Source organism: Microcaecilia unicolor, chromosome 5, assembly GCF_901765095.1.
Source record: "Microcaecilia unicolor chromosome 5, aMicUni1.1, whole genome shotgun sequence".
Classification (NCBI taxonomy): Eukaryota; Metazoa; Chordata; class Amphibia; order Gymnophiona; family Siphonopidae; genus Microcaecilia; species Microcaecilia unicolor.
Window position 1 is genome coordinate 327,319,799 of NC_044035.1, and position 103,097 is coordinate 327,422,895.

The 103,097-nt window shown below is 44.6% G+C and overlaps 1 protein-coding gene across 1 annotated transcript; it reads right to left on the minus strand.

The window, feature by feature from the left end:
- Positions 1–984: 984 nt before the first annotated feature.
- Positions 985–71,631, minus strand: LOC115469857 (protein BEAN1-like). Its single transcript, XM_030202580.1, has 6 exons — positions 71,143–71,631; positions 68,219–68,293; positions 54,244–54,378; positions 24,931–25,137; positions 22,714–22,855; positions 985–1,577 (listed from the first exon to the last, which is right to left on the minus strand). The coding sequence occupies exons 1-6, from the start codon at positions 71,180–71,182 to the stop codon at positions 1,232–1,234; spliced, it is 945 nt and encodes a 314-aa protein (XP_030058440.1). The 5' UTR covers positions 71,183–71,631; the 3' UTR covers positions 985–1,231.
- Between the last annotated feature and the right edge of the window lie 31,466 nt (positions 71,632–103,097).

Consider the following 103,097-nt stretch of genomic DNA (forward strand, 5'->3'; position numbering starts at 1 on the left):
AGAGGGGTTGTCAAACCAATCTCTGGTCAGGGGACATGCACCTTCATTCTTTCCCACCCCACCCTCTGCTTCTGTCCCCATCCTTACTGCCCCTACATCTCTCTGGGACTTGCCACAGTGATAATTGTAATAAAGCAGGAAAGAAGCTTTGTGCGGAGCCTTTGGATCTCTGGGTCCTGCGCTGTTGAAGTCCAGCCAGTCCCACTCCTACACAAACAGGAAGGGGCGGGACCAGGTAGTCTTTGAGAGCGTAGCACACAGGGGTTCATAGGTTTACTGCCCTGCTTATTTCCTGTCTTACTGCGAGTGCCACCACTGTCAGTCCCAGGGAGATGCGACAGTGGTGCAGCAGAGGTAATGGCAGGGATGGGAGACTGGAGGCTGTCACTGCAAGGGCTTTTTTGGGGCCATCATTTAAACTCTTTAGCTTTCAGGTAGTCTTCCCCAGCAGGTGTAGAAGATGTACTGTAGTATAAGATGATGAGATAGAAGTAGGCCAGGATAATCCTGAATTTAACTCCACTGCATCTATGGACCTCACGTTCCTTGAGAATCTTCAACACTGCAACAACTTAAAACCAGGACTGACCCAATCTCTCTGTTACAATATGCACATTCAGGACTGAGAGATGGATTGGGGGGTTGGGGACGATGACGACAATGTGTGGCTAGACTTTCTTGCCTCCATCCTCTGGCTTCGTGCCTTGGACATGAGAGTAGCTTATATACCCATATTGACAGCCCTACTGTGATAGCAATATATCTAGTCTAAGGTCAAGGATCTAAATTTCTCCAGCTCTCTTTGACCTTGAAATGTATAAAAGCCATCAGAAATGCTGGATGTGTTAATGTGCTTATTTCTGCCACACCACTGAGCAGCTTGGTGAAAGGTGAACCAAAACAAAATTTGTTGAGGAAATCCTTATCACTCCAACCGGCTCCTTTCATCGCTTCATCACAAAAAGCATATGAAACTTTCCCATATGTGAACATGAGAAACAGGAATCCACTTTTAATACCAGTGGTACTTAAGAGATGCACAACAGTTGCTACAGTTATTTAGTGCAGCTACAGGATAAATTTATCAAACTCAGATAAATGCTGAAGAAATAAAACAAAAATAATCCCTCACGTTTTCCTTTCAAAGACATCAATATTTCTTATGTCATTCAAAGTTTTTGGAAGAACACAGTTTCTTCTCAGATGATGCAGGCAAAAGGGTCTCATTCCTTTACATTATCCTGTTGGAAAATGCATGAGATTGAGGAGTTGAAGAGTTTTTGGGTGTATCCAGTGGAATAAGAGGAAAAGGTCTGCTCTGTCCAGAGGCAACATTCTTGTGGTGGGTTGCAGCACCAAATGTGACAGTTGAGAAGGAAATGGAAGAGAGAGGCAGCTGTCTCTCTTGCACTTGAACTGAATCATCCAAAGCACCTTCTGTCATCCCTGGAGTCATCTCTTCCAGGCTGATGCTCATGGATGACTCATTCCTATAAGGGTCGTCCATTGAATATGGCGGAGGGTCATCTGTAGGGATGTAAATTTGGGTTGCTCTGGGCCCAACGCATTCATCATAGCTGGAAAAAGACAAAACACACACTTTCACTTCTGCATACATGAATGTGAGACCTGATTATGTGTCTGTGCAAACTGTATAAAGAGAAAGGAAAAATATTTAATAATATAATCACCTGTACAATTTGTTTTCTCTAGATCTACTGAATGGTGCACACACAGTTTCAGAACGTTGAAGGACTGTGTTTGGTTCATTTACTATATCTGTACATAACTTTGATTTCCTATGTGTTTTTTTATTTGCTTGATGTCTGGATAATTGACCTTTCTGAATACTTTGATAAATAAATGCCATTGCTTGTTCAATATTCTTAGTGAATTGCTTTACTCAGTAACATGCAAATTATATATTTTTTATCCTAGCATGTGTAATTACTTGTTGCTTGTAATCACTTGGGAATCAAGCTAAATCCCATAATAGAGCAACCTGAAGGGAAGCTGAGGCCTGGGTTAGGAATTTATGGGCACTGTCTCATCCACTTATAGAAGAGAACCCCCCTTTTAACCATGGGCTAGTGAACCAGGGGACAAATGTGTTATTGTTTCCGCTAGTTACCTCCCTCCTTTGAGAGTGAATACTTTACCTGGAAAGGGGGCACTATATATTTGTTTAAAAAATTCTTAACTTGTTGAGGGTAGTGTATACTGCACGCACTCTACTACTACTACTTAACATTTCTAGAGCGCTACTAGGGTTACGCAGCGCTGTACAATTTAACAAAGAGAGACAGTCCCTGCTCAAAGAGCTTACAATCTAATAGACAAGTGAACGGTCGGTCCGATAGGGGCAGTCAAATTGGGGCAGTCTGGATTCACTGAACGGTAAGGGTTAGGTGCCGAACGCAGCATTGAAGAGGTGGGCTTTAAGCAAAGACTTGAAGACTCTGCTTTCTGGGGTTCAGGGTTGTATATTTCCCTGTTGGAAAGGGGTTCGGAAGTAAGTTTCTGGGGCTGTTTTTAACGCCCTTTCTCCAGTTAGCTTGATGTCTTTTTCTTTTAGCCAATTGGATAAGTGATCTAGTTAACTATCTTCCAGTCTTAACCTTGCCGCTAGAGGTTGTGGCAGCCATTTTGAATTTGATCCATGATAGGTAGGAGCAAGTGGGGATCATGCCTGCCCTTTGTACTCTAGATCACCAGCAATTGTAAATGTAGGCCCAGGCAGCATGCATGGGGGTAGGGGGTCCACATTGGACAGAACAATGCTCTTGGGGAGGGGGATAAGAATTGAGGATGGGGAGCCTGATCAGATACTCATGCAAATCCCGGGTAATATTCAGCTGTGATCTACATATGTGTCTTATGCAAGTGCCCTACAGTATTGGCCGGGACCCGCATAAGTACTGGTGGCCAGAAGAAGTCCATTCAGATCCAGATATTCAATGCCAGTGCCCACATACTGCCTGTTTAATACAGTCAGTGCATAATAAATACTGGCCTTCGCTGGCTGAATACTGACTGGCAGATTTATAGTTTCCTCTAAAGATTTCTAATGCTCCATAAACAACATAACTAGAAGTGCTATTGTCCACATTTGAGTAATACATTTTACAATCGTAACCTTCAAAAAAAGGCTGTTGCTTGCTATGTAGCAGCTCGTAATTAGGAAGAGTGATTGCTCAGATACAATGGAACATTAGTTATCCAAGGCACAAAAATAATCTCTTAATAGCAAGTACCAATAATCTCATCTAAAACTGATTATATCAATGCTATTATTAATATTAATTTACAATAAACCAACTGAAAGAGAAATGATTTAGAAAACCAGATGCTCATAGCTCTGGTGAAAGACCATCCACTGAATTTCCAATGTACAAAGTAAAAGGTTTTGAAGGCCCATTTTACAAAGAATGTAGAGATCAGAACTGAGACGTCCAGGTCAGGATGTGCTCAGTTCCAACATGCATTTGCTGGTACATACAGTGAGAGCAACCATTTTACCAATGTAAACCACCTGGATAAAACGAACGGCTTGGACGCAGCAGCTTCCATGTGGGAGTGCTGCCACTTCCATGCAGAAGTGGTGATATTGCAACTTCCACGTGTGGCTGTCACTAATCCATGTGCAGCTGCTCCATTTTACAAACTTGCTTGTATATTTATTTATGATTTATTCATGACATTGAGCTACTACTGAAAATCTAAATAAATTTATACCCCACATGAGCTCGAAATAGACTCAAGTTCAATGTGGCTTACAAACAATAAAATAAATAAAACATAATAATGTACAGAATATAACACAAATTACAATAACTTCAAGAAGCAAATTAATACACGTGCAGTAAGTAACCAGGGATTTAGACTATCTCAAGGACAAACAAATAATTATGGGTGGATAAGTGAAAGCATAATTAGGCAGGATTAGATGGGAAATGAGATTAAGAAAAAGGTGTGGGTAAAATTCAAATAGAGTTCTTTGCATTCACAAAGGCCAGACTGAAGAAAGTTAATATATATTGAGGGGCATAATTGAACAAAAATGTCTATCTCCATGGGCATTTATCTCCGAGAATGGGTCCGTGAAGGGGCGGACCGAACCGTATTTTCGAAAAAAATAGACGTCCATGTTTTATTCGACAATTTGTGAGCTGGGCGTTTTTGTTTTTCAGCGATAATGGAAAATGAAAGCGCCCAGCTCAAAAACGAATATATCCAAGGCATTTGTTCGTGGGAGGGGCCAGGATTCGTAGTGCACTGGTCCCCCTCACATGCCAGGGCACCAACGGGGCACCCTAGGGGGCACTTTTACAAAAACAAAAAAAAAGGTAAAAGAGCTCCCAGGTGCATAGCACCCTTCCCTTGTGTGTTGAGCCCCCCAAATCCCCCTCAAAACCCACTGCCCACAAGTCTACACCATTACTATAGCCCTAAGGGGTGAAGGGGGGCACCTACATGTGGGTACAGTGGGTTTGGGGGGGTTGGACGACTAAGCATTAAGCAGCACAATTGTAACAGGTAGGGGGGGAGGGTGGGCCTGGGTCCACCTGCCTGAAGTCCACTGCACCCCCTAACTGCTCCAGGGACCTGCATACTGCTGCCAGGGAGGTGGGTATGACATTTGAGGGTGAAAATAAAAAGTTGTGAAACATCATTTTTTGTGGTGGGAGGGGGTTAGTGACCACTGGGGGAGTCAGGGGAGGTCATCCCCGATTCCCTCTGGGGGTAATCTGGTCATTTAGGGCACTTTTTGGGGCCTTATTCGTGAAAAAACAGGGTCCAGGAAAAGTGCCCTAAATTCTAGCTACAAACGCATACTTTTTTTCCATTATCGGCGAAAGGCGCCCATCTCTCCTCGGCCGATAACCACGCCCCAGTTCCACCTTCGCCACGCCTCCGACACCCCCCCGTCAACTTTGTACGCTTCCGCAATGGAGTGCAGTTGAAAACGTCCAAAATCGGCTTTCCATTATACCGATTTATTCGTTTTTGTGAGATAAATGTCTATCTCCCGATTTGGGTCGAAATCTAGGCGTTTTTCTCTTTCAATTATAAGGTGGATAATATACTAGTAAAAGAGGCCCGTTTCAGAGCAAATGAAACGGGCGCTAGCAAGGTTTTCGTCGCCAACACCCCCCCTCCCTCCCTGGCCAACCCCTTCGTTATTCTTCCATTGCTCCGCCCGCCAACGTCATGACGTTTGACGCGAGGGTGGGGCCCGGAGCGATTTCCCACTCCCCCCCGCCTCCCTCCCTGCCAACCCCTTCGTTGTTCTGCCATTGCTCCGCCCTCGAGGGTGGGGCCTGGAGCGATTTCCTACCCCCCCCACGCCTCCCTGCCTCCCTCCCTGCCAACCCCTTCGTTGTTCTGCCATTGCTCCGCCCTCGAGGGCGGGGCCTGGAGCGATTTTGGTGGCTTCACCACCACGAACCTTCGAACCTTTTTGAAGGAAGTCAGGGCTTGGCTTCACTGACGTCAGTGTCCTCAGAACGTTGAGGGTGAGTTTTATTATAGTAGATGAGTTGCCAGTTAATTAATGAGGTCACAATTTTAACTTAGTTTCATTTTTGAGGCAGAAATAAACAACAAGGGTATTTCCTGATGTTTCCAAGTTAACAGAAAAACAACACCAGGAATTCTTGTCCTTATAGCCATGAGTCCAATCTTTGGATGCAAGCTTTATGTTAAGATTTCTTTCTATTTGTTGTATACATTTTGAGGGTAGAAGTTATTTGTTCTTTGATACCAAACAGCTTTAATTTATTTATGAAATTTTTATTCTGCATTAGGCCGAAATAGCTCAGGTTCAATATGGCTTACATAGACTTTGTGCTAAAAAAAGAGCTGAAGGTTAAAGTGTGATTCCCTGAAGTTTAATATAGTGGTATGGGTTGGCTTGGGTTGTCATAAGGCTTTGGTGCTTCTGTTTTTTTTTTTTCTTTCTGTAATTTTTCTTTATCTTGGCCCATGTTACCTTTATATTGTGGTCAAAAGCTTAGATAGTTTTTTCCTTGAATTTTTATGTTGTTTATTTGAAACTTAGTTGATTTTCCTTTATCACAGTATTATCTTTCTGTGATGTATTTAATGGAAATTAGAAAAACAAAATTAAAAAGAAATAAGCAACAGGGGATTAAGGAGAATGACTTATTTAGTTCCTCATGTAAGGCTCTGGCCAAAACAAGCACTTTTAAAAAATCTGTGCTCTGAGGTGATTTAAAAACTGATGGGGATATTTTTTCCATAGATATGAATTCCCTTTATGAAGTGTGGAATACAGGTGTAGATTTCTGCCCCATCTAAGCCCCACGCAAACGATGCCCCCCACCACCACTCCCAATTGAAATTTCTGCATGGTATGGTCTAGTGCAGGGGTAGGCAACTCCAGTCCTCGAGAGCCACAGGCAGGTCAGGTTTTCAGGATATCCACAATGAATATGCAGGAGATAGATTTGCAAGCACTGCCTCCATGGTATGCAAATCTATCTCCTGCATATTCATTGTGGATATCCTGAAAACCTGACCTGTCTGCGGCTCTCGAGGACCGGAGTTGCCTACCCCTGGTCTAGTGGCTTTCAAACATTGCTGTTTACTTGTGTATGTGATCTACATATGAAAATGCTGCTATTTGTACATGAAAACAGAGACCTTAGCCTTCTGCATGATACAAATACAGAGTTGGCCCAAGGGTTTGACACCCTAGGCAAACCTTCAGCCCACCCTGGGGCAGCTGAATGCCGTCCCTTTCCCATCTCCTCTGTCTAGCATCTCCCCTCACTTCCTTTCCATCCTCCTCCGTAGTCCAGCATCTACCCTATCTCCCCACCCCATGGTGTCTAGCACAGTGTTTTTCAACCGGTGTGCCATGGCTGCTCTCCAGATGTGCTGCAGGAGTTTGGGAGTCCCTGTGACACTGCCTGATTTTTTGTTTGTTTGTTTGCAACCGCATCTTTTTTCCCTCATGTTTTATTTCTTCCTCCCTCCTCCCCGGGCGCGAGTCAGCAGCTCTCCTGACACTCCCCCTCCGCCCATGGGTCCAAACACCTCTCTTTCTTCCTGCGATGCCCGCAGCGCTTCAAATGTTTCTCCAACAGCAATCAGCATGCGCTGTCTGCAGTGGGCACTGGAACCTTTCCTCTGTATGTCCTGTCTCCAGCTGATGCAATTTCCTGTTTACCCAGGAGCCGGGACATGCAGAGGAAAGATTCCAATGCGGCGGTAGTGGGTGGGGAGCGGCAGGGAAGCGAGGCAGCAGGGGGAGGGGGGCCTTGGCAGGGCAGGAGACCAAAATGTGCCCCCACCTCAGGCTCTGGCCCCCTCCCACTGCGAGGTCTGGCTATGCCCCTGCTGTATCCCTATTGCCCCCTTCCCGTGGTGTCCTATTCTGTAAATACCTGCATATGTTACGTGGAGGGGCATAATGGAACAGAAACGCCTATCTCCATGGGCGTTAATCTCCGAAAACGGGTCCGTGAAGGGGCGGACCGAACCGTATTATCGATAAAAAATAGACGCCCATGTGTTATTCGCCAATGTGTGAGCTGGGCGTTTTTGCTTTTCAGCGATAATGGAAAAGGAAAGTGCCCAGCTCAAAAACGAATAAATCCAAGGCATTTGTTCGTGGGAGGGGCCAGGATTTGTAGTGCACTGGTCCCCCTCACATGCCAGGACACCAACCGGGCACCCTAGGGGGCACTTTTACAAAAACAAAAAAACAGGTAAAAGAGCTCCCAGGTGCATAGCACCCTTCCATTGTGTGTTGAGCCCCCCAAATCCCCCTCAAAACCCACTGCCCACAAGTCTACACCATTACTATAGCCCTAAGGGGTGAAGGGGGGCACCTACATGTGGGTACAGTGGGTTTGGGGGGGTTGGACGACTAATAAGCATTAAGCAGCACAATTGTAACAGGTAGGGGGGATGGGCCTGGGTCCACCTGCCTGACGTCCACTGCACCCCCTAACAACTGCTCCAGGGACCTGCATACTGCTGCCTGGGAGGAGGGTATGACATTTGAGGGTGAAAATAAAAAGTTGTGAAACATCATTTTTTTGTGGTGGGAGGGGGTTAGTGACCACTGGGGGAGTCAGGGGAGGTCAACCCCGATTCCCTCTGGGGGTAATCTGGTCATTTAGGGCACTTTTTGGGGCCTTATTCGTGAAAAAACAGGGGCCAGGAAAAGTGCCCTAAATTCTAGCTACAAACGCATCCATTATCGGCGAAGGGCGCCCATCTCTGTTCGGGTGATAACCACGCCCCAGTTCCACCTTTGACACGCCTTCGACACGCCCCCGTCCACTTTGTCCGCATCCGCGACGGAGTGCAGTTGAAAGCGTCCCAAATTCGGCTTTTGATTATACCGCGTTATTCGTTTTTGTGAGATAAACGCCCATCTCCCGATTTAGGTCGGAACTTGGGCGTTTTTCTCGTTCGATTATAAGCTGGATAGCGTGTATTTTACAGGTAAGTGGGGCGGGACTCACCCTTATGCATGTAACTTATAGAATACTATCTCCACAATTGAGGCACACATACTTATGGCAGACATAAATGCTTGCACCTATATACTGGCACATATTTTTACTGTTATACTAGTATTCTATAAAAGAACCAGAGCGCTACTGAATAGCACATTTTACTATTTGGCCGAATACGAATAATGAAAAATATGATTCAGCCAAATATGAAAATGGAATATGAATAATGGGCATTGAGATTTAACATAACAAATAATAAAAGAAGCAACATGAAATCAGAGATCAAGTGTTTATGTTTCAATCATTTTTATTAAGTGCATATAATCAGCTATAACTTTTCACATTACATAAGCGAGCTCCCCAGCAGCAATTGGCATATCTTCCCCTTAGTTTAGGCCCTTTTGTTTTGCTGTGGAACTACGCATTAACATTAACATTATTAATAACCAGCCATATGTTGCACTTTAAACTTTGAACAAATATAACCATGCTAACATCATGTGACGAACAAGTTCTCAATTCCCTTTTTCTCCTCCCTTCCCCAGCCCCCCTATCCCTTCCCTGTAGATCCCCTTTTTCTTTTCTCCCCCCCCCATTTCCCCCCCCCCTTTTAGCTTTGTAATCCAACTTGTATCCGTCCAGTATGACTCAAACTTATTTATAGTTATCTGTTCAAAAGTCGGCTTCTCGCCGCCGGGGTGAGTGTATTCAGAAATAAACACCAACAGTGCTGCCAGTTCTTCCCATTCCTTGATGAAATATCCCTTACTGCCATCTTTTCCGTTCGCATCAGAGTCATCATGCATATTCTCCATTCCTGCAACGTTGGACATTTAGTTGTAATCCAGTTGGCCATTATGCATTGTTGTGCTATTATGACAGTTTTTCCTAGAAATACTTTCAACCCTTTCACTGAACGCCACGGCGCTCCGAAGTGGTTAAACAACAGTCTCGCATCTAACTGCCATTTCACTTTCCACAAATTGGAAACCTGGGATGTTATGACCTTCCAAAACTTTTGTATTCCTTTGCATGACCACAACATGTGTCCCAACGTCGCTCCTTCTATTCCACATTTTGGACATTCCCCCCACGGGGACATGCCCATATGAAACGCCCTTCTAGGCGCCACATACATCCGCATCGCAATTTTGTACTGGATCTCCCAATGTCCTGCATATTTTGAACGACTCTTAATTGACAGAATATAGTCTTTGAGCAGTTCTTCAGTGATGTCTGTGGATAAGTCTATTCCCCAGCTTTCTGCCAACCGTTTGTAATTCACCTCTGGAGTTATATCTCTTATGTGGCGATGATGGAATGCCAACGGTACTTTATCCTGTGCTCTTAAAGAATACGCTGAAGACAGCTCTTCTTGGACGTCTTCCGTCAAGTCTGTCCATGGCAGTGTCCTGATATAATGTTGCAACTGTACATAGTGAGAGATCAAGTGTTTATTTTGGTAGGATTTAGCACAGTAGAGTTCCGGATTATTTGTATTTGAATTTAAATCACTATTCAGTCAAATATTCGGGGCTGAATTGACTACGAATATGTGGTACAGCCTTAAAAGGAACACAGGCACTGTCATTCCTTTATAGACTCCAACCAGGCACCTGTTTATAGATTCCCGGTGGGTCCCGATCATGACATGCCACCACCATTTCTATTTGCTCTGTCATTTCAATCAACGTTGTACCCTGATATCGCAGTGTCCATTTTCCAACGATACTGCAGTGCCGTAGCGAGGGTGCCTGACACCCGGGGCGGGTCGCTGCTGCGCACCCCCTCCTGGTGCAGGGCTTGGCGCACCCCCCCTCCGGAGCGCACCCTCCCCCTCCCGAAACGCACCCTTACCTTGCTGCGGAGGGCAGGCGGGAGGGCCGATCCGTCACTGGGAGCTGCGTCGGCTCTGCTGCTTCCCTGCTTTCTCTGCCCTGGAACAGGAAGTAACCTGTTCCGGGGCAGAAAGAGCAGGGAACCAGCGAGCCGACACCCCCCCAGCGGCGTGCACCCGGGGCCGACCGCCCCCCCCCTTCCTACGCCACTGCGATACTGTGTTATTTATTTTTTTTAAAAACAGCTAAAATAATAATAATTGCAGTATGATTAAATCAGGCCATGAAGGACAGAGGAATATCAAACTATCTCTTCTTACTTCACACTTGTCAATTTTTTGGGACTTGCCACATCAAATCATTTTGACAGACAGCTCCACTGATGTCAGATTCATTAGGATGTTATTAATTCTCCTTGAGAGACTTTATGGATATAAACACCATTTACTGAAGGCTGTCAAATCCAGGTAAAATACTTCATCAGCCCATCCAAAGCAGGAATCAACCTTGTGACAAACCTGACCGCACGGTACTTCCTCCAAATCTATTCTAATATAAGAAATTAGACGGAAAAACAATCCCTGCAGAAAATCAAATTGTGGCCCAAATGAGATTTGTAGCTCTTATTTCAAAATAATTATATTAGTAACATCCAAGGTTCTCTCTTACAGATTCACTGCCAGATGACAGCCTTTGCAAATTGCATTTTGCCCAGGATGTTCTGCTGTTTGGGTCATCTGGACACGACACATTAATTGGGCATGGTCAGACAGAGGCTGGAGTTGTACTGGGCTAGTAAACAACTGCTCTACTAATGTCAATAGGTTGATCCTCAGCTGTCTCACAGAAAAATAATTTCAAGAGGCCTTGCTTATTCAGTGGAGGTACTTCCAAGTGGGTTTACAGGGTTCTGCTTTTAATAGGATTCGTTTCAATCTTTGTGAACTGCAGTGGTTCAAACCTGGAGGCACCCCAGCTAGTTATGTTTTCAGGATATCCACAATGAATATTCATGAGAGAGATTTGCATGCAGTGGAGGCAGTGCATGCAGATCTCGCTCATGAATATTTACTGTGGATATCATGAAAACCTGATTGGCTGGGGTGCCTCTAGGAGTAATGTCAGGAAGTATTTTTTCACATAAAGGGTGGTAGATATGTGGAATGCCATCCCGTGGGAGGTGGTGATGAAAACGGTAATGGAATTCAAACATGCATGGGGTAAACACAAAGGAATCCTGTTTAGAGGGAATTGATCTACGGAATCTTAGTGGAGATTGGGTGGCAACGCCGGTAATTGAGAAGCGAAACCAGTGTGGGCAGACTTCTATGGTCTACGCCCTGATCGTAACTGAATAGATATGGATGGGCTTGAGTGTAAATTTTAAGGGGTTTCAACACTAGCTTCAGTAGAGGAGTGTGGTAGCTGTGTTAGTCCACTCTTAAGGTTATTAATAGAAATGAAACAAAATAAAACATGGAAAAGAAAATAAGATGATACCTTTTTTATTGGACATAACTTAATACATTTCTTGATTAGCTTTCGAAGGTTGCCCTTCTTCGTCAGATCGGAAATAAGCAAATGTGCTAGCTGACAGTGTATATAAGTGAAAACATTCAAGCATTACTATGACAGGGTGGGAGGATGTCATAGTAATGCTTGAATGTTTTCACTTATATACACTGTCAGCTAGCACATTTGCTTATTTCCGATCTGACGAAGAAGGGCAACCTTTGAAAGCTAATCAAGAAATGTATTAAGTTACGTCCAATAAAAAAGGTATCATCTTATTTTCTTTTCCATGTTTTATTTTGTTTGATTTCTATTGATAACATTAGCTTCAGAACTTTTAGTACAAGAAGAGTGCTGGGCTGTGTCCTGAGACTGGCAAGGACAAATCAAACTCGGATATAAAGTATCAGATACTATGTAAAATGAGTTTATCTTGTTGGGCAGACTGGATGGACCGTTCAAGTCTTTATCTGTCGTCATTTACTATGTTACTATGTTTAAGTAAGCAGGGGTGGAAGGGGAGCGATATTGAAAAACTAACATAAGCAGTTTAAAATGGATTTGGGAGGAGATGGGCAGTCAGTGTTCGAGATGGAGGAGGGGAAGAAACACGATCAAAACAGTGTGCATGGTGAATAAGTAAGAGACTCCAAAAGTTTAATATTTAAATACATGAGGACCACTCATGTGTTTATATAGAATTGTTCTGAAAAGGGTAATTTAGCCATATAAGTTACTATATAGTCAAAGCCATCTGTTTAGAATTAGGGTGGGCATAAGAACATCCCAGGGAAGGGAGAGTAAAGTTATATGGAGCAAGACAAAATTGAACCACTCTCAATACAATGCATCAATCTGATTTAAATTAATTCAAGTATCCTTTTATTATGATGCATTAGGCGCTAACGCGCACCTAGCATGGCAAAAGTACAAAGTCTAATTCAAGAAGCACTGAAGCATGTGCATCCTGTATTGGCATGTGCGTGTGCTAAACGCACGTTAATTATATTTTGGTAATTTTTTTGAGGGGGTGTATCAGTTAGTGCATCTGGAGCCCTTACCTTTAGGTGGCAGTAAGTGCTCATGTAGTAATTTTTAAGAATGGCCGTGCGTTAACGGTTACAGCAACACATTGTCATAAACAAAATTAATGGAAAATAAGAGGTTTTTACGGCCATGTTAAAAATGGCCTTAGCACGCTAAAAAGAAACAAATATGGGCGTTCTAAGGCCAAAATGACCCCTTAATTTGATATGCCGTTTATACCACCAATCTGAACATTTTTCCTGTGCAGATCCCTAATGCCACTGCTGAATTCAAAGCTTTTCAATAAGCCCCTGGTTACCATAGGTAGCAGTTTAGAGTCCTGTCCCTGGTTATTACAGCCACAATCCCATATCCCACCATGAAAGCAACATCTCTTCAGCGTCCCCTGCTGCTGAATGGCTTGAATTCTATTTTATTATTATTACATTTGTATCCCGCGCTTTCCCACTCAAAGCAGGTTCAATGCGGCTTACATAGTAATAGGGAATACAGAATGTTGTTGGAGAAAGTAAAAGTTAAATATACCAGAATAACAGAAGAGATGAGTAGGTAGAGATAGGCAATGGAGAAGGGAGTAAGGTAGGAGATATAGTCTAGGTCAATGTCGTTGTCACATGGATATGTGTTAGGTAGATGGGTTCATAAGATTAGTCTGGGTCATTAGAATAGGCTTGCTTGAATAAATGGGTTTTTAGTGCTTTCCGGAAGGGTAAATAGTCACAAATTGATCGGATAGGTCTGGGGAGGGCATTCCAGAGTTGGCTGTCTAGGAAAGAGAAGTTGGGATCCATAATAGGTTTTGTACTTGAGTCCTTTGCAGTTGGGGTAATGCAGGTTGAGGTATTTTCGCGAAAGATTCAGACATGTTTCTGATTGGAAGGACAATCAGATTGAGCATATAGCCCGGAGATTCGCAATGTAAAATCTTGTGGATTAATGTGTGGACCTTGAAGTAGATTCGTTCTTTGATAGGGAGCCAGTGAAGTTTTGCATGAAGAGGAGTTGCGCACTCAAAACATGATTTGCCGAAAATGAGTCTCGCTGCTGTATTTTGGGCAGTCTGAATTTTTTTCAGGATATGAGCCTTGCAGCCTAAGAAGATACTATTACAGTAGTCGACATGGGTAAGTACCGTGGATTGCACTAAATTCCGGAAAGTTTTCTAGGGGAGATAGGGTTTTACGCGTTTCAGTAACCACATCACATTGAACATTTTCTTTGTAGTGGATTTAGCATGATTTTTCACTACAAAGAAAATGTTTGTAGTGGAATGTTTTGTAGTTTGTACTCTGCTTATTCAACAATGTAGAATAATTGTGTCTGAAAATAAGTGAAAGCCATTGCACAAAAATCTGATAAGTCATAAAAATCAAAAGTAAGTTTTTCTTGTGAAAGCCACAGGTTATATTACTGTTGATAACTTTGTTACGTGTCATCAAAGCAACGTCAGAATAACAAAAATAACGTGACGACTACCGTCTAGAGCTTCTTAACATATTTTTTGTCTAAATATTAATATCAGATTAATAATGCAATAGTTGTGCTAATAAAAGATTTAGTGTGTGCTCTAGAAATGATGTGTTGTTATATTATATTACATCACACTCTATAAAAATGTTAAAAATTTACCTCCTTTTTTACTATGCCATGCTAGTGGTTGCCACGCGGCAATGCCGATACAGCCCATTCAAAGTGAACGGACTGTGTCAGCATTAGCGCAAGGCAGCCGCTAGTGTGACTTAGTAAACAGGAGGGTTAATATCCATGTCATGTTTATTTCACATCACAAAAGTAGTACTTGATACACCTCATTTGTTAAGTCCACTCACCTTTAATAGCCAATGCAGCTACTTGTTTCATGGGCCCAAACACGTATTACTACGCAAAACTATCACTACAAATTTAAATTGACCTTCAAAATTAATTATAGCAGTAGTTGGACACAAAAATATTTTGCATGTGAAGTCATAGGGAGTAAAGCTTAGCATGCACTAATGGACTAATGCGTGCTCCTCGTGGTATTGAGAATTTGGCATGTGCCAAAAAAACTCGGTAGAAAATATTGTGTCAATCGAATTTGATTGACTTTTTTGACTAGGCGACCAGAGAATTGGATAAAGGATGTGCACTAGATGTACTCTACTTAGATTTCAGCCTTTGACACGGTTCCTCATAGGAGGCTCTTGAATAAACTTGACAGGCTGAAGTTAGGACCCAAAGTGGTGAATTGGATTAGAAACTGTTTGTCAGACAGACGCCAGAGGGTGGTGGTCAATGAAATTCACTTGGAGGTAGGAAAGTGAGTAGCAGAGTGCCTCAAGGATTGGTACTGGAGCCGATTCTGTTCGGATGCAAAACCCAAATACTGAAGAGACTCCAAACTGCCCAAAACACGGCTGCCAGACTTATTTTTGGCCAATCAAAATTCGAAAGTGCATCACTTCTTCGAGCAAAGCTTCACTGGCTCCCCATCAAAGAAAGAATAAATTTTAAGATCAACACAATGACCCACAAGATCATCCACGGCGAATCCCCTGGCTACATGAATGAATTGATCGACCTCCCTGCTAGAAACAGATCTATTTCTTCACAAACTTATCTTAACCTACACCTTCCCAATTGTAGAGAAATTAAATAAAAGACCTACTACATAAATAACATATAGTAACATAGTAGATGACGGCAGAAAAAGACCTGCACGGTCCATCCAGTCTGCCCAAGAAATGTGCCACTTTTTTGTGTATACCTTACCTTGATTTGTACTTGTCTTTTTCAGGGCACAGACCGTACAAGTCTGCCCAGCACTATCCCCGCCTCCCACCATTGGCTCTGGCACAGACCGTATAAGTCTGCCTGGCACTATCCCCACCTCCCAACCACCAGCTCCGCGGTTCTGTTATCCAATCTCGGCTAAGCTCCTGAGGATCCATTTCTTCTGAACAGGATTCCTTTATGTTCGAATTTTAATTTGCCAAAAATAAGTCTGGCAGCCGTGTTTTGGGCAGTTTGGAGTCTCTTCAGTATTTGGGTTTTGCATCCGAACAGAATCGGCTCCAGTACCAATCCTTGAGGCACTCTGCTACTCACTTTCCTACCTCCAAGTGAATTTCATTGACCACCACCCTCTGGCATCTGTCTGACAAACAGTTTCTAATCCAATTCAACACTTTGGGTCCTAACTTCAGCCTATCAAGTTTATTCAAGAGCCTCCTATGAGGAACCGTGTCAAAAGCTGAAATCTAAGTAGAGTACATCTAGTGCACATCCTTTATGTTCTCCTTTTTGGGCAGCCAGCTTTGGAACGCTATACCCAGACCAATCCGATTAATAAATGAATTCTTGCCCTTTAGAAAAATGCTGAAAGCTCATCTCTTTAAGCAAGCCTACCCAAATGCCCCAACCTAATCTCGTCAACTTCCACCCCCAATTCTGTTCTGACTTAAATACCAACCTTCCATCCTTCTCTTTCCATCTCTCCTTAATTTTATCCCTCCTTACCCTTTCTCCCAAATTACACTATCCTATCCTGTCTACCCTCTTTTATCCTAGTCATATATTATGTAGCTCAACTTATCATACACTACTAAGCCCAACTTTACATTGTTTTACTACTGTTTTATTTAAAATCTATTAACTTTGTATTTCAAATTACTATGTAAGCCGCATTGAGCCTGCATTATGTGGGAAAGCGCGGGGTACAAATGTAATAATAATAATATATTTGTGAGTAACATTGCTGAAGGGTTAAAAGGTAAGGTTTGCCTTTTTGCGGATGATACCAAGATTTTTAATAGAGTGGACACCCCGGAGGGAGACTAAAACATGAAAAAGGGTCTGCAAAAGTTAGAATGGTCCAATGTTTGGCAGTTAAAATTTCCTGGGCCTCTATGCTGTGAGTATTGTCGGCAATTTTAATGGACTGTGTAGCCATTTGGAGGGGCATAATGGAACAGAAACGCCTATCTCCATGGGCGTTAATCTCCGAGAACGGGTCCGTGAAGGGGCGGACCGAACCGTATTATCGATAAAAAATAGACGCCCATGTTTTATTCGCCAATGTGTGAGCTGGGCGTTTTTGCTTTTCAGCGATAATGGAAAAGGAAAGTGCCCATCTCAAAAACGAATAAATCCAAGGCATTTGTTCGTGGGAGGGGCCAGGATTCGTAGTGCACTGGTCCCCCTCACATGCCAGGACACCAACTGGGCACCCTAGGGGGCACTTTTACAAAAACAAAAAAACAGGTAAAAGAGCTCCCAGGTGCATAGCACCCTTCCATTGTGTGTTGAGCCCCCCAAATCCCCCTCAAAATCCACTGCCCACAAGTCTACACCATTACTATAGCCCTAAGGGGTGAAGAGGGGCACCTACATGTGGGTACAGTGGGTTTGGGGGGGTTGGACGACTAAGCATTAAGCAGCACAATTGTAACAGGTAGGGGGGGAGGGTGGGCCTGGGTCCACCTGCCTGAAGTCCACTGCACCCCCTAACTGCTCCAGGGACCTGCATACTGCTGCCAGGGAGGTGGGTATGACATTTGAGGGTGAAAATAAAAAGTTGTGAAACATCATTTTTTGTGGTGGGAGGGGGTTAGTGACCACTGGGGGAGTCAGGGGAGGTCATCCCTGATTCCCTCTGGGGGTAATCTGGTCATTTAGGGCACTTTTTGGGGCCTTATTCGTGAAAAAACAGGGTCCAGGAAAAGTGCCCTAAATTCTAGCTACAAACGCATCCATTATCGGCAAAGGGCGCCCATCTCTGTTCGGGTGATAACCACGCCCCAGTTCCGCCTTCGACACGCCTTCGACACGCCCCCGTCCACTTTGTCCGCATCCGCGACGGAGTGCAGTTGAAAGCGTCCCAAATTCGGCTTTTGATTATACCGCGTTATTCGTTTTTGTGAGATAAACGCCCATCTCCCGATTTAGGTCGGAACTTGGGCGTTTTTCTCGTTCGATTATAAGCTGGATAGTCTTTCAGTTCCTGTAATGTAGTATGTAAGTGTGATAACTTATCCTCCATCACCACATTAATACACTGGGTTAGATGTTTAGCCACCTCATCAGACATAATGAGCACAGGTTGATCAGGGTTGTCTGCCATCTTGGCTGAGTTCGGCTTGCCCCACTTGGATGTCAACCGCTTCAATTTTGTACTCGTCACCTGAAAGCTGGACCCAAACAACAGCACCCATCACTTATGGAGAGTCTTACACACTCAAAAATAATAATTGTTCGTGTCCCATCAAGGCTCTGCTGCTGAACCAAAAAAATCGAAGGGAAGGTGCCGAGCAACTGCCCTGAGGTGAGTCCGCCTGCTACTTGGTCTTCGTGTGACTCCCCCAGGGATCCTGAATTCTGTCACGTAAAGCTTATTCTATAAAGGAAAGTAAGCACCCTTATAGAATATTAGCATAGAAGTGCAAGTACACGCATATCCCCAGATTCTATATAAGGCGCTCAGATATGCACGCCCAATTTTAGCAAACTGCCGCGAGGTGCGAGCAAATTAATTGAATAACTAACTCAGACCCATCAATAATTGGATGCTAACAACAAATTAGTGACGTTAATTAGCACCCATCAGAATCTGCGTGCACATCTGGCTGTGCACTATTCTGTAAGGCAGTGTGCCTAACTCCCATAGAGCATATCACAAAAAGGGGTGTGGCCATGGGAGGGGCATGGGCATGTCAGGGGTATTCCAAAGAGTTGAGTGTGTAGTTACAGAATACTGGGTCAGCGCTCACATCTTATGCGCCAGCATTTTTAATAGGTTTCAGCAGGTGTAAGTCTGGCACTTAAGTTTGGGTGCAGGAATTGGGCGTCTGCTCTTTATAGAATCGCACTTACTATTACTACTACTACTACTTAACATTTCTAGAGCGCTACTAGGGTTATGCAGCGCTGTACAATTTAACAAAGAGAGACAGTCTCTGCTCAAAGAGCTTACAATCTAATAGACAAGTGAACGGTCGGTCCGATAGAGGCAGTCAAATTGGGGCAGTCTGGATTCACTGAACGGTAAGGGTTAGGTGCCGAACGCAGCATTGAAGAGGTGGGCTTTAAGCAAAGACTTGAAGATGGGCAGGGGGGGGGCTTGGCGTAAGGGCTCAGGAAGGTTGTTCCAAGCATAGGGTGAGGCGAGGCAGAATGAGCGGAGCCTGGAGTTGGCGGTGGTAGAGAAGGGTACTGAGAGAAGGGATTTATCCTGTGAACGGAGGTTACGGGCGGGAACGTAAGGGGAGATGAGGGTAGAAAGATAGTGAGGGGCAGCAGACTGAGTGCATTTGTAGGTAAGAAGGAGAAGCTTGAATTGAATGCGGTATCTGATCGGAAGCCAGTGAAGTGACCTGAGGAGAGGGGTGATATGAGTATATCGGTTCTGGCAGAATATGAGACGTGCAGCAGAGTTCTGAACAGATTGAAGGGGGGATAGATGGCTAAGTGGGAGGCCGGTGAGGAGTAAGTTGCAGTAGTCCAGGCGAGAGGTAATGAGAGTGTGGACGAGAGTTCGGATGGTGTGTTCAGAGAGGAAAGGGCGAATTTTGCTGATGTTAAAGAGGAAGAAGCGACAGGTCTTGGCTATCTGCTGGATATGCGCAGAGAAGGAGAGAGAGGAGTCAAAGATGACTCCGAGGTTGCGGGCAGATGAGACGGGGAGGATGAGGGTGTTATCAACTGAGATAGAAAGTGGAGGAAGAGGAGAAGTGGGTTTTGGTGGAAAGACGATAAGCTCGGTCTTGGACATGTTCAGTTTCAGGTGGCGGTTGGACATCCAGGCAGCAATGTCGGATAAGCAGGCCGATACCTTTGCCTGGGTCTCCGCGGTGATGTCTGGTGTGGAGAGATACAGTTGGGTGTCTCAGCATAGAGATGATACTGGAAACCATGAGATGAGGTCAGGGAGCCCAGGGAAGAGGTGTAGATTGAGAAGAGAAGGGGTCCAAGGACAGATCCCTGAGGAACACCAACAGATAAGGGGATGGGGGTGGAGGAAGATCCACTTAGCATTGATCTTTCCTGGGGCCCATTTCTGAGAGTGATTTATAGGATCTGGTCCATATACTTTAGGTGTGATGACTTATGCCAATCATAGAGCTGGTGTAAATGCTTACGCTTAGATGTATTTATTTGCTGCACTTGTATCCCACATTTTCCCACCTATTTGCAGGCTCAATGTGGCTCACAAAATGTTATAGCAACATGTACACATTATAGGATAAGAACTTCAAAATATAGATACAGATGGGTACATAGAATATCAAAGCAATCATATGAATGATAATATTCTATAATTTACGCATGTAACTTCTCCCACCCAAGCTCTGGCCAGACTCTACCCATGTGTATGTCCACCTTCAAACTAATCACTATTGCATTTAGGCATCATTTTAAATGTGTATACATGCATACATATGCACATATTTGCTAGAATTCTGCTTATTTATGCACATTCTTGGCCATAGCTGCCGAGAGGAGGGGGCAGGGGGGGGGGCCAAAATTCCCTGGGCCTGGGCCTCCAAGGGGGGCCCGGCGCCGCAGTACCACCTGCCCTCCGTCGTCGACCGTCTGCCCCCTGCATTGAAATCGCAGTCTCACCTCCGTGAAAGCAGCGCTGCAGACAGCAGAACGCCTCCCTTCAGCCCTCCTTCCCTTCCTGTGTCCCGCCCTCGTCTGACATAAGTTCCGCGAGGGCGGGACACAAGGAGGGAAGGAGGGCTGAAGGGAGGCGTTCTGCTGCCTGCAGTGCTGCTTTCACGGAGGTGAGACTGCGATTTCAATGTAGGGGGCCCGGCCCAGTGGCGGATGGAGGGGGGGAGCGGCGGCGGCGACCTTGGGGGGTGGGGGGGTGGAGGGGGGAGTTAGGTGGCAGCGGCGGGGCCCCAGGGGCGGCCTTGCCCCGGGCCTGGCCCAGTCTCTCGGCGGCCCTGTTCTTGGCAAATGATAAAGAGGATGGAACTCCTCTCTTACGAGGAAAGGCTAAAGAGGCTAGGGGAAACTGAAGGAAGTTACATGTTACTACTTTTAAAATGAAAAGGAGGAAATATTTTTTCACTCAAGGAATAATTAAGCTTTGAAACTCATGTGGTATCAGTGGTCAGTGGATGTGGGTTTAAAAAAGGTTTGGACAAGTTCCTGGAGGAAACATCTGTAGTCTGCTATTGAGACAGACATGGGAAAGCCACTGCTTGGCCCTGCGATCAGTAGCATGAATTATGCTACTATTTGGGATTCTGCCTTGTACTTGTGACCTGGATTGGCCACTGCTGGAAGTAGGATACTGGGCTAGATGGATCGTTGGTCTGACCCAGTATGGCTATTCTTATGTTCCTGTCTAAATTTTGGTCCCTTATTTACAGAAACACTCCTTAAAGTCTCCTCTTGAGAAAGCGTTAAGTGCGTCCAGGCTAAATTCACAAGGAACAGTGTACAGCACTCTAGCATACCTAGGGCAGGGAAGTGGGAGTGGTCGCCCCAGCTGCAAGGTGCGTGGAGCAGGCGTTGGCCGTCAGCTCTGCCAGTCCTGTCCCGGAACAGGAAGTTGACAGAGGGGATTGGCAGAGCCAACAGCCACGCACCTGCTCCACACACACCCATGCTTGGAGGGGGTGTGCTCCGCCCGGGAGGGGGTGTTCCACCTCAGGTGCCATATAAGGTAGGTATGCTGCTGGTACTGCATGTACTGTGCGCTAATTGCAATGTGAAATCCCACTCATTCTTTGCCCTGTAACATGATATGCAGTTAACGAGCAGTCAGCACATGCTATTTCGCACATTAACCACTTAATAGACTGTAGTAAAAGGTCCCCTCAATGCAAATTAATTTTATCCGCATGTTAGTCTGCAGACACTGCGCAGGACCTATACAGACAAAAGTGAGGGCACAGCACAATTCACTGTGATCCTTTTGTGTGCTTCAGTAGGAATTATATCTTTCCCAACAATTTACAGCTCTGATGTCCTTAGAAACTTGTCTGTGCTTCGCTCATTTAGGGACCCTTCTACTAAAATGAGTTAAGTTTTGGGCTTAATGTGCTATACCACATAATTTTAACGCCCTCAAACAAAAATAACGCTGTATCAAGAAAAAGTGTTAGTTGTGACTTAACATTCAGCTTCATGCGTGGGTACCTGCTCCAGATTAAAACAGCAGCACTTGGCACCTCCTATTTAAGAAGTGCTAAGTAGTCCCATGTTAACTCTGCGTTAACCAGTTACTGCACATTAAGTGTAACATGCTAGCTGGCTAATGCTTCCATGCCACACCTCCTGAGAGAAAAATTCTGAAATATTCAGCAACGTGCAGTTTAATTCGTGCAAACAAGAAAACTATGGAGTGGAGTAGAGGAGTGGCCTAGTGGTTACAGCACCAGTCTTGCAATTCAGAGGTGGCCGGTTCAAATCCCACTGCTGCTCCTTGTGATCTCAGGCAAGTCACTAAACCCTCCATTGCCTCAGGTACAAACTTAGATTGTGAACCCTCCTGGGACAGAGAAATATCCAGTGTACCTGAATGTAACTCACCTTGAGCTACTACTGAAAAAGGTGTGAGCAAAATCTCAAATAAATAAATATTGCAAAATCCCTCAACATAGTCACACATTTACCTGTTTCTGTGTGTTAAGCATTTATGAAGTGTTTAATGCTCTTTTGTAAAAGGGACCCTTAAGGAAAGTATGATATAATTTTAAAATACTTTTTTGATTGCTGGATTTGCATATTTGTGAACCAAATGGAAATTGTGTTCTGCTTGGTTATAGCTCAGATTTTACCCTGAAAATGACTTCACTATAATTTCTTGACGAGGCTGAAGCTCTTACCATGGAGGTGAATCTGGATACCCTATATTAACTTGTGACACTGTTTCCATATATGAACCAAGATCAAACACAGGCGAAAATTCCTCAATGCAGGCGGAGCGTAGCTCTCCATTTGAACCACCATACGAGGAACTGTCTGGGCCTATAAAACGCAGAAAGGTACATGATTAAATCAGTTTTCTGCTCATGGACTTTTACAGCAGTGAGTATGAAAAACACAACATTGAATGAACAGGGGTTATCATTAGCTGACACATCACTATGGAGCCTGTTTACCAAACTCTTGGTTTTGTGCAAAGCCCATTCTAATGCTTTCTTACCTTTGTAATAATTCACTAGCTGGATAAGAACATACCGTATTTTTCGGACTATAAGACGCACCGGACCATAAGACGCACCTAGGTTTTAGAGGAGGGAAATAGGAAAAAAAAATTTTTCCTTTTTCCCTCCTCTAAAACCTAGGTGCTCCGGTGCGTCTTGTCCGAGTTCGGGATCGCCCTCCCCTACTCACGTCAACGATGTTCCCTGGTGGTCTAGTGACGTCGGGGCAGGAAAGAGCCCCCTCTTTCTTGCCCAGCGCGCTGCTCTCTGTCCTCCTCCGTCCTCCTGTATGCTGCCTGGGGACGGAGGAGGACGGAGAGCAGCGCGCTGGGCAGGAAAGAGGGGGCTCTTTCCTGCCCCGACGTCACTAGACCACCAGGGAACATCGTTGATGTGAGTAGGGGAGGGCGATCCCGAACTCGGGGGGAGGGCGATCCGGAATCGCTACCTTTGGACTATAAGACGCACCCCCCATTTTCCTCCCAAATTTTGGGGGAAAAAAGTGCGTCTTATAGTCCGAAAAATACGGTAATATGTGCTATACTGGATCAGACGAAAGGTCCATCAACCCCAGTACCCTGTCTCAGACAATGGCCAATTCAGACGTCAGACTCACAGAAACAGAAGCCTGCGCAGCCTTCTACATGGAATGTTGCTAGTGGAATAGCAACATTCTATGTAGAATCTCCAATAGTAGCAACATTCCATGTAGAAGTCGGCCCTTGCAGATCACCAATGTGGCCGCGCAGGCTTCTGTTTCTGTGAGTCTGACGTCCTGCAGGTATGTAGAATTGGAAAAGGTGCAGTTGTTAAAAATGTACTGACTCCGACTCCAGCTTCAAAAATAAAAACTTGCAACATTATGAGCCCTGTTTTCTAAACAAGCGCTAAGGGCGCACTAGCTTTTTTAGCGTGTGCTAAACGCTAAAGTCGCCCATAGAAATAGATGGGCAACTCTAGCGTTTAGCGCAAGCTAATTTTAGCACACGCTAAAAACTCTAGAATACCTTAGTAAACAGGGCTCTATATATGGTGAGTTTATCACTATATATATATATATATTGGATCTAAAGTACTGGTAAACATGTTATCTTTATCAGTACTTTAGATCCAGAAAAAAAAATTTAAAGCCTAATATTAGTAGAAAAATAGAGGAGTCGGAGTTGGAGAAGAAGGTCTGGCATATCAAATCCACAGCCCTGTTCAGAATGGGTGTGGTCTAGTCAGGGCCAGATTAACATTATGGTCTAGATTTATTCAAATGTGCTGATGCCATTAACACGCATTATCAGTAACTAGGTTGTATTGCATAAAATGGGATATGTGATAAATGATGCATTTTAGTGTGCGCTAAAACGGTAGCACACTTTAGTAAATAGAGCCCAATATTGGGCCTAGGCAACTCATGCAATAATTGCGAAACCACATTGTGGTGATGCTGATGGACCAATGCAATGCTAAACTATGGGCATCACCAAAATGTGACATCATGAATTGTGCACAACTTGGTCTGCATGAGACGGGCAAGTTTGATTCTAGTACTGGGAGCACGAGAAACTAATGGCCACAACTGTCCTGCTCATTAGTTCCTGGGGAGTGGCTGAATCCCAGGCTGGGTGGTAGCATTTTTTGAGAAATAGCAGTAAAAGCAGAATCACATTCAGGTACAATGCACAGGACACCCTAAACATCTTGGACCCTGGGCATGTCCCTACTTTCTTTATGCCTTTGATCTGGCCCTGGATCGAGTCGAAGGATCCTGAATGAGTTCAAATCCGTTTCCATTCTAAAGCTAGCCAGGACTCTGGTTGGCTGAAATAAATAACATAACTTTAATTCTTTTTTTTTACCACTTTCACGTTAGCATTGCAACAAGAAGCCTGAACATTATCTTACCATAGCCAGCATCTGTTCTCAGGTGGGGCTGTCTTAATCGCCCATCTTTTCGCAGGCTGCCGACGATAATCGTCACACAAGACAGAAACAGCACAAGTCCAATCACGATTCCGGCTACGACTAAGGGTGACACCAAAAAACTGGTGTCGCTGTTGCTTTCACTGTAACTGGGGCACTCGATGGGGCTGCTTTGGTTTGAATGAATTTCTGCAAAACACAGGCAGAGAAAGCAAGAACGTCAGCGTGGCGACAAGGAAGACGTCTCCGGTGATGGCCAAAATTAGGGGTCCTTTTACTAATGTGCGCTGAAAAATGGCCTGCGGTAGTGAAGGCACGGGTTTTGGGCGCGCGCAGATCAATTTTTCAGCATACCTGTAAAAAATGCCTTTTTAAAAATTTTTGCCAAAAATGGACGTGCGGCAAACTGAAAACTGCCACGCGTCCATTTTGGGTCTGAGACCTTACCGCGGGAAAGTCTCAGGTGGGAACCGGGCGGTAATGACCTACATGCATCAAATGCCACTTGGCACGCGTCCAAAAATAAAAATTATTTGTTGGACGCGCATCTCGGACACGTGCCAAAAATGAAATTACCACAACAGCCACACGTTAGCTGGGTGGTAACTCCATTTGGTGCGCATTGGGCGCATCTAGACGCTTACGCGGCTTAGTAAAAGGGCCCCTTAGTGCACAGTGTTGCACCTACAGTGATGGTTCTTAACCCAGTCCTTCAGACACACCCTACTGATCTGGTTTTCAGGATATCCACAATGAATAAACCTTTATTGTGAGTATCCTGAAAACTGGATTGGTAGGGTGTCCCTGGAAGAATGGGTCAATAACCGCTATTCTGCCAATTGCATAATTTACAGATTCCCCCTAATTCTATACAGTTGCAAACACAATTTTACACTTAGGGGCCCTTTTACTAAGCCGCGTAAGTGTCTACGTGCGCCCAATGTGCGCCAAAATGGAGTTACCACCTGGCTACCGCATGGCTCTTGCGGTAATTTCATTTCAGGCACGCGTCCGATACACGCATCCGAAAAATAATTGTTATTTTCGGCCGCGCGTATCAGATGCGCACCAAGTGGCATTTGATGCGCGTAAGTCATTACCACCCCGTTACCACATGAGACTTTACCACTAGGTCAATGGCTGTTGGTAAGGTCTCAGACCTAAAATGGACGCGCGGCAATTTTCATTTTGCCGCACGTCCATTTTCGGCAAAAATTTAAAAAAGGCCTTTTTTAAAGGCACGCTGAAAAATGGATCAGCGCGCTCCAAACCCGCGCCTACACTACCGCAAGCCATTTTTTGGCACGCCTTTGTAAAAGGACCCCTTAGCATGCAAAATTGCACGCACAAGTTATTGAATAGTATCAGTTATGCGCATAACTTAATTTATTAATTAGATGCTAGTTGGAACTAACAAACAATTATTGGCTATATTTGATGTTACCTTTGTTGCATAGCCAGCCCTAGCTGGCATGGGAGCAGCAGCCTGACTTGGAGATTAAAGTCAGGTCAAATAGCAGTAGATGGCACTGCTGCTAAATCACGGGTATGGTCAAAATTTTTAAAATCTCACACACATTTACCCCCGTTTACTAAGCCACGCTAGGGGCTGCCGTGCGGCAATGCCGACACAGCCCATTCAACGTGAATGGGCTGTGTTGGAATTAGCGCACCAGCAGCCACTAGCGCAGCTTAGTAAACAAGTGGGGGGGAGGGGGTTTATTACACTGTTGTAAGATTATGCATCCGTGCACATTCCTGTTTTGTAAATGCATGCTTTGCTTTCATTCAAAGACTTATTCAAAGAAAATACCGTCCAAACTTGGAAATCTTGGAACTTTTTATACCCCACCTCCTTTCCTCCCCCAAACAGAAAACTTTAAAGAAAACAACATGGAACACAGCTAGGGAAAAAAATTTTAACAGTAAAATTATACACTTTAGGTCCATGAAATCAATAAAACACACAGTAGGTAACCATGAAATTATTTGATTTACAATCCTGCATAATGTGGGTTGTGTTGCCACATACAAATAAAATCAGGCCCACATTAGTAAAGAAAAGCAATGCACAGAATGAAACCCAATGCTCCCTGCCCCAGGGATCTTACCAGCCAGATACAATAAACAATTGCTGTACACTTTAAATACAGCCCTCTGCATGTTTCTCATTTTATACATTATAAGGATCATTTGAAAAAAATACCTGTATCAGAATTATATCAAATGCTTTCAGCATGCCTATAAACCTGAAAGCTCGGTGTCAGGAACACTGCATCTTATTCAAATCAGTCTTCTGTCTTATTCAAATCAATATGTTCATGTTTATCTGATTCCTTCAAAACAGATCTCTTCAGTGAGCTGGGAACCACTCTAAAGAAATCATTGCAACTGGATGTGCTTGAATAATACAATCAGGGGAAAAAGGGGGCAGGGCATCACATAGTAACATATATCATGGTAACATAGTAGGTGACAGCAGAAAAAGACCTGTACGGTCCATCCTGTCTGCCCAACAAGATAAACTCCTATATGCTACTTTATATGTATACCTGACCTTGATTTGTATCTGCCATTTTCAGGGCACAGACTGTAGAAGTCTGCCCAGCACTAGCCCCACCTCCCAACCACTAGACCCGCCTCCCACCACCGGTGCTGTCACCCAATCTCTGCTAAGCTTCTGAGGATCCATTTCTTCTGAACAGGATTCCTTTATGCTTATCCCATGCATTTTTGAATTCCGTTACCGTTTTCATCTCCACCACCTTCCTCGGGAGGGTATTCCAAGTATCCATCACTCTCTCCATGAAAAAATATTTCCTGACATTTTTCTTGAGTCTGCCTCCCTTCAAGAGAAGGGCTCACATTTACCACCACAAGTGTAACAGGTAGAGGGGGGGATGGGCCTGGGTCCACCTGCCTGAAGTGCACTGCACCCACTAAAACTGCTCCAGGGACCTGCATACTGCTGTCATGGAGCTGGGTATGATATTTGAGGCTGGCAAAAAATATTTTTAACACTCTTTTTTGAGGGTGGGAGGGGGTTAGTGACCACTGGGGGAGTAAGGGGAGGTCATCCCCGATTCCCTCTGGTGGTCATCTGGTCAGTTCGGGCACCTTTTTGTGGCTTGGTCAAAAGAAAAAAAGTACGAGGTAAAGTCATCCAAGTATTTGTCAGGGGACCCCTTTCTTTTTCCATTATGGGTCAAGGACCCATGTGTTAGGCACGCCCAAGTCCCGCCTTCGCTACGCCTCTGACACGCCCACGGGAACTTTGGTCGTCCCCGCGACAGAAAGCAGTTGAGGACGCCCAAAATCGGCTTTCCATTATACCGATTTGGGCGACCCTGTGAGGACACCCATCTTCCGATTTATGTCGAAAGATGGGCGTCCTTCTCTTTCAAAAATAAGCCTGAAAGTTAGGCACCAATAGTGTGTGCATGTTACAGGATACTAGAGCATTTATGAGCGTCATTCAGTAGCGTAGCTACGGGTGGGCACAGACCCAATCATTCTTGTCTCAGACCCACCCACTCTAGTGGCCCATGAGGCCTCCAATATACCTCAGTGGCGGCGTCTCACTCACCTGTGGGGCTAGTGCAGGTTGCCTATAGGAATCGCTGCCGGTGATGGCTCTGAGGTAGACAGGGGAGGAGGGGGTTCAAAGAGAGACTGCATGCAAGGGGAGGAGAAGATGCCAGTCCGGGGCAGAGGAGAGGGAGAAAAATGAAAATATGTGAGTGGGGGCAGAGGGGATAGAGGGGAAGAGAAAGGGAGAGATGGATGAAGGCAGAGGGGAAGGTTAAAAAAATTGTATGCATGTAGGGGGATGGGGGTGGGAAGGGCTCACTCAGGTTAATTCTGGGCTCACCCAAAATGGTGGGTCTGGCTACACCACTGTCATCATTGGCACCAATAATTGCAATTACAAGTATAAGTGCTAGGTACTATTCAATAACCAGTGCATGTAAGTCACTTAGCATCAACTGCAAGGGGACGTACGTGTGGGCGGAGCATGGGCATGTCACCAAGTGATGCGCACAACTTCTAGAACACTATCAGCTGTGCGCATCGCATGGCAGTCTTAAGCACACCAACTTACACCAGCCAGCCAGTGGCATGACAAGTGGGCATAACTGCTTAGGCATGTCCAGAAGCCATTATAGAATTGGCGCTATACGCTTCGTTGGGGCACCAATTAGAACTTTCCCTCTTCACATTCTGACATCCTTTTTATAAAACCACAACGAGTACAGAGGGGATTTCTGGCGGACTGCAGGATGCCAACAGCAGAAGAACTCTGACCACAGAAAGGCTGGGAAAATACATTGCACATACCATGGCTTTAGGGTGTTAGGTTGAAGTCACAGTGGGTCTGCATTGGGGCCATTGAAATTAGCAGGAGCAACACTTGGTTTAGGGTTAGGATAATTTGTATCAGCACAACAATAATTAATAATTATTTAGTTCTTATTTGTACTACTTTCTGCTCATACTTGATATTTGTTTAAACCTTGCCTGTTGTTTTATTTATTGTAAACCACATTGGACTTGAGTATGTTCGGGATAATGTGGGGAATAAATGCCAACTTAAATAAATAATGATCCTTTTTAGGTGGTTCTATCTTGGAGTAAACCATTTTGTGTAAAATCCCTTGGCTATTTTTGCAGTCGAATATCACCACTATACAGGCAGTAGCCAGAGGTCAATGGTGAACACATATATTCAATGTCACTAGGCTGGGTAGGGTGACTGAAAACAAGAACTTAAGTTGGCATGCTAACACTGCTGGAGGTAAGTGTCTGCTATGCCCATCAAATCCTGGTACCTCAGCCTGAACAGAAGGGAGAAAGCAAAATGAACGGGAAGGAAAGAAGGAATAGAATGGGGTGGGGTGAGGTGAGGCTAGGTAGAAAGGGGAAGAAATCCTCTGAATCATCTATGTGCACTCAGCTTAGACACCACCTCTGCACCACTGAATTTGAAAATTTCCTCAGACCAGACCCCTCCAGCTCCCCATACCACATCCCAGCTCTGCACCTGACTCCCCCCCACCCCATAGAAATAGAAGTATGTTTTTGACGGCAAGGGAAAACCATCAGAAAAGGAAGCAGCAGGTAAGAACTGCTGCTTGCCAACTCCTGTCGACTGGAGGACAACGCAAAGGGAGTGGGGAGTATAGACACATCTCTCCATGCTGTGGTGGTTCTGGTTCCCCTCTCCTCCAACGCCAGAGCTATTCTTCTTTCTGCTAGCAGTTGACTTAAACCAGACAAACCACTGAACTACATATCTAAGTCTCATTTCAACTGGAAACTCAACGTAAAATTCTTGGGGTTAGGTTTGATGAACATCTTACTTTCGAGTCACACATTAATGACAACGTTTTTTTAAATATATTCTGTGAAGGCTGAGAAGAGTTAGATCCTGTTTCAACCTCTCTGCTTTCAGATTGGTTGTTCAGTCTTTAGCTCCGTCCCACATTGACTACTGTAATATTATTTATGTTAGTTTGATAACGCTGCAAAATACAGCTGCGCACTTGATTTTTAGCTTATCTAGGTATGAATCAGCTACTCCACTCCTGATGAAACTTTATTGACTTCCAGTGAAGGCCTGAGTTATTTTTAAGTTGTGCACTTTGACTTTTCTCATCCTTTATGTTTTTTTTGCCATTATATCTGGCGCATCTAATTAATTTATCACTTTGAAACTCCGCCTTAAAAGATAGATTGCCATCGCTTTTAAAACCTCCAAATCCAAAGAAAGTAATTTATAAAACTATTTTCAATGGTATGTTTTCCTATCAGTCCCCTCGATGGTGTAATTTGCTTCCTTTAAAGATTTGCCAAATTCCTTATTATGTTTCTTTTAGAAATACACTTAAAACTCATCAATATGAATCGTTTTACAAGCTGTCGTAACATTTCAGAATTTTCCCTATTTTTTTGTACCTTTTATTCTGATCTTTAATTTTGTTTTTTTTTTCCCCCCGGGGCTTGCCTATCTTCTTGAGGTTTGCAAACTGCATGGAAGTCTGATGGGACCTCGCGGGGTAAAAGCATATTGTTATTATTATTATTAACATTTGGGCCCAAGCAACAGATTCCCACCTAGCTCAAAGGCCGTCCACTTGAACTCTGGAAGTTAACCAGGAAAAGTTGCTTTTTCAGCCCAGGTCTGTGGAGGAAGTCAATGGAGAAACTTGTGGCTCTATCCCAGTCGATCTTGGAGTATTGTTATCAGTTCTGGAGGCCGTATCTTGCTAAAGATGTAAAAAGACTGGAAGCGGTGCAAAGAAAAGCTACAAAAATGGTATGGGATTTGTGTTGCAAACCATACGAGGAGAGAATCGCCGACCTGAACATGTATACCTTGGAGGAAAGGAGAAGCAGAGGTGACATGATACAGACGTTCAAATATTTGAAAGGTATTAAACTGCAAACAAACCTTTTCTGGAGAAGGGACGGTGGTAGAACTAGAGGACATGAATTGAGGTTGAAGGGGGGCAGACTCAGGAGTAATGTCAGTAAGTATTTTTTCACGGAAAGGGTGGTAGATTCGCTGAATGCCATCCTGTAGGAGGTGGTGGAGATGAAAACGGTAATGGAATTCAAACATGCGTAGGATAAACAAAAAGGAATCCTGTTTAGAAGGAATGAAGCTATGGAATCTTAGCGGAGATTTGGTGGTGATGCCGGTAATTGGGAAGCAAAACCAGTGCTGGGCAGACTTCTACGGTCTACGCCCTGATCGTGACTGTATAGATATGGATGGGCTGGAGTGTAAATTTTAAGGGGCTTCGACATTAGCTTCAGAACTTTTAGTACAAGAAGAGTACTGGGCAGACTTCTACGGTCTGTGCCCTGAGAAAGGCAGGGACAAATCAAACTCGGGTATACATGTAAAGTATCACATACCATGTAAATGAGTTTATCTTGTTGGGCAGACTGGATGGACCGTTCAGGTTTTTTTATCTGCCATCATTTCATTTACTATGATCTTCTGGAGGGTGGTGGGGAGGGGGAGTGGTATGTTCCGGGACCCAGTGGCGTACCTAGGGTAGTTGACACCCGGGGCCGGTCATTTTTTAACACCCCTCCCCCCCCAAATCCAGTACTAGGCATGCCGAGAATACAAAACACTCAGGACCTATAGAGCAATTCTACCATACCATAAGCAGTCATTTCTACGAGTCACACAAGGAAAAGGAAAGCATCTTAAACACTACAGTGAGCACTAGAACATCAATTCACCTATTGTAAAACGAAACCAGACAGAATAGTACAGATCGTAGATCCTGCACAGTCAATGCCAACTGAAAGCCATGTCTTTTTCACAAACACAGATACACCCTAATCCACTATAGAATAAGTAATCATAAACTTTCTATTTAGACAAAAATTAAACTGAACCCCCAATGCCAGACTCTGCATACAATGCAACACCACAGAAACAGAAACTGTCCCCTAGTACTGTGCAAAATATAAAGACAGCAGATGTAAATTTGAAAAAAACTAACAAGTACCAATCACCACTTTACAAATTAACAAATAGAAATAAAACAAATATAGAAAGTAAAATAATACCATTTTATTGGACTAATACATTTAGCTTTCAGAGGCCAAAACCTCCGTCCTCGGGTCAGTACAGTATAGTGCTGTTACAGTATCCTATCCTGACCTGAGGAAGGGGGTTTTGTTCTCCGAAAGTTAGTCAAAATGTATTAAAATTAGTCCAATAAAAAGATTACCTTATTTACATGTTCTATTATAAACATTTAACACATCTACAATACTTTATCCTAAAGCAAAAAAAATAAAAAAATATATTTTATTTACAGTTTGTTGTCTCTGGTTTCTGCTTCCCTCATCTTCTTTCCATCCAGCATCTGTCTTCACTCTCTCTCCCTCTCTCTGCCATCCAGTGTCTGCCCTCTCTGCCGTCCCTTCCATCCACTGCCTGCCCTTTCTCTTTGCCCCTTCAATCCACCATTTGCCCTCCCTCTCCCATCCATCCAGGGTCTGCCCTCCCTCTCGCTCCCCCTTCCATCTAGGATCTGTCCCCTCTCTCTCTGCCCCTTTTTTCAGCCCCCAGTTCCAGCCCCCTTCTCCCCTCTGAACACCCCCACCCCAGTCCCCTTCTCCCCTCCCCTTCTCCTGTCTGAGACCCCCACCACAGTCCCCTTCTCCCCTCCCCTGTCTGAGACCCCCACCCCAGTCCCCTTCTCTCCTCTGAACACCTCCATCCCAGTCCCCTTCTCCCCTCCCCTTCTCCCCTCTGAGATCCCCACCCCAGTCCCCTTCTCCCCTCCCCTTTTCCCCTCTGAGACCCCCACCCCAGTCCCCTTCTCCCCTCTGAACACCCCCACCCCAGTCCCCTTCTCCCCTCCCCTTCCCTTCTCCCCTCTGAGACCCCCACCCCAGTCCCCTTCTCCCCTCTGAACACCCCCACCCGAGTCCCTTTCGCCCCTCTCCTTCCCCACCTCAGTCCCGTTAAAACCGGCGAAGCAGCGTCGCAGGCAGCGCCTCGTGCCCTGCTTGTAAAAAAAAATCAAATCTCCTTCCTTCTCCTTGTCTTGACGTCTTGACGTCGACTCGGGCCTTCCAATCAAATTGATTGGAAGGCCCGAGTCGACGTCAAGACGTCAAGACGAGGAGGAGGAGAAGGAGATTTGATTTTTTTTTTACAAGCAGGGCACGAGGCGCTGCCTACGACGCTGCTTCGCCGGGTTTTTAAATGTGCGGCGCTGCGGGAACGGCCACGGGAGGCGGCGGGAGCGGAGCACCCCCCACCCACTGGCACCCGGGGCGGACCGCCCCCCCGCCCCCCCCCTTTGGTACGCCACTGCCGGGACCTATATCTCCCCAACCTCTTGGAGTGATCAAAGGAACCAGAAATCTGTTTTGGGAAACACTGAATTACACATCTAAGAAGACCTCTCCTGAATATTTGGGCTAAGCCACAGATTCCTAGATCAGGGGGCATCAACTTGAGGACTTGGGGTTGTATCTCAATCCCAGTGGATCTTCTGGGAAGCAATGTGTTTCCCGGGACCTGTATCTACCTGACGTCTTGGTGTGATTAAAGGTAGGCAAAAGTTTGCTTTGTGAAACACTGAATTAAAAAAGAGGGAAGAAAGCTAGTGGCAGGATGGAGCAAAAAAAAAAAAAAAAAAAAGGAAAAGTAGTTAAAAATAGCACATTATAATGAACACTGAAGGCTGGACCCTGATGCAAATGTTACACTATCAGTGAAAAAAGAAGCTTACACCTGTGCTGTCCTTGACATTTTCACCACCTGCTTAGCAGTTCAATTAATTGATTTAATTTCAGAAGTGCCCTACTGATTACACAGAAAATATCTTTCCTTTCCAAGCAGCACCCAAAGGATGCAGCTGACATCTGGTGTCTGGACCCAGCCATGTTCAAAATGCCAAAGACACTTTCTTGACTGTTTTTTTGGAAATAAGAACTCCAGCTTCAGCACCTTTCATACCTTCACCCCAATGATCAGTAAAAAAAACAGACTTTAATTTTCCCAATTATCAGCTCTTATTGTGCCGAGTTCTGCTGATGTTCGCTTGCTAAAAACATTGCATTCTTACTCATTATTTCTCCGACCTGGTAGGGTTAAGCTGCAAGCAAACTAAGCATGTGCTAAGGGACTAAGGGCCATGTTTACTAAGCTGCATTATAGGCGCGTTAACATTTTTAATGTGCGTTAACCATATACGCGCGTTAACTGTGTACATGCCTATAAAATCCCTATAGGCGCCTACACGGTTAGCGCGCACGCTAATTGTAGGCACGTTAAAAACGCTAACGCACCTTAGTGAACAGGGCCCTAAATGTTTAGGGGGGGGTCCTTTTACTAAGGTGCGCTGAAAAATGGCCTGTGGTAGTGTAGGCGCGTGTTTTGGGTGCACGCAGATCCATTTTTCAACGCGCCTGCAAAAAAAAAATGCCCTTTTAAAAATTTTTGCCGAAAATGGACGTGCGGCAAAATCAAAATTGCCGCGTGTCCATTTTGGGTCTGAGACCTTACCGCCAGCCACTGACCTAGCAGTAAAGTCTCATGCGGTAACTGGGCGGTAATGACCTGCGCGTGACCGATATGTGCCAAAAATAAAATTACCGCAATAGCCACGCGGTAGTCGGCAGTAACTCCATTTTGGCGCACATTGGGCGTGCAAAGACGCTTATGCGGCTTAGCAAAAGGGACCCCAGGAGAGGCCTTCTCAGATGATCTTAACAAGGCAAAATACGTCAAAAAGGTGACAGCAAAAGCATGAAAGATGCTTGGGTGCATAGGGAAAGGAATGGCCAGCACGAAAAAGGAGGTGATAACGCCTCAGTGTAAGCCTATGGTGAGATGACATTTACAGTACTGCACGTTCAAAAAGATATAAACAGGACGGAGCCAGTCCAGAGGGTGGTTACTCAAATGGTCAATGGTATAGCAGTGAAATGAGATCTAGAAAACATTGTTTTGCTTTCCAATGAGTGACGAAGAAATACGGAATAAGTGAGTAATCTGAAATAATGACCACTTGAAGAAAATGTGCCAATAGCCAGTACATTGGTAAGTAATCAGTAGTACAGTGCGAGCTTTCTAATCTTTTGTAGAATTAATACTGACAGAAAGCAATGTTTAGTAACCTGGCATTTCCATGAGAAACACTGTTGTTTAAATATTTCCTTTTTTATACCGTGTAAATGGTTCTTAATCAAGTCTTCTCAAATGGCACTCTCTCAGTGAAGGTCTTTTGAGACTCGTATCAATGTATTTTTGTTCTATGTGACTGGATGTGTCATAGCTATATTCCAGGAAATGTGAAATTGAGGACCTATGATCTTTTATTTTTACAGTGGTAGCTTTACAGAAATGTAATTAACCTCAGTGAAGTGAAACTCCTAAGAAAAGTAAATAGCTTTAGAAATGGATCTGATTAAATTTTGACCTTCAATGAGAATTTACATTACCATTAAAAATATATTAGAGTCAAACACACAGGCCATATGATGGCAATGCACTGCCGTAAGGAGTGATTTGAGTTTGATTCTTTGATCAGGGCTTCTGCCCTCTAAGTTGGCTAGGGTAGACTTTGCTGCATACCAGTGTTTAGAGCAGTGGTTCTCAATCAGTGTGTCACAACACACTGGTGAGTCACCAAGAGCTGAGAGGTAGGTCACCAGAAATTTGACAGACAGCACCCTTGTGCTTTTCTCACTGATCTCATCTCATGGCTTCCAGTATCATCTTTACGCAGATGACACCCAGCTCTATCTCTCCACACCAGACATCACCGCAGAGACCCAGGCCAAGGTATCGGCCTGCCTATCCGACATTGCTGCCTGGATGTCCAACCGCCACCTGAAGCTGAACATGTCCAAGACCGAGCTCCTCGTCTTTCCACCTAAGCCCACTTCTCCTCTTCCCCCACTCTCTATCTCAGTTGATGGCACCCTCATCCTCCCCGTCTCATCTGCTCGCAACCTCGGGGTCATCTTCGACTCCTCCCTCTCCTTCTCTGCGCATATCCAGCAGACTGCCAAAACCTGTCGCTTCTTCCTTTTCAACATCAACAAAATTCGCCCTTTCCTCTCTGAGCACACCACCCAAACTCTCGTCCACGCTCTCATTACCTCTCGTCTCGACTACTGCAACTTGCTCCTCACTGGCCTCCCACTCAGCCATCTATCCCCCCTTCAATCCATTCAGAACTCTGTCGCACGTCTCACATTCCGCCAGAACCGATATACTCATATCACCCCTTCTCCTCAAGTCGCTTCACTGGCTTCCGATCAGATACCGCATCCAATTCAAGCTTCTCCTCCTTACTTACAAATGCACTCACTCTGCTGCTCCACCCTACCTCTCTACCCTCATCTCCCCCTACGTTCCTGCCCGTAACCTCCGCTCACATGACAAATCCCTCCTCTCAGTACCCTTCTCCACCATTGCCAACCCCAGGCTCCGCTCATTTTGCCTTGCCTCACCCTATACCTGGAACAGTCTTCCTGAATCCCTACGCCAAGCCCCCTCCCTACCCATCTTCAAATCCTTGCTTAAAGCTCACCTCTTCAATGCTGCGTTCGGAACCTAACCTTTCGAACATATAGGTTGCCCCAATCTGTCTGACCTATCTGATTAACTGTACATTGTCTTTTTAGATTGTAAGCTCTTCGAGCAGGGACTGTCCTTCCATGTTAAATTGTACAGCGCTGCGTAACCCTAGTAGCGCTTTAGAAATGTTAAGTAGTAGTAGTAGTAGTGTGGTGGGTTGAGGAGAGTTGAGAACCAGGAAGTCTAATACTTAATCTCCATAACTAGTCCCTGCTTCTGTCATCAGCCCCAACTGGAAAAGTTGCAGGCCTATGGCACATCCCTCCCTCCACCCCAGCAGTCACCACCATTGAATCTGGATTTCTCTTGCATCATTGTCTACAGCAGAGAAATGATATCTAGGCGTTTTTCTTTGTTCAGCTGTGAATTGAAGTGCTCAGTTTGTCATGCATGTGAACATTATCTGTTAGGTGTGTCACAACAGAAGAAAGGTTGAGAACAACTGGCTTAGAGCAGTTCAAGGGGAGGATATCATAGTCATTCCACAATGGTGACACCTAGTGGCCTGATTTAAGGTTCTGAATTACAGGGCCCATGAAGGAGCCCTGCTGCATAACCATGTTCCCCAGCTGAGGAACATCACTGCAATGAATGTACTAGAACAAGTTGGGAGGTAGGGAAGTGTATTGGTTAGTGCAATTTAGCCCCCCCTGTTTACTAAGCCACACGGCAATGCCAACAAAGCCCATTCAAAGTGAATGGGCTGTGTCTTACACGGCAGCTGCTAGCACGGCTTAGTAAACAGGGAGGTATGTTTGTTAAAGTGTCTCAACAAAGCCAAATGAACTGAACACGAAGTGAAAATTTCTGCCATGTGCACCTCCCTATTGGGTGGGGATATAAAAGAGGGAAAAAAAAGTTGCAAATAAAAGTTCCAAACCTGGGTTTCCAATTGAGCTGGAGGCCCGATGTACTTATTCCAAAAAAATATTTTATGTGTGTGTGTGTGTTTAAGAAATTATGGATTTTGGAGCTGAAGATGCATTGCAATAGGGTTGGCCTTCATGTTCCCAGCTTCCTCCTTCATCCACAACTTCAGTACAATCTTCTTAACCAAGATAACTGCCACCTTCATAAATATCCTCCTTGCTTCCAGAATTCCCACTTCCCTCATGGGTCCCTCTTCCACCAGCAGCAGCAACCTACAGGTCCACTCCACTTTCTCTAGCCAGCAGCCTCCTCTATGACTGTTACGCTCTCACTGTGGCTGTACTTTCATACACTCTAGAAAAGAATGCACAAAAGTTCCAGTGGATTTTCCGCATGCTTCCTTCATCCATAAATTTTGTATTTCCCTTCCTGTTCTGTAATATAAGCTCCATGGAATATTTTATATTAAGAACATAAGAATAGCCATACTGGGTCAGACCAATGGTCCATCTAGCCCATCTAACAGTGGCCAATCCAGGTCACAAGTACCTGGATGAAACTCAATTAGTAGCAACATTCCATGCTACCAATCCCGGGGCAAGCAGTGGTTTCCCCCATGCCCATCTAAATAAAAGACTATGGACTTTTCCTCCAGGAACTTGTCCAAATCTTTTTTAAACCCAGATATGCTAATCGCTGCTAACACATCCTCTGGCAGCGAGTTCCAGAGCTCGACTATTCATGGAATGAAAAAATATTTCCTCTTATTTGTTTTAAAAGTATTTCCATGCAGTTTCATCGAGTGTCCCTTGGTCTTTGTACTTTTTGAATGAGTGAAAAATAGATTCGCTTCTACCTGTTCTATACCACTCAGGATTTTATAGACTTCAATCATATTCTCCCTCAGCCATCTCTTTTCTAAGCTGAAGAGTCCTAACTTCTTTAGCCTTTCCATCCCCTTTAGCTCGACTGCCATACTGCAGTCAATGTATTTTTTTTAATTATAAAGAAGTATTTATTAAAAATACAGAGATAACAGAAAGACAGACATCCAAAGATACACAATAGCATGTTAATACATAACAAAAGAACATTAAAGATCTCAGATAAATATCCAAGTTCACCTTAAAAACAACTTCTAAATTTTTAATTTTGTGTTTATGAAAATAATCCCTAACCCATTCCCCCCCGACCAAAAAAAACCCCCCAAAACTCAAAACGAACAGTGAGTTATAAAAGGCACCCAAATATCCTCCCACTTTGTTAAAGTGTGATGTCTGATAGCCCACAACCTCTCCATTTCACAAACATACCACAACTTATTCAACCGTGAAATCAAGGATGGAACATGAGCAGACTTCCAATGGGCTGCAAGCGTAACCCTGGCAGCGGACATAGCATGATGAACCAAAACACCCTGGGATGTGGTTGGACCTGGAGGAGTACCTGGAAGTAAGAAAAATTCTGGGGACCACTTAATAGATGTTGAAAGCCATTTCTGGAGTCGATATTGAACCGCCTTCCAAAATGCTCGTACCTTAGTACAGGTCCACCAGACATGACCCATGGCACCCCTTTGACCACACCCCCTCCAGCATAAAGGCGAAACTGCCTTAAACATGTGATGCAAACGAACAGGAGTCAAGTACCACCTATATAAAACTTTTACCGCATTTTCTTTAAATGGAACCGAAACAGACGTCTTTAATAGCGCATGTTCCATACGAGCCCAAACATCAGCACCCAATGTCAAACCCAGCTCCTGATGCCAATGCATAGATCGCTATGGACTCCTTACAAACTAGTGAAAGTTAGTATACATGAATCTAACAGGTGCTGGACTTGTAAAAACGAAACAGGAACTCTAACTCACATGACCTTCTCTTGTGTCTATTTAAAATGTTACTGGAATAAAGTATGGAGTACTACATAAAGCTAAATTGCTTTGTATACTTATTTTCTTGCTATTAAAACATTTTACATTCTTGGAAAGATCTATCTAAAGTGGAATTCAATATGTGGTGGAATACCATTTGCTTGACTGTCAAATACGAAAGGGTTGCTGCTGAAAGAAATAAAACCATCTCTTTTCCCAAAACTTGGACACCTCGGCAGGACTACTGTAACTTAAATCCACAATATTTCTATTTATTTATTTATTGCATTTGTACCCCAAATTATCCCACCTTTTTGCAGGCTCTATACACTTTACTAAAACGCTACTTGTTATAATCACTCTGGGGTCCTTTTACTAAGCTGCGGGAAAGAGGGCCCTGCGGTAGAGGCGGGGGTCGTTTTTCCCACACTGCAGGGCCCTTTCTACTGCAGCGGGTAAAAAGCCCCTTAAAAAACGGCCATGCAGTAAGATTACTCTTACTGCGGGGCCATGCGGGGGGGGGGGGGGGGGGGGGGGGGGCACAACGCCACCCACTGAGGTGGCGGTAAGGTCTCCTGTGGTAAACAGGCGAATTTTGTTGATTTATTCATTAACAAATTCAGAATGCTTCATTTATTAAAATGGGTATATTTTACAGGAAAAACATAGAAAGAAACTTAAATATTCTGTTTTATTGAATTAGACCACATTAGGAGATGGGGATTAAGAATCAAAAACCAAAAGAAGATTCCAAGCATCCCCAGCTTTAATAGCACAGATTCGGAGTACTCTTCTGCACCCCAATTCTCTACAGTATTTCCCTTCTTGCTGCTCTTCTCAATTGGCTTCACAAATGCAGGTAGGTGCAGGACCATTTCCCTGTGTGCATTGCCTCTAGTTTTGCCGGTCTCACCCCCTATAATGTAACCTTCCTCCTGCATTACAGGCCGTGGGACCGGCAGATCTAGGAAGGACGCGCACAGGAAAACAGTCCCGCGCCTGCATCTTTATAGCTGTGTTTACCAGAAAAGGTTTGGGTTTCAAAGAGTCCAGATTCTTGGGTGGATGAGATTTCTCATTTTCGAAGGGTCTGGATTCCTGGCAGTCGGATTTTTGCACTTACTACTACTACTACTACTTAATATTTCTAAAGCACTACTAGGGTTACGCAGCGCTGCACAGTTTAACAAAGAAGGACAGTCCCTGCTCAAAGGAGCTTACAATCTAATGGACAACATGTGCGGACAGTCAAATTGGGGCAGTCTAGATTTCCTGGATAGAGGTGAAATGGTTAGGTGCCGAAGGTGACATTGAAGAGATGGGCTTTGAGCAAGGATTTAAAGATGGGCAGGGAGGGGGCTTGGCGTATGGGCTCAGGAAGTTTGTTCCAAGCATAGGGAGAGGCAAGGCAGAAAGGGCGGAGCCTGGAGTTGGCAATGGTGGAGAAGGGAACAGAGAGGAGGGATATGTCCTGTGAGCGGAGGTTTCGGGTAGGGGCGTAAGGGGAGATGAGTAGAGAGGTAATGGCTGCAAATTGAGTGCATTTGTAGGTTAGTAGGAGAAGCTTGAACTGTATGCGGTACCTGATCGGAAGCCAGTGAAGTGACTTGAGGAGAGGTGTGATATGAGCATATCGGTCTAGGCGGAAGATAAGACGTGCAGCAGAGTTCTGAATGGATTGAAGGGGGGATAGATGGCTAAGTGGGAGGCCAGTGAGGAGTAGGTTGCAATAGTCAAGGTGAGAGGTAATGAGAGAGTGGACGAGAGTTCGGATGGTGTGCTCAGAGAGGAAAGGGCGAATTTTGCTGATGTTACAGAGAAAGAAGCGACAGGTCTTGGCTATCTGCTGGATATGCGCGGAGAAGGAGAGGGAGGAGTCGAAGATGACTCCGAGGTTGCGGGCAGATGAGACGGGGAGGATGAGGGTGTCATCGACTGAGATAGAGAGTGGAGGGAGAAGAGAGGTGGGTTTGGGTGGAAAGACAATAAGCTCTGTCTTGGGCATGTTCAGTTTCAGGTGGCGGCTGGACATCCAGGCAGCAATGTCGGATAAGCAGGCCGATACTTTGGCCTGGGTTTCCGCAGTGATGTCTGGTGTGGAGAGATAAAGCTGGGTGTCGTTGGCATAGAGATGATATTGGAAACCATGAGATGAAATCAGCAAGCCCAGGGAAGAGGTGTAGACTTGTACTGTACTTTTATCAAGCAGGGCTCCCAGAACCAAATTTGCATGAAATACCATTTTCACACAATGAGATGCACCTCCTGCCAGAGAAAAGCGGGAAAAGGCTGGAGACTCATATGAAATCCTGTTGCACCCTTCATAGGGATGTATTAACTCTTTTTAAAGTGCTTGTAGACATTTGTCCTCTATATCTGTTAACTTGTGTGCGCAATTTTACGCTTAAGGCTGGATTCAGTAAATGGCGCTGAAGGAAGGCCCCTGGGATTGGTTGAAGCAGCCCAATCCAGTGGCGTAGCTACGTGTCGGCCTGGGTGAACACAGGCCCACCCATTCTTGGCGCAGGCCCACCCAGCAGCAGCACCCCACATCAACATCTCTCCTCCTCTGTGACATCCTGGTATCTGACCTCCCGCTGCTGAACCCCGTCTCTCCCTGCTGTACCTTACAGGTGTCCCCGGTGCCTGCACTGAATCAATTATTGCTGCCTGCACCGACTCCACAGGCTTCCATCGGCCGGGTCCCGCCCTCGGCCATTTTGAATCTCACCGAGACCGTCAGGCTGCATACAGGAAGATGGAGAGCAGCGCGCTGGGCAGGAAAGAGGGGGCTCTTTCCTCCCCCGACGTCACTAGACCACCAGGGAAGATCGCGTGACGTGAGTAGGGAGAAGTGGTGACAGGGCCAGGGGGAGGGCGATCCCGAACTCGGGGGGAGGGCGGGAGGGAGGAAAATCGCTACCTTCGGACTATAAGACGCACCCCCCATTTTCCTCCCAAATTTGGGGGGAAAAAAGTGCATCTTATAGTCCGAAAAATACGGTACTTTAACAACTGGCTCCCAAAATTCTTAAAAAACTAACAAATGGCTCTTGAGAGCAGGTGCAAGCCGGCTTCAGCACACCACTGCCTGTTAGTATGCATAGTTATGTCTGCAAGTTATAGAATAGTATCAGTTGCATGAGCAACTTAATGATTAGCTGCTAATTGGCATTAACTATCAATTACTGGCTATAATTGGGGTTAATTGGCACTAATTAGCAGTTATGTGCATAAATGCCAGTCATCAGTATTTTATACACTATGCGTGCAAAATCTATCGTGCACAACTGAAAGGTGGTGTGGACCTGGGAGGGGCATGGGCAGTTCATAGAAATGCCCAGCAGGAGCGCATGCAATTTATAGAATTCTAGCATTTATGCCCCAGCTGTCCGCAGTTAGGTGCAAGCAATTACATCAGCCTCTGAGCTAGCGTAAGAGCTCACACTTAAAGTAAGGCGTGCAATTGCACACTTATGCTAGCGTGTTTTATTCCAGCACCTAACTTTAGGCATCCTTTTGAGAATTACCCTCTTCTAGTGCAATGGTGATAAAGTATTCAAGTACAATTAGTTCCTTCTCTAAAGAGATTCTCAGTGGGTAGCTGAAATAGCAGGTAAAAAAAAACAAACTTGTCCAAGGTCCTAAGAACTGCTATCAAGAGAAGGATTTGTACCCTGGCTTTTAGTCCACTGCACAAACCACTAGGCCACTTCTCCCCCTCCACCTTACTGATGGTGTTGACAGAAGGATAAGTGGTTTGCTTTATGGGTTTTTTTTTTCTATCCATCTTCTAACTTCTGTTCTTTTATGTGTTAAGCATTTGGACAAGCAAAGCATCTGGCCAGAAAGATTTCTCTTTATTGATTCTGGCTGGGGGCCAATCTTGCATCCTTTATTGCTCTGACATCTGGTTTCTTCTGTAATTTTATCTTTGGACAATGTTTCCTTGTTCCTAAAATGTCTTTCATCACAGACTCAAAAACACCTTTCACGAGGACTTGGTGAAAACATTTGGAATCGAGTATCATCAGCCACCAGCACTCTGCTTTTCTTTCAGCGTGTGAATCTCTGTCATGATTTTAGTTGCTAAAAAGGTGGCAGGTATGACACTTCCCAATAATTATAAAAAAATAAATTGATAGCTTTAAACTAGGTTCCCTTGTTTTAGATTTGGTTCATGCATTTTCTGTAGTACTTCAAGACAAGTTACATTTAGAATTAGTAGCTATGTCCCTGTCCCCAGAGGGCTTACAAGCTTAGGGCTGGATTTACTAAAAAGTGTGCTGCCATATTAATAGTAAACTAGGAAAAAATGCCCGTTTCAGAACGTAATGAAACGGGCGCTAGCAAGGGGCCCCCTCCCTCCGTCCCTCCGAGGTACTTGCCTTGTTCGCCACAGTTTCCGTTTCGGCCCTTTCAGAACGCAATGAAACGGGCGCTAGCAAGGGGCCCCCTCCCTCTGTCCCTCCGAGGTACTTGCCTTGTTCGCCACAGTTTCTGTTTCGGCCCTCGAGTGTCATAGCTCCGCCCTCGAGGGCGGTGCAGACACTCCAGGGCACACCGGATATCTCGGGCGCCTCAACTTCCGTGGAGGCTTCAGAACGTTGGGGTTGCCTTTTATATAGAGAGATAGGTCCCAGTGCATAAAATGGGACCTGAAGTAAATAATACATAATGGCAGGGCTGTTCTCAGGGCTGCATGGGGTATGATTCAAGTCAGGAAGCTCCTGCATATTGGTCTCTTTTAGCAAATATAGCCCTACATAAAAATATAAGTGTTGCCATATTGGGACAGACTGAAGGTCTATCAAGCCCAGGATCCTGTTTCCAACAGTGGCCAATCCAGGTTACAAGTACCTGGCAATAATCCCCAAACAGTACAGCACCCCCCTATTCCCTTTACTGTGGCTGCCTGAGCCTTTGACGAAACAGGAAGTTACATCAGAGAGACGGCCGCAGTAAAGGGAAGAGGCGGGTGCCTGCGGCAGCGTAAGGGAATCGCTGCCACTGCCGGGTTTGGAACGTCACCGTGAGGTAAAATGCCGCGAAGGGGGAAGATGCAGTCCCTCCGAGGTGCCGCTCCTGATGAGTGCCACCTAAGGCCCCCGCTTCAGGTGGTCTAATGGTCGGGCCACCCCTGCCTCCCAGTCTCGTAAGGTCCTCTTGTAATTTTTAATAATCCTCTTGTGAAATGTGAATGGAGGGCGGTGACTTACCAAGGAGCATTAATAGGATTTGTACCCTGGATTTTCTGGTTCTCAGTTCCCTACTCTAACCACTAGGGGCTGGATTCAATAAATGGCACCCAAAGATAGGATCTGGGACGATCCACGCTAAGTTGGCATTCTGTAAAGGGCGCACTGTGTGGAACACCCTTTATAGAAAATTAGTTTAACGTGAATTTCACACCTAACTGGGCATGAGCACTTATGACTGCCAAAATTGGTGTCAATACCGGTACCTGACTGATGGCAGTTAAGCATGCGTACGTCTACAAGTGCTATAAAAATGATAAGTAGTAGTAGTAATTTCTGGGAACGCCCTGACCTGCCCATGCTCCTCCCATGGCCACACCCCCTTTGCAGTTACCTAAATTTCATAGCACACATGCATGTTATAGAATAAGGTAGCGGTTCCAAAACCTCATCCTGGAGGCACCCTGGCCAGTCAGGTTTTCAGGTTACCCACAATGAATATTCATGAGATAAATTTGCATGCAGTGGTGGCAGTGCATGCAAAGTTAGACATAGTTTATAGAATATGCTCACATGCCGTTCTTCTGACTAAAATTTAGGCGACCTATTTAGGCCACCTACAACCAGGCTTAAGATCAGGCATATTCCATAATAGTGCACATACTTTTTTGAAATGCCCACAAACCGCCCATTCCACTCCCCCTTTTCGACTGTGCACATTAGAATTTAAGCTCACAGCATTAAGTAGAGTACGCCTAGAAAGTTGTGCACGTACACTCTAATTAAAGCCAATTAGTGCTATTAATTGGTTAAGTACAAATTAGTGGCGCTGATTGGTTTGTTAATTAAGTTAAGGCGCCATATATAGAATTTGAGGGACTATCTCCAAAGTGGATAGTTTTCTGCATGTCATGACACTAATGAACCTCACTCCTACGTCAAGGAATATGGGGTATGCATTGTAGCGTCTATGTGACATCTATGCAAATTGAATCTTGTTTCAAGTTTATTAACAACTAGTAAAAAAGGCCCGTTTCTGAAACCAATGAAACGGGCGCTAGCAAGGTATTTGTTTTCTGCCATGAATGTGTTGTAGGTGATTTTTATTATAATTGTGTTGTGTTGGTAATGAATAATTGAAATTTTTGTTTTATGTTCAATTTTTTTTGTAGTGTTGTTTGTTTTGTTTTTGCTGTTTTTCTTTTGCTGACTTTTTGTATGATGTGAGTGGGTGGTGGTGGTAGGGGGTGTGGAGGTTATCAGAGTTTGTGTGTGTTGCTTGCGGGAAGGGGGGGTTGGGAGGAATTTATGTCTGTCTGTGTGTCTGAAACATGCTGTTTTTCCTTTGGAGAGTGTTTGTATGATGTGAGTGGGTGGTGGTGGTGGGGTGTGTGTGTGTGTGTGGAGGTTGACAGAGTTTGTGCTTGGGGGAAGGGGGGTGTTTGAAGGAATTTATGTCTGTGTGTGTGTAGCGGCATCTGTGTGGCAGAGTCTGGCCACTCACCTGGGTAAACTTTAATTCGTTTCTGTTGTCATCACCACACCGTTTGTTCCTCTCTGTTTTTAAAGGAATGGTTGAGTATTGGCTGTCAGTTTGTGAAATGACAGCTGGTGGTGTGCGTGAGTGGCGAGACACAGTGAGTGTAGTGGATGCGCACGGGCGTTTGCTGTGAGTGTGCGAGTTGTTTGGCGCTAGAGAGAGTGACAGCGGGAGGCAGGGTATTCGGTGCGCTGTTGCGTTTGGTTTGGGCACGCGAGTCTTTTTGCTGGAGAGATAGTATGATTGTTCATCAGGGTATGCACTGCGCAGGTGCGATTGGTTTGGGCACTCGAGTCTTTTTGCGGGGGAGACAGTGAGATCATTCGTCAGGGTATGCGCTGAGTGCTTGTTGTGGGCATGTGAGTGGAGTTTTTTTTTTTTTTGAAGGTGCGATTCTTTCATGGCGATTTTTCCGCCCTCGACGTCATTACGATTTGACGCGAGGGCGGAGCATAGTGAGATGGAGCCTGAGCTTCGGATGTTACAAACCCTTCAATGAAGCCACGGAGTCAGCTTCAGAACGTTGAGGGTGCTTTTTATTATATAGGATGTGATACACATCCTAAGAGGTTTACAATAAAATCAATTACAAAACAGAGAAACTAACAAGAGAAAGATACATACATACAGAAACAAGAACTCCATTATCAAGATAGGAAAGAAGAAGATAAAGCTTACAAGAGAGCATATAATGCTCAAAGAGAATGGATGTTCCAGCATCCAGTATACAGTGAGGAAGATAACTATTTGCATATTGCCTTTCACCCATTATGTTATTGATGTAAAAAATCTCATTTGTACATATTGACCCATTCTTTTGATTTATTCACAGTTTAATCAGATACCATGGTTTGCATATACCAGAGGTCACAATTTAGGAGAGATGTTATTGGTTAACAAACAGTTCACAGGGTTTAACCACAGGACATTTGGTCATTATAAGTGTGATAACTGTATTTACTGTCAATACGTTATAGAAACACAAACAATAACAATACCTAATACATCTGGAAAAACTTTCTTTTTGAGATTTGAAACAGATTGCAATTCTCAACAGGTTGTTTATGGTATCCAGTGTCCATGTGGTCTTTGGTATATTGGGCAAACCAAAAGGAACGTACAACAGTGGATAGCTCAACATTTGTGCAATTTAAGGGTAAAGCGGGGCCCCCCCTAGTACATTGGGGTACAGCACAGCATCAAATAGAAGATTAAAAAATGTGCTGTACTATTTCAAATGTATTATGGTTGGGGAGGTGATGTATCTGCATTATAAGGGCAATGCTTTATTTTTACTTGGAAAATAGTTTTTCCTAGGGGGTTAAATAAGGAGGTGGAATGGGGTATGATTTGAATGGAATGGCAATATTCAACCAATCAAAGCTGACAATACAGATGTCTTAACGCGCATGCGTCAGCGTCTTTTTCTCTTGACTCCGACACTACTTCTGCATGAGCACCAACCTTGGAATTCCTAGCTTACATAAGTATTGCCATACTGGGACAGACCAAAGGTCCATCAAGCCCAGCATCCTGTTTCCAACAGTGGCCACTCCAGGTCACAAATACCTGGCAAGATCCTCAAAAAGTACAAAACATTTTATATTGCTTATCCCAGAAATAGTGGATTTTCCCCAAGTCTATTTAATAATGGTCTATGGACTTTTCCTTTAGGAAGCTGTCCAAAACTTTTTAAAACTCCACTAAGCTAACCGCCCTTACCACATTCTCTGGCAATGAATTCCAGAGTTTAATTACACGTTGAGTGAAGAAACATTTTCTCCGATTAGTTTTAAATTGACTACATTGTAGCTTCATCGCATGCCCCCTAGTCCTAGTATTTTTGGAAAGCGTAAACAGACGCTTCACATCTACCCGTTCAATTCCACTCATTATTTTATAGACCTCTATCATATCTCCCCTCAGCTGCCTTTTCTCCAAGCTGAAGAGCCCTAGACGCTTTAACCTTTCCTCATAGGGAAGTCGTCCCATCTCCTTTATCATTTTCGTCGCCCTTCTCTGTACCTTTTCTAATTCCACTATATCTTTTTTGAGATGCGGCGACCAGAATTGAACACAGAAAATGAGCAACTGCTATGGGACACATGATTTAACATGATTCATGTCGGCAGCTGGTTACCTATTATTCAACTTTTTTGAAAGATATCACATAAAAATAAGTGTGATTTTTGGGAGTTAGAATAATGTTGTTGAAAGATGAATGAAATCATGAATAATTAGTGAGGACCAATGATGATTTTTGATGCAAGTTCATTGATAAGGATTATTTCAGTGAACCATTCATCTTCTGATGGTCCATCATACGTTGAAAGGGGCATCTTAAAAGATTGTGATAGCATTTGCACATATTCTCCTTACTTCCACTTTTCTGGAAAGAGACCACATCCACACTTCTCCAGTTCTCTGAGGCCACTCAGAGAATGGAGCTGCTAGAACTTCATTAAATTCCTCCAGTACCCTTGAATATATCCCATCCAGCCCCATCACTTTTTCTTCTTTTAATTTAGCTAGCTCCTCATGAACACAGCCTTCTTACATTTACATACCTAACCCTTATCTCTCTATATAAAACGCACCTCCAACGTTCGAATGAAGCCTCTGTTAGCCAAAAGTGAAGGGGGTGAGATCGCATTGTGTCTGCCCCGCCCACGCGTCAAACGTGATGACGTCGAGGGCGGAGCAATGACACTCATCCAATCGCAACGCTCTGCAGCGAAGCGTCAGGGAAGGAGGCGGCGCTCTCAACGTCTAGCCTTCCCTTCGCTGTGTTCCGCCTTCTTCTGACGTCAAGGATGACGTCAAAAGAAGGCGGAACACAGCGAAGGGAAACCTAGACGTCGGGAGCACCGCCTCCTTCCCTGACGCTTCGCTGCCGGAACCACGGAGGTACATTTAAAAACAAAAAAAATAAATAAAAACCATGTTGGGGGGAGCGAAGAGGGTGGCCACAAAAGAAAAACAATGGGAGCGGGAGGGCAGGGGAGAAACGACACCATGGATGCGAAGGGGGAGGGGGGGGAAGAAGAGGGCGGCCCAGGCTGGGACATGGGAGAGAGAGGAGCATGGATGCAAGGGGGGGGGGGTCATGGAAGGGAGACAGGGGACTTGCTGGAAAAGGATGAATGGAGGCGGCAGGGGACAGAGGAGCATGGATGGGCATGGATTGGGAGGGCAGGGCTCAGGGAGAGAGGGCAATTGCTGGAAAGGGATGAATGGAGGGGGCAGGGGACAGAGGAGCATGGATGGGCATGGATTGGGAGGGCAGGACTCAGGGAGAGAGGGAAATTGCTGGATAGGGATGAATAGAGGGGACAGATGGGCATGGATGGATATGGATTGCAGGACAGGCCTCAGGGAGACAGGGCAATTGCTGGATAGGGAAAAATGGAGGGGCCAGGTGACAGATGAGCATGGATGGCCATGGATTGGAAGGGCAGGACTCAGGGAGACGGGAATTGCTGAATAGGGATGAATGGAGGGGACAGATGGCCATGGATGGATATGGATTGCAGGGCAGGCCTCAGGCAGAGAGGGGAAATGCTGGATAGGGAAAAATGGAGGGGCCAGGTGACAGATGAGCATGGATGGGCATGGATTGGAAGGGCAGGACTCAGGGAGAGGGGAATTGCTGGATAGGGATGAATGGAGGGCACAGATGGGCATGGATGCATATGGATTGCAGGGCAGGCCTCAGGCAGAGAGGGGAATTGCTGGATAGGGATGAATGGAGGGGCCAGGTGAAAGAGGAGCATGGATTGGAAGGGCAGGACTCAGGGAGAGGGGAATTGCTGGATAGGGATGAATGGAGGGGACAGATGGCCATGGATGGATATGGATTGCAGGGCAGGCCTCAGGCAGAGAGGGGAAATGCTGGATAGGGAAAAATGGAGGGGCCAGGTGACAAAGGAGCATGGATGGGCATGGATTGGAAGGGCAGGACTCATGGAGAGGGGAATTGCTGGATAGGGATGAATGGAGGGGACAGATGTCCATGGATGCATATGGATTGCAGGGCAGGCCTCAGGGAGACAGCGGAATTGCTGGATAGGGATGAATGGAGGGGCCAGGTGACAGAGGAGCGTGGATTGGACTCACACTTTCACTCTGACTCTCAAACACTCACTCTCACATACACTCTCCCAAACACACACACTCCGAGGAAAACCTTGCTAGCGCCCATTTCATTTGTGTCAGAAACGGGCCTTTTTTACTAGTATACCATAAAGTTCAAGTCAGATTACAGATTAAGAACTAGAATAGCTATCTAGGAATTACAATTTATCCGAAAATGACAGTATTAATAACTAAAAGAGTAACAGGCTTATTTTCGAAAGAGAAGGACGCCCATCTTTCGACACAAATTGGAAGATGGGCGTCCTTCTCACAGGGTCGTCCAAATCGGCATAATCGAAAGCCGATTTTGGGCGTCCCCAACTGCTTTCCGTCACGGGGACAACCAAAGTTCACGGGGGCGTGCTGGAGGCGTAGCGAAGGTGGGACTTGGGCGTGCCTAACACATGGGCGTCCTTGACCCATAATGGAAAAAAAAGGGCGTCCCTGACGAGCACTTGGACGACTTTACCTGGTCCTGTTTTTCTTACGACCAAGGCACAAAAAGGTGCCCGAACTGACCAGATGACCACCGGAGAGAATCGGGGATCACCTCCCCTTACTCCCCCAGTAGTCACTAATCCCCTCCCACCCTCAAAAAAGCAACTTTAAAAATCTTTTGTGCCAGCCTCTATGCCAGCCTCAAATGTCATACTCAGCTCCATCACAGCAGTATGCAGGTCCCCTGCAGCAGTGTTAGTGGGTGCAGTGCACTTCAGGCAGGCGGACCCAGGCCCATCCCCCTCCTACCTGTCACACTTGTGGTGGTAAATGGGAGCCCTCCAAAACCCACCAGAAAAACCACTGTACCCACATCTAGGTGCCCCCCTTCACCCGTAAAGGCTATGGTAGTGGTGTACAGTGGTGGGTAGTGGGTTTTGGGGGGGTTTGGGGGGCTCAGCACACAAGATAAGGGAGCTATGCACCTGAGAGCAATTTCTGAAGTCCACTGCAGTGCCCCCTAGGGTGCCCGGCTGGTGTCCTGACATGTCAGGGGGGCCAGTGCACTACGAATTCTAGCTCCTCCCACGACCAAAGGGCTTGCATTTGGTCGTTTCTAAGATGGGCATCCTTAGTTTCCATTATCGCCGAAAATCAGAAACAACCAAGTCTAGAGACGACCATCTCTAAGGACAACCTAAATTTCAGGATTTGGGTGTCCTCAACTGTATTATTGAAACAAAAGACGGGCGTCCATCTTGTTTCGATAATTCGGGTTTCCCCGCCCCTCCATCTGGAAGTTTTGCGAGGACATCCTCAGCAAAACTTGGGTGTTCCCTTCGATTATGCTCCTCTAAATAACAAATTACAATTTCTGAGATAAAACATATTCACAGAACAAGGCAGTCTTTATAGCTTTCTGAAAAACATGATAGCTAGTCAAGTAAATTCCACGCCTTAGCCGCTAGAAAAAAGAATAGTAAGGAAAAACTTTTCACAGACGTGCTGCTTCTAGGATTGGGCAAGGCCAAACTGGTAAGGTTACACATTGAATATATTTTGTGGGAACATGATAGACAAATAAGTCTACATATATAGAGTGGCACTGTTCTCTGAACAATAAAGTTTAAACAAATTCTGGCTTTTTGACAGGAAGCCAATGCAACTTGAAAAATGGGATTATTCTATCGTATTCATGAAGGGCAAAAACCAAACGGATCACAACATTTCGTACTGTTTGTAATCTTTTCCATAGATATTTTGGGCATCCCAGATAAACAATGTTTCAATAGTCCAATTTAGACAATATTAAAGATTGAAAATCCTTTGAGGTCTACTTCATTTCCTTTCCTACATGTATTTATTTTCTGTGGTGCTACTCCTGGCCCTTCTGTGAATACAGAACAGAGATACTGTTAAGCAATTCCACTTTATTCTCATCACTACTACATATTTCTCCTGTCCACCCTTGATTCTGACAATGCCACAGATATTAAATTGTACTTCACAGGACAAGCACCAAAATCTACAGTAAATACCTTCTGCTTCACACTCTAGCTGTGCTCACATTCTTTGGCTTTTTATGCAGAAGAGAAACAAGGGATCAAGAGAATATCAACTTTTCAGCCCCACAAACAAAGCACTGAGGGGCCCTTTTACAAAAAGGCGCTAAGGGTAGTGCCGGCTTGGCACTTGGCGATTCGCCCTACCACCAGGCTCCCAGGGGAGCCCAATGGTAATTCTGACTACCGCCGTAAATTCCAGTGCTAGAAAATATTTTTTAATTTTCTAGCACCGGGGGCGTGCCCGGCGGTAATCAGGCAGAGTTACTGCTGGGCTACTGCCGGAACCCCTACCGCCTCCTAGATAGGAGGAGGTAAGGGCTCCCCCAGGAAATGGGCATGTGGCAAGCTTTTTTTTTTTTGAAAATATCTTTATTATGTCTTTGGTGCATAATAATGTCAAGATAAAGTACAAATGCATGTCCCTACAAGGGGACTTCCGCTGGTACAACAACAAACAAAGTGAAAGCCAATACACAAGTATATCACAAAATAGACTTCACGCCTATGGCTTATAGTTATGTAAAACACCTTTGACTTTTTGGTTATGGTTAAACTTCCCACCCCTCCCATCCCCCCACCCCCCCTGTTGTCCACTGCTAGTAACCAGGCAATTCTAGTCTCTCTGATTTCCTCTTGGAGATTCCTTTCACTCCCCTCTCCCGAGTAGTAGCTTAGCATCATTTATTCCTCAATTATTATCAGCCGAGGGATCCAGCAACAATGCTTCAGCCTCAGGAATTCTACCCCATAGCATTCGGTATTGCTTCAATCCTGGAGATGCATGAGGTTGTATTGTCTTCATTACCCAGCTAGCCATTTCTCTCATCAGGCCCATCCACACTTTGAGCTGGGGAGGGGCAGTATCTATCCATGACATCAGAATACACTTTTTGACTAGTATGGTGGCCACTATTATGAACTTACATTGGGCCTCACTCAGCCCTTGCTCTCTCAGATTCATCGAGCTACCCAAATATGTAACTGAGTAGGACCATTCAAATTCATCTTGCACCAAGCACTCTATATGTGTAAGGGCGCCCTGCCAAAGCTCACCCAGCTTAGGGCATTCCATAAAGGAGTGCAGTAATGTTCCCACATGCGCTCTACATTTCACACATTGATCATCAGGCCACAACCCCAGTGCTTTCCCTTTTGCCCTGGAGACGTGAACCCTGTGCAAAATGTGAAATTGTATCTCCTGTAAAGCAGTGTTTGGTGTAACCTTGCAAAGCTCTCCAAAGGCCTTCCCTAATTCTTCCTCAGTTACTGTGCCCCCAATGTGGCAAGCTTTTAACTTACTGCATGGCCATTTCCTTCCTTAAAAGAAAAAAAACTGCTTTTTACCAGCAGAAGTAAAAGGGGGCCTTGGTGCACGGCAAACTCACACGCCGATGCCACCACAGGGCAACTTTTACCGCCGTTTGGTAAAAGGGGCCCTGAATGATCTGAATTTTGAGACTCCCAGGGATCAGTTTGACAGGCTGTACACCACAATTAAAAAAGAGGCACGAGGAAGGAGGAGGAGGAGTGGAGAAGTGACTCACTTGAGCATGTTAGTTTGATGGCCATGTACTCTCTGCCGCAGTCCTTCTGGTAGTGACAGTGGAGCCAGTTCAGCAGGCAGGGCCCCTTCCCACACTCTAATGCTTCTTTTTTGCAGGGCAGGATACTCTGCTCAGCTAAGGGAAAGACAAAGAATTAAAGACCTTAGGTGTCATACTGATGGACTCATTGGGGCCAATATTCAGATCATGGGAGTTGGTTCTAGATCAGTTCCCACCTGGACAGTTCCCACCCACCAATTCCCATCTGGACAATTCCCACCTAACAGTTCCCACCCTCCAATTCCAGTCTGGACAATTCCCACCTAATAGTTCCCATCTGGACTATTCCCACCTAGGACAATTCCCACCCATAACCCAAAAAATACAAAACAAATTAGGACAAGTAATCTCCCTCCCTTTCCTCTTCCAGATCATTTTGGGGGGGCAGTACCCCCTTATAAACCCCCCCCCATCATTATCTTTTATATATACCTTTCCAGACATGCAGTTCACGTGTGTGTGTGTGTGGGGGGGGTATTTTTATTTTATTTGTTACATTTCTATCTCACATTTTCCCACCTATTTGCAGGCTCAATATGGCTTACGAGGACTTATGGGACCTGATACAAGAAAGAAGCTACAGTCGGTAAAAAAACAAGGCTAGGGAGGGTGAGAAATGACCGGGGGAGGGGTGGAAACGTCCTTGGTGGGAATTGTCCCCCTTAAGTGGGAATTGACCCGGTGGGAATTGTCCTAGGCGGGAATTGTCTTGGGAGAACTGGCAGGTGGGAACTGCCCGGGGGGGAACTCAGGCGCCTGATACCGCGAGAGTTAGACCAGCCAACTGCCACGGTCTGCGCTAAGCTCAGATAGTCAGTGCCGAGCCATTTCCGGTGACTGACATTGAATATCTGGTTTATTTTTGGCTGGTTTAAAGATAACTGGCTAAGCCGATATTCAGCGCTAGCAGGTTATCTTTAAAGCGGCCAAAGATATCCCACGTTTTCACGCAGCCAAATATGGCCACTAAAACGGCTTTAAAAAGCGGTGGACAGACGGTTCTATTGGGGGATATAACTGGCTATCTGCTAGTCGCTAACCGGCAATATTCAGTGACAGATAGCTGATTATCCCCTGCCGAATACTGCCAGATAGCTGGCTATGTACCATTTAACCGGTCAGATGCCGCTCCTAGTCGGTTAAATGGTTTTGAATATCGGGGAAATTATATTCACAACCCCTCCTGGGAGTTCAGCCTCTCTTTTTAGCTACTTTGGAACATTCATGAACTACAGAACATTTTTTTTTTAAACATAGAAACATAGAAAAAGAGGGCAGATAAAGATCACATGGCCTATCCAGGCTGCTCATCCATGCCGATTACTGAACTCTATTTTTTTTCTCTCTCATAGGAATTCTCTTTGCCTGTCCCATGCTTTCTTGATTTCAGATATAACCCTCATTCCCACCACTTCCACTAAGAGCCAGATGCACAAAACCTAACGAGCCCACAACTTGCATTTTAAAATGGTTCCAGGCAGTTTAAAACGCAAGTAATTTACCGGGGGCATGCACCAAGGGCATTTTTCCTGTCACGGTAGCAGGCAACGAAAACGGAATGCAAATTATCCAAAGGCTATTATAATGAGCTGCAGTACCGTTGTAGCTCATTATAATGAGATGCACTACCGTTTTTCCGATTCCCTTACCGTGGAAACCCTAACGTGAGGTCTGCACCTCTCGTTAGGGCTCCTGTGAGGGAATCGGAAAGGAAAAGGGCCCTAAAAAAAGGCAAAAAAGAAAAAAAAAAGCAGCAAGAACACGTGAGGGGTGTCCTTTATGGACGTACTCTGCCTGCGCTTGTGAGGGACGTATTTTCGCTGGTCTTTTTTTTTTTTTTTTTTTAGTTTTGTCTCCCCGGCGCTGCTCACCTTCTGTAGCAGCGAGGAGAAGGGAATTGGGGACCTGCGAGTCGATCCGGAGTTTGCTCCTCTTCCAGGTCTCTTCAGCCAATCAGAGTGCGTGTAGCTGACACCAGCAAGCTAGATGCGCTTTCATTGGCTGAAGAGACCCAAGAAGAGGAGCATAACCGAATGGGACGTCCCGATTCTCCGACTGGCTACCAAGGTAATGGTGAATGCAACGGAGCTACAACTAGCTCATTTGCATTCCCTTTCCTTAGTGAATTCCCGTTCCCTACCGATTCGCTATGGAATCGGTAGGGAACGGGAATTACCGACGACTTCAGTGCATCTTCCTCTATGAGGCTGTTCCAGGCATCCAACACCCTTCCTGTAAAAACTATTTCCCTATATAACTTCTGAGTTTATCCTCTTTTACTTTCATCTTACACCCCACCTGATCCATAGCTTCCTTTCAGCTGAAAGAGGCCTCTGAGGTATTTAAATATTTCTATCATGGTTAGTTTTTTAAGCCTCTCCTCGCATGCTTTAGGATGAAGCAAACTGACTATTTTGGGAGGGGGTGGTTTAGTCTTGTGGTCTGTGTAATAACTGAAGGAGCAGAGAGGAAAAACTGAGAATCCTAGCCGGGGAAGAAGTTTTTCTTACACACCCAAGCAGCTCATATCTGTGGAGGTAACGGCATAAACTCTGTATTATCATCACCCAGACTTCAGGCAGAAGAGTTACTGAGAGATAATCTGGTCTAGGTAAGGGTGTTACTTCCAGACATAGTGGAATCTTAGCGGAGACTGGTTGGGAAGCAAAACCGGTGCTGGGCAGATTTCTACGGTCTATCCCCTGATTGTGACTGAATAGATATGGATGGGCTTGAGTGTAAATTTTAAGGGGCTTCAACGTTAGCTTCAGAACGTTTAGTGCAAGAAGAGTACTGGGCAGACTTCTACGGTCTGTGCCCTGAGAATGGCAAGGACAAGTCAAACTCGGGTACACATATACATTTGGACTATTGTAACTCCATCTATGCTGGAGGTAAAGCCCAAATTATTAAGAAGCTCAAGACAGCCCAAAACACTGCAGCCAGACTCATATTTGGAAAAGCGAAATATGAAAGTGCCAAACCCCTTAGAGAAAAATTACACTGGCTCCCACTGAAAGATCGAATTACATTCAAAATCTGCACCCTGGTTCATAAAATCATTCATGGAGAGGCCCCGATATACATGTCAGACCTCATAGACCTACCAGCAAGAAATACAAAAAGTTCTTCACGCACTTTCTTAAACCTCCACTACCCCAACTGTATATGCATCCAGCTTCTCCTACATCTGCACGCAACTATGGAACGCACTACCGAATGCCTTAAAAACAACGCACGATTTGACAGCCTTCCGGAAGTCGCTGAAGACTAACTTGTTCAATGAGACTTATAAAAAGAATCCTTCATAAAAGACTTACCATCAATTCTGTACTAGAACTAGTCAACACTGAGCGCTTTAATTTGGTTACTTTAATCATAATGTTATTATTTAACGTTATACTTTATCCTAGGTATTACGTATCTGTTATGAATTATTTATTTCTTTACTTCTAATTTTCTTGATACCTTATGTACCTTAATTGTAATAATACTCTGTTCTTCTCAGTCCGTTAATGGCGATTGTCACTGCGGCATAATGTAAGCCACATTGAGCCTGCAAAGAGGTGGGAAAATGTGGGATACAAATGCAGCAAATAAATAAATAAATAAATATAAAGTATCACATACCATGTCAAATGAGTTTATCTTGTTGGGCAGACTGGATGGACCATTCAGGTCTTTATCTGCCGTCATTTACTATGTTATATATGTAAGTTCAGCTGGAACAGTAACTCAATCAGATGTTTCTCATGCTGCTGCTACTCAGTCATGCACTACTCTGGGATTCTCTGCTCCTGCTGAGTCCCTGTTATAAGTTCATTGAAATACACAGTATAGGATAAATATCTACCTTTCTCCCCCTCCAGCCCAGCTCCCACCCTGCCCCAGCCTCAAGAAGAGTACATGAGGTATTATGTAGCCTCATTAATGGCATGATGCGTTCAGCTGTAGTCTCTGAACATTCGTTTCAATTTAAAATATTCCTTCTGCAATTTCACCCTCTGAAAACTTATGACCTGAAGTCCCCAGGAGCTGTAATTAGTGTCAATTCATGAAACTTGCAGAGGTAAAAAAGGACACTGAAGTAGGTTGAGTTATAGTTGCACGACCTTCATTTGACCCAGTCACACATACCATAAGACAGTCACAGTTTCTGCATAACATTTACAGTATAATATTGAACTCTGACAGTACATAGGCACGGGAGCAGACACCCACTTTTCTGAAAGCTCTACATCATTCACCTACACATGCCCAGATGGAGGTGGAGTGGAGGAGTGGCCTAGTGGTTAGGGTGGTTAGGGTGGTGGACTTTGGTCCTGGGGAACTGAGGAACTGAGTTCAATTCCCACTTCAGGCACAGGCAGCTCCTTGTGACTCTGGGCAAGTCACTTAACCCTCCATTGTCCCATGTAAGCCACAATGAGCCTGCCATGAGTGGGAAAGCACAGGGTACAAATGTAACAAAAAAAAAAAAAACTATCATTGCTAATTAGAAATATTCCTTCATCTACTTAGTCCAGTGGTTCCCAAACTGTGCACCGCGGCACCCTGGTGCGCCAGAGCAAACTCTCAGGGATGCCGCGGCGCATCACTCCTTACTTTCTCCTCCCGCAGATCTGCTTCTTCCCCTGCCGCCGCTGCAGTGCTTGCAGCTTACATTTTCAGGCGTTCGCAATTCACACAGGCACTGCGGGGACTTCCCTCTGCCAAGTCCGGCCCTTGCAACAGGAAGTTGCATCAGAAAGGGCCGGACGCGACAGACTGGGAAAGCAACGGACTGCCTGTGCGAATTGTGGACGGCCAGAAAATGTAAGCTGCGAGCGCTGCAGCGGTGGCGGGGGAAGGAGAAGGAAGGTAGGAGCAATGCTGGATTTGGGGAAGGTGTGCTGGTGTGAGAGGAGGGGCTGCAGGGAAAGGGAAAAGGAGACCTACAGTGGGGGAAATAAGTATTTGATCCCTTGCTGATTTTGTAAGTTTGCCCACTGACAAAGACATGAGCAGCCCATAATTGAAGGGTAGGTTATTGGTAACAGTGAGAGATAGCACATCACAAATTAAATCCGGAAAATCACATTGTGGAAAGTATATGAATTTATTTGCATTCTGCAGAGGGAAATAAGTATTTAATCCCTCTGGCAAACAAGACCTAATACTTGGTGGCAAAACCCTTGTTGGCAAGCACAGTGGTCAGACGTCTTCTGTAGTTGATGATGAGGTTTGCACACATGTCAGGAGGAATTTTGGTCCACTCCTCTTTGCAGATCATCTCTAAATCATTAAGAGTTCTGGGCTGTCGCTTGGCAACTCGCAGCTTCAGCTCCTTCCATAAGTTTTCAATGGGATTAAGGTCTGGTGACTGGCTAGGCCACTCCATGACCCTAATGTGCTTCTTCCTGAGCCACTCCTTTGTTGCCTTGGCTGTATGTTTTGGGTCATTGTCGTGCTGGAAGACCCAGCCACGACCCATTTTTAAGGCCCTGGCGGAGGGAAGGAGGTTGTCACTCAGAATTGTACGGTACATGGCCCCATCCATTCTCCCATTGATGCGGTGAAGTAGTCCTGTGCCCTTAGCAGAGAAACACCCCCAAAACATAACATTTCCACCTCCATGCTTGACAGTGGGGACGGTGTTCTTTGGGTCATAGGCAGCATTTCTCTTCCTCCAAACACGGCGAGTTGAGTTCATGCCAAAGAGCTCAATTTTTGTCTCATCTGACCACAGCACCTTCTCCCAATCACTCTCGGCATCATCCAGGTGTTCACTGGCAAACTTCAGACGGGCCGTCACATGTGCCTTCCGGAGCAGGGGGACCTTGCGGGCACTGCAGGATTGCAATCCGTTATGTCGTAATGTGTTACCAATGGTTTTCGTGGTGACAGTGGTCCCAGCTGCCTTGAGATCATTGACAAGTTCCCCCCTTGTAGTTGTAGGCTGATTTCTAACCTTCCTCACGATCAAGGATACCCCACGAGGTGAGATTTTGCGTGGAGCCCCAGATCTTTGTCGATTGACAGTCATTTTGTACTTCTTCCATTTTCTTACTATGGCACCAACAGTTGTCTCCTTCTCGCCCAGCGTCTTACTGATGGTTTTGTAGCCCATTCCAGCCTTGTGCAGGTGTATGATCTTGTCCCTGACATCCTTAGACAGCTCCTTGCTCTTGGCCATTTTGTAGAGGTTAGAGTCTGACTGATTCACTGAGTCTGTGGACAGGTGTCTTTCATACAGGTGACCATTGCCGACAGCTGTCTGTCATGCAGGTAACGAGTTGATTTGGAGCATCTACCTGGTCTGTAGGGGCCAGATCTCTTACTGGTTGGTGGGGGATCAAATACTTATTTCCCTCTGCAGAATGCAAATAAATTCATATACTTTCCACAATGTGATTTTCCGGATTTAATTTGTGATGTGCTATCTCTCACTGTTACCAATAACCTACCCTTCAATTATGGGCTGCTCATGTCTTTGTCAGTGGGCAAACTTACAAAATCAGCAAGGGATCAAATACTTATTTCCCCCACTGTATGTGGTGGTGGTGGTGGTGGGGTTGCGGAGACCCATATGGACTAGGGGGGGGGTGGTGCCGCAGAGACCCATGTGGTTGGGAGGGGTGCCACAAACTGATGAAGTTTGGGCACCCCTGTCTAATTCTGAGGTCTTGCTATTTTTCTGCTCTGTGGGGCTGGCTAGGATTCTCTCTCTAGTCTCTGGCATGGGGAGGGGTGGTCCTCACTTGCAGGTCATCTTTCTTACTCACTGGCAGAATGAGGAGCTGAGAGATTTAGTGTCAATTCTGCCTCCTTCTGCAGCCATGGGTAAACGCACATGAGCAGCCTTCCGGCATGATTTAACACTGGCAATGAGCCAGTTGGCAAAGTGTACAAATCTGAGGGTACTCTCAAAAATCAGGGACATCTGGTATCAACTTTATGAGAACACTCTCTTCAGATTCAAGTCTCAGCATTGTGTTTCTCAGTCTGTTTGCTGAGGGATGTGTGGTGTGACATAGCACCTCAGAACAGTGTGTGTGAGACCAAGCTGTACGTGTAAGCATTTTAATTGGTTTTCAATTAACTCATTGCAGGGAAGAGAGACATAGGACTGATTATATATGAAGGATTAACTGAAAGCATCTAAGAAGGTCATCTAATACCTTTTTAGCTATTTCTGTCTTTGAAATGTTTTTTTTTTTTTTTTTTACTGAATTCACAATGTATTCAAGAGTTTCCTGCAAATATACTATCGGGCTCATTTTCGAAAGACAAGGACGTCCATCTTTCGACATAAATCGGAAGATGGACATCCATCTCCCAGAGAAGTCCAAATTGGTATAATCGAAAGCCGATTTTGGACGTCTCCAATTGCAGTCCGACGTAAGAATGTCCAAATTTCAAGGGGGCGTGTCAGAGGCATAGCGAAGGCGGGACTTGGGCGTGCCTCACAGTTGGAAATCTTTGACCCATAATGGAAAAAAGCAAGGACGTCCCTGACAAACACTTGGATGTTTTCACTGGACGTGTATATTTTACGAATAAGGCACAAAAAGGTGCCCGAAATGACCAGATGACCACCGGACGGAATCGGGGATGACCTCCCATTACTCCCCCAGTGGTCACTAACCCCCTCCCACCCTCAAAAAACACCTTTAAAAATATTTCGTGCCAGCCTCCATGCCAGCCTCAGATGTCATACTCAGGTCCATGACAGCGCATGAAGGTCCCAGGAGCAGTTTTAGTGGGTACTGCAGTGCACTTCAGAGAGGCAGACCCAGGCCCATACCCCCCCTACCTGTTACATTTGTGGAGGAAACAGCGAGCCCTCCAAAATCCATCACAAACCCACTGTACCCACATCTAGGTGCCCCCTTCACCCGTAAGGGCTATGGTAGTGGTGTACAGTTGTGGGTAGTGGGTTTTGGGGGGCTCAGCACACAAGGTAAGGGAGCTATGTTCCTGGGAGCATTTTATGAAGTTCACTGCAGTGCCCCCTAGGTGCCCGGATGGTGTCCTGGCATGTCAGGGGGATCAGTGCACTAGAAATGCTGGCCCCTCCCACGTTCAAATGGCTTGCATTTGGACGTTTTTGACATGGACGTCTTTGGTTTCGAAAATCGCCGAAAGTCAAAGACATCCATGTCTAGGGACGTCCAAATCTAGGAACATCAAAATTTAAGGATGTCCTTGAATATGGACGTCTCTGACAGTATTTTCAAAACGAAAGATGGATATCCATTTTGTTTTGAAAATACGGTTTTCCCCGCCCCCCGGATTTCGACGTTTTGCAAAGACGTCCAAATCGCAACTTGGACGTTTCTTTCGAAAATGCCCCTCCACGTGAACTATTTACTAAGTTGTATTAGCAGTTAACTTGGAAGTTAACACGTTAATAGTCAATGTGTTATGTTATGTTATCCAAGATTTCTCTCTCGCCAACTCTCAATATAATACATTCAAGGTGAGTTACAATCAATGCAAACCAAAAAAATAACAACAAAACATCAGGAAGTTACAAATAATCAAAAAATAAAACATATTAAGAATATAAATTACAAATAAAAGAGAAATCTAAGGGCCCTGCTTACTAAGGTACGCTAAGCGTTTTTAGTGCATGCTAAAATTAGCACGCGCTAAACGCTAGAGATACCCATATATTCCTATGGATATCTCTAGAGTTAGCATGCACTAATTTTTAGCACACACTAAAAACGTTAGCGCACCTACAGCGTGGCTTAGTAAACAGGGGCCTAAGAAGTTACCCCCCCCCCAGGGTCTAATAAACAGATGAGTTTTCAAGGCTTTAGAAAACAAAAAATAATTCTTCATCAAAAGTAATTCAAATGGAAGGTTGCTCCAATAACGAACCACCGAGAAAACAAATGATTGAGAGAAGGCGGCCTTAAATCGTATATTTTTTGTTGACAGAAAGGTTAGCAATAAATAATTGCATCTCCTGGAAGCTACCCTAGATTTTAACACAGTGATCAACTGAGATCCACCTTCAGGACACATGTGGATGTCATGCTAACAGTTAACATGATGACATAGCAGTGAACATGTACTAATTTCTGTATTAACTTCTAACACGAAACAGGGCAGAGAATGGGCGAATACGTGGATAATGGGTGGGACTGCACCTTAGCGTGAAACACAGAGGTGCTTTAATTGTTAACATGTCAGATAACATAGTGCATTTGATGCCACCTCAATAGGTGAAGCTAACGCAGGGGCTAATGCAGAAAGGCTTGTGTTAGAGCCGCTTCCCGTTTCCACTGTGACTGTAATACTGCACCACGCTAAAAGCTGATGGCTTGCAAATTTTATATGCGGAAAACCTATGGCTAATGGAGGGGGGAGGGGAGTGTGCCAGACAAATGTGCACAAAGGTTTCACGGTAAGCATGGTTTCTTGTGTGCATGTCCACACAAATATTGAAAATATTAGCACATTATCAGAGACACATGGGAGACTGAGCATCCAAATGGCAGATGACGTTTAATGTAAGCAAATGCAAAGTGATGCGTGTAGGAAAGAGGAACCCAAAATATAGCTATGTGATTCAAGATTCCACATTAGGAATCACCGCCCAGGGAAAAGGATCTTGGTGTCATCATTTATGATACGTTGAAACCTTGAGTGGAGGAGCAGCCTAGTAGTTAGTGCAGTGGACTTTGATCTTGGGGAACTGCCTTTGATTCCCACTGCAGTTCCTTGTGACTCTGGGCAAGTCACTTGAACCCTCTATTGCCCCAGGTACAAATAAGTACCTGTATATATTATGTAAACTGCTCTGAATGTAGTTGCAAAAACCGCAGAAGGGCAGTATATCCCTTTCCCTTCTGCTCAGTGTGCAACGGTAGCACAGAAAGCAAATAGAATGTTAGAAATTATTAGGGAATGAAAACCAAAAAAGAGAATTTTATAATGCCTTTGTATCACTCCATGGTGCGACTGTGCCTCGAATACTGTGTGCAATTCAGTTAGCGAATGTCAAAAAAGATATAGCGGAATTAGAAAAGGTACAGAGAAGGCCGAAGAAAGTGATGAAAGGGATGGGACGACTCCCCTATGAGGAAAGGCTACAGCGACTAGTTTGGAGAAGAGATGGCTGAGGGGATCTATGATAGAGGTCTATTGTGGAGTGCAATGGGTACACGTTACTTGATTGTTTACTCTTTCCAAAAATACTAGGACCAGCGGGCACGCAATGAAGCTACTAAGTAGTAAATTTAAAACAAACCAGAGAAAATATTTCTTCACTCAGTGGGTCTTTTACAAAGGTGCACACCAGGGGCGTAGCCAGACTTTGGCAGGAGGGGAGTCCAGAGCCTGAGGTGAGGGAGCACATTTTAGCCCCCCCCCCGCCATTGCCGACCCCCACCCCCGCCATTGCTGACCCCGCCGCCACCACCACCAACTTTGCCCCCCCCCCGCCGCTGCCACCCCTCTTGACCCTCCCTCCCGCCGCCAACCCGCCGTCGCCTACCTTTGCTGGCGGGGGACCCCAACCCTCACCAGCCGAGGTCCTCTTCTTCCCGCAAAAGGCTTCCTTCTGTTTCTGACGTCCTGCACGTTGCACGTGCAGGGCGTCAGACTCACAGAACGAAGCCTTGCAGATCAGCTGATCTGCAAGACTTTGTTCTGTGAGTCTGATGTCAGAAACAGAAGGAAGCCTTTTGCGGGAAGAAGAGGACCTCGGCTGGTGGGGGTTGGGGTCTTGTCCTCCAATTTTTCCATATTGGCTATCATTTTTTGTATTTGCATCTTTGCTTTCCTGACAGCTTTTCCAGCTTTTCCAGATATTTTTCCTGTCTTCCTCTTTCTGCAATGTTTTGTAATTTATGAAGACTAACCTTTTTTTCTCTTACCTTTTCAGCTACTATATTTGAGAACCAAATTGGCCTTCTTTTCCTCTTACTTTTATGTACTCTTCTAACATAAAGGGTTGTCACCTTTAAAATAGCTCCTTTCAGTTTTCCCCACTGCTCTTCCTTCAGCTGTTCCCATCCAATTAACTCCTCCTTGAGGTATTCCCCCATCTTGACAAAGTTAGTTCTTTTGAAGTCTAGAACCTTCAATCTTGAATAAGCCCTCTCCTCCTGCGTCTTAATATTGAACCACATCATTCAGTGATCACTAGATGCCAAATCGTCGCCCGCTATAACATCAGAAACACTCTCCCCATCTGTAAGCATCAGGTTCAGAACAGATCCATCCCATGTGGGTTCCACTACCAACTGCTGGAACAGTTCTTTCCACAGCGAATCCAAGATCCCCTTGCTTCTAGATGGCCCTGCAGCAGGACGCCCCAATCAATATCCGGCATATTAAAATCACCTATCAGCTGTACTTCCCCTGTCATAGCTATCTTGTGATTGTTTTCAATTAAATCTCTGTCCGTTTCTTTTGACTGTGAAGGCGGCCTGTATATCGCACCGATGTAAGTACATTTTCTATTCCTCCTTAACAGTTTAGCCCACAGTGCTTCTTCCTTACTCAATAAGTCCTGCAATTCTGACACCGTAATATTATTCTTAACATATAATGCCACTCCTCCACCCTTTTTTCCTACCCTGTCCCTTCTGAATAGATTATAGCCAGGTAAAACTATGTCCCAGTCATGGTTCTCAGTAAACCACATCTGTGTGATCGCTACTAAATCCAAGTTGATTTCTAGCATTAAAGCCTCTAGATGTAGAAATTTGAGCCTCTAGATTTAGACGTTTAAAATCTACCCTTACAGCCTCTAGAGCTAGAAATGTTAAATGCTGAGCCCTTCAGGAACAAGGAAATACCTACTGTACATCACCTCAATTGCCTTCAGGCTTGCAGATGTCATGAATATTTAGGTACAATGGGTATACGTCTGTTCCTGGAGGGCTCCTAGTTTATAGTCTACTGCACTGACCACTAGGCTACTACTCAGACCTGCTTTCGGCCTTGTTCAGAATGTCCATAATACTTGAAGCTGTCACAGAAACTGGTATTCTTTTCCAGTTTCACTTTCAAGGGAGAGGGAGGGAGCAGCAACCACTGGGGGATTCATGAGGGGTCATGCCTTAATCCTTCTAGTGGTCAGCTGCTCAATCAGCTGTGACTGAACAGGTGTAAATAAAAACATCCTTCTTTTTAGGCTTGAATGTTTCTTCCCATTCGATTACAGCTGTTGGACGCCCTAATTTTCAGCCCGTCCCAGTCCTGCCCAAAACATGTTCATAATACATGCTATTTGGATGAACTCATAAAATAAATGTCAATTTGGAAAGCAGGATGCCTTCACCTCGAAGTCAAAAACCCTGGCTGCTTCCAAGATGTGTACAAAGGGTTGAGGTGTGCATTGGGGTTTAACTGGGCACTTAACCGTGTACTGCTAACTGGCCATCTCTTAACTGGCTAGGTTAGGGGCGGCCTGGGGGCAAGCATAGGCGGAGCATCAACTTAACTGGTTAGTGGTGATATTCAGTTCACTAACTGGCTAAGTAATCTAAAGTTAAGGCAGCACAATGTATGTCCTAACTTTATGCAGCGAGTTAACCAGACATTAGTCTGAATATCAGCTGGTGCCCAGTTAACTTATGGGTCAGCAGACAAGACATACCCGGTTAATCAATGCCAGGAGCCGCACATGTCCTGGCACTGAATATCTGGGGTTAGGTCAGCCCACGGCTGGAAGCAGCTTGCAAGCCACTTACTGCCACGGGCTGAATATCAGCCCCTTGTTTTCAAGCTGTTTTATTCTGCTTGTTATATTTCATATTTGTTGTTATCGTGCTTTGCCTTGTGGTTATTTTATCAAAAAGCAGGACAGAAAATTCTCCAATAAACTATAAAAGCTTAGGTCGGTTTGTTCATTCCCTCATTCTTTCACAAGACTGGTTTGTTGAAGCTTCCATCTTGTTCCCAGTGGCACTGGTACCAGATGTGAACTGGTGGCCCCTTCGCTTTTCTTTTCTGTGTTATTGTTGTTTTTTTTGTCACTTGTTCAGCACACTCTGCAGATACATAAACTGTCCTTGTCCCTGAGGATCAGAATCTACTCAAGTTGTACAGAAATAAATAAGGGAAAGGGAAATGGGACTTGATATACTGCCTTTCTGAGGTTTTTTTGCAACTACATTCAAAGTGGTTTACATATATTCAGGTACTTATTTTGTACCAGGGGCAATGGAGGGTTAAGTGACTTGCCCAGAGTCACAAGGAGCTGCAGTGGGAACTGAACTCAGTTCCCCAGGATCAAAGTCCACTGCACTAACCACTAGGGTACTCCTCCACTAGCAACACTCCATGTAGAAGCCTACCCTTGCAGATCAGCAACGCGACCGCGCAGGCTTGTTTCTACATGGACGTCAGACTCACAGAAACAGAAGCCTGCATGGCCGCGTTGCTGATCTGCAAGGGCAAGCTTCTACATGGAATGTTGCTAGTGGAATAGCAACATTCCATGAAGAATCTCAATAGTAGCAACATTCCATCTAGAATCTCCAATAGTAGCAACATTCCATGTAGAATCTCATATAGGGAAAGGGAAACGGGACTTGATATACCGCCTTCTGAACTACAGTCAAAGCGGTTTACATATATTCAGGTACTTATTTTGTACCAGGGGCAATGGAGGGTTAAGTGACTTGCCCAGAGTCACAAGGACCTGCAGTGGGAATTGAACTCAGTTCCGCAGGATCGAAGTCCACTGAACTAAGCACTAGGCTACACCTCAGTTTGCATGTGGGATTAGCTGAGGAAGAGGCAACCTGAACTGAACAAATTTGTAAGGAATGAGGCTTCTTAAGACCCTTCCAACATGGCTTATTTAATTGGTTACAGCAGCAAAAATTTAGCCTCTTCCCCCTAACAATCTCTGAACATGGTTATTATATGTACACAACATACACTGTGAAGGCAGGATAATACTTACAGAAGCTGGAATAATTTCTTCCTAACCCAGTATGGCCGGAGGTTCCAGAGGCCAGATGAATGTGGAAGATGAACACTAAACAAACAAACAAACGAGAAAAGTCTGTACTCTGATTCCAATTTGCTGAGCGCTGTCATCAGATTCTGACACTTCATTTCAGTTCACTTACTGAGTTTGATATTTCGCCAATAAAAACATACACTTGTAGTGAAGCTAGGGAGGGCTGTACTGTGTGGATGGATTCTCTCTCTTTTCAGAATTTTTGTAACTGAAAAAAAACTGATGCATTTATTTCAAAATTCCTCTGGAGTTTGCCAGGAAAAAAAAAAATTAGCATGCTGGCAATGCTTAAGCAAAGCCAGGCCTGTTTTTCTGAATGATAACACTACATGTGCATTCTTAAGACATCTAAGACGGCAAATGTCGGATCAGTACAAGATGCAAATACGAGTAATGAAAATATGCTGATTTCATGGTAAAGGAATACAGAGGCAGCAGAATGGGGAGCGCCACAAGAACCATGGTCCCAATCATCTTTCTGCACAAATATTAGCCACTAAGAAACTTGGGGGAGGGGACAGAGATTGGCTTATTCGACCTCCCTCCCGATTAGAAACTTGTTCTGCTGCACCAGGAATGTGCAGTTTTTCACTTAGAGTTCGATACAGAAATAAAAGCCAATTGCATGTTTCCTGCCCCTTACTTCCAGGGCTGGTGTTAAATGTGCTGGGGTCCTGGGCATAAATTTGGAACAAGGCCCCCAAATCAACTGGCAGGCTGCACTTTCAATTTCAGAAAATTTGGGGACCTCCTGCGGCATGGGGGCCCGCAGGAACTGCCTTTTTTGAACACACCTCCCCAAACACCAGCCCTGGGTACTTCATTATATCGCCAGCACTATCAGTGGTATAAAGCTGCTGTCTGGTACAGAGAACTAAAGTACTAAAGTAGTCAGTAGTGATTTTCTAAAAAAAATTAAAAAAAAAAAATCGTAGGCCATGCCGGTGGCGACTTCCAGCGTTCTCTCAACAGCAACGGGAAAGAGCAAGCAAGTTTTAAAAAGATTCCAGAATGGCGATGCAGCCCAAAATTCACTGCTGGCTAAGTGCTTTACCCCAGAACCAACCAAAATTATGCTTAGCAAAGAACTGAAAGGGCAGTTCTTCTGCCAGTGTTCTAATTGGTCTGTACAGTGGAAAGGCCGGCCCAAACATTAGGCAAGAATAGACACTTGCCTAGGCCAGCAGCAGCAAATAACAGCTGTAGTCAATGCAAAACAGTAGATCCTGACAGCCACACAGAAACAATGAGCCATCAATGTGTACTTTCACCTACAGGAAAATAGGCAGATTTCAAATAGCCCGGCTGGCCTTACGGAATTTAAAGGGGGTTTGGACAGATTCCTGAGGGAAAAGTCCATTGAACATTATTCATTATTTTTTATTTTTATTTTTTTTTTTGGGGGGGGGGGGGGTTGCCGGGTTCTTGAAGCCTGGATTGGCTGCTGTCGGACACAGGATGCTGGGCTTCATGGACCCTTGGTCTTTTCCCAGTATGGCGGTGCTTATGTACTTATGTACCTGGGGGAATAACTTTTGGAAATTGCCTCAATATTTTTGTGTGTGTGATACCCACATGCACACCACAAAGTTTAATATTTAAGAGTATGATGTATTGAAGGGAGAGGCAGATCAGGGACCTAAACGCTAATTGAAGGGGGTGGGGGCATAAGGCTGACTATTCATTTAGAGCACCTAGTACCCTTACATGGTCCTGTATAGAAGTTACTACAGAACCTGACTATCAGGAATACGTGGAAAGTGAGTTGTTTAGACAGTTTTAATGATCTAGGTTTTACTTTTTGTATAACTAGGAGTCTACTGCGTAGGCTCTTCAATTATTGAAAGGGATTTCCCAAAATTTTAAGAAATTATAACTTGTATCGTTGCATTTGAGTTGAATGTAATAATTTTATATATGTTTTAAATGGTAGTATATGTAAATTGATTAGGAAAAAAAGGAGTGTCTTATGAATTGACAGAAGGGGGGGCGGGGGAAAGTCTGGAATTTAAGTGCTAGGGTAGGTAGCTAATTCCCTCTCCCAGCAGCTTCAGGCTCACCAGCAGATTCTGAGGGAGCATCAGTCTACACAGCCCCTCCAGAACCCCAGCAGGGAGGCAGAGGGCAGCCGGGAGCAAAGTAAATGGCTTCAAATTGCAGGCAGAATATTATTCTTAAAACTTATTTTTCTGCTCCTGAGTGAAGCCCTGTCCTGCACTGCCATAGCCTCACAGGAAACATTCAAGGTGCCCGATAGCTGAATTAACGGAGATAAATGGCTGCTTTAGCTATAAAGGTAGCGTTAAAAAATACATTTATTAAAAACTGCCACTTTGTACATCGGTTTACATCAATTTTCTATCTGCAGTTTTTATGCACTTCTAGTATTACAGACTATTACTGTACCAAACATTTGTATTCAGTATTTTCTTACACACTTTTTGTAGAAAAATATAATGCCCATAATTACAAGAATATATTTTTTTCTCCTTTTAACCTGCAAAAAAACATATTTGAAAAAAGAAGCGAGCAAACCTGTGTGAATTGAGATCGTACACCATTCGAGTGTGTGTGTGTGCATACGAAAATGCTCAAACAAAATTAGGGATTTTATTCTCAGCAACCATAAGCATATTTATACGCGCACACGCATACAGACGCCTTTCTTGCCTACCTATTGTCTCTCAGTTCGTCTAACATATCTCTATCTGCAGCGTGCGAGATTTATGCTTTCGGAAGCTACATTACAGCATTTATAAGATTTAAGTCATCCCCGAAAAGGTGTCCTGTCCTACGTCTTCCTAAGAAGAGCATAAGAAGCAGGCAAGATGCTGGGATTTTGCGAGATTCCACGTATTTCTTACCCGTGCAGAGATAGGCGGCTCTTATCTCCATGCTCCTCATCTACAGCTCTGCATGGCAAGGGGCTCATTTGCTCGAGAAACCGACAGGATGCAGCCCGGAGAGAGAGAGCTAAGATTTGATTTCCCGTTTGAATAATCCAAGAGCGAGAGAGGGGAGGGAGGGGACAAAATCACCCAACAGCAGGAACCTGAGCAAAGTGACCTTAGAGAGCACAGGGTCAGGCTGCTGTGTCCTCGTTATGGGACACATCACATCTCACTCTCCGTCCTTGATCCACATGATAAGCAGCCAGGGATACTCTTGTGTGTCAATGAATGACAGGCAGACAAAACCTCTTCCAACTATGGAGAGGAAGAGAAACGGGAGCAAATATAACAAATCAAAAGTATGCTTCTCGCGGAGCTTTGGTTTTTTAATGCTTCCAATCTTTTGGCTGTGATCCTCCACTACCTTCCCAGATGGAAAAAGTCCGGACAATCTGGAACCAGGCAGGCCGTGTTTGCAGTTTGCACATTAGAAAAGCATATGGTATAGTCAGGTGACCCCATGACCCTCTGGAGAGGAGGAGAAAGGGAAGCTAGGTTGAGAGTAGAGTATTTTCAGGAGCAGGTTTTATTTAAGTTGCAAATGCCTGCCTTCCTGCACTTGCTAAAATGCATGTAATTCGTGCTGAGCGAGAATGGAGAGAGGGCAGTTTAGGAATGTGAGCAAAACCAGCCGTAGGCCCCCTCCCCCAACACTGGAAACAGCTTGAAAAAGCAAGGAAACAGCACACACAAGAAATATATTACCTATACCTTTCTGGCAAATGTTTAACATCTAAAGAAGTTGCCCCTGTGACACAAAGCTGTTTATCTAATAAATACACGGGTCCGAGAATCATGGAGCCCTATTTAGGCAATGGAAAATGTTATCAATAGAAATCAAACAAAATAAAACATGGAAAAGAAAATAAGATGATACCTTTTTTATTGGACATAACTTAATACATTTCTTGATTAGCTTTCGAAGGTTGCCCTTCTTCCTCAGATTGGAAATCTGTAAAGTGCCTTACAAGTCTGCCACACATATCTCATGAGAAGCATATCAGTAAAGCAGCTGGTTTGAGACATGCAGTAGCTGGCTCCACATTAAAGACAATAGAGCCCAGCATATCCTTTGCATTTTCCGCTTTAAAATATCCATGAATGTGTAGTATTCTGGAGAAAAGGCAGCTGAGGGGAGATATGATAGAGGTCTATAAAATAATGAGTGGAGCTGAATGAGTAGAAGTGAAGTGTCTGTTTATGCTTTCCAAAAATACTAGGACTAGGGGGCATGTGATGAAGCTGCAATGGAGTAAATTTTAAAACGAATCGTAGAAATTTTTTCTCCACTCAGCGTGTAATTAAACTCTGGAATTCATTCCTAGAGAATGTGGTAAAGGCGGTTAGCTTAGCGGAGTTTAAAAAGGTTTGGATGGCTTCCTAAAGGAAAAGTCCATAGACCATTATTAAATGGACTTGGGGAAAGTCCACTATTTCTGGGATAAGCACAGTATAAAATGATTTGTACTGTTTTGGGATCTTGCCAGGTATTTGTGACCTGGATTGGCCACTGTTGGAAACAGGATGCTGGGCTTGATGGACCTTTGGTCTGTCCCAGTATGGCAATACTTATGTACAATTAGGGGCCCTTTTACTAAGCTGTGGTAAAGGGGGCCCTGTGCTAGCAGCAGGGGCTGTTTTTTCAGTGTGCTGAGGCTCTTTTTACCGCAGTGGGTAAAAAGGCCGAAAAATAAATACATGGCCATGCAGTAATATTGCTCTTACTGGGTGGCCATGTGTGGGGGGGGGGGAGGGGAGCACTTACCGCCACCTGGGCTCCCACACTAACTTGGCGGTAACCGGGTAGCACACAGCGCTGCCCGATTAACGTCGGGTAACCCCCTGCGGAAATATTTTTGAATATTTCCGCTGGAAATGCCATGCGCTGGGGGTGTGTGTGTGTGTAACTACTGCTGGCCCCCGCGTTCGGCCGGCGGTAGTTCCAGATTTCTGAGCGGTAAACGTTGGGCTTCCCGCCGCTTAGTAAAAGGGCCCCACGGTGCGGGCGCACTTAGCACTTCCTATTTAGGAGGTGCTAAGTGGACTCATGCTGACTGCACAAGTGCCGATTGGCACATAATATGTACCCCACGCTAAATGCTGTATGTTATTCACGCCCATTCTTTGCCTATGCCTGTCTAGTTACTGTTCTGTAACGTGAAAAGCACTGAACACACGAATTAGCATACGCAGACTGCAAACCCACCACGGTAACAGTTGGCACACTTGTTCAATAGCTGATGTGTTCTAATTCACGTATTAAGGACTAGATTCAGTAAATTCAGCTTTCCCTTCATCAGTGCGCACAACTGGAATGCACTTCCCAGAGCCATAAGCAGTCTGAGTGACTACCTTCTCTTTCGCAAGGCACTAAAAAACGCATCTGTTTGCAAAAACATTTTCTACAGGACCTATGTAGGACTATAACCCCTGCAAGCATGCAAACGTGGATTCTGGTTTGACCCATTCTTTTGTAATGTTCTATTTAAAGTGTCTTTTCTTTGTTGCACATTTGCTCTTCAATTCTAATTTGTCTCTGATATCACCCAGAGACCTCTCTCTCTCTGGTTTTGTAAGCCGCATTGAGCCTGCATGTTTGTGAGGATAATGTGGGGTATAAATACATTGATAAATAAAAAAATAAATCATGCCCAAAAAAATCAGCAGGGAAAAAAAATTATGCGTCGAGCGGTATTCTATAAAGGGCTTCTGCACTTTGTAGAATAGCGCCTAAGTGCCTAATCCGCGCCTAACTTCTACAAGAATGTGAGTAATTCATAGGGACGCCCCTGAAACACCTCCTAAACACCCCCCCCCCAAAATATGCGTCCTACAATTTATGTGTGGATTTGTTATAGAATTGAATCGGCACATAAATCCCATTAAGGCCAATTAACACCAATAATTGGCTGTGAGCAGCCAATTACTGGCACTGATTGGTTCATTAATTAATTTAGTTGCGCATGCAAATCGGCAATGCGCACTGATTTGTGCATGCAACTTTAGTCGCCATATGTAGAATCCGGGGCTAAGTGCTTAATGCACAGAGACCCAAAGTGTTAAGAAGCCAGCTTTGGAGACTCCCTGTGTCCTCACTCCTTGACTCTTGCCTGAAGACTGCACCTTGCTGGAAACCTTGTATCTTGAAATGCTCCTTATCCTAATAAAAGCAGGGCTGCCGAGAGGAAGAGGGGGGGGGGTGCAAAATTTCCCGGGCCTGGCCTCAGTGCCGGCAAGCTTCTTCTTGCTGCCTGCTTCTGGGTCTGTCCTCTCCTGCTCCTGCCTGCCATCCAGGACCCGGATGATTTCATTAGCGTGATGTCTCGTTAATGCAATCATCCTGGTCCTGACTCCTGGCACTGACAGGAGCAGGAGAGGACAGACCTTGGGAGCAGGCATGCAGGAAGCAGCTTGCTGGCACCTCCCCCCCTCTTTGGAGGCAAAGACAGAAAGGAAAGAGGGCAAGGGGGTGGGAGAAGTGATGCGAGAGTGTGTGTGTGTTGGGGGGGGGCCTGGCTATGTCTCTCGGCAGCCCTGAATAAAAGTATTATCTTTATCTGGATGCTTTATGGTACTTAAATATTCTGATAATGTCGTCTTTTTGCGCCTTATTCCAAGCTGGGGAAGGATTAACACCTGAAGGCTATTCAAGAAATGTATTAGTGCAATATGATAAAAAGGTATTGCTTTATATTTCTGTATTCTTTTTGTTGACCTTTACAGCTCAGCTGCTTTCCAAACAGGTTTTATTTGGACAATAGAAGTGCTGAGTATGAGAACAGAGCAGATCGCTGCAATCTGTCCACTTTAAGTGTGGGCTGCTTGTGAATTTTGGAGGTCAGCACCAAGCACAGAGACAACCTTTCCTTTAGCTAAAGAAGAGCATGCAGAGGGGAGGAAACTAGTGGGCGGGTACTTAGAACTTGGCACTATCTGGAACAACAGCTGGTCAATACTGCAGGAGAAGGGCTGAAAAATAGCTCCCCAATGTTCAACTGTAAAAAGATGCAAATGATATGCGCACAGTATGACTGAAAGCAAGGGGGAAGAACGTGCCCAGTGCACGCACAGAAGAGTTTTGCAATAAGCACAGCCCTTTTATGCATGCGCCCCCTCCCCCCCCCCCCCAGGCAAACCTGGAATCAAAGCAAAGCACACATCAGCACCGTTTTGTGCCTTTAAACATAAGCTTTTTACAATGTTTTTCACCCAAAATGCTTATATTTAAGTGCAGAAAACAGTCGCCAATGTGTGCTTTCACTTTCAGGTTTGCTCTGACTGGCATACATTCGTCTGTCACTACCAGCACTTAGAGGCTTGCACGGGCTTCCTTCTGGTTTCAAATTAAATAAATCCTGGCAGCTTTTAAAGAAAAAACCGTGGCAAATCTTCTCTTCAAACACCCCAACACGTGCTCCGATCCGGCGTTAGGTTTTCAGCAGTAAGGGTGGCTTTGTTTTGTGCACTGTTCTCCGAGCACTGGGAGGGAATAGGAAATGACCTCATTAACATCTGTTTGACTACATTTGCATGCTATTGGTGCTAACCTTTGAAACCCACATTGCCCTCTGAGCATTCTGCAGTCACTAACACTGGTGCTAGTCCAGCGCCAATCACCTCTACTGCTGGAGTTAGGTTTTGAGCATGGGCCCTTAGGTTTCCATGGCAACTGGAAAGGAAACTGGGTTTCCATAGCAACTTCAAAGTCTGATTTTCTCTGTTTCAGAAGAGAAGGGATGGGAGGAGTTTGTTCACAGAAGCAATTGGACCGTGTCTCTCGGAAGCTTTTTATTTTTTTGTAAAGGTTAACAGAACGACATGTATGGAAGTTCTCTCACCCCCCCCCCCCCACACACACACAACACTGAATTAGCCAGGTTTGTATGATAGGAAATCAGAAGACAATCTTAATCTGATAAAACTCCTTAATATAAATCATCGTCAGTTTTTTATTGATGCTCTAAGAAAATTACACCAGATTTTCCAATGTTTCTTTTCTTTGTATCTTAGATAGTAAATATTTTCCTCTTGTTCTTACCATAATATTCCCTTCCCTAGGTCTCCTTGTCTTTTTGTTCTTTCTGGTCATCATTGCTGCTTTTCTCTTATTTCTTGCCCCAGTTAACAATTTACCAATGTGAAACTTGACTTTAATTGCATTTATAATTAGCTCACATGTGTTCATTGGTAGCTCAAAGAGAATTACATTCAGAGACAGCAGACATTCCCTGTCCCTAAAGGACCTACGGTCTGTGGCTTCATTTACTGTTGTTTATTGTAGGATTTGATATACTGCCTTTACTAACAAAAGGTCAAGACGGTTTACAAGTACAGGTCAAAGAAATAGCAAGAAAAGGAACTGCAAAAACAAAATAGGACAGATCACACATAAAATTGATCAGGCAAGTTGGGCTAAGGAGAACAAAGAGGAGGGGAGAGAAGGGGGGGGGGGGGATGGAAGAAAAGGAGCATCCTTAGAAATAATTTAATGGGTCTTATAACATCAGCAATATTCGCCCCTTCCTCTCCGAGCACACCACCCGAACTCTCATCCACTCTCTCATTACCTCTCGCCTTGACTACTGCAACCTACTCCTGACCGGCCTCCCACGTAGCCATCTACTCCCCCTTCAGTCCATCCAGAACTCTGCCGCACGTCTTATCTTCCGCCTTAACCGATATACTCATATCACCCCTCTCCTCAAGTCACTTCACTGGCTCCCAATCAGATACCGCATACAGTTCAAGCTTCTCTTACTCACCTACAAATGCACTCGATCTGCGGCCCCTCCGTACCTCTCTACCCTCATCTCCCCTTACGTCCCTACCCGTAACCTCCGCTCTCAAGGCAAATCCCTCCTTTCAGTACCCTTCTCCACCACCTCCAACTCCAGGCTCCGTCCCTTCTGTCTCGCCTCACCCCATGCCTGGAACAAACTCCCTGAGCCCATACGCCGTGCCCCCTCCCTACCCATCTTCAAATCAATGCTCAAAGCCCACCTCTTCAATGTCGCCTTCGGCACCTAATCACTACACCTCCTCTCAGAAAACTTATCTACCCCAACTTGACATTTCGTCCTTTAGATTGTAAACTCTTCCGAGCAGGGACCGTCCTTATTGTTAATTTGTACAGCGCTGCGTAACCCTAGTAGCGCTCTAGAAATGTTAAGTAGTAGTAGTAGTAGTAGTCTTATATGGTAGACTGACCCCGCCCTGGTACATCCCAGGAAGCATTTTGATGTACCAAGGCAGGGTCAGTCTACCATATAAGGGAGAAATTCCCTTATATGACAGACTGGCCTTCACTCAATGCATCCCTAGGATGTGCTGCTATTTTTCAAGATGGCAGCACCAGACACAGAAGCAAGTAGGCATTGCTCCTGCCTCTCCAGTTAAAGTATGGCTATCAATAATGCAAAACCCTACAAATGTCACTTAGTTCATATAGAGCAATTCTACCGTGCTATAATAGTACTAACTTCCCAGGAGTCACATGACAGCAGCCTACCTAGAAAAAATGCAGCACCATAATTATTGCAGTGGGCACTAAAACACAATACACTTACTGGAAAAACTAAACAAGCTGGATTAGTACAGGTTAATCCAGTGGCATAGCTACTGGTGGGCCTGGGTGGGCACAAAGACCCACCCATTCTTGCCTCAGGCCCACCCAGTCTAGTGGCCCCCCAAAGCCCCTCATTGGCGGTGCCTCACTCCTCTCTCCCTCTCATGGCAGCTGCCCATCTCTCTATCAACCCCCCTGTTCCCTGTCTACCTTTGAGCTTCCCTCTACTGCATCCCACCCTCGATGATGTCATTTCCTGTTTCTTCACTGGTGGGAATGCAGTAGGGTGAAGCCTGCAGGGCTGGCGCAGGTTGCTTACAGGAATTGCTGCTGGTGACGGCTTGGAGGTAGACCTGGGAGGGAGAGAGGAGCAGAAGCTGGGCGGAGGGGGAGAAAGATGACGATAGCAGGGGCAAAGGGAAAGGTTTTTAAAAAACTGTATGTATATATGGGGATGGGGATGGGGGGGATGGGGAGGGGAGAGGGGGATGGGGAGGGGGGAGGGGGGAGGGCCCACCCCCACCCAGGGGAGGGCCCACCCCCACCCAGGGGAGGGCCCACCCAGTTTAACTCTGGGCCCATCCAAAATGGCAGGTCTGGCTACGCTCCTGGGTTAATCCTACACAGACATTCAGTGCTATAAGAATACCTGGCCTCTTTCACACGTGCAGAACACAGACAGACCCTCACCAAATATAGAATAAGCAACTATAAACTAAAAATAGAACTATGTAGGCAAAAATTAAAGTGAACTCTCAAGAAAGCAGACTCTGCATATAGTGCAACGCCAGTGAAATAGAAATAGTGATGCGTGTCCCCTTGTACTATGCAAAACAAAGATAATAGGAGGAAAGGAGAAACGGGTGATATGATACAGACGTTCAAATATTTGAAAGGTATTAATCCGCAAACGAATCTTTTCCGGAGATGGGAAGGTGGTAGAACGAGAGGACATGAAATGAGATTGAAGGGGGGCAGACTCAAGAAAAATGTCAGGAAGTATTTTTTCACGGAGAGAGTAGTAGATACTTGGAATGCCCTCCCGCGGGAGGTGGTGGAAATGAAAACGGTAACGGAATTCAAACATGCGTGGGATAAGCATAAAGGAATCCTGTGCCGAAAGAATGGATCCTCAGGAGCTTAGTCAAGATCGGGAGGCGGGGCTGGTGGTTGGGAGGCGGGGATAGGGCTGGGCAGACATACGGTCTGTGCCAGAGCCGGTGGTGGGAAGCGGGACTGGTGGTTGGGAGGCGGGGATAGTGCTGGGCAGACTTACACGGTCTGTGCCCTGAGGAGCACAGGTACAAATCAAAGTAGGGTATACACAAAAAGCAGCAAATATGAGTTATCTTGTTGGGCAGACTGGATGGACCGTGCAGGTCTTTTTCTGCCGTCATCTACTATGTTACTATGTAACAGCTGTAAATTTCAAAACAAGAACTGACATATTCTAAATACTACATTAAACATGAACAAATAAAAATATAACAAACACACAAAACCAGAACATAAGGTGATATCATTTTATTGAACTAACAATACTTTTTTTTTTAATTAGCTTTTGAATGCCAAAACCTCCTTCCTCAGATCAGGATAGTATACTGCTTTTATTGTTTACTGCCCTGACCTGAGGAAGGACGTTTTGGGCTCTGAAAGCAAGTCAAAAGTGTATTGTTTGTTCAGTATAAAAAGATATCACCTTATTTTCTGATTTCTGTTTAATTTATATTTATTAACATTTAGAGTGGATTAACATGGCCACCACCCTACTTTTTTCTTAAATTAAAAATAACATTATTTTTTCCCACCTTTGTTGTCTGACCATTTTATTTTTCTAACCATGTTGGTCCCAGTCTTTGGTTTCTGCTTTCTTCTCTCTTCCCTTAATTCTTTTGCCAGGGTTTCCTCTTCATGTGTCATTTTTCTCTCTCCTGCCTTTTTTTTTTTTTAACTTTCTCCTACATTGATCCTTCCTTTCAGCTTTCTTCCATTTATTTATCTGCCTCTCTGTCCACTCAGATTTCATTCATTATTATTATTCAGTCAGTCTTCAATTTCCCTTTTTTTTGGTGCATCTACCTACAGCTTTGTATCTCTTTCCCTTGCCCGGCCCTCCCATTCCCCTTCTTATTCCCCAGTCTTTCACAAAACTCTCACTCCCCTTTCCATCTAGTGTATTCTCTCTGTCCCTTTCCTTCCATCCCACATCTCCTCTCTCTCTCTCTTCACCTTCCATATAGTGTCTTATCTCTTAATCCCCTTCCATCCAGTAGCTTCTCTCTCTCTCTCTTTCTTTCTCCCTTTCAGCTAGTAGCACACTTCTCTCTTCCTCTTACATCCAGCAGCTCCCCCTCTCTTTCCCTTCCATTGAGCATTTTATCTCTGTCTCTCAATCCCCCTTCCATCCAGTGTCTCATCTCTCTCTCTCCTTCCATCCAGCAACACTTACCCTTCTCAACCCCCTTTCATCCAGTGTCTCATCTTTCTCTCTCCCTCTCCTCTTTCATTTCATCCAGCATCTCATCTCTATCCCTCCTCACTCTTTCTCAACCTCATCCATCCAGTATCCTCATCTCTCTCCTCCTTCCATCTAGCCACTCGCCCTCTCTCTGTCTCCCCTCCATCTTGCATCTCCCCTCTCTTTCTCCCCATTTCATCTATCAATGCTGGATGGTGTAGTGGGGGTATGAATGGTTAGAAGCCTGCATGTTTGGAATATTTTAGGTGGATTGAGAGCTTTGGTGGCATTGGTTGGCGTTGCAGTTAGGCAAAAATTCTTGGGATAATGCTTATGTGCATGTATCTTTTTGTTGTTGTCCATAGGCCCAGGTGCTTTATTTGCCTAATGCTTTTGTTATTTGGCTTGTAACATTGCTATTGCCATGTTATTTTTACCTGTTGTACATTGTTTTGGGTGGCTTTGTTGGGGAAGCAATATTAATAATTCTGGGACCATTATGTTGGGTCTGAATAAGGGCATCCAGTTTTTGGTTTTCTCTCTGAGAGTACATTGCTGGGGCATATCACCTGTAGTTTGCTTGGAAGAGTATGCTGGTTATGTATGGATTTTGAAAATGTTTTGAGAAAAAAATCTCCGACACCATTTTCTGCATTCATTCACTTCATTTTGAACTGCTACCGATACTTTCAAGAAGTCAGCATTACCCGAAATCTATAGGATATATCAAACTTTGCAATGCTTGTACTGCATCCATGCAATAAAGCCTTGCGAGGCACTCAAGCAAGGACAAAATGCTAATCTCCAGTCTTCAGATTAGCAGCAGTCATCAAGGACTGACTAAATGAATAATAACCACCATCTAGGACTGGGTTTACAAGTGAATAGATATCTTCTGAAGGCAGGAGCATTGAGACAAAGGTAAAATGTCTATGCAGTAGTTTTTTCTCCCTACGTTTGTCCAAATTTGGGGGAGGGGAGAGGAATGAGGAGAAGAGGGTGGAGCTGGGAAATGAAAATTTTAAGTATGATATAAAAAGACTTGAAACGGTTGATAGGAAAGAGGTATGGAGTCTGCACCAGTAGATGTATATACCCTAGAAGAGTAACTGAATCGATTTGGATGGGCTGGAGTATAAATTTTAAGGGGCTTCGATGTTAGCTTCAGTACAAGAATGGTGCTAGGCAGACTTCTATGGTCTGTGCCCTGAGAATGGCAAGGACAAATCAAACTCGGGTATACGTATAAAGTATCACATATCATGTAAAATTAGTTTATCTTGTTGGGTAGACTGGCTGGACTGTTCAGGTCTTTTTTTCTGCCGTCATTTACTATGTTACTGTGTAAGAGGGGAGAGACATCGGTATGTGAGATGGATATTTAAATACTTGAAAGGGATCTTTTCCAAAGATGGGAAAACTGTAGAACCAGTGGACATGAAATAAAGCTGAAAAGAGCCAAATTTAAAAGCAACATCAGGAAAGGGTGGAGGATGCTTGGAATGCCTTCCCTTTGGAGGTATAAACAACAAATTTTCAAATTGTTAAATCACTTCTTCCAACATGTCACTGTATATTCAATCATCTTATCATAAACAAACTTTTTTCTAGGCCTTCAGAATATGGCAGATTCTGCCGTATTCTGATGGTCTACAAAAAAATCGTGATCGAATATATAGTGATATGTTGAAAGAAGTGATTAAAAATTTGAAAATTTGTTGTTGTTGGGATTTATATGTTTATAGTTGATGTGATATCCCTGCACATAAAGAAGTGTCCACACAATTTGATTCACTTTGGAGGTGGCAGGAACAAAAACAGTGATAGAATTCAAAATTGTACATAATATTCTAAATGAGGTCTCACCAGAATCTTATACAGGGGCATCATCACCTCCATTTTCCTACTGGCCATTCATCACCATATGCACCCAAGCATCCTTCTAGCTTTCGCCGTTGCCTTTTCTACCTGGCCAAACAGGTAGAAAGGGTGATGGTGAAATTTAGAAGGATATGACTTAAAAAAACCCTTTTGCACTACCTCTGACACTTAAGGGCTTTTGAATACTGACTTCATGATGTCCAATTATATATTTTTACAATTGTTCTGTAAGCATTGGTTGTGAGATCATAATTACATGGGAAGCAACTGCTTGCCCTGGGATTTGTAGTATGGAATGGTGCTACTGTTTGAGATTCTGCATGGAATCTTGTCACTAGGATTCCAGGATCTTGCTATTCTTTGGGGTTCTACATGGAATTGTGCCACAATTTGGGTTTCTGCCAGGAACTTGTGAACTGGCTTGGCCACTGTTTGGAAAACAGGATACTGGGCTAGATGGACCACTGGTCTGACCCAGTATGGCTACTCTTATGTTCTTATGTAATGTTTGAAAAGTAATCTACCACTGTGTCAGTTTCTCCATCTTCACCACATTTGCTCTGATTTTGAGGATTTCATCAATCAAGCAGAGATAATGAGTCATAGATTTCTCACCAGAGGATATCTGGCAAAACATGTTCAAGCTGGCTATACAAGAAGACAGATAAACATTACTTTAGCAACTCAATTCAAGAACCACACCAGACATTGTTTGTACCCTTGGATATTCATTTCTGGCTAAACACATACAACAGGTTATCTGGTGACATTGGCACATCCTTCAAGGCCTGGTATATATTAAGAACAAAAAAACTAGTTATTGCCTATTCTAGAGTCTCTGACTAATAAATCTATTTAAGACCCAATACTATCATCCTGGTCTCTTGAGTTCATGGTCTACTTCCCACTGCCTTTCTCTCTTTGCAATCTTGGAACATAACAGAATACCAATAATTCCTACCTTAAGAATGTCTTCCCTTCCTCTACTGCTAACTGGCATTATTTATGATGTCTACCTTCCCCCATAGAGCTACGCAGTACCTGCAAACATAGCATATACTATGAATGTGATATAATATACGCATATTGAATCCATATCTCTCCCTGCCATTTTTGAGGCACAAATCGTAGAAGTCTACCTAACACTAGTCTTCCCAATTACTGGAGGTGATGTCGAAGCTCATGCCAGCCTTGATCCTGTCTTTGCCATTTATGGGACCCAGATCCAGACCATAGAGATCTGCCCAGCATTGGTCTCACTTCCCTACCACTGCAGTTGCTATCAAAGCTTACTCCAGCCATGAGGTCATTTATGTTTTGTCTTAATTTGATTTCTTTTTTTTTCTATTTTGGGGTCCTCTATGTTTATCCCATGCATTCTTGGTTTCTGTCACCATTTTTGTCTTCACAACCTCCAGTGGGAAGGCATGCCAGACATCCACCACCCTGTCTGTGAAAAATTATTTCCAGATGTTGCTCTTAGGTTTACCTCCCTGCAACCGCAACTCATGATCTGTACATAAATACATAACATAAGTATTGCCATACTGGGACAGACTGAAGGTGGTCCATCAAGCCCAGCATCCTGTTTCCAACAGTGGCCAATCCAGGTCGCAAGTACCTGGCAAGATCCCCAAAAAGTACAATACATTTTACGCTGCTTATCCTAGAAATAAGCAGTGGATTTTCCCCTGCTTATTTCTAGGATAAGCAGCATAGTTCTACTGCTTCCCCATCTCTGAAAAATAGTTTGCACATTAATTCCTTTAAAATTTTTAAATGTCTGTATCATATCCCTCTTATCCCTCCGTTTCTCTAGATTATGCATATTCATGTCTTCAATTTCTTCTTGGCTCAAACCCCATGTAATTTTTTTCACCTTCCTCTAAACTGCTTCAAGTCTTTTGATGTTGTTAGCGAGTTATGACCTCCAAAACTTTACACAGTACTCCAAATGGGACCTCACCAACAACTTGTACAGAGATATTAACATGTTTTTTTCTTCTACTGGATATGCCTCTCTCTAGGCAGCCTAGCATCCTTCTATGGCCATCGCCTTGTCACCTTGTTTTGTTGACTTAAAATCCTCAGACACTATCATCCCAAAGTCTCTCTCCCAGTCCGTGCATATCAGCCTCTCATTCCCTATCAAAAACAGCTTCTTTGGATTTCTACACCCAGTTTGCATCACTCTGCATTTTTTCGCATTAAATTTTAACTGCCAAACATTAGGCCATTCTTCCAGTTTTTTTAGATCACTTCTCATGTTGTCCACTCCTTGCGGGATGTCCACTCTGTTGCAAATCTCTTTGTTGTCCACAAAAAGGCAAACTTTTCCTTCTGACCCTTCAGCAATGTTGCTCACAAATATATTGATCTTCAGTCATTAGTACGCTTATCATTCCTCTGTTATCTCGTCAATTATTCACAGGGCCGTGCTGATGTGGTAAGCGGGGTAAGCACCGCAGGAGGGCGCCCACCTCTGGAGGGCGCCGCCGCGGTGCTTACCCTCGCCCCGCGCCGCTGAGGCCTTTAAATCTTTTACTTGCAGTCGCAGCAGCGTCTGTGAAAGCGGAGCGCTGCCGACGTCTCCCTTCCCTTCGCGCTGTTGGTTCCCTCAGTGTCCCGCCTTCTTCTGACGTCAGAAGAAGGCGGGACACTGAGGGAACCAACAGCGCGAAGGGAAGGGAGACGTCGGCAGTGCTCCGCTTTCACAGACGCTGCTGCGACTGCAAGTAAAAGATTTAAAGGCCCCCCAGGGCGCGCCGCGATCATCTTCACGGGGGGGGGGGGGGGGGGGCGCGTGCGCGCCAACTGTTCATCTGCGGGGGGGCACCAACTGTTCGTCTGCGGGGGGGGGGCGGCACAGACCCTTGGCACGGGCCTGATTATTCAGTTACTTTGTTTCACTTAGTAAGGAAACAGTGACATAAGATCTGCCTTTTTAATCCTTATTATATCATCAAACTCCTTCTGGCCCCACATAATATTTTAGTTATATTACAATAATGTTTGGGTGCCAAGAATTGCCCCAAAATGAATCACAAAAAATGTGTCATTTCAGCTCAGAATTATCTGAAATTCAGCATTAACTAACTTTCAAGATGTTCTTTTCATCTGTCTTAATATCTTGTTTTTCAGTGACAGGGATAGGCATAATGGAATGTAGACCAGTTTAATGCACTAGTTTCACAGGGCTGTTACACTGGCAGTTTAGTGTTTAAAAATAAAGATACTCAGTATCACTGTAATAAGGCTCGTTTCATAGGAATCCTTTTTTCATAGCATACGAAAAGACCTTTTATATGTTGGTGCATAGTTAGATACAATGGTAAAGCAGTCCATTACAAGTAATTTAACAAAAAAGTGGTTTTCAAAATGTAAGGTGTAGTGGAAAATACTATAATTTTTTATTTCAAGATGTGCCTTAAAGCCACTTACAGCTTCAGAGACGACCTTATTCATCCGTCTTCATTGTATGTCCTGAATACTTTTGCCAGAGAGAAATTAGGTGGTACAACATATTCCTTAGGAGGAATAAAATACCCCTTCATTTTGTAGACATTTTTAGAATATTTATTGAAATTTATATGGTTAGATTCTTACGCATACCCATTCCTGTGTGCAAGTTTCAAGGACAAATAATTTTTTTTCTTTGTATCAACAAAACAGAAGTCTTAATGGTAGTACTACATTCAATTAGACTCTGTACATCCATGAAAATTTGACTATGGGGCTCATTTTCAAAAGAGGAAAACATCCAAAAAGTGTCGTAAAGCACTATTTAGACATTTTCCTTCTCAAAAAGTCCAAATCGGTATTTTCAAAATCTATTTTCAGACTTTTATCTATGCATTTCATTTGCAATGTGTCCAAATCACAAGGGGGAGTGTCGGTGGCATTTCAGGGGAGGGTTTATGGCATTCCTAGCACTTCAACGTTTTTCAGCTATAATGCAACAAAAACTTCAATGTTTTGCTCTAGACCTGTGGAGTGGGGGACTCAGGTCCCTATCTCCCTCTACGTGTCACACTTGTGGTGGAAACTGTGACCCCTCCCAAAATCACCAAAGCCCTACTGTACCCACGTATAGGTGTCCCCTTCACCCATAAGGGCTATTGTAGTGCTGTACAGTGGGAGGAGGTGGGTTTTGGAGGACCATGGGGACAAGATAAGGGAGCAAAGGTGAGATGTGTATCTGGGAGTATTTTTATGAAATGTACAACAGTGCCCCCTAGAGTGCTCTATTGCTCTCATGGGATTTCTGGGGCACCGGTCCACTTAAAATGCAGACTCCTCCTACAAAATGGACCAAAAGAAAATGTCCAAAGTACAAACCCATGTTCAAAGCAGTATTTTTTTTTTGGGGGGGGGGGGGAAGATAGACGTTATGCTGTTTTCAAAAATGGGCTTATTTCTTGTTCGGATTTTGGATGTTTAGTGCGAAACATCTGAAGTCTGACTTAGACATCATATCGAATTTGCCCCTCCATGGTGGATAAAACTCTACTTTGTTGGAGACTTATGTGGGACAATTCTATAAATGGGAACCTAGATGTATTTGCCATTGGTGTCAGTAATTGGCATTGACATGCATATATGAACTAGGCAAAAAAAAACCCCACAAGGGGTAGCAAACTTTCAAAATATCCTCAAAAAGCATGAAACATGAAGTTTGCTAACACAGACTATGGGGTGGGAGAGGGGGGCTACACAAATCTCAAAATTTAAATAAACAAGGCATAAGTACATAAGTATTGCCATACTGGGAAAGACCAAAGGTCCATCAAGTCCAGCATCCTGTTTCCAACAGTGGCCAATCCAGGTCACAAATACCTGGCAAGGTCCCAAAAAAGCACAAAACATTTTAAACTGCTTATCCCATAAATAGTGGATTTTCCCCCAAGTCCATTTAATAATGGTCTATGGACTTTTCCTTTAGGAAGCCATCCAAACCTTTTAAAAACTCCGCTAAATTATCCGCCTTTACCACATTCTCTGGCAATGAATTCCAGAGTTTAATTACATGTTGAGTGAAGAAACATTTTCTCTGATTCGTTTTAAGTTGACTACATTGTAGCTTCATTGCATGCCCCCTAGTCCTAGTATTTTTGGAAAGCGTGAACAGACGCTTCACATCTACCCGTTCAATTCCACTCATTATTTTATAGACCTCTATCAAATCTCCCCTCAGCCGCCTTTTCTCCAAGCTGAAGAGCACTAGCCGCTTTAGCCTTTCCTCATAGGGAAGTCATCTCATCCCCTTTATCATTTTCGTCACCCTTCTCTGCACCTTTTCTAATTCCACGATATCTTTTTTGAGATGCGGCGATCAGAATTGAACACTAATATTCGAGGTGCGGTCGCACCATGGCGCGATACAAAGGCATTATAACAGCCTCATTTTTGTTTTCCATTCCTTTCCTAATAATACCTAACATTCTATTTGCTTTCTTAGCCCCAGCAGCACACTGAGCAGAAGGTTTCAACGTATCATCAACAACGACACCTAGATCCCTTTCTTGGTCCGTGACTCCTAATGTGGAACCTTGCATGACGTAGCTATAATTCAGGTTCCTCTTTCCCACATGCATCACTTTGCACTTGCTTACATTAAACGTCATCTGCCATTTGAACCTCCAGTCTCCCAGTCTCGTAAGGTCCTCTTGTAATTTTTCACAATCGTCCCGCGATTTAATGACTTTGAATAACTTTGTGTCATCAGCAAATTTAATTACCTCACTAGTTACTCCCATCTCTAGGTCATTTATAAATATGTTAAAAAGCAGTGGTCCCGGCACAGACCCCTGGGGAACTAACTACCCTTCTCTATTGAGAATACTGACATTTTAACCCTACTCTCTGTTTTCTATCTTTTAACCAGTTTTTAACCCACAATAGAACACTACCTTCTATCCCATGATTCTCCAATTTCCTCTGGAGTCTTTCATGAGGTACTTTGTCAAACGCCTTCTGAAAATCCAGATACACAATATCGACCATCTCACCTTTATCCACGTTTGTTCACTCCTTCAAAGAAATGTAGTAGATTGGTGAGGCAAGATTTCCCTTCACATGTTGACTTTGTCTCATTAATCCATGCTTTTGAATATGCTCTGTAATTTTGTTCATATAATAATAATCTCTACCATTTTGCCCGGCACTGACGTCAGACTCACCAGTCTATAATTTCCGAATCTCCTCTGGAACCTTTTTTAAAAATCGGCGTTACATTTGCCACCCTCCAATCTTCCGGTACCATGCTCGATTTTAAGGATAAATTACATATTACTAACAATAGCTCCGCAAGCTCATTTTTCAGTTCTATCAGTACTCTGGGATGAATACCATCCGGTCCAGGAGATTTGTTACTCTTCAGTTTGTAGAACTGCCCCATTACATCCTCCAGGTTTACAGAGAATTCATGAAGTTTCTCTGACTTGTCAGCTTTGAATATCATTTCTGGCACCTTTATCCCACCCAAATCTTCCTCGGTGAAGACCGAAGCAAAGAATTCATTTAATCTCTCCGCTACGGCTTTGTCTTCCCTGATCGCCCCTTTTGCTCCTTGGTCATCTAGCGGTCCAACTGATTCTTTTGCCGGCTTCCTGCTTTTAATATACCTAAAATTTTTTTGTGTTTTTGCCTCCAATTCAATCTTTTTTTTTTTAAGTCCCTCTTTGCCTTCCTTATCAGCGCCTTTGCATTTGACTTGACATTCCTTATGCTGTTTCTTATTATTTTCAGTTGGTTCTTTCTTCCATTTTCTGAAGGATTTTCTTTCAGCTCTAATAGCTTCCTTCACCTCACGCTGGCTGTCGTTTGGTCTTCCTTCCTCCTTTTTTAATACAATGAATATATTTGGCCTGGGCTTCCAGGATGGTGTTTTTGAACAGCATTCACGCCTGATGTATATTTTTGACCCTCGCAGCTGCTCCTTCAAGTTTTTCTTTCACTGTTCTTCTCATTTTATCATAGTCTCCTTTTTTAAAGTTAAACACTAACGTATTTGATTTCCTATGTATACTTTTTTCAAAGCTAATATCAAATCCGATCATATTATGATCACTGTTATCAAGCGGCCCCAGCACCATTATCTCCTGCACCAGATCATCCGCTCCACTAAGGACTAGGTCTAGAATTTTTCCTTCTCTTGTTGGCTCCTGTACCAGCTGCTCTTTAAAGCTGTCCTTGATTTCATCAAGGAATTTTACCTCCCTAGCGTGCCCTGATGTTACATTTACCCAGTCAATATCGGGGTAATTGAAATCACCCATTATTATTGTGTTGCCCAGTTTGTGTGCGTCCCTCATTTCCTTTAACATTTCTGTATTCGTCTATTCATCCTGGCCAGGCGGACGGTTGTACACTCCTATCACTCCTTTTCCCCTTTACACATGGAATTTCAATCCACAGTGATTCCAAGAAGTGTTTTGTTTCCTGCAGAATTTTCAATCTATTTGATTCAAGGCTCTTGATAATATAAAATGCTACCCCTACACCAATTCGATCCACCCTATCACTACGATATAATTTGTACCCCGGTATGACAGTGTCCCACTGGTTATCCTCCTTCCACCAGGTCTCAGAGATGCCTATTATATCTAATTTTTCATTTAGTGCAATATATTCTAACTCTCCCATCTTATTTCTTAGGCTCCTGGCATTCACATATAGACATTTCAAAGTATGTTTGTTGTTCCTATTTACATCATGTTTAGTACTTGACAGTATTAATTTGCAATCTTTTATTTGATTTTTATTTTTATTTAAGGACACCTGATCTACTACGGTCTCTTTTGCAACCTCACTATCAGGATACCCTTTCTTCCCTGTTTTGGTGATATCTTTGAAAGATACCTTATCCCGAACCATGCGCTTTTGAGCAACCGTTGGCCTTCCCCCCGTTTCTCAGAGAGCATCGGCCTGACCAAATGTGTCAGTTTTCCCAAAGAAATTCTCAGATATTATCACTGGCCTCAATAAATCATCAAACTCCAGAAAAAAAGAGAGCAACCAAAATTTGCAACATTTTGGGGAGTTTTTTGGTTGCTCTCTTTCTTTCTGGAGTTTGATGATTACTTTGTTTCACTTAATAAGGAAACAGTGACATAAGATCTGCTTTTTAATCCTTATTATATCATCAAACTCCTTCTGGCCACATATAATATTTTAGTTATATTACAATAATGTTTGGGTACCAAGAATTGCCCAAAAATGAATCATAAAGAAATGTGTCATTTCAGCTCCGAATTACCTGAAATTCAGCCTTAACTAACTTTCAAGCTGTTCTCAAGTGAGGTAGGCAAGGGGGGTATTTATATGTATACATTTGTAAAATGAGACAGCTACACGTGGACATTGTCAAATCGTCGCTTCCAAGTGGAAGCTGCTCATTTTTATCTGTAAAATAGCTACTTCTACCGTGTGTGCTGAACACACGTGCACTCTTGTGTGTCCTTATATGTGTTTTACAAAAGGCACCATGTTTGGCAGAGTCTGTTGTAAAATGCCACCAGAACTGAGCATGCCCTGATCTGGACACCTCTATTCTGATCTCAACATTTTATGTACCATTGTATGGTCTTTATGCCTTGTATGGCATTTAGGGGCTCTGTTTACAATGCTGTGGCAAAAAGTGGCCTTAGCACCAGTGGCGTAGCTACTGGTGGGCCTGAGTGGGCACAGGCCTGCCATTCTTGCTTCAGGCCCACCCAGTCTAGAGGCCCCCAAAGCACCTCATTGGTGGTGCCTCACTCCTCTCTCTCTCTCTCTTTCTCCCTCTCTCTCTCATGGCAGCTGCCCGCCTCTCTCTGAACCTCCCGCCCCCATCTAAATTTGAGCCATCTCTGGCAGTGAGTCCTGTAAGCAACTTGTGCCAGCCCTACAGGTTTCCCTCTACCGCGTCTCACCCTCGATGACATCACTTCCTGTTTCTTTACTGGCAGGGATTCAGTAGAGGGAAGTCTGCAGGGCTGGTGCAGGTTGCTTACTGGAATCGCTGCTGGTGACAGCTTGGAGGTAGACTGAGGAGGGAGAGAGGAGCAGTTGCTGGGGGGGGGGGGAGAGAGGAGCAGATGCTGGGCAGGGGGAGAGAGATGACGATAGCAGGAGCAGAGGGAAAGTAAAAAAAAAAACTGTATGTATGTATGTATGTATGTACAGTGGTGGGGTGGGGGTGGGAAGAGCCCACCCAGGTTAACTCAGGGCCCACCCAAAATGGCAGATCTGGCTATGCTCCTGCATAGTGCACCCTTACATGGGTCTTTCCTATATGCTAAGGCCATTACTACTGTAGACAGAAAATGACCAGTTTTCTATTTTCTGATTTACTGGCCATTCATGTGCAACCATTAACAAAAATTAGCGCATGAGCCCTTACTGCCACCTATTTTGTAGGCAGTAAGGGCTCACACACTATTCTTGCGCTAATCAGTGCAAGGCAATGCTGACGCTAACTGTTTAGCACAGAAACACCCACTCTCTGCCCTCAGACATGCCCCCTCAGCTGAAAAACAAATATTTTTTAGTACATGGGTAACACGTAACATTTGCAACTTACTGCAAGACGTCTTAGCGTGTCCTGCGGTATGCCATTTTAAGCTGCGGTAAGCATGCATTAGTGCTTACCGCAGCTTAGTAAAAGGACCCCTAAGTGTACCTGCATGTTATATTTGTTCAAAATTGGTAGAATTAATTGATAGATGTGCTGGAAATTAAAGTAGATAGAGCAGAATCATTGGATTGTGACTGCAACTTGCTGCATTCCTGGAAGTGAGTGCCACCCGGTGTTGATTTAAATGTACTGCAGATTTACACATGAACTCCTGTCAGCTGAGTTTAATTTGAGTAATGATGAATAAAATTTGCTGTCTCCTGACAATTTCAGCCTCGTATTACTCCAGTTGCAACTTTTCAAAGTATACCTGCTAGAAAAAAATAGGTTCTCAGTAAATTGAAGGGGATAATTTCTGATTATGACTTTTAGACAATTGTGCCGAACCTGGTCATAACAAGACTGGATTTCTGTACTTCTCTTTATGTAGGCATGTCTACTGCCAGAGTCCAGGCTCTGCAGGTTGTCCAAAATTCAGCTGCATGCTTACTTACTGGTAGATGAAGATCTGATCATATTATACCCGCGGGAGGTGGTGGAGATGAAAACAGTAACGGAATTCAAAAATGCGTGGGATAAACATAAAGGAATCCTGTGCAGAAGGAAGGGATCCTCAGGAGCTTAGCCTAGAATGGGTGGCAGAGCTGGTGGTTGGGAGGTGGGGCTAGTGCTGGGCAGACATATACGGTCTGTGCTGGGGCTGGTGGTTGGGAGGCAGGACTAGTGCTGGGCAGACTTATACGGTCTGTGCCGGGGCTGGTGGTTGGGTGGCGGGGATAGTGCTGGGCAGACTTATACGGTCTGTGCCAGAGCCGGTGGTGGGAGGCAGGGATAGTGCTGGGCAGACTTATACAGTCTGTGCCAGAGCTGGTGGTGGGAGGCGGGGATAGTGCTGGGCAGACTTATAGGGTCTGTGCCAGAGCTGGTGGTGGGAGGTGGGGATAGGGCTGGCCAGACTTATTCGGTCTGTGCCCTGAAGAGGACAGTACAAATAAAAAAGTAGCACATATGAATTTATCTTCTTGGGCAGACTGGATGGACCGTGCAGGTCTTTTTCTGCCGTCATCTACTATGTTTACTATGTTTACCTATTTTGAAGAGGCTTCATCAGTTACCTTTAAGATTTCGTATGATGTTTAAAGTATTGCTTTTAATTCATTAACAGGTTTACTCAATGGTTCCAAAGTAGTTTTTGAATGCTTTATCTATGTACCAGTCAAAGCATGCATTATATTCTGAAACTGCTAAGCAATTATGTGTTCCAATCGGTCGTTTGGCCAATACATTTACCAGAGTTTTTTCTATTGCAGGAGCAAGTCTATAGAATCATTTGCCTGGACATATGAGACTGTGTTCTAGTAAACAACAATTTAAGAAGCATTTGAAAATGTATTTCTTTATGAAATCCTTTCTGGAGAGTGTGGTCATAAAAGGATCCCTTCGGTGGCATTGGCGCGTGGGTTTGCCATGCGCCGAGGCCTCCTTTTTCCGCTGACGGTAAAAGGACTTTAAAAAAATGGAAATGGCAGTGCAGTAAATGTAACACTTGCCACGCAGCCATTTCCGGGGGGGGGGGGGGGGGGGGGGAAGCCCTTACCATCTCCTATTTGTAAAATGTAAAAGGGCCAGTATTCAAAGGGATTTAACCCAGTGGTGTATCTACAGGGGGCCTTGGGGGTCTGGACCCTCCAAAATTGGATATAGAGCCTCTGTTTTGGCTGATGGAGGTCCCCAACCCTCGCCAGATGAAGCCTTTCTCCAGCGCTGTTCTCTGCGCGTTGCCTGCCCTGCTTTCTCTCACGTTGTGTGCATGCTTGGTTTTAGTGAAACTGAGGATGCGCATCTTCTTTAAAATGGCTGCTGGAAGTCTCACGAGGCCGCTGCTGGAAGTCTCGGTAGCCATTTTTAAGGAGCGATGTGGCAACAGAGGAGTTAGCAAGGCTGGGGATCTTTCCTGCCCCGAAGACTCCACTAGACCACAGGGTGGCTTCAGGTAGGTGCCAGGAGGGCACCCTGCAGCTTGGGGGAGGGGATGCAAGGAGTCAGATTGCAGCAATGGTGGGGAGTGGGAGGGAGCGCTGCGGGGTCCCTGGAGGCGTGGGGCCCTGTGTGACTGCTCCTGTCGCCCCTGCCTAATACCGACCCTGCACACATGTTCAGTTTCACTAAAACTGAGCATGTACGCAATGTGAGAGAAAGCAGGATAAGCAACGCACAGAGAACAGCGCTGGAGAAAGGTTTCAGCTGGTGGGAGTTGGGGACCCCTGCCAGCTAAATCAGGGACGCCGGATCCAATTTGGGGGAGCCAAGGCCCCCCCGTAGCAGGGCCGTGCCTAGGGTCTCTGGTGCCCCCCTGCAGACTATCGGTTGGCGCCCCCCCCCCCCCCCGTCCAGCAGAGCAGGAACAGAAGGGAGCAGGCAAGTAAGCCGGACCTCAGGAAAAAATAGCACTGTATGTATCCCTCATTGATAAGTCTCTGACTCTAAAGTTTAGCAATTTCATTAAAGCAAAATGTATTTTCACATATCACATCCTATCCAAGGAGAATGTTTTATATATGTCACCCATCTGTGGTAAAACTTCACACAGTATCAAAATACCTCTAATATGTAGTCGTGCCAGCCGAGGAATCTAACTGTGCTCAGCTCACAAGAGACAGAGTGAACATAAAATAAAACTTCATCCTTAAAGATAATATCGGATGAATGCATGAAGGTGAATATGAATTCCTGTGAATGGAATCAATTTGATTTACAATAAATCCAGATATGCAAAGCGGAGATAAGGAGGGCAAAAAAGGACTTTGAGAAGAAATTAGCGTTGGAAGCAAAAATACATAGTAAAAATTTTTTTAGATACATTAAAAGCAGGAAACCGGCCAAAGAGTCGGTTGGGCCGCTGGACGAAAATGGTGTTAAAGGGGCGATCAGGGAGGACAAAGCCGTAGCGGAGAAATTAAATGAATTCTTTGCTTCGGTCTTCACCGAGGAGGATTTGGGGGGGACACCGGTGCCGGAAAGAATATTTGAAGCGGGGGAGTCGGAGAAACTAAACGAATTCTCTGTAACCTTGGAGGATGTAATGGGTCAGTTCAGCAAGCTGAAGAGTAGTAAATCACCGGGACCTGATGGTATTCATCCCAGAGTATTAATAGAACTAAAAATGAACTTGCGGAGCTACTGTTAGAAATATGCAATCTGTCCCTAAAATCGAGTGTAGTACCGGAAGACTGGAGGGTAGCCAATGTTACTCCGATTTTTAAGAAGGGTTCCAGAGGAGATCCGGGAAATTATAGACCGGTGAGTCTGACGTCGGTGCCGGGCAAGATGGTGGAGGCTATTATTAAGAATAAAATTGCAGAGCATATACAAAAACATGGACTGATGAGACAAAGTCAGCACGGATTTAGTGAAGGGAAGTCTTGCCTCACCAATCTAATGCATTTTTTTGAGGGGGTAAGCAAACATGTGGACAATGGGGAGCCGGTTGATATTGTATATCTGGATTTTCAGAAGGCGTTTGACAAAGTGCCGCACGAAAGACTCCTGAAGAAATTGCAGAGTCATGGAATCGGAGGTAGGGTATTATTATGGATTAAGAACTGGTTGAAAGATAGGAAGCAGAGAGTAGGATTGCGTGGCCAGTATTCTCAGTGGAGGAGGGTAGTTAGTGGGGTCCCGCAGGGGTCTGTGCTGGGTCCGTTGCTTTTTAATATATTTATAAATGACCTAGAGATGGGAATAACTAGTGAGGTAATTAAATTCGCCGATGACACAAAATTATTCAGGGTCGTCAAGTCGCAGGAGGAATGTGAACGATTACAGGAGGACCTTGCGAGACTGGGAGATTGGGCGTGCAAGTGGCAGATGAAGTTCAATGTTGACAAGTGCAAAGTGATGCATGTGGGTAAGAGGAACCCGAATTATAGCTACGTCTTGCAAGGTTCCGCGTTAGGAGTTACGGATCAAGAAAGGGATCTGGGTGTCGTCGTCGATGATACGCTGAAACCTTCTGCTCAGTGTGCTGCTGCGGCTAGGAAGCGAATAGAATGTTGGGTGTTATTAGGAAGGGTATGGAGTCCAGGTGTGCGGATGTTATAATGCCGTTGTATCGCTCCATGGTGCGACCGCACCTGGAGTATTGTGTTCAGTACTGGTCTCCGTATCTCAAAAAAGATATAGTAGAATTGGAAAAGGTACAGCGAAGGGCGACGAAAATGATAGTGGGGATGGGACGACTTTCCTATGAAGAGAGGCTGAGAAGGCTAGGGCTTTTTAGCTTGGAGAAGAGACGGCTGAGGGGAGATATGATAGAAGTGTATAAAATAATGAGTGGAATGGATCGGGTGGATGTGAAGCGACTGTTCACGCTATCCAAAAATACTAGGACTAGAGGGCATGAGTTGAAGCTACAGTGTGGTAAATTTAAAACGAATCGGAGAAAATTTTTCTTCACCCAACGTGTAATTAGACTCTGGAATTCGTTGCCGGAGAACGTGGTACGGGCGGTTAGCTTGACGGAGTTTAAAAAGGGGTTAGATAGATTCCTAAAGGACAAGTCCATAGACCGCTATTAAATGGACTTGGAAAAATTCCGCATCTTTAGGTATAACTTGTCTGGAATGTTTTTACGTTTGGGGAGCGTGCCAGGTGCCCTTGACCTGGATTGGCCACTGTCGGTGACAGGATGCTGGGCTAGATGGACCTTTGGTCTTTCCCAGTATGGCACTACTTATGTACTTATGTACTTATGTACTCCCTCATATATATAACAAAAAATTATTTAAGTGGAATGGAATTATTTGACTGTACTGGTAAACAGAAAGAAATACTCTATTGCATTCTAATCTCCTTTGCACCAAAGGATATAATTCAGATCAAACATTTATCTCTGATCAACTATCTCAGATCAAATATTTATTTCAGATCAAATATTAAGGTTTCCTTGCTTACAGTCACTTAAATCTACCTAGCCTTTATATAGCTTATAGGATTTAAACACTCTTAAACTGAAATTCACCCTTTTCTATTCTTCATAAACTTCAAGTAATCCTGAAATATTCAGATCCTTTTCTCACTAGAGAAACTTCAATCGCCACCAATCTCTTTTCACTTATATTTTCTCATTACCACAATCAGGCACTCTTTTATAACTTCAGTCAACAAACACAGGAAGTCACAGCTGGATGTCTCTCTTGGCAAAGGACAGTTCTCACTCTGTTCACTTCCCAGGCAGATTTCTTAACAGAAGCTGATCATCCAATCAGAGAGCTCTATTTGAATGCAGATTAACATACAGACACTCATGGGAATGTTTAGTGAAAAACACCGGACTAATTTGCATATGATTTAAACAAATCTGAGCATATGACAACCAAGTACAGACTCCCAGCACCTGAATTCTGCAATTAGATTTAAGGCAAATACTTTTAAAACTTATTTTTAGCACTTTTAAAATTTCAGGTTCTCTTTAATTTGAATGCTGTTTCAAGCTCTGAAACTCACCCTGACTGAGGAGCTAGCCCCAAACTGAAGCATAAATAACAATCTGGTTGTATTCTCATGTAACTTGAAGAGTGTGCCTGCCTCAATTAATACTGCTCCTTTGCATGAAAAGGGGAGGGCAGCGGAAATAGGAGAATCACAAGTTCAGGTGAAAGATTTTGCAAGTGAGCAGAGGGATGGCAGGGCAGGTGGTTTAACCCAGTGGTGTATCTACGGGGCAGGGCCGTGCTGATGCAGTAAGCGAGGTAAGTGCCGCAGGGGGGCGCTTGCCTTTGAGGGGCGCCACTGCCCTGCCCCGTAGATACACCACTGGGCTAAACCCCTTTGAATACTGGCCCTTTAACATCTTTGAAGCATTACTTCCATATAGCCAGGGGCGTATCTGAGGTTCGGCAGTGGGGGGGCAGGGGCTAGAGTGAGGGGGCACATTATAGCCCCCCCCTACCGCCGTCAACCCCCCCCCACCGCCGTTAACACTCCCTCCCTCCCCCGCCTACCGCCGTCACCTACCCCGAGGTCCGCTTCCTCCGGCTTTTTAAAATATTGCTTCAGCTGGCGGGGGACCCCAACCCCCCACCAGCCCAGGGCGGGGGACCCCAACCCCCCACCAGCCCAGGCGCGATCTTTAACTTTTTCATCCTCGTCGTGCAGCGCACTGTGAAAGCTGCATGCATCTTTAGATCCAGTTGGATGGAGTCTGACGTCGCAGTTAAGAACATAAGGATTGCCCTACTGAGACAGACCAAAGGTCTATCAAGCCAGCTTCCAACAGTGGCCAATCCAGGTCACAAGTACCTGTCAGGATCCCAAAAGAGTAAAACAGATTTTATACTGCTTATCTAGAAATTCTTCCAATTTTTTGCTGCATGGATTAATTCAGAAATATGACATTACCAAACCAAGGGGAAAATCTTCAGGTAGTTTGCATTGGCTGCAAAGCCCACAGGAACTCTGGGGTCATAGTGATTTAAAAGGCCAGAGGAGGTTCGTGGCCATTTAAGTCACTTGTGCAGGGCTATCCGGGGATAGTCAATGACCCATAACTGGAGAGTGCCGCTGAATATCCTCTCTGACCGTCCATGCTGAAATCGACTAGACTGAGGGCGGTCTGGGGATGGAGTTAGGGTGCAGCAGGGGCGTAGCCAGACCTCACGGTGGGAAGGGGCCAGAGCCCGAGGTTGTGGGCACATTTTGAATGCCGCCACATCTCCCCCCACACCTCGCCTCCCCTCCTTGCCGCTTCCCCTGCAAAAACCGCCAGCCGAAGCCTTGTTCAGTGCCTGTCTCCGACGCAGCTGCTCAGTGTCAGCGTGCACAGGAGGAGCAAGAAGAAAGAAGAGCAGGGCAGCGAACGCGGCTGTGTTGGAGACCGGCGCCGAAGAAGGCTTCGGCTGGCGGGGGTTGTGGACCCCCACCAGCCAAACCAGGGGCCCGGATGAAATTTGCAAGGGCCCAGGCCCTCGTGGCCCCCCCATAGCTACGCCCCTGGGATGCAGTGGAAACTTAGGGGTCCTTTTACTAAGTGGCAGTAATGCATACTTGCCATGTGCTGAAAGGCATTATCGTGGGACATGCTCAAGTGTCCTGCGGTAGTTCTGGGATCGGCGCGCGCTACCCACATGTTAAAAATAGGTTTTATTTTTTTTATCATGGGGGTGTGTTTGGAGGTGGAGAGTAGGCATGTCCTGCATTAATTGGGTAGTGTGGGCATTGATTAGTGCGGGGTTAGTGTGTGAGTCCTTACCGCTTCGTGGCGGTAAGGGCTCATGCGCGAATGGCCACACATTAATTGGGAAATTAGCACGTGGCCATCAATGGGGAAGTAGAATTGTGATCAAACTATAAAAGCTTTACTCGGGAAAAGAACCTTCAATGTCTATCAACACAAATGAACCTATAGAGGTTCCTTATATAGAGGTAAATAAGCAATGAAAATAATAAAAATAGTGAAAAGGGAAGAAAAAGCCTTGAGAAGCTTCCAGCTATCAGCTGGTAGAGCAGGACTTCTTCATCATTGGCAAAAAATTTCCCCAAAAGGAACTTATGATTTTTGTTAAATAGCAAAACATCAGCTTAAAATACTGAGTTGCATGGTCTTTTTCTCCCAGCAAAACCAGAAACCAGACTGTGACCTATTTAATAAAAATCATTTTTCCTTTTGGGAGTTTTCTGTGAAATAGAATTGTGGCCGTTTTATAGCCACGTTAAAGCCCCACACTAGTGATACCGCAGGCCACATTTTAGCGCAGCATAGTAAAAGCGCCCTTTTACCAAAGTGGTCTTTCCCACACGCTAAGGCCATTTTTACTGCACAGGTAAAATGATTGAATTTCCTATTTTCTCATTAATGGCCATGTGCTAATTTTTCCGATTAGCGCATGGTCATTAGCACCTGAGCACTTAATGCCACCTATTTTGTAGGTGGTAGGGACTCACACAGTAAACCTGCACTAATTGGTTAGCAGTTCGCAACACTAACGCACTAATGCGTTAAGCGCTGATTAGCATGCATTTGCATGCTACTTGCGCTGAGCACTGTTTAGTATGCCTTTGCATGCTACTTGCGCTAAGAGCCCTCGAGCACGTTTCACACCCTCGAGGGCTCTGATCATGGGTCGGTAGCAAACGCTGGCGCTAGTATGGCGCTAACAGCCTCTAGCGCCGGCGTTTGCTTTTGATCATCTGCCTGTAACCGATTTGCATAGATGCGTCCACTCTCCACCCCACTCATACCGCCTCCATGAAAAAAATGCTTAAAATATTTTAGCAGTTTAAGCATGCACATTCAAAAATGACCGTGAGACGTCTCAGCGCACCATGCAGTACGCCCAGGGCTTAATTTGTGGGGGGATGGCCTGGAGCGCAAGTCCAAACAAATAAGTAGTGCGACCAGCAGGGCTCTTCTAGTGACAACAGGAAGATGGAATTCTGGTAATAACTTTATATTTTTATAATACTAAGGAGTGGAGGAGTGGCCTAGTGGTTAGGGTGGTGGACTTTGGAACTGAGTTTGATTCCCACTTCAGGCACAGGCAGCACCTTGTGACTCTGGGCAAGTCACTTAACCCTCCATTGCCCCATGTAAGCCGGCTTGAGCCTGCTATGAGTGGGAAAGCACAGGGTACAAATGTAATAAAAATAATGGGCATTATTATAAAAAATAAAGTTGTCATTACCACAGTTCCATTTTCCTGTTGTCATTGGGAGTGCCCTGCTGGTCGCACTACTTATTTGCTTGGACTTTTGTACATAGTGGACCCCAGTCATCCGCTTTTGTGGTTTCCCCTATCAGTGGAACACAAGTCCACCACTTATTTTCAGACTCTGGAGAAGCAAGGGCATTTTGTTCTAGTCCCTCTCTTCCAAGCAGCCTGCAGGGAAGAGGAGGTAAGTTGTGAACCTGGAGCAAAGCAGAGAACAGTTACTGCAATCCCTAATCCATCCCCTCTTCTCCTGTTGCTCCTACTCCTGGCCCACTCAAGCCTTTCTCAGTTTCACTTCCTTTCCATCTGCAAATTAAGCCCTGGGTAGCAGGAAGCATGCGTTAGTGCTTACTGCAGCTTTGTAAAAGTAAAGCAGCTGTCCTAACTTTGTGTGGCTAGTTAAGAACATAAGAACATAAGCGTTGCCATACTGGGAGAGACCAAAGGTCCATCAAGCCCAGTATCCTGTTTCCAATACTGGCCAATCCAGGTCACACGTACCTGGCAAGATCCCAACAAGTAAAACAGATTTTATGCTGCTTATCCTAGAAATACTCACAAAACTATCAAATGGTAGAGCATAAGAGTCACGGTGCCAATAATTATTAAGTGGTATTGGAGAAGTCTCATTCAGTCGCCTAAGGTCTCTGGGTACATGCTGGTTACTCCCTTGACAAAGCTGCAAATGCGAAACAGGCACCTGTCGGGACTACAGCTATACCTGAGATCACACAAAGATAAGTGACTTTAACCTGTCTCCATGTCTCCAGTATGAAAATATGCGAAATTTAGTGCAATCATATTATCTAAATGTATGAGAGATATATAGACTTGCAAGTTGTTGCGGGGACCTTCAAATGCACTCAATCTGCAGCCCCCCCATTACCTCTCTACCCTCCTCTCCTCTTATGTTCCCACCCGTAACCTCCGCTCTCAGGACAAAGCACTCCTATTTGTACCCTTCTCCACCACCGCTAACTCCAGACTCCGCCCCTTCTGCCTCGCATCACCATATGCCTGGAACAGCCTTCCCGAGCCCATACGTCATGCGCCCTCCCTGCCCATCTTCAAGTCCTTACTCAAAGGCCATCTCTTCTCCCTTGCTTTTGGTGCATAACCACCTTCCCCACTCATGATACCTACACTGACTACATAGTTTGTAACCTTTAGATTGTAAGCTCTTTTGAGCAGGGACGGTCCTTCCCCATGTTAAACTTGTACAGCGCTGCGTAACCCTGGCAGCATTATAGAAATGCTAAGTAGTAGTAGTAGTAGGACCATAGTTGTATGACGTTGCCTCCGGCATTGGAAAGTATAAACAAAAGACAATATGAGTGCAGTCATGTGAAGACGTGCAGGATATACAGAAATTTCGAATATTAATAAAATACCAAAAAAATATTGTGAAAAAAAGATTAAAATAGCAAAGAAAGAAAACAAGACACAGTTGCACGTTTCACTTTATCACGGAAGTTTGGAGGTTGTCAATGATTATAAATTGTCACACTGTATAGGCTCACCAGACTGGTGGTAAAAACAGTAGCCTAAATGACTGAATGAGACTTCTCCAATACCACTTAATAATTATTGGCACTGTGAGTCTTATGCTCTACCATTTGATAGTTTTGTGAGTATTATCGTTCTATTGGTAGACTACAGCCACATCGACTTTTACAGTTATCCTAGAAATAAGCAGTGGATTTTCCCAAGCCCATCTTAATAATGGCTTATGGACTTTTAGGAAATTATCCAAACCTTTTTTAAACCCTGCTAATCTAACTGCTTTTCTGGCAACAAATTCCAGAGTTTAATCACATGTTGAGTGAAGAAATATTTTCTCCAGTTTGTTTTAAACTTACTACTTAGTAGCTTCATTGTGTGCCCCCTAGTCCTAGTGTTTTTGGAAAGAGTAAACAAACGACTTACCTCTACCCATTCCACTCAGTATTTTATAGACCTTAATTGGGACCTCTCTGAATATTGGCTGGGGCCCAGGTTGGTGGTCATGCCTGGATATTCATGCTGGGGGTCCATGGCTGGTTTCTAAGCTGGTCACTGCCACAGGCTGAATATTGACCTTCCGTGTACACTGATTTTGTAGCTGATTTTCCAAGGAAATGACTCATTTACTCAAAGCAGTAGAAACTCTGAGAGGTAATGTTGTCCTGGTAGACTGGATATGCCACACAATCTTTATGTGCCATCATTCACTGGGTTAGTGCATTTTACAATATTATTTGTTGCCACTTTTGATACCATTCTCACTTCAGAAGAACAAACAAGGTCACCCTTACCCGTGAGAGGACGCCAAGTTTCTTTCTTTTCAAAGTTATATTAAAGTGATCAGATTATAAATCTTTCTTTGCACCCTCTAAGCATGCCTCTCGTTATAGGTTACTGCAATGTGTGTAAATAAAATGTGAAAAAAATCAATACACTTTTAGATGGATTTTTTTTGTCATATATATAAAAAAGACAATACAAACTTTGTTATATATATAAAAAAGACAATACAAACATGACCTAGGATAGCTAAGAAAAACATTTACTGAAGTGGACTAGTACTGAACTAAGTATCATTGCTACCTGATGTATAATTAGAGCAGTTTATATGCTTCTGTACAAAACTTTCTAAACAGC

What these genes read in the sequence shown, in the direction of transcription:
- LOC115469857 (XM_030202580.1), bottom strand. Translation starts at nt 71,182, where the DNA reads ATGAGGAGCATGGAGATAAGAGCCGCCTATCTCTGCACGG. An exon ending in AAGAAATTATTCCAGCTTCT is followed by an intron (nt 54,379 to 68,218) that starts GTAAGTATTATC and finishes TCTTTCCCTTAG; the next exon opens with CTGAGCAGAGTATCCTGCCC. An exon ending in CATCAAACTAACATGCTCAA is followed by an intron (nt 25,138 to 54,243) that starts GTGAGTCACTTC and finishes TGTGTTTTGCAG; the next exon opens with AAATTCATTCAAACCAAAGC.